Genomic DNA, 143,846 nt, shown 5'->3' with positions numbered 1-143,846 from the left:
TGAAAGGAATAAATTAGCTTTATCATTATAACGGTAGCATTTAATGAAAACTCACAAGTTTATATCTGTACACTTATAAATTGATTTATGTGTATTTTGAGTCGTTTTGAGGTCATTTCTACCGGTAAATTTCAAACATGCCTTCAATTAATTTCTTCTGACAACCCTATTGGAATTAGGTGTAGTTTGAAATATTTTAGAGTTACTTTTCAAAGATCAGCAATCAACCAATCGCGTCCGCGAAGACGTTCATTCTCCGTGATCCATTATCAGCAGAAAAGTACCGCAAACTTAAAGGACCCTAGTCAGCCACGCCTTTGTTTTTGTTTTCATACGAGAATTTCTGTATTATATTTTTCGCGGAGCGTGTCTAAAGGAAAGAGATCAATGCGAAATTGCCAAAGTAATTAAACAGACTTCAATTGCAATAAGAATTCGCTTCGCCATACAGTTTTTATAATTTCGATGGCATCCAAAATGGCGGAGGCTGACTAGGATCCTTTAAAGTGGAAACAAAAACAAGTCGCTAAGCGTAAGCGCGCGATGCGTTGTATATTTATTCCAATGTAATTGATGTGGTGCAAATTATGTCGGGTTTACTGTTCGACACCTAAGTCGACCCACTAGTGAACACCGTTATCATGCCATCGGAAGACACCTTAAAACACAACATGACAACAAAGGACAAAGATCATCTCTTGAATGTTATAAAAAAATAAAGAAGCAACTCCCAAATCGCGATTCGCGCTAAACTTTTTACTTGACACTTTCGTACCTTTAATTAGAATTTCTCAATTTTTTAATCTCTTGTTTTTTACTTTGGAAGTTATACCCATAGGACATACAAATATTTGTTTTTCGTGTCTTTTATATTCGTCTCAACTTTTACTTTTTGACTTGATAAATGGCGTAGAGAAGAACAAAAACCGTCTGCAATTTGCAAGCCATGGTGTCACAATCCTGACCGACCAAAAAAAAACCGTGATAGAAATGCCAAGGAAAACTGATTTTTTTAGTTCACAAATTGATCCTTGTTCGTGAATGAAGACCCAAAATTAAACGCAGTCGGACTCCATACGTCCGAAGTTATTTGTTTAATTAAATACAGCACGCACTGACACTTTGAACGCTAATGAACGTGATCAAACACTTTTAAAATATTCCAATGTGCTCTGTCAACTTTGCATATATTTAATTTCAAAACTGCAACCGTTAACTCTCTACGTGATAATCGGGTCAAAGATGACTTCTAATTCGAAACGTCGAAGTTTTAAAATGTCTCTCATTTTCACTGTCAAGTGCTTTTGCGTCGATAAACTATAACAAAATGTCACTCAAAACCATGATGTATCATTACAGTGGATCTTCGATATAACGATGAGAATTTAGTGGACCGAACGTAAAAACTTCCCCGATATAACGATATCATCAGTACACAGTCGGAATTTAGGCTTATTATGAATTTAATACAATGACAAAACAGTAATCGAGTAATCTCTAACGTTTCTGAGAACAGCTTTATAGGATGATATACGAAAATGAAGCTATATTCTAAGTCTCTTTATCCAGTAAAAAGTAAATGTTAGGTTTACCCCTACATAACGATATTTTCGGTTATTTTACGGCCATATCGTTATATCGGGAATTTCGATAACAATAATTTTACTGCTTCCTTGGCATATCGTTATATCGAAGTTCGACTGTATAAACAATCTATGCAGAGTTATTTCTTACCTCGTCGACGTGACAGGTGCAGGAGACAGAAAATGTACCACCTCACGCTTTTATAACCGGTCACGCCAATTGCCACTGACCAGAAATGCACGCCGTTTCACTTATCTAACTTTTTGGTTCAAATGAATTTTGAACCTAGATACCGCCGGCTCCTCGGTCATTGGCAGGTTGCCGGGACAGACTTTACGAAAATGAAAATGACCATGCTAGAAGTATTGGTGTTCTAGGTTTTATTGACAAGGTTAACTTTTAATTAGAAGTAAAAAATTTCTAAAACGGAAAGGAAAAAAGAAGGCCGAACTCCTTGCCGGGGGGAGGGGGAGCGCTAGCGGGAAGGAGGACTGGGTATAAAATTGGTTCCAGATGCAAGGACGTTTTCCATTTGTTCAGTCGAAAAAAAAAATGGAACGATTTAAAACTGGAACAACATGTTTTCCATCAAGTAGCAAATGCCTTTGGCTGTGAACCAGTGAGCAGGAAACATTGAGTCTGCGTACAATACTGCAACGCGATGGTAGCCAGGACTGAGAAGGCGGCTTTTTGCCTCTGTGTACACTGGCCGGTCTTAGTTGTATGATAGCCATTTAGCAGAACAGTAAAAAGGAAACTGTACGTGCCACAGTTGTAGAGTTACCATTGAGCAGAAAAGTGACTTGGAAACTAAGGGAAAACAAGTTTCTGGACTACGCCTTTCACCAAATTTTCCTCATTGGCCGTCTTTACCTTAAAAGACCTGAACAGAAATATGCTGTCATCGGTATCCCATCATGACGTGCACTTGCGCTTGGCTAAAAGAGTTCTAGAACCAAGGGTTGTGATTTTTATTTATTTTTTAATATTGTTATTGATACAAAGGAAAAAAAGGATAAATAAATAAAATAAAACTTGTAGCATACAAAATACAGAATACCGTAAACTGCCGCTTAGAAGCCCCCCCCCCCCCCGACTATAGGCCCATCTCCCCCCCTCCACCTCCGCCGGAATATAAGTCCCCCTCTGCTGGATGGCAGTAAAGGAAGGAAGGGAGATCTGAAGGAATGTCAGAACTGGAGAGGCCCCATGCTGCTGTCGACGGCCGGAAAAGTACTGAATAGGATAATTCTGGAAAGATTGAAAGTAGAGGTGGACAAACAATTGAGTGAAGAACAGACTGGGTTCAGGAAAGATGGGTCATGCACAGATCAAATTGCCACTCTGAGGATCATCTCGGAGCAGTCTCTAGAGTGGAACTCTCCTGTTTATGCGACCTTTGCAAATTGTGGACTATGAAGAGGCATTCGACAGCGATGATAGGGAAGTTTTGTAGAAGCTGTTACGCCACTATGGCATCCCAGAGAAACACATCACTCTTATACAGAAGACCTATGAGAAGTGCACCTGTAGAGTCATCCACAACGGAGTTCTTTCAGAACTGGTTGAAATGCTCACTGGAGTGCGCCAGGGTTGCTTGCTGTCGCCCTTCTTGTTCCTGCTTGTCGTCGATTGGATAATGCGGAGGACGGCAGAGAAACTTCAGGATGGCATACAGTGGACCCTCACGACCCAGCTAGAAGATCTGCACTTCGCCGACGACATCGCCTTTCTCTCGCAAAACCACAGGAGCATGCAATCCAAGCTAACAAGACAGGCAATCCCAATGCTCATTTTGAGACGTCTTTTCATTATTCGGCTTATAAGTCCTCCTCTGCGAATAAAGGGCCCTCCTTATAATAATGATTGACTGACTGGTGAGAAGAAGTTTACGTTTTCTGCTGATCTTCCCTCATTGGAATAGTTACTCCTCTGTTTGATGACAAAAGGCTGGATCGGAATTACGAGGAGACACCAGCCACCCGAATAACTACCATTTATTTCAACACATGAACACCTATATACTCGCCCAAATGTAGGCCTTGTTTTGCAGTATGACCATCTTCCTCAAGCTTAGAATGGCAAATTTCAGCTGAACTCAGCGAAGTGTAAGCCGAGATCCCGTGCAACTGTGTCAAAAATAGTGCAATGCTTAAACACCTACAATAATGCCAAAATCTACAGCACATCATAGGTTTATTTAGTCTTTCACCTCAAATTCTTTCTGATCATTTTTGCAATAATTTCTATGCCCAACGTTTCTTTTCTTGACACATATAAGAAATGGAACTTGCTATTATCTAAAGAGGCATATCACACAAAGAAAAGAAAGCCAGTCATTTTTTGATTTTACCAGATTTTTCTACAGCCAAAAATTATATTTGTGTCGCAAGAAACCTAAAAATAGAAGTCCATTTTCATTAAAAACTGCTATATTACAGCACTGAAACTGTTAGCCTTCTCTTTTCTGTACACTATTTTTTCGTTTTTTACAACGTTAAAAGCTATACATGGCCAAGCGCCAAAGTTCCCAAACTCAAATTCTGAAGTGCTGTTGGTACCACCGTCCATGAAGATAAAGAAGACACTTGCTGACAGAGCTTTTTCCGCTGCTGCTCCATCTGTTTGGAATAAATTGCCAAGAGAAATAAGACATGAGGACACTTTATACGTTTTAAATCGAAACTGAAGACATTTTTATTTAGGAAAGCGTATGAATAGGATCATTTTTATTATCTATTAATTTTATTTTTTCAGCTTTTTAAATAATCTTTTTTTTAGTCATATGTACATTATTGTAAATAGCTAGTTTTTAAATCACGTATATTCTTAGTATTAATTCATTTTATGGTGTGCGGCGCATTTCTTCATATTTATATGTTAATGGTACCGTGCGTAAAGACCAAAATATAGCGTTCTCTGAAACATCCCGTCTGCTTTTTCATTGATCTGAATATCAGTGACGAAAATCCATTTATTCTGATATTCCTTTTATTTTATTATTTTTTATTTTGAATATCAATCGGACATTTTTAATGGCTACACTAAAATCCGAAAACCTAAACGGCATGATGAAAAATATACTTCGATTTTTAAGTCCTAAACATTGAAATTCAACTTCGTTTCAATTCACCATGCGGAATCGGGAAAGCGACGTGTATTTCGATGCCATTTTTGTAAGCATACAAATGCATTGAGCTGATGTCAATGCATAGCGTAAATTAGGCCTAAGTTAGCATTTTCCCGTCTATTGTCCTAAATAATTCTGTTTTGATGCCGTCGTCATTCATTTCGTTGCTATAATTTCCTGTTTTTCTGTCAGTAACTCATTAGGCACACAATGAAGACTTTGCAGGATTTAGTAATAGCATTCAGACCACAATTCAGTGTCTTCTCGAGAAAAGCCCACTCACAGGAAACTTATGCAGTCTTCATTTAAAACTTCAAAATCGAATGGTAAGTTTTCTTTCCATGTATTTTCGATGTTTCTAGCTAGCACAACTTCAAAAAGATGCCAGGTATTTTTACATGACGAGACGAGGTATTTCGCGTAGAAAAACCGTTGGGAAGGGGTGGGGGAAGATTTCACCTTTCACCAGAAAAAGTTTAACAAAACATTGCAAAACACTGCACTGTGAAACGTCTATTTTGCGTGCAGATATAGTCTTTTTGTCTGTAAGAATTTCAATGGATCTGTTGATTTTGATGTCGCCATTCAGTTCGTTCTTATAATTTCCTGTTTTTCTCTCAGTAATTCATTTAACAAAACATTGCAAAACGCTGCACTGAGAAACGTTAATCTTGACTGCAGATATAGTCCGTTGTCTGTAAGAGATTCTATAGATATGTTGATTTTGATGTCTCCATTCAATTCGTTCTTATAATTTCCTGTTTTCCTCTCAGTAATTCATTAGTCGTACAAGGCAGATTTTGCAGTATTTGTCGTCTCAAGAAAAGCCCACCAACACGAAACTTATGCAGTCTTTATTCAACGCTTCAAAACGGGATGGTAAGTTTTTTGCTATGTATGTCGATGTTTTTATCGCATGCAATTTAAAAAAAATGCCAGGTATTTTCATATAACGGGACTTGGTATCAAGACCCAAAAAAATCCCAAGGGCTTCCAACATAACCCCCAAAAATCCTTAAATCAAAAATTTACCTTTCAAAAATCAACAGCAAAACACGTTTGTTTGTAGTTTATTTGCAGAACTGTGCAGCCAAGGCACTACCACGAATCTTCAGATTATTTTAAATACCCAAACACATCCCTACTTGTACTTGCAAAATTTTCCCACCTAAAAAATCCCGGAATCCAAAATTTCAAACCCAAAAAAATCCTTCGAGCATCCCCATCACTTCAAATCCCGAGTACCATTGCATCGCAATTCGCCAGTTCGTGCGATATCGATCATTTTTCTTAGTGCAAATTTCCCTGAAAACCCCTGAGTTCCTTTGTTGTTTGTATACCTGCTTTCAATGTAAAAATGTCGTTCGCTGTAAATTTCTTTGAATTCTTCCCAAAAAGGCCAATACTTCATTTCCTGATAAACTCGGGCTGGTGTTTTTCCTTTAAGTGTGTTAAAAAAAATCTGACGATACGATATCTCGCGACCGAAGGAGGATACGGTTTTTTTCCACATTACAACCGTTCTTATACACGATCCAAATGCCAAACATCACGAAAGCAAAAAAGTCAATTTAATAAGATAGTAACTACGGTATAAAAAAAATACGAAGTAATAAGTTGACACTGGCTAAAAATATTGTTTTTGGACGTTTCGGCCACTACTGTTGCCTTCTTTAGCAAAATAAAAATGCAAATGTTCAACGGCGTCCTGTTAAAAATCTGTAACGAATGTGTGATAAAAACTAAGGGTGCGTTTCTTTGGGAAAATCCAAAATTGGATCATTGATCTCAGATCACACGGATACTTTGCTTTCAAAGAAACGAAGAATCCGAAAACGGATTTTTTGCCATGACAACCCCGTAAACACATTTCGCACAGAACACAAAATATCAGTACAAAATTTATTTTTCGTCGAATGTATCCAAGCTAAAATAATTTAAGCATACAAAATCTTTTACAAAAACCACACGTCGACTGAGTAGATCTTCTTTAGCGTTAAGCACAATGTGGCGAGAAAGCATCTGAGAGCGAAGAATGAGTTGCGAAATGATCAGTGCAAATTTCACTCGTGACAATTTTAAAAGGATACAAAATGGCACAAAATGGCTGTTCTAGAAAACCTGTATCCTGTTTAAAATGATACTACATACCTATCTGAAGCTACCGTTTCCTTTTATCGTGAAAAATTTTTGTATTTTGATCGAAATAACCGCCTAAAACTTTCCGTATGGCAGTGTTAACAAAGAGCGAACTTGTATTTTCACAGCAAAGACCGCTGGGCCAAGGTACTTTTTCGAATCCTTTCCCAAAAAAACGCACGGATCATGAATCCTAAAAATCCGGATTCAGATATGATCTGATGTATCCACTCGAAGTGTGGATTCTTCAGATCATTGATCCAAGATTAATCCATTTTCGGAAATAGGTAAAGAAACGCAAAATCCGTTTTTGGATCAAGAATCCGGATTTGGATTTTTCCCAAAGAAACGCACCCTTTTAAATTTTATGAACTTTCCGAGTGCAACAAGTAAGTGGCCGAAACGTCCAAAAACAATATTTTTAGCTAGTGTCAACTTATTAATTTGTATTTTTAACATGCCTGGCTACAACCCGAACATTTTTTATATAGTGATACATGTATATTAAGCTCCGATCCATTTTGGTCGATCGCGAAACTTTGAAGTCTGTGTGCTGAAATAATAACAAAACATTGCAGTGACAAACGTTTTTCTTCCATGCAGATATAGTCCTTTTGTCTGTAAGAGATTCTCTGGATCAGTCTGTCTGGATTTGTTGAATTCTGAAGGCTGCTTTATGTCTAAAACGGAAAATCTGCAAGGTATGACGAAATTGAATTTTTGAAATAGCTGTTCCAGAACTTAATGGAAATTAGCTAATTAACAAATAATGCAAATTAGCCGGTATAACGTTTTAAGATGGTGTTTTTTCTTAGCTTTAATACACCAGATGTCGTCTTAAATAAGTTTACGAAAAGAGACTGAAGGTTTTCGTTTTATTGTTTTAAGTGCCTATTGTACATGTCTCGCTAAGTCTAACCTAGTTCCGATTTTCTACGGTCAGGATCAGCAAATGCATATTTATTTCATTACTCAAAGGCATATTTTAGCCGGTAATGTTGAGACAGCTTGTAACTTTGAAGCTGTTTTAAAGTGGAATTCTGAACTATATACCTTTTAAGTAACGAAGTACTGCATAATTGAATCATTGGTCGTTACGTACAGACATTGTTAAAAGTAAGTAGACGTATATTTTGCCTTCCGCATATCAAGTCGAAAAAAAACTTTTTTTAAAACATTTCAATAGTCCGGCGGCTTAGCTTCTGAATTGTGCGGTTTTTGATACAAGCACCAAATTTTTTAGGATTACAAGCCTTCACGTATTAATCAATTCTCGATATAGTGCCAACGCCAATTTCCCATTTTCAGATAGTAATCAGCAATGAAATTTTCAGCCAAGAGGCCCCTCCCCCACGCGTCCAGCTCTCGCGAATCATTCCACGATCACAGCGTTCGCAGTTCGCTAACAGAAGAAATATACGAAAATATATAGGGCTGTAAACAGTCTAAATTAAAGCATTTCATTTTAAATTTTGTAAGTGCGACTTGGTATCACTACCTAACATAATAGTATTTGTCTATAAAACAGGATAAACAAATATTTCACGAAATTTCATTTATTTTAATACATTGTGGTTTCCATGGAAACTGGCGTTTTTCGGGCTTGGCACTATATCTGAAAAAACTTCTGTTGGTGACCACTTTCAGTGTGCCAAATTTCATGCTTGTATCAAAAAGTGCACAATTCGACTAAAATTTCGAGCTTAGCCGCCGGACTACAAATTTATACGAAAGGCGGAATATTTGAAGGCGACTAATACCACCGAAGTTCGCGTAACATTTCAGTTCTTTGTCAAAGGACTTTATCCAGGTTAGATAGTGCAAGTAACTTTTTATCTTTATCATTTTTAGGTGAAAGAGAAACAAAAAAGCTGCCAATCTGTCAGGAGTTTTCAGATGTTCGCTCAATAATTTAACTGGAGGTAAGAAGGGGTTTTAAAGATATTCGTATAGAAAAATATTAATAATGTAAATGAAGCTTTGAGCTAAAATGGCTACTTTCCAGGCGATGGAATTAAACTGAAAATACACGTAAATAAGATTTTCATAAAAAAAATGCTTTACAATATATAACTATTTTTTTTAATTTTCGGAAAATCCTTAATATAAATAGTCGCTAAATCTTGCACAGAAAAAATCACTAAAAGTAGTAGCCGTTAACAATAATAAAATTAACGTAGCTAACAAGAGCTTTCTCTACCCTAGGTTTATGGCCGATATAAACGTTTCCTCTTCTGACGCCGGAATCAGTAATCACACCACTCAGCACCGAGATGGAGATGAGGAAAGCTGTTACATCCCTGGAGTGTCACAAACGTTGCAACGAGATTACTTCTATTACACTAATGTAGTGTTGACACCGGTCAATACGCTGTTAGGTATCTGGATTGTCCTGTCAAACGGGTTAATCTTGATAGCGATTCTAAAGGGCGGAATGCGAATTCGTCCAGGATTTCTGTTGCTGTGTAGTTTGACCTTGACTGATCTTCTGTGGGGAGGGCTGGTGACCCCAGTGTATTTAAAATATAGGGTTCAGGAAATTATCAACAGCCAAGTTTGCGCGTTAAATCGCAGCGAGAGGGATGACCCTGTGATGGTTGCATCCTTTTTCTTGTGTTTGCTCGGCACTGTAGGTAGCCTTGCTGTGATAAGCTTGGATCGTTACTTAGCTGTTGCTAAGGCAATGTGGTATAAGGTCTCTGTAAAACTCTGGCACGCCTGCCTGGAGTGCTTTGGGGTGTGGCTTCTCTCCATTTTTATTATCACAGCCAAGATAACCCGCATTGTACCACAGAATGTAGTAGAGGTGCTAGAGGCCTGTTATGTGATAGCAATCTCCTTTTTCATTGTCATCGTTCAGGGTTTGACGCTTTATGTTTTAAATAAGCATAACAATTCCGTGGCCCAGAATAGCGACCCAGCAGCGGACCCGGGGCAGGGGAACAATCCAGTTCATACAACTGCAGCCATTGAGCGCAAATTAACTGTCACAACAAGTTGGGTTGCGGGGGAACTTGTCCTGGTGTTGATTCCTTGTGCTATAGTTGTAGTTATTTCAAAGACAGCCAATCCAGCCACCTTTATGTTTATGGAACCGTTGTATTTTCCAATCGCCTCGATAATCTCCAGTATAAACCCAGTGTTGTACCACCGTCGAAACCCTCAAATACGACAAAGTGTATCTAAGCTGTTCAAATGTCAATAAACGTGTTCTTTGCTTGTTGTGATCCACCAGCGAGTTTGAGTTTTGTTTTATTGTTTCTTTTACCTTTCCTTTCTCTTCCTGGGGAAGTCCAATCAAAAAGCGAAAAAAGAGGCTCGTGTCGAGTGAATGAAATGCTGTGATTGTACACTGTTACCATAACGCACAGTGGGCGCCGGGTATATTTTTGGGTGGGGTGTGCCGCTGGGACTTTAAAACCCCTACCCTCTACCAGGTCATATTCAGCTGATTTTGCAACCCTCTACTAGACTAGACACCAAAAAACTCCACCCTATTCCAGACTCCCTTTTACCGAATTGTAATGAGGTATTAAAATGACTTGACTTCACTCACTTATCAAACCACAATTAATTTATGCATTAAACGGTAAACGTGGTGACAGAAAGGTCCTTTATACGCATTCAGCACATGTCAATCAGAAACAATTTATTCTCCAATCTCATTCCCAGGGTCTCTCTCTTCCAGGGAACAAGGTTGATTATTTACATGAGAAATTTTTCAAAATGCGACCACTGAAGGGGTTTATTTACTAATTAATCCATAATATTGAAAACCTAAACAAATGCAAAAATTTAAAATAACTGTCAAAGATACATGTCAAAATCGCGAGAATTATTGCTTGGAAATATTCCTGCATACGTCTACACCGAGGTGAGGCAATTTTCACGCTCCTATTTGTCGGCCACGGTAAATCAGTGAATGTACAGTGCAAACACTGCATATGTGTTGTGTTAGTCAAAGCCTTTTTTGTAAAACAAAAAAGTAAAATGGCAGGTGATAGATTTGTTAGTTTCGTTTGTTTTTATTAAAAGTACTGAAAAATATATTTCGTTTTGCATCGATTCTTTTGCAGATTTCGTTTTCGTTTATCACATCGGGCTCGACAAGCGAGAATGCGTGAAGTGGTCACAGATTTTTAAAAATCAGCCAACTTGTCGAATAGAAGTCGCGCGCGTATGGGATCGCCATTCAATATAGCCGTGAGTGGCTAGTCCACCGCGCGTTAACCCGAACTAAGGGGGTAGAACAACAAAAGCGCCATTTACGTAGGCTTACCCAGGCTACATTCAAACGAGATAGCTTGCGAACATGCTCCCAAAGGCAAAGCTCGACTCGCTTCGCTCGCTTATTTCTTTTTTCGTCCTGTCGCAACTTGGGAGCGTGCTCGCAAGTTAAAACCTGAGCCGATTTTCGTCCGGATTTATCGTGGCCGACAAATTGTAGCGTGCTAATTAGTTTGATTCAGAAAATCAGTGGAACAAATCGCATTGGTCATTAATTTTATAAAGTATATTTTGGGGTGTAATATCTTTTTTAACTTTTGTGATAAAAAAGTCGAGGCTGCCGATCTATGATTCTCGCAGCATGTAGACCTGTCTGATGGACATAACTGTTGTAGTTCAATTTTATCCTAAGCTAAAATGACAATTTCCTTTGTTTCCTTTTTTTCTTTGTTTCAAACTCATGTTTTGTGTATGATAATGAATCACAGGAAAATCCAATTTGAACCAAGGATAAAATTGAATTACAACATCTACAAATTCGACCCTATCTTGTTCACAGAAAATTATTTTAGTTTTTACAAGAGCGTTTCCTTACAATAGACGTCAATCTGTTGCACTTTAGACTGAAATCTTTATGTCCAAAATTTCACAAATGTGTAAGTTCGCTTTCAAAATTTCATTGAATTTGTTTCCGTGTTGGCCAAGGATTAACAACTGCACAATCTAAATTTCGGTACAATTAAAATTTACTGATCGATGGTATACTGCTAGCTACATAGATATTACCCAAATAGTTTCCTTTAAATGTTAGAAAACGTCCTAAATATTTTGAACAAATTTTGGTCGTGCATGCGCGCCTTTTTTCTAATGTTAAATTTAGAAATTATTGTTTTACCTTTTTTTTGCCAGAGACTCGTGGGGAATTTCATTTTAAGTTTCTTCTGTTCAGGATTATGTAAAAAGGCCAGATTAAAAGAAAAAGTTACTTTTAGAATATTGCATTATCTTCAAATGCAAACCGTTAAATTTACCGATCGTTGGTATACTCCTAGCTACATGGATATAACCTAAAGTGTTTCCTTCAAATGCATGTTAGGAAACTTTCTAAATATTTTAAACAAATTTCGGTGCATGCGCGCCTTTTTTTCTAATGTTTTTAAATTCAGAAATTAATGTTTTACTAGATCTTCCACTTTCTTTGCAAAAGACTCGCGGGAAATGTTATTTTAAGTTTGTTCTGTTCAGGATTATGTAAAACGGTCAGATGAAAAGACAAAATTACTTTCAGAATATTGCATTATCGTCAAAAACAAACCGTTGAAATGAACATGACACATTTGCTCCACGCCGCCACGAAATTGACAAATCGTTGAAACAAATCAGGTTTTATTTGAGAAATTGAGAAATATTCGTTTAGCTGCAACTGAGCCTTACGCGTGAAGATATCCGGCGAGGACCTCGAGGAGTTCGTTGGTGTGATTGTGGTAGATTGTAAACCGAATCTTAGCTTAGACGGTAAGGTTTAGACATTTCGACTTTTGTCTCTTTCATATTGAAAATGCGTAATTTTCCTGTAATGAGGTATTTAGGGGTGAGCACAGTGGTGTGATTCCACGTTTGTGAACGGTCGATAAATGCTTAGTATTTTTACATTATCCGAACGCCAAACATCACGAAAATGTCAATTTAACACGATACTATGATAAAATAAGATAGTAACTACGGTAAACGATATTAGTTTTATAATTAGTGCCGAAAATATCGCGAGCGCAGCGTAAAATTGGTTTGTCAAGATATTCCGTCTCGTGAGTGGGTTCAAACATCTTTGAAACTTCCTTGGAAGTCTTCGGGAAACTTCCTTTAACATCGGAATAGTTCGAAAATGATAGGAAACGTTCGTATGACCTTCAAAAAACAATTTGTGAATCTTTGCAAATCTCATCTCGGTCTAGAAACTGTTCGGAAAACAAAACGTTGCTAGAACGGAAAAACGTTGCACCTGCCGAGTATTTTTAGGACAGCCCCTCCCCCCTCCCCCTACGTTCCAAAACGCTCCGCCGCCTCTGCCTACTGTGTTTCTGTAACAAAACTTTTTCATCTCTTTTCACAGCGTGAACATGAGGCCGAATTTGACTACAAATGACACGCAGATTGCTTTTCCAGGCCTGGCAATGGAGCAGGCAAAGCGACCGTGTTTTTCCTCAGGAATCTCACAAACTTTCCAGCTTCACTTCTTTTATTACTCCAACTTTTTTCTCGTACCGGTCACCACTTTGTTAGGTCTGTGGTGTTTCCTGTCAAACGGGTTAGTCCTGATTGCCATTCTCAGGGGTGGCCTTCGAATCAGGCCAGGGTTTCTGTTGCTGTGTAGTTTGACTCTGACTGATGTCGTGTGGGGAGGGCTGGTTACCCCCGTGTATGTTAGATTCAGGGTCAAGGAGTTGCTTTCTGGCAAGGCGTGCACCAATCCTGGCGATTTGGATTCGCCTCTTATGGCTACATTTTTCTTTTTATGCTTTTATTCTACGCTGGGTAATCTTGGAGTGATAAGCGTGGATCGCTACTTAGCAGTCGCTAAACCAATGTGGTACAAAACGACCGTCACGATACAGCATGCTATTTTTGCTTGCAGCGGAGTGTGGCTGGCATCAATTTCAATGGTGATTTCATGGCAAGTGGAAGTGTTTCCTCACAAAGCGAGCGAGATCTTTCGAACGTGTTTCGTTATCCTCTTCTCTTGTCTGGTTGTAGGTGTTCAGATATTAACTCTTGTGACCCTTCGTAAGCATAACAATGCAGTCGCACAGGTAATGGAGGAAACCGCTCGGGTAAATCCTGTTACCGCTAATAATGCAATCGAGCGCCAGCTAGCAGCGACAACTCGCCATGTTGTCTGTTTACTGGTTTTGTTGATAATTCCCACGGCGTTTCTGGTGGGTTTATCACAGATTCTAAGGGTGAAAATCTATTCATTTGTAAGGCCCTTATTCTATCCTACCACCACTCTTTGCTCTGGTATAAACCCCGTGTTGTATTACAGAGGAAATGTCCAGATTAAAGATGGAATCACTGAACTTGTCAAATGGCAGTAAATGCGAGATGTCGAGTGATGGCAGTTATCCTTATTTTAGTTCTCGTTCAAGTAGATACTACATGGCAGCTGATCATGACTAAACTTTGTGTCCCTGAGTTACGCTGAAATCGAACCTATTAAAGACTACCTTATTAAAGGAAATTGCTAAAGTCGGGTTAATTTTTGCTAACGTTTTATTTTCGCGCCGTTAACTACGTGACGTGTAGCGTTTACACATGTGTTTACTAATTTCCATTATTTCGGCCCCAATTTCTCAATACAGTCAAGACGTTCTTGTCTCCTAGGAAAGGGCATTATTTCATCAGGGTGGAAGTATTGGTATCACTGAAACTGTGATGAACGCTCGAGGTGGTTAGATTTCTTCTCTAACCCCTAAGTTTAGGATAATTCGCTTAGTGATGAAATAAACTTATCAGTTCCTGTTGTCGTAACAAGCGTTTTCTTTGTATACGTCGTGTTACTTTCCTTCACTTTAAAATTTTACCCTCTCTTTCGCGTTGATTTTCTTGATTTAGTTGGAAAGTAATTTTTCCTTCAAATTCCAGTTAAAGTCGCATTAATTTCAAATGCCTTAACTAACACATACGTTAAAGAGACACTGTCACCAGTTTCACTTCATAAATCAAGAGCCTAAAGACATATGGAAACTAAGAATAGTGATCCAGTTTTGTTAAAAATCACCATGTGAGTGCACTTAAGCGATAAACGAGTGAGTATTTTGTGATGTCTTCAGGTATTGGATCTCAATTTGAAAAAGTCAGGCTGATTTTTTCAAGTTTTGTCCTTTTGGAGTGGAAGAACACCTAAAAATTAACAACAACAATTTACTTTATTATCTCCATGTTGATGTACTAGGTGCATTTCATTACGAGAAGACCTATTGGCCAATAGGCCATTTCCGATATATTAAAATTCTAACTTGGCTCCGAGGTTTGGGGGAATAAAACAAAAGATATCACGTCGAGGTTCAGGAATGAATAAATCATTTCTTTTGTTTTGTTTTACTCCCCTAGCCTCGCAGCCACGTTAGAATATTAATATATCGGAATTGGCCTATTTTAGTACGTTTTGCCGAAAAGCATTAAAATCCCCGTGACAGTGTAATACAAGGAGGCAAGCGTGGCCGAGTGGCTTAGGGCGCTGGTGTTGTAATCCGGAGATCCCCGGTTCAAGACCTGCCCCTGCCACTAGCTGGACTTGTTTCTCGGTTGTCCCGAGTTCAAATCCTCGACCACGCTTTGTATATAGCTGTTGTGGTTCAATTTTATCCTTGGTTCAAATTTTATTTTCCTTTGTTTTTGGGTATGGTAATGTGTGATAATGAGTTAAAAACAAAGGAAAATAAAATTTGAACCAAGGAAAAAATTGAACCACAACATAGCCAACTGGTCTGCCTCCTGCCAGTTGGGATCTTTAACCTTGTTATGTTCATTTATAAATTATTAGTTTCCTCTGTTTCAGTGGCATGCCTGTAAACTAGCTATCTCGTTGAGATGTGAAGCTAAGTGCATGACCACTATAAACATATATATATATATAGTGTCTCTTTAATTTCCTATAATAAGGTAGGATGTTTTTTCAGCTTTCTTTTTGCATACTTTGAAACTTAATTCATAACTGCAAAGTGAGTTTTGAATATTGTAAAATTAATATATAAAATAAACTAAAAGGAGTAATTCATCTTATTAACAAAACATGTCTTCCATATCACTTCATTTATGTATTGTAGTTTCTAACTTTCTTCAAAATATTGGCATACAAAAAAACTCACACGTGCAGCCTCGTATGCATAAAATCTAACAGAACGACGAACAGTATACGAATTAGCAAGAAGACAAAAAGTTACGATTTTATTATAACACACTATTTAAAGTCCTCATTGACTGTGAAGTTGGTTAATGTCAGGTTAAATAATTATTAGGTTGTGTCTTACATGCCTTAAATGATCTAATAAACGCCTCCCCTGAAGTGTAAAGTTTGTACAGTGTATTAGACGCCCCCCTGTAATAAACGCCTCGTATCCTATAGACGCCCCCTCCAAAATTCACCTAGCCTGCGTAGCAGGCGTCTGTGTAGTTTTCAGCGCGCGCGCCTTTCGCGTTTCTCCCATACGCGCGCTACAAAACCTACTCATCTTCATTATTTATTACCGAGCAGGCTAAAATTCACCACAAAAACCAGGAAAATGCTCCATGGAGTAAAATCACGCAATTTATTTATTTTTCTGCTTGACGCAGACATCGAAGAGGCCAAAAACGCCACCATGGGTGACCCAGATGACTAAGAAAAACGTCGATATCCTAGAATTTAGGACTGGAAAGAATCTAGGACTAAATGTCCCCGGAGCCCATCATTTCTCGAGCCAAGGCTCCGCCGGCTAAGAGAACCGAAAAGGGCTGGAACGAGAATGAAACGAGAATGGTGTTACCCTGGAGGGGAAAAGAAGGAAAGAAAAGGAAACGAAACGAAAAGCAAGGCAAGTGAAAGGAAGGAAAAGAAAGAAAATGAAAAGAGAAGGAAAACGGGGGAGAGGAAAGAAAAGAAAAGGAAAAAGAAAGCATGCAGTCGTCGTTTTGTTTTGCCAGAAAGCGTCACAGTCCCAGCAACTGGCTTTGTAGCCAACCTTCGATTTTTGTGGGCGATTGAAACGATCTTTGCCAAGGAAAAAGGACTTAATCCGGCAAGTGTTCTGAAAAATCAACCAAAGGTTCACAAAACCATAAAATTTATTAACACAAGATTAACGACGGCGCTTAGAAGCTTCGGTTTGGAAACCTAGATAAGGTAACACAAGGATTACATCTTTCTTGGGAACCGTGGTAACAGATTCGGAAAGACTGTTCCTATGTTTATTTAAGACATCATCAACGTTGAAGGAAGTTATGCCATTCGGGGTTAAATAGATATGAGGCGTTTATAAGAGAGAGGCGTTTATTTCACTTTTACTCTAAAAACGTCAATAAAACAAATAGGATGCGTAGTTTGCTAGCGGAGTAAGATACAAAAAGAGTTGGTAAGTAGGAAACTAATCTAATCTGCTCTAATGCAAAGCCTAGAAATGCCGTTCATATTTGGATATCGACGTTTTCTTAATCATTTTTTTAGTCGTTTTCTTAGCCTCTTCGATGTCCGCGTCAAGCAAGAAAATAAATAAATTGCGTGATTTTACTCCATGGAGCATTTCCCTGTTTTTTTTTAGGTGATTTTTGGAGGGGGCCTCTTTCGTGTTTCGTACGGGATGGTAAATGGGGAGAGGAACGGGGAGAGGTGTAAAGTAAGCGCGCGGAGCCTGGAGAGAATCGAAACGAAAGCGCGCGGGGTAAGCCCGTCGTCCCCCGCGCTCTCCCTATTTTAATTTTTCGTGTTTTCGCCTTCCTCCCCCCGTGTTTTTCGCCTTCCCCCACTAAAGGAGCCTCTGCGGAGGAGAGAGGGAGGGGCGTTTATAAGATACGGGGCGTTTATTAGAGAGGGGCGTCTAATACAAACTTTACACTTCAGGGGAAGAGTTTATTTGAAAATGTTAGCATTATTCCTTTTAGTTAATTTTATATACTGATTTTACAATATTGTTGTTGATTTTGGGATGAGACAATTTTTCTCAAAGAATTGGTAAAATTTAGAGAAATAAGAAATATTGGAGATTTTATGTGATTTTAAAATTAGAATTTAAAGTTCAAAATTGCCTTGTAGACGGACACCAGACAGTCCCTGACAACCTGGAGTGCTCTTGCGTGGGGGTCAACTGTCTGGTGGTGTTTCAAAAACAATTTTCTTTCTCGTTTCACTCAAATGCACATTTACCCCCGCGTTAAGTAATAAAACTCACTTTGCAGTTCAACCCGGTATAGCGGGGTTTTGTTTGTCTGCAACGCAGGCTTTTTCAGTTATGAATTAAGTTTCAAAGTAAGCAAATGGAAAGCTGAAAAACATCCTATTCTTCAACAGGTTCGAGTTCACTGAGCGGACGCAACGTTGAACAGTCAGCTGTCATGAAGTACCTACTTGAACGAGCACTTAAACAGGGGTAACTGCCATCACTCGACATCTCGCATTCACTGCCATTTCACAAGTTTAGTGATTCCGTCCCTAATCTGGGCATTTCCTCTGTAATACAACACAGGGTTTATACCAGAGCAAAGAGTGGTGGTAGGATAGAATAAGGGCCTTACAAATAAATTGATTTTTGTACCAAGGATCTGCGATAAACCGATTAGAAACGTCAGGGGAATTATCAACAAAACAAGTAAACAGACAACATGGCGAGTAGTCGCTGCTAGCTGGCGCTCAATTGCGTTATTAGCGGTAGCAGGATTTACCCGAGCGCTTTCCTCCATTACCTGTGCGACTGCATTGTTATGCTTACGAAGGGTCACAAGAGTTAATATCTGGACAGCTACAACCAGACAAGAGAAGAGGATTATGAACCACGCTTGAAAGATCTCGAGCGCTTTGGGAGGAGGCACCTTAACATGCCGTAATATCACCATTGAAACTGATGACAGCCACACTCCGCTGCAAGCAAAAATAGCATGCTGCATCTTGACGGTCGTTTTGTACCACATTGGTTTAGCGACTGCTAAGTAGCGATCCACGCTTATCACTCCAAGATTACCCAGCGTAGAAAACAAACATAAAAAGAAAAATGAAGGCATAAGAGACGAGTCCCAATCGCTAGGAATGGTACACGCCTTACCAGAAAGCAACTCCTCGACACTGTGTCTAACATACATGGGCGTCACCAGCCCTCCCAACACGACATCAGTCAGAGTCAAACTACACAGCAACAGAAACCCTGGCCTGATTCGAAGGCCACCCCTGAGAATGGCAATCAGGACTAACCCGTTTGACAGGAAACACCACAGACCTAACAAAGAGGTGACCGGAACGAGAAAAACGCTGGAGTAATAAAAGAATTGAAGCTGGAAAGTTTGTGAGATTCCTGTGAAAAAACACGGTCGCTTCGCTTGCTCCATTTCCAGGTCTTCTAAAGCAATCTGCGTGCCATTTGTAGTCAAGTTCAGCTTCATGTTCACGCTGTGAAAAGAGATGAATAAGTTTTGTTTTACACAAACACAATAGGGCTCAGGCTTAGAATTTGGAGTCTTCTCACTGATTCAATACATTTTCTTTCATGCTTTCTTCTAGTGATAGATTAATACCACATCCCTCCCTGCTACTAGATTGGAATTGTGTTTGGTCATCCCGAATTCAACTTCTCCACTATGTGTAAATAACTAGCTGGTCAGCCTTCTGCCAGTTGGGGCTTCTAACAAGTTCATGTTTGATTTTCATTATTTATTTGTTTATTTTTTTATTTACAGTGTCCTCAATTAGCACAGCAGTGCTAAATAAATCGACGCTTATATAAAGTGATTTATTATTTATTATTTTGTTTATTTATCGACAACATTGAGAGGCTTTGCAAGAATATTCATATTTCATTTTTTTTTTTTGTTGCTATGCTTTTTTTCAGTTTTGGACTTGAGTCACATCAAGATAATCTGTTATCTTCGCTTAGCTCACATCCTTCCTCGGTAGAGAATTAAGTTACGAGACTCGCTTATATCATGTCGCACAGATGAATATAGGCTTTCTGTGCTCCAAGGCTTCTTATGTCTTCTTATTGCGCATCTGAATTCTACACTGGTTCGTTCGTACGTTCATTGGACAACTTTAGCAACTTACCTTTTACATATGTGAGCGCTAACGACAAAGAGGCTTTCCAAAAACGTTTACTTCGCTCCACTGCAAAATTCTTCGGTGATGCGGTCGAGCTTCAATACCTGATGAACATAAAGATTTAGACGATTTGTTTGACGTTTTTTTAAAAACCCATCTTTATATCAATTTTATGGAACATATTACGCTTAAATTTGCGTTGGGTTTTAAAGGAAGTTTCACATCACGGACCCCTCTTACAAGACAAGACCATGCCGCTATCGACCAAAAAGATTTAAATTTTTCAAGGCAGTTTGAACGCGCAAATTATCTATTTTTACCGCATTAAAAATCAATTCAACTTTTTTTCGCATTTTCAATATGAAAAAGACCAAATTCAAAATGTCTAAACCTTACCGGCTAAGCTGAAGTGTAATCACAATGATGAGACGAAATATTGGTTAACAATCTTTCAGAATCACACGAACGGACAGCCTGAGATTCCTCGCAGGATATCTTTATACGTAGGGCTCAGTTGCAGCTAAACGAATATTCTCAATTTCTCAAATAAAATCTGATTAAAGTTTTAGGATTGAAGGATTTGTCAATTTCGTGGCGGCATGGAGCAAATGTGTCATTTTCAACGGTTTGTTTTTGAAGATATCTTAAGGTTACTATTGTTAGCGGCTGCTAATTTTAGCGATTTTAGCGAGTTAGACGAAAATCGTTAAATTAATTATCGCTAAAATTTGTATCGGTCAACTTTAATACTCGTTAAAGATAATTTACACGCTAAGATTTAATGGACTAATATTATGAACGAAAACGCAACCTGCAAGAGTATTGACGCAAACAAATTATACCTCCAAAAGTACTGCAACTGAAAACAAACTTACTAATCTATTTTACCGACCATTTATTCCTCACGTTTTGTTAAAAACGTTTTGCTTATAAAACATTTACTTGCAATGCGTGCGCTAAAAAAAGGCTAATTTACACGCTCCTGTTTGTCGACTACGGTAGATCGGTTAATGTGCAGTGCAAACACTGCATATGTTTTCACAATATCATGTGTTGTGTTAGTCAAAGCCTTTTTTATAAAACGTTTCGAAAACTAAAATGGTGGGTTGCAGATGGCGTTTTTGTTTATCATATGAGGCCCGACACGCGAAAATTAATGAAGTGGTCACAGATTTTTATAGCCTGCGAGCAGGCTCTCTATTCGGGGGCAACGTGAATATTGAACTCTTCGAGCGCCGAAGGCGCGATCTCGTGCACGTTGCCCCCGAATAGAGAGCCTGCTCGCAGGCTAAGATTTTTAAAAATCGGCCGACTTGTCGGATAAGTGTCGCGCGATGCCGGAAGGCGCCTAAGGAGAAGACAGCGCCATTGCTCGTGTACGCGTTAACCCCAACCAACGAGGGATAACGACAAAAGCGCCAGGTACGAAGGCAGACCCAGGTTACATTTAAACGAGCTAGTCTGTGAACAGGTTCCCAAAGGCAACGCTCGGCTCGCTTCGCTCGCTAATTTCTTTCTTTTTTTCGCCCCGATTTATCCTGGCCGACAAATCGTAGCGTGCAAATTAGCCTTATTAACTGAGAAAGAAAATCCGGCGCAGAAACTTCTTACCATACACCGAACAATGGGGTTACGCTTGTGTGGTAATACACACTTGTTTGATTCAGAATTAATGGAACAAATTGCATTGGTCATTAACCTTACCAAGTAAAATTTGGGGCGTAATATTTTTTTTATTATTATTATGATAAAAAAGTCGATTTAAAGACTGCTTATAAAGTAAACCTTTTAGTGATCTTACAAATGTGTATTAAAAAATTTCATTTTATTTTATTTCCGTGTTGGCCAGGAATTAACAACTGCACGATCTAAATTTCGGTACAATTAAAATAGCTATAAAAATTAATAAATTTACTGATCGATGGTACACTTCTAGATACATGGATATAACCCAAAGTGTTTCCTTGAAATATTAGAAAACATCCTAAATATTTTGAACAAATTTTGGTCGTGCATGCGCGCCTTTTTCAATGTTTAATTCAGAAATTCATGTTTTACTAGATCTTCTAATTTCCTAACCAAAGACTCGTGGGGAATTTTATTTAAAGTCTCGTATGTTCAAGATTATGTAAAAAGGCCACATTAAAATCAAAATCAAAATACTACTTTTAGAATATTGCATTGTCTTCAAAAACAATCCGTTAAATTTACCGATCGATGGTATACCTCTAGCTACATGGATATAACCCAAAGAGTTTCCGTGAAATATTAGTAAACTTCCAAAATATTTTGAACAAATTTTGGTCGTGCATGCGCGCCTTTTTAATGTTTAATTCAGAAATTCATGTTTTACCAGATCTTCTACTTTTTTTGCCAAAGACTCGTGGGGAATTTTATTAAAAGTTTCTTCTGTTCAAGATTATGTAAAAAGGCCACATTAAAATCAAAATCAAAATATTACTTTTAGAATATTGCATTGTCTTCAAAAACAAACCGTTAAATTTACCGATCGATGGTATACCCCTAGCTACATGGATATAACCCAAAGAGTTTCCTTGAAATATTAGTAAACTTCCAAAATATTTTGAACAAATTTTGGTCGTGCATGCGCGCCTTTTTAATGTTTAATTCAGAAATTCATGTTTTACCAGATCTTCTACTTTTTTTGCCAAAGACTCGCGGGGAATTTTATTTAAAGTTTCTTCTGTTCAGGATTATGTAAGAAGGCCAGATTAAAAGCAAAAAATTACTTTTAGAATAAACCGTTGAAATGAACATGACACATTTGCTCCATGCCGCCACGAAATTGACAAATCTTTCAATCCTCAAACTTTAATCAGATTTTATTTGAGAAATTGAGAATATTCGTTTAGCTGCAGCTTAGCCCTACGTATAAAGATATCCAGCGAGGACTCCGAGGCTGTTCATTCGTGTGATTAATTGTGAAAGATTGTTAACCGATTTTTCGTCTCATCATTGTGATTACACTTCAGCTTAGCCGGTAAGGTTTAGACATTTTGAATTTAGTCTGTTTCATGTTGAAAATGCGAAAGAAAGTTGAATTGATTTTTGTTGTGGTGCATATAGAATATTTGCGCGTTCAAACTGTCTTGAAAAATTTAAATGACTTAAATCTTTTTGGTCGATAGCGGCATTTTCTTGTCTTGTAAGAATGTCCGTGATGTGAAACTTCTTTCAAAACCCAACGCAAATTTAAGCGTAATATGTCCCATAAAATTGATAGACATAGGTCAAACAAATAGTCTTAATCTTCATGTTCATCAGGTGTTGCAGCTCGACTGCATCACTGAAGAATTTTGCAGTGGAGCGAAGTAAACGTTTTTGGAAACCCTCGTTAGTGCTCACATAACCATTAATCATGTAAAAGGTAAGTTGCCGAAGTTGTCCAAAAACGTAAAAACGAACCAGTGTAGAATTGAGATGCGCAATAAGAAGACCTAAGAAGCCTTGGAGCACAGAAAGCCTATATTCATCTGTGCGACATGATATAAGCGAGTCTCGTAACTTTCTTCTCTGCTGAGGAAGGATGTGAGCTAAGCAGATTATATTGATGCGACTCAAATCCAAAGCAGAAAAGCATAGCAACAAAAATGAAATGTGAAAAAATAAAAAAAATAAATAAACAATGAAAATCAAACATGAACTTGTTAAAAGCCCCAACTGGCAGAAGGCTGACCAGCTAGCTATTTACACAGCGTGGAGGAGTTGAATTCGGGACGGCCAAACTCAGGACACAAATCCAATCTAGTAGCAGGGAGGGACGTGATATTAATCTATCACTAGAAAAAAGCATGAAATGAAATATATGGAATGCATTGATGTGACTCCAAATTCTAAGCCTGAGCCCTAGTGTGTTTGTGTAACAAAACTTTTTCACTCTTTTCACAGCGTGAACATGAAGCTGAACTTGACTACAAATGACACGCAGATTGCTTTCCCAGACCTGGCAACGGAGCAAGCGAAGCGACCGTGTTTTTCCTCTGGAATCTCACATACTCCCCAGCTTCACTTTCTTTATTACTCCAACTTTTTTCTCGTACCGGTCACCACATTGTTAGGTCTGTGGTGTTTCCTGTCAAACGGGTTAGTCCTGATTGCCATTCTCAGGGGTGGCCTTCGAATCAGGCCAGGGTTTCTGTTGCTGTGTAGTTTGACTCTGACTGATGTCGTGTGGGGAGGACTGGTGACGCCCATGTTTGTCAGAAACAGGGTCAATGACTTGCTTTCTGGTAAGGCGTGTACCAATCCTAGCGATTGGAAGTCGTCTTTTATGCCTGTTTTTTTCAATTTATGTTTGTTTTCTACGCTGGGTAATCTTGGAGTGATAAGCGTGGATCGCTACTTAGCAGTCGCTAAACCAATGTGGTACAAAGCGACCGTCACGATGCAGCATGCTATTTTTGCTTGCAGCGGAGTGTGGCTGGCATCCGTTTTAATGGTGATATTACGGAAAATGGAGGTGCTTCCTCCCATAGCGCTCGAGATCTTTCAAACGAGTCTAATCATCCTCTTCTCTTGTCTGGTTGTAGCTGTCCAGATATTAACTCTTGTGACCCTTCGTAAGCATAACAATGCAGTCGCACAGGTAATGGAGGAAAGTGCTCGGGTAAATCCTGCTACCGCTAATAACGCAATTGAGCGCCAGCTAGCAGCGACTACTCGCCATGTTGTCTGTTTACTTGTTTTGTTAATAATTCCCCTGGCGTTTGCAATGGGTTTATCGATGATTCTTGGTGTGAAAATCAGTCTATTTGTAAGGCCCATGTTCTATGTTTTCGCCACTCTTTGCTCTGGTATAAACCCCGTGTTGTATTACAGAGGAAATGCTCAGATTAGGGACGGAATCACTAAACTTGTGAAATGGCAGTGAACGCGAGATGTCGAGTGATGGCAGTTACTCCTGTTTATGGTCGTTCAAGTAGATACTTCATAACAAATGACTGATTTTTGCGTTCCTGAGTTACGCTGAACTCGAACCTTTTTAAGACTGCCTTATTAAAGGAAATTGCTTAAGTCGCGTTAATTTTTGTTAACGTTTTATTTTCGCGCCGTTAATTTCGTGTAGCGTTTACTTATAAATTGGTTGTCATTCATTTCTTTTGTTTGGTTAAGTTTCTGAAAATGCTGATTTGAAAATATATGAAATAAAATACTAAACGAGAAGTTTCAGTGTTTTTGGTTAGACGGCTGCAGATTTGTGACTCATTAAATGTTAAGAGATTTGTATGGGAAAAAAACACCCTGGCCTGCCTAGCCTCGTTTTCATGTTTTTGGTCATATAAATGTCCCTGTAACTTACCATTAGATAAAACTATAGCCTTGAAACTTCATTCATTGATTTACCTTGACTTGAACTTTAAGTTAAAGTGATTTCATTTTTTTACAAATGTTTCTTCTGGGAGCCGAAAATTAACGGCAGCCATATTTGAATTGGGTCTATTGATATAAACTGTGATGAACGCTCGAAGCGGTTATATTTCTTGTGTTAATAACCCTCTACGTTTTGGATTATTAGCTTAGTGTTGAAATAAACTTATCAGTTCCTGTTATCTTAACAAGCTTTTTCGTTGTGTACGTCGCGTTAATTTAATTCACTTTCTATTTTTACCCTCTCTTTCGCGTTGATTTTCTTGATTCAGTTGGAAAGTAATTTTTCCTTCAAATTCCATTTAAGACGCGTTAATTTCAAATGCCTTAACTAACACATACGTTAAAGGGACACTGTCACCAGCTTCACTTCATAACTCAAGAGCCTAACGACATTTATACCATAACCGAGAGAATTCTCGCGCGCTGATTGGTCCAAAGTTATGGTCGATGAGAGTATAGACCATGAAAGTGACGTCAGAGCACGCCACGCACACGCGCGGGCTAGAAATGTGTAAGTTTGGTCTCTATGAATGAAAGCGAATTTCATCTTGTTTTGTTTGAATCAAGGACGCATTTGCTTTTGGAATTCAGGATTGGAATTCTACTCAGGTGAAAAAAAGGAAGGCAAACCAAAGAAAAGGAATCGAAAAGCAAGGAAAGGAAAGGGAAAGGAGTGATGTAAAGAAACGGAGAAACGGAAAAAGAAACGGAAAGGGAAAGAATGAAACAGAAAAGAATAAAAAGGGAAAAAAATAAAATAAATAAAAAATAAAATAAATGGAAGAAAAGAAAAGGATAGGATAGGAAAGAAAAGGGATGGAGAGGCTTCCGGTAACTCATATATGCTGAAAACAATGTTAAGATCACTATATATTTTCAATTAAATTAGTGACACTCAACAATTTTCAGACCATGAAAGTAAAACAAAAAACAAAACAGAGAAGAAAGAACCACATTTCCGCTTATATGAAGTCTTTTTTCCAAAACACTAACTACCCTCTTAAAAGTTAGGCCACAAATGGATTTATTCTTTATTCTTATTTATTTCATTTGCAACTTCATTTAGAACCGTTGATTGAATTAAGATAATTTCTTCGCATACTGCACTTCATTTGTATTCCGAAAATTTTTGGATACTGAATGACATACATTTTCATAATAAAAAACTGGTTTTAATTTTTAGTATCTTGTTAAGTAACATCTGATCATTTATTCATGGCTAAGTGATTTTACAGCAGCCCAAAGATCTTCCACTACCAGATCAATGTCCTCTTTAGAAGTGTGCCGTCCCACACTAAGCCGCAGAGCATTCATTGCAATGTCGTGAGGAACACCAATGGCAGTTAAGATAGGTGAAGGGCGTGAAACGACATCTGAGTGGCATGCAGCTCCTACACTAGCTTGGAACTTTTTAACAGTTGCCAGGATTTTGCGTCCTTCTAATCCTGAGCCAATAAAGGACACATTGCAAGTATTGGGTATTCGGTCACTACTCTCAAATTTCCCATTGAATTGTATTTTGTCTTGAAAGGTCTCCTTCAATTTGAACTCCAGATGGTCCCTCGCCTAAAATGAAAAAGGAAAAATGTAAGATACCGGTATCTCCACTTGTTTAAATCTTTCATCATTAAATTCCACTAAATAAACTACATACACCTGACACATCAGAAAATGTCTTAACCACTGAAATGCATGCAGTCCAATAATAGTCTCTTTCCAGACTAATTCAACAGCAACTAAGGTCCTTTAGGTTAAGTGGATGGCCATGTTTATTGAGCAAAAAATCATAAGGTTTTAAGTTCCTTGTTTTCCTGAAATTCACATCCTTGGTCACACATGCATTTGCAGCTAGGGTTCTTAACATTAATTATCAGCTGCTTATTATTGATAATTGAGTTTCTCTAAATTATGCCAAATTATTTTTAAAAATAAAGGTTATTTCAACCTTTAAAAAAGTTCTCTATTGCCTGGGTCAGAGGTGGGGACTCCCATATGAAAAAGTTGTGGATGCTCACCTAGTGTTTTAAATTAAACACCTACAGAAGGCTAATCTAGGCATGGCACAAGTTTGTTGTATACCAATTTCTTCATGCGCAACCCTAGATAAGAGCATGATGGCTAAAAGAAATTTGTTTGTTTTGCTTATTTTGAACACCACTTTATAAGTGAAAACCAAAATCTGAAATTTACATCCATAAGCAAGATGACAAGCATCATTATCTGTTTAAGTACAGGAGTCCTTCTCCCCCCATTCCAAGACTCTAATGTTACTAACCATTTTCATGTTTTCACTATATTGTTCCAAGTTGTCCACCACTAACTGGGAGGCCTGTCCTAATCCAGCTATCATACCAGTGTTTTCTGTTCCTGGTCTGAAGTTTCTCTCTTGACCTCCTCCAAAAAACATGGGGTGAAGGGGAGTATCTGCTCTTGGATTTCTTACATACAGGGCTCCTGTTATGCAAAATATTCAGTAAAAATACTGTTAAAAGATTATTGAATGAATAGATGTTAAAATATTGTGGACGGGAGAGATCTAGAGGTATACTCTAATGGGGATATACACTCTTATGCCAGTGGAATAGATGGGGTATTTATTTGTCTTATTTGGACAACCCTCCAAGTTTATTTTTTTCCTTAGTGGCCATATGGCCACCGACTGCTCTTGTTTGGTCGCCAGTGAAAAATTTTAGTCGCTAAATTAAGCTCATGCTTTCAATCCTTCTTCTCAATTTTAGTCGCCAGGCTGGCGACTTTGGTTCCAATTTAGTCGCCAGCTCCAAAATTTTAGTCGCCATGGCGACTAAAATGGTCTTAACTTGGAGGGTTGTTGGAAATCCTAATTTTTTTTTTTTTTTTTTAATCTTAATATACAGGTAGGCCAGACGGTCTCATCCGTCTGAGGAGGAGATTTTCTGTAGTATGGCACGACCAGCACCCATTTATACAACTGATGACATTTTAATTAGGTTCTAATTTTTAATCTAAATTAACTTGATGCATAGGTATTTTAATTTTTTTAATTTTCCTTTTTAAATTATATACATACTTTGTTATATATTTTTAAGGTGTTTTACAACCCCCCCTACCCCCTGCATTTTATTTTTTATTTAACGTCTTGCAGTGATGGGAGCATGCCTCCCTTTCCAAGACATCCCAGGATGTAGATGTAGATTTTTCCATAGGTATCCCTCTGTTATCATACCAATTCGGGGTCCATAAAACTTGTGACCAACAACCGTGAGGTAATCCACTCCCAGCTCGTCCACGTCAACCTCGATTTTACCAATAGCTTGTGCTGCATCTGTATGGACAAGAATCCTGGGGAATTTCTGAGATGAGCGACTCTTGTTTAGGCTTCTTATGGCTTTAGCAATGTCTTCAATTGGCTGATTAAAAACCGAAAAACAGATTACAATTGATACATACACCGGAAATCAGATTTCTCGAACCCAGCAGGAAAATGAAAACTGATTTAAGAAAGCGAGGAATTAGAGAAATGTTTTTATACTGGGAGAAGTGAAATGATGTTTGGTTTGAGTTCTCAGGAGGTTCAATAAACTAAAGGGAATTATAAAATTGGAGTTCCATCTGTCCCAGGATCATGTTCCCATTTTGCAGCGTGGAATTTTGCTCTCGGGGCTAAATAATACCATGACATTGTTGGTACACACTGAGGAGCTTTGCTCCAGCAGTATGCCCCCAGGAACAAAACCCTTTCTGTGTATGGGCCCCAATAAGGGGTGGTGAATGGTCCTTCAAAAAATATGTCTCTTAAAATTTTAGCCAAATTTCAGAAGTCTTTTCATCTCCAATTTTTATTTGAGGCCTTCTCGGAGTCTTTATTTCTTTTGCGAGGCTAAAAAGGTCTTGGGCTTGCAGAAAGACATCAGTCTCGTCATCTCACAAAGTCACACATTTACCATTCGACATGCTTCTAATACCCCCGGGGGGGGGGGGGTACTCCCATAAATTTCGGATAGGGGTGTGCCGCCAAGGTTCTTAAACCCTGACCCTATTTAAGGATAAAGAAAGCGAAAATTGATACCCTTTTAAGGCCCAAAACCGAAAAATGACACCCTATTCAAGGGGAGGAGAAGCATTCCATGACGACCCAAATAACGGTTAACCGCGCATGGCAAGACACAAATCTTTATAAAATAGATTTTTTTCTGGATTTTTTTTTAGCTGGGCGTTTATTTTAGCTAATAGAATTTAGGTACCCTATCTAAGGATCACACCGGGAACACATTGCCCCGGGCTAATACCGGTACCTAATAGAGGGTTGGGAAAGGTTATAAAAAAGAGCTTACTGGAGGTGGCTTAAACAAGTGGGGTGGGGTAGGGGGCTTGGGGGAATAGGGGAAAAACCTTCAGTTACCTGAATTACCCCTGTTTCATTGTTGGCCATCATGACGGTGACCAGACATGTACTGGGTCTAACTTCCTGCAATATTGCTTCTGCTGTTACTGCGCCAGAGTCCTGCGAGGCAGCAACAAATGTCACCTCAATCTTGCCTAGCTTTTCAAGGTTTAGGAGTGGAAGCTGAATAGAGTCATGTTCAAGATTTGATGTGATCACATGAGGTTTTAGATCAACATTACAACTTCCTCTTTCCTTGTGAAATTCACCGAAATATTCCAAAGCTGAATGAATGACCATGTTGTTTGCCTCAGTACCACCTGACGTGAAGATGATATCACTGTCCAATGCACCAATCATGTTAGCCACTGAGCTGCGAGCTTGCTTAATCACGTGACTTGCTTTCTTGCCCGCAGTGTAAGAACTACTGGGATTTCCCCAGGCATCGCGCAAAGCATCATGTATTGCTGTCAGTACTGATGGTTCTAGTGGAGTCGTGGCATTGTAGTCTAAATAAATTTTAGACTCATTTTCTTTTTTTTCATCTTCAAACTTTGGATCCATCGATCACAACATCAAAATTTAAATTTCTCAAATAAAGAGCAACGTTTTTAACAGTATCAAAAGTCAAGGTATTAGTCAAACTATGCACTTATTGGTTAGAAAGAAAAGAAATATTCGTCAGATCAATAGAATTTAGAATAAAAAGGTTTAAAGAAGATTAAAAAAAACAAAGAACGAAAAGATAGAAGTATTAGAAGCGAAATATTAGCCTGCCTCGCCCCAGGCTCTCGGACGGTAAGTCAAAGTGGCGAGTCATCGCTCCTCACCCTACCCTACCAAGGAACTTTTAGTCATGATCAGGAAGGAATGGCGGACGATTCATGTCTTGTCGATTTTGAAGAAATTCCTGATACATCGTACGATCCAAGACAAGGTCTTCCATCCCTACCACTAACAGATGACCATATTACGTCCGGTGAAAATTTTTCGTTTCTTCAGGACACCAGAGGGAACTCGTCTGAACAGGAAAGAGCTGTTCCTGATCTCATAATCGCTGTTTTTGTCGTGCAATTCGATACTAGGAGAGGTAAGACTTTTTAAGGTAACATATGATAGTTTTAATGAATCTCTGTTGTACCTAATTCTACATGGTCTTCAGTGGATTCAGTTCACAGTGATTGCAAGGGTCTTTATCTTCAATATGGGCAATTCTTCAGCTGCTTCGGTTATTCCCTTATCTTAATCTAACCTATATATTTTCTCCCTTTTGCTCAAAAGTTCAAACCTCAGATTACTTGGAAAACCCTTTTTTGGCTAAAATAAATTAATCAAACCCTTCTGAAAAGTTCGTGGAATTCTCACACTGATCTGAGTTTCAGACCTGAAACTTTTATACAAATATATGACCTACATGTATGTTAAATAAAGACCTGTTTTATTAAGAGGGCAGTGTTTTATTTGTTGTACACTTAATTAGTCATACAATGCCTTTGTGTGACCAGCCATAAAATTTCCCAGTAAAAGTGAACAACAGCTTCCAGAATAACCTGTCAGTCTACTTTTGGCCAGCTGTCGACAGACAGCCGGCCCACGTAAAACAGCCAACAGTCTGATGACAAATGGTCAATAGTCAGATGACAATCAGCCAACTGTCAGCTGATTGTCAGAATTTGCACCTATGAATGTAAACATGACATTGTTGGCCGACTGTCGGCCAACAGTTGGTAATATGTTGGCGATCTTTCAGTAGCTTGTGGGTTAGCTATTAATAAAATTTATCGTAAAGGAATGCATATTCAAAGTTTTTAGCAACTTGAATCAAAGCAAAATTTTGTTATGAAGGATACTTTTTCTCAGAACTATCTCTGGGTATACTTTGGTTTGTGAAACATCATTTCTCTGCATTTTCTCAACAATGATAGTGTTCAGCAAATAGTCCACCATTTGATTTTTGAGTTAGGTTCCAGCCCCCTGTCTAAGACCCTATTTCATCCAAACAACTTTTTTTTAAGCCAGGACGATCACTTAATGTCATGAGGCGGTTGGCCGAATCTGTACTTCTGTTGTGCTTGATCGACCGATTAATAGAACTGAATGTTGTTGTTGTTTTTTAATTAAAGGAAATGAAATAGAATGGAAGCATCCAAGATCTGTGGATTTGACTGGTGTGGAATTCAAAGCCTTGGCCAGTGGCTCACATACTATCACAAAAGACTTCATGTAAGTTTAAACTGTTCTTTACTCCTTTGTGGTATCTTTAAAATCTATAACGCTTTTGGTTTAGCCCATAAATTTACATTATAACTGTTTGACACTGGGTGGACTAGCATCCCATCCAGGGGGGAGAAGAAATACTCTTACATGTCAGGCGCGTAGGAGGGGGGGTTCGAAGGGTTCGAACGAACCCCCTTTGGAGGTCAATAACGGAGGGCTGAAAACACAAACTGTTGATTTTCAGCTTCTAGCAAATAGTGGGGGAATGGAAAACAAACTTTGCGTGTTGCAGCCTTTAAAAAAAGTATCGGGAAAGTATTAAATTGTTAGGAGAATGGATCCTTGTGACCTAGTATTATATGCAGTCAAAATAATCCCATCGTTGAAAAAATATTTCCTTAACAGGCGTTCGGGATTTGATAAATGGAGTATGAATAGACGAAAGGCGGGGATTACAATTTAGGGGGACCCAGGTGATACGTGTATTTAGTGCATATTGACGCTTTGACGCCGCTTTTAGTACATTGACGGTGGAGCCGGGGGGTGGGGGCTTAACCTTTTACCCTGAGATGCTTTTGCAGCACATGTCAAGATTTTGTAAAACGTTTCATGTACTAAGCCGCTATGTATGTATGAATGTATCAAGTTAACAAAACGCCAGAAATGTTGTTGTTATGACTAAAAAAACCTGTTATTTAACACTACATCGAGTTTGAAATATTGACGTAGACAATGCTGAAAATAGCATTTTCGGGCCTCTAGATTTCAAAATATTCTGGGGGGACATGCCCCCAGATCCCCCCCCCCCAAAGGCTGCCAATACGAACACCCTTCCAAAAACCTCAGCTACGCGCCTGCATGTACCTGCTTCATGCTACTGAAAACGGGATAAGCTCTAGCCTGATAGGCCACTTGGCTTGAATGCAGACTTGACCTAATCTTTTTTACCACTTTTAGATACTTCAAAACCAGAGATGGTCTCTATGGACTAAGTTGTTATGAAAGAATAGCTGTTGATAATGTGGCAGAGAGAGGTGCCAGAATGAAGTCTGTGGGGATTCTTTGTGCAAAGTACACATCTCTGCATGAACACATGTCATTTCTTGAAGAGGAAGTCAGGTAAGGTCACCCTTAAATTATAAATAAATTATTATATTTAGAGAGGAAGCCACAACAGCTCTTGTTGGTTTTCATGTGGGTCCTCCATACAGGTTGAATTGGAATTTGGAAATGTTGGGTTTTTAGGAGGGAGGAAAAGTGGAGAACCCAGAGAATTACCCTTTGAGCGAGGATGAGAACCAACAACAAACTCAACACACATGTGATGCTTACACAACCTGTATTTAGAGTCTGGGTGGCAGGAGAAAATGACAAAAGGCCCTCCAATTAAAGAAAGAGGTCTGTTTATTCTGGCTACAATGGAGGTCAAAAAGACTTGGGACACTTGTGAAAAGGTGCATTGAATAACGAAAGAGATACAGAAAAGGATTAAATTCCTGGAATCTGTAGGCTCCCAAGTCCCAAGTTCCCCTTTCCCAAGCCCCCTCCCCCAAGCAATGTTGACAAACATATATGCTGTGATCTTGATTTGTGGTATGGTCAATTGTCAACATTGCTTGGGGAGAGGGGGAGGGCTAGCAGTCATTTCGCGCGCAATTTTGCCGAATGGCCCAACATTTTTGTCCTGCATTGTAGCTAAGTTTTCAATTTATTTAGGATAAACTTATTTCTTAGATCTGTGTATATGCAGCAATCAGATTGCTTATCAATCTTTTGGTAACATTAATAATAAAATTATTATAATGTGTGGTTCCAGAAAATATCCAGACTCCCCCCACAGAAAGGATTGGAAATTCCGGGGAGGAGGGGCTGGGGGGGGTCACAAAGACCCAAAACTTTAAAGCAATGTATGAAGCTAAATTGGAATTTCCAGAGGGGTGGGGGGGGGGGGTCATAGGTCAAATCCCTTCCATGGGGGGTATGGACATTTTCTGGGACCACACAATTTGTGACACATCTACATGTACATGTAACTGAAACATTTTAAATGTTATTATAAGCACCTGTGTTTATTTCTAGGAGGCAGCTTGAAAACCCTGGACATTATGAGGACCTAGAAAATTATTACCACAGTTATAAAAACTGTGTTCTCAGAAATAATTATATTCCTTCACCAACTGACGAGAAGGCTCCAGGATTGGAGGAGATACCAGTGTTGAAGGTAAATATTACAATATGGACCCATTTGAACGGTAGCCGGTTACATCGCTCCATTGTTTGATCACTCCCAGTCTGATTGCTCCCAGCCGAAGTCAGATGGCTCCCAACCATAGTCAGATTGCTCCATCGAAAAAGTCAGATTGCTTCCAACAAAAGTCAGATCGCTCCATGTTAATAATAGTGTTAAGGTTAACGAATTTCAGTTTAACAGTGTTAAACAGATCGATCAAGATGATGGAGTTCTCAACTTCGCTTGTAACTTTCGATTATAGTGTATACTTACCGGTAACTTAGGTAACTACAGATCGATCAGATAATCGAGTACACATACTGGTCTGTATTGTGTTGTTGCGATGGAGCGATATGACTTTGCTTGGGAGCGATCTGACTTCGGTTGGGAGCGATATGACTGGCAGCGATCTAACCATGGAGGGATGTGAACGCAATTCATTTGAACAGCAGAAAGTATTGCAATTGAGTAACAAAATGATGTTTTGTTCTTGCACTTGACATGCTTCATTTTCACCTATACACATAAAAGCATAGAAAATTGGTATTTGTTTATTTATTTATTTATTTATTTATTTACAATGTATAATTTGTCAACAGATCACACATCCAGCTGGTTGTTTTCCTCAGTTTATCAAGTTCTTTGGAGAACACATCTTTGTTCTTTGGAAATTTGTGCTGTTACAAAAACGAATTTTATTCTTTTCTCCGCCTCCTGTGGGAGTGGCTTGTTATAGAGGTATGGCGATGGAAAATATATCTTTGACTTACTGGTAGTCAAAATAATTTTTGTATAAAATGTAGCAGGCTTCAGCATAATCGTTTCTTGCAAAATCCTTGAACCGCCTGTCAGGGTCTGTCTCTTGATTTTCCTTTGCATTTGGTCACTGTACATATACATTGTAAGCTGTGACTACATAACTTACTGTGAACTACTAACACTGAACACAAACATGAATTCCAAATGTGACACTCGTAACAATATTATAACAAACCTTACACATATGTACAACGACCTTGTAACATTATTTTATATTACAGCCACGCGTTAGCATTCAACTTAAGCAAGTTTTTTCCTTTTGCAGTTTACTGTGCTTGTTTGTTGGCAAGTCATGGAATTCCATTTGGTTTTGAAACTGGTAGCAACCCTTTGTTTTTTACCAATGTTTGTGATTTAAGTGCACTGCAAGAGGAACACAAGTATATTGCATGTAAGTTGTTATCATTTGAAGTCATGCTAGTGTTCAACCTACATTCCTTGATATGGTTCTATCTGGGTCTTCACAAAGTGCGAGGCAACAAGGCATGCAACCCATTCCGGTTAGCCTAAATAGCACTTTGCATGGTTAGCCTAAATGGCACTCTCAGGTTAGCATAAATAGAACTCCAGTTAGCCTACTGTTAGCTTATAGGTAGCTTGCAGGTAGCCTTTTCATTTGGCTGAGTAGGGATTTTTGCCTAGCATGCCTCGCTGCCTTGCCTCGCGTGTCTTGCTCAGCTGCCTCGCACATTTGTAAGACTCACACTATCTCCACACTATCAGCATAGTCATGTATTTCATTACCTAACATTAACAATGTGTCGTTAGAAGCTTTGAGTTTATCACAGTATTGTTACACTAAGTATAGTTGAATCCTGACTTCTCTATCCTCCAAATTGGGGGTAAAAAAATCCAGGTTAAAATAAATTATTTTAACCTGGATTTTTAACCTTAGTAAAGCAAATCAACGAGAAAAAAACTTTGATTAAGGAGAAATTAGGACTCCACTGAATTGTGTTTTGTTACCGTTGCAGCAATCACAGTTTAGTGGTGGTAGACTACACAAATTTTTTGTAAAATCAGTGTAAAAACTTTGCATTACTCTTTAGGTACCACAGAAAAGATATTTGAAAGCAAACTGGAAGTGTATGATGTTTATGTTGATAATCAGAATATCAAATGCAAACAACACTTGAGTTGGATAGCACATTTTAATAATGCTGACAGAGATCGGCTTGAGGACTTGGACACCTTCAGGTGAGAAAGGAACATTAAAATCAATATATAAAAAGCCAGTGCTACACTTCTTCTCTCCATTTGAAATGCAATCTACAGTACTAAGACTGCAAAACAGTCGTTTTTTCAATAAAAGTGTTAGAAAAAGTGCTTATCTAAGGCGCGAAGCACCGAACGTTGAGGCTTCCTGGTCTCACTCACAGTTTTGACATTGGCTCCAGACCTCTCGCTTTCATTCGAAGACCGAGTGTGTTCATAAAAGATACAACTTTTTTGCAGTCTACAATCTACTGAGTTGGGCGTGGTCTTTGCCAGACTCTTCAGTGGTCGTAATTTAGAAACAGGATGTGGAAGAGGACTTTTATTCTAAAGTGGAAATTGCCATTTAAGGCATTTCATTCTCATTGATGGAGTTGGAACGCAGTACTTAGCTTATTGGGACATTGGACTCCATTAGGGCCTTAAGTAAATTGTTGGAAGTTAAACCTGACAAAATGGTGGGGGCGGGGATGGGGAAAACTATTCCATTCCATTTCATTGTTCCATTCTATTCTATTCTCCTAGTTGCTTCAAGCGACAAAAGCCTAGGAAAAGCGTATTTAATTGTTTAGTTATCAGTACTGAGATAAACTTAAAAGTAAATAATGTTGTACATAGTAAGTAAGTCTTCTTATAGTTGAAGAAATTATTTCAGCCAAACTAAGCAAATAGTAGTCTGTAGTGCACACCACTTTAGCGGATTAACACTTGAACATTGAGGATCAAAGTCTGCTGTTTGCATTATTAGCAATGAAACTTTGGCTTTCAGCTAATAATACAAACATTGACTTTGGTTATTCTCACTATTGTGTTCAACCTTGCCAATTTTCCATGCTTATTACTAGTTTAAGAAAGGAAGGCATTGGAGGGATTTCTTAGTAAAAAAAAAAATCCGTTTAGGAAACGGACCAAGTCACTGGAAGATCAGAAATAATTGGCTCCAATTGTCGGAAGAGTATATATATAATATATATAATCCTCTTCGCGCCTAGGAGGCACATTAGGCTGAGACCAGAGATTTCCATTGCTCCCTTTCCATGGCTGCCTTCTCAAGTTCTTTCCACGTCTTCCCTGCTGTTTTCATTTCTGCCTCGATCGTCCTCTTCCAAGTCTCCCGTGGACATCCTTTCTTCCTTCTTCCACTATCCGGTGTCCATCTTAATGCAGTTCGTGTTATGCTATCTCGACCTTTCCTGATAACATGCCCTAGCCACCTCCATCTTTGCTTTATTACCATGGCGATGTCCCGTTGTCCTGTCCTTTGATAGAGTTTCTTGTTTGTGATCTTCTGGGGCCAGTATATCCTGCATATCTTGAAAGAGTGGATCACCTTATTTGACAGATACCTTTCCTAAGAATGTCTGTCTGACCCGGAGGAGGGCGGGTGGTCAAAAAAGTTTTATAAAATACAGAGAGCTGTGATTTTCTCCGTATAACTACACTGTACATTGCCATAATGTCTTATTCCCTTGTATTCTTATTCCTATATTTTATTGCAGTTTTTTTAAACATAACGTTGTAATTTTCTCTGTCATTTCTTAAAGTAAAGGAATATCATTTGAAATAGAACAATTTTCACTTGAGTGTCGAAAGTAATCGGTGTTACTATATGATTACTGATTGGTTTAAAAAAACACGCGCCAATTTCCCAACCAATCGTGACTTGCACACACACACGTTTTCCTTGGCTTCGAACCGACAACTTCCTTTGTAATTGGCCAGAGCTACTACTTTGGTTTTGGTTTTACAACACTTAATCAAAAGTCTCTCTAATACAAATATGATTTTCACTCTTGTATTTTCAAGGAGAGAGCAACTTTACACAGGCGGTGAAGTAACAGATGATGAAAAGATGTACACCAAGTGAGTGCAAGCTAACGAAGAAATGCAATTATGTAATCTTACTTTGGCAGATAAAATGATTCCTTGTAAGCAGAATAACCAAAGGGCACTGGAAATTCTTTAGTTAAGCTTCTCGTTAGTTGACTTACACCTTTCTGAAATATTTTTGTCCAGTCATAAAAATATGCTTTTTCCATATTAGCTCATATTGTCCTCAGCTGTCCTTTAACTATAGAGAAAAATTAAACCTGTACGTCAAATGTTAACGTAGGGCAGAAAGACTAACATGCGAGAAAACCTTTCAGTTTAGTTTGTTGGCGAGCGTAACTTTTTCAGCGTATAATTTATATTGAAACTAAATTGTATTCAAATAGAATTTACGTCAAGATCAAGGAAACAAGTTACAAAAAGATTGGAGATAAAAAGCTATTCAGTGTTCAGCCAATAGCGAAGCGCGCAAGGTCTAAAAATAGAATGCAAATGAATATAACCTCCACGAGGCTCAGAAAAAAACAGCGTGTTCTGAGAGAAATAGAAGGAATCTAGGCGAAGTTTTCGTTTTATGGAAGTGTTTTAAGAACATCGGCTCTTTTAGAGAGTGTTTTAAGAAAATCGTCCGCCATTTCGGTTTGTTTGTCTGAGTCTAGTCTGAGTCGTGACGTCACTCGCACGCTTCGCTATAGGCCGGAGTACCTTTCCCCCCAGTGGTGCGATTTTCACTGCAATTGCTGATACCTTTTTTGTCTGCCTCTTTCGATTTATAGGTTCTTTGTGAATTTAAACAACACACTTTTCCAGATGCTCTTTGAAGTAGCTTCTACTGAAGACAGAATATTAACACCGGAAATGATACGAAGTATAGGACTTGATCCAAAGGGAGATTTGCATTTCCTATCAGACTTGGTGGATCTTTATGGCATTAACGTTCTTATTCCAGAACCGCAATGTTGTCCGTTTTACACTTCTTGAATACAGTCTTTTCCCAGATTTATCACTCCTTTGATAAGTTTGGCAAGAGAATATTAGAGTAGTCACCACCACGCGACGTCAAATTTGGCACTTGGACGAGAACGGATATATTTACTTTAAATGTGCTATAATTGCTCACAGTTTGCTGCATATTTGACAGTATCAAAATAATTTTATATGTATTAATTCAGTATCATTACAAACGTTTTGGAAACAAATGTACTGAACAAAGATGCTAGCTTCAATTTTAGTGGTCAAGCAGGGTGCTCTCCGAGGCTTAGGGGGATAAATCATCGATCTCGATGTGATATCTTTTGTTTTATTTCCCCAAACCTCGGAGCCAATGTAAAAGGAAAATTAAGAATTAAGATTTATTTACTTTTTCACAGAAGAATAACCTTAAAATGCTTCGTATGAATTTAACGTGTTGCAAGCCGCGATTGTCAGAGTTATAATAAGGGCGCGCAGAGCACGGTGGTTTAAGGTCACTGCACTCAAAGTTGACAACGTTGAAAGCGATTGAATTGAAAAAGACTTTGACTAGTGTATAGACTTATTGAAACCGCCAACGAGGGAAAAAGGACATATTTATGATTATGTACAGATAAAGATGCAAATAGATCTTTATAGAGAAGTTAAAATTAAGATAAGAAAGGTTTATATAAGTAATCTTGTCGTAGATAGCTAAAGAAAACTGTAAAGAGTGTCCATACACTGTGAAATTTAAGGTTAAATTTATTTTTGAAATGCTAGATCTGCGCCATATGAGTGAAAGCATTATTGGGGTTCAATACTTTAATAGGAGAAACCGATCCAACACAATACAGAAACTCAATCTAGGCTTCAGCCTTAATCTAATGGATACTGTAAGTTTACACGATAGAGCATCTAGTAAACTGCAACCTTGTACCCATGGCCATTGCCGCTTTCAAGATGGCGGGCAGAATGGAGAAGCCAATCAGAGATCGTGTTAGTTCACCATTAGCCAGGGTCTTCTCCGCCCGCCATCTTGAAAGCGGAGATAGCCCTGGGGATAATGTTGAGGAAACTGTACACTGTAGATTACAGCTAATTTCAGTCCATAGAAGTCAATAGTGGGGTAAGGGGCTGGGGGGAGAGAGAGAGAGGGAAAAGTTCAGAAAAGAAATCAAAGTTCAACTAAGGCTTTTCACGTTTATCGAACAGGGCCGTTAACTGGTTGTTTGTTATGTTTCTTGTAAATAGATGGAAAATGGAAATTAAAAAAGAAAATAATGACGAAGACCGTTGACGGCGTGTGTGGAGAAAATCAGTGGTAAATGACACTTCTAACGTGTTCATTTAACCCCGGGCCGGGAAAGGGAGGGTATAAACAGTAAATACATCAATTAATGCATTATATAAATAAAAAAAAATAGAGAACCAATTGCATGAAAAATAAACCGTAAACCGACAGATGAGGAGAAATTTTTTGCTTTCGAACCGGCAAAATGCTGTATTGGGATTGTCAGCTTTACGAAATAACAGAAGACAAATCACAGTATGCAATATTTTGAACGTCATTTGAATGATATTGATTGGTGTGAGTCACCAGTCTCGTATCTCCTGTGGTTGTTCTTCATTGGGTACCAGCCGGCGAGCCAAAATTAACGGCTCCTGCTTCTTCAGAAATAGCTTGAAAAAGGAACCCCGCAAAATCTGCCAATTTCATGACTTAGTCGGCTTTGTTTCCTTAAGTTGAAGGGCTAAACTAACCAAATAAATTTGGAGGTTTTGCTCGTTAACAAAAGAATTTTCTGAGGATCTAAAGAATCAAAGAAGTTGGACCGTGTTTCCTTTTTCCCGGTGAAAAACCTGTGGCACTTTTAACTAAAAAATAGGAAACGCGCGGGTATTTATTCCCGGTATTTACAAATGTTGTGCTAAAAGGTTTCATGTTGGCCACCCTTAAAACTGAATTTCAGGATTGTCAGTAGTAAAGTTAAAGCGATAATATACTCACTACGAAACTTAATGTTTGCCAAGAAAGTACTTCTATGGATTTAATCTTCAAAACCATAGCTTTTATGGTACAACCAAATCTGTCTCCCGGGCGTTATAATTTAAAGTTACAAGCAAACGAGATAAACTTTGAAGCCTGCATGCTCAGCCTAACAGTATTTCAAAAACCCATATCGCCATCCGTTTCAATCTTCTTCACTTTTGGCCATCCGTTCCTCAGTTTTGTATTTGCTGTGTTATTGAAATGTTTCTTTTATTTTCATATTTCACCGAACAGGCCTATGACTAAATTTGGCTAAAATCTGTGACACAGTTCTTTAAAGCGATCGGAACATGTTACCTTTATATTGTTTTTAGTTCATGTCCTGTTCGCTTCAGGCAATCAAGTCACCAGTAAAACCACCAGAACTCGTTGTTATAGCAACTGTAGCAGATCGGGAAACTATTTCAAAACGTACAGGTTGATGTCATAAACTATTTATACACACTCCAATTGACCAGTGACAAAACCGATCCGCTCGTTTTATTTTTCTACAAGAAAACTTCAGGAAAATTATAGTTGAATCGGATTTAGGCGGTGCTGAGCCGATGGCAGAGCCTTGAGCTTTTCTCCAGAAAAGCGAGTCTCAGTGAGATGGTAGCTTTACACGAAGTAAAGAACTCGATAGATCGACAGATCACTGTGATTATTCATGGCGCTCGTGGCTCCTGTGTTAACTCTTGGACTGTTCGTGGTGGGATTTTCGTTTGGCTCGTGCAGAGTTTGCGACGCTGATAGAAATACGAACGGCTGCAGTACCCCGATGGGAATGAACGCTCCGTTCAAGAGACAGTTTACAATGGCTTGCGATAAACACGACATATGCTATGGATGTGTAAGTATTGTACCACCGTATAGTGTTTCTAGTCGCCCGCGTGGGTGTCGAAGTTCGTTACGGTTTTATCGCGTTGCGTTATAATTAGCGCGAAATACGTTGCGCTCTACTAAATACGCTGTACTGGCGCACTGAAAGGGAGGATTAGCCTTTATTCTCTTTTGCGCACTGTTATTTGTCTTAAATACTAACTTGATGTTTTTACTGTAACTAAAATAATTATTGATTACTGCCACAATAATAATCCTAGATGGACCAACGGAAAATGCGTATCCTCTTTAAAAGTGCGGTTAATATATTTCTAGTCTGGCTCGTTTTATCAGAAGGAGATATTTTTCCTATTCATGTCCATTTGGTATTACTTATCAAGAGATTACACTTTTCTAAAGCCATGTTTCCTGGCTTAAAAACGGGAATTTCAAAACAACTGTCATTCTCTCTGCTACTGAAATTAGAAAAATAAATCAGTCAAATAATCAGCCTGATTTTATTTTAAACTGAGGTATTTGATTTCTTTAATGCCAGTTCAGGACATGTATTTTACTATATGTATATGATTTTCCGATTCGCCTTATGTGAAAGTAATTTTCTTAGCCTATGCTTTTCTTTTTTTAGCACTTCTCCTTTTTAAATACCTCAGTAACAAATCCTTCTTGTTCCTTAGGGTACTCATTACAACTGGACGCGCGAGGATTGCGACAAGTCATTGCTTCGCGACATGCTACGGTCCTGCCATACACATGCGCACAGCAGAAGACGACGTGGCATTATGGATGCGTTGTTGGACATTTGGTATTTTTTTCAAGGACTCACCAAGGAGGAAAGAAGATGCAAAATAGCTGCAGAAGCTTACTACAAGATTGTGCGCACTTTTGGAGGTTCACATTTTGAGACACGAGACCACCTTTACTGCATAAGTACATGTGCGGATGAACACGGCAGCCCGTTTGTAGACCTTTAGCAATTGCAAGTCTTTGTTCCGTTTCGATCCGTTTTACAGTTCACTATGCCATAAGGAAGACCAAACCACAAAAGACTTTTGAGCTGAGGTCATATCTGCCAGCAGAATTTTGTTTGTGCGTTACATAGTGCAGATTTCTGTGTAGCGTTTTCCGCAAGCCTTGGCTCATGTAGCCTTAAGTTTCCAGTTTACTCATTGTTTGGGGGATAAAAACTAAGTGCGGGGTTATTATCACTTTACCACGTGATAAGGTGCGTCAAGATGCTATTCTGCCGAAAAGCAACCAAGAAGTATCATTACGCAGCTCGATAAACCGCTGTATCGGGTAGACTACTGCAGAAAGAGTATTTCTCTTGCAGTTTGCGCAGCTAACTAGCTCATAGTTACAGTCTTACGTTGAGAACTATTAAAGAAAGGCTCAACAATGACAAACTAAACAGTTGTCTCTGCGCTTCGCTTGCAATAACCAACAAAAGTCGGTTAACGCGGTTTCTTAGATACACTTTCAGCCGAACTGTGATTGTCTTATGCTTATGATTAGGTCTACACAAGTGTTAATATGACATGTAAAGATAGAAAACGTTAAACCTTTCCTTACTATGAAATGCTAGCCTTATGCTATTGTTGCGCAAAAACTATTGGATAACATCAGTACAACCCTGTCAAAATTGTCACTGCCTCGCATCTTTAATTTGTGTACTATGTACGTACAATTATGTTAAACCCGAAAGGTAACTGAGTAAAAATATGGTGTTGCGTGATACGACTGATCGGTTATTCAGCTATCACTTTGAATAAGACTCGAACCATATTAGTACCTGGTACTTTCCATCCCTTCCCAAAGTCGATTTCTACTAAGCAGGGTCTCAAAGGGGTTAAGGGCTCCAGGGCTCCGGGCTAAAAAATGCAGGGCTCCAGAGCTCCATGTCATCTGCTTTCGGGCTCCGGGCTCCACTATGCATGCACTAAAAATTATTTTGCAACACAAAATTGAGTCCGCAAATTAAAACGTCCGCAATTCCGACCAGTTTTCATGAGTTTTTTTAAACCCAAGAAGCTGTTCTGCTTGATGCAACCGTCTGTTTATATAAACTAGGGGCAGACAAGGCCTGCCATTGTTGGAGTGTAATTTTAAAACGTGAGCGAACGGCTACATCAATCGCGGAATTCAAGAAGTATCTGACCTTAAATCATGGTTTCCAAAAGGTGGCTACAAGTTTTGGCGTAATGAAATTTAGTACTACGGTCGCAATTCATAGACACACAAAGGGACCACAGTTTCAGAATGGGGGAATCTTCTTGTGTAATACGCAGGACGAATGGCTCATTTACAAACAAACAAAATGCAAGAAACGCAATCTGGGATCGCGAATGATCAAATTTCAAAACGCTGGGCTCTGGGATCCGCAGAAAATTTCTTTGGGTTCCGGGCTCCACAGCCAAAAAAGGATCAGGGCTCCAGTCAGTAAAATGAGCGGGCTCCGGGCTCCAAAGCAGAAATTTCAGGGCTCCAGGGCTCCAGGGACCCCCCCTTTGAGACCCTGACTAAGAGAATAAAACTATTAGCTTATTCTTGCGCCAGCAAGTAAGTAAAGCATTCATTTAATTAACAACTGGAAGCTGAAAAGGTAGCCGAGCTGTCGTGGTTCGAAATTTAGGGGTTAACCCTTCGTTGCAGCGACAAAGGGTTATTGCTCGAAAAAATGGCTTGTCGAATTTTCCCAGCCGCTAACTGTTACTTCCGTGGCCACAGGTTGATAATTTTATAAAAAAAAACTAATTCACTCTCTTTACCGGCTTAAAACTTTATTCGGCTTCCATAACATGAGAAAACTTTCTGTGAAGAATGTGAACTTTTTTGTTGTACAATCATCACTTCTTTCACAAAATTTTTCTGTGCATAGCTTAAACTGGGGAAAAATAAATAGGAAACGAGAACCAATTATATTGCAGAACGAAAACAAGGCATTTCTAATTTCAGTTATTTTAGTGTGTTATTGTAAAGTACAATAGCTCACAATGCACTGAATAACACGAAATTATTCATCAATTGCAATGTCTCATGTCTGCTTAAAGTAGCGCTGCTCCTCAACTGGCTTTAAGTGAGGTTGAATAAATTAAATAAAATGTCTTATGCAGAGGAAAAAAAGGTTATTTTTTGTTTGAAAAACGACGTTTTATGTCTAAGGCGACCACCTGCTTCTATTTACTTAAATAAAGGAACTATTTGATATTTTATTACAACAATTAAATTACACCAGTACACTGTATATACTGTATATATTTTCATTCTGTCATTCATTTGCGGCAAGGACCCTCCACGCGTACTATATGACAATAACTAACACAAAATGGTACGTATTAAATTATTATATTGATATTCCTTCTCTGAAACCACGACAAACGTTTTTCTTCAATATACAACGAGAGGTTAATCTTTTCTCAGGCGATAACTTTTATTTTATAGTTTGAGAAATATTAATTGCGATAACAGACGGGCCCGCATGTCGATTTTAGAGGCTAAAAATTTGTTCAAGAAATTGAACTTCCTTTAAATTTAATTTCTGTTTAAATTTTGATGACTATTAACTGCAGACAGACCCTAATGTCTATTCTAGGACCGACAAAATGTGTCTCATAGACGGAAATTTCTCATATACTGAGTTCTTAGCGATTGCCTTTAATTTGTGTATTTCTGGATGATCTAATTAGTTATTTTATGTTTAAAACGAACTCATATAGGAATTTTTTTTTAAATTAAATATATTTCTTGATGTTACACTGCTAAAACTACCAAAACTGCTGAAGGCTTGTTTGTGGGTGCAAAGACTGAAAAAGGCGTCTAGCCCTTAATAAAATTATCCCAGCAGAATTATTAAAAAAGCAATCGATTTAAGGAGAAATCGCCTCGAGATTGACGTTTATATAAGGAAAATTCGAAATCTTTCGCGTTTATTTTTGTTTCATATCCTTCAGTCAAAATAAAAGTAAGAATCCGTGCGGAAAGAAAGGATGAAAATTTCCTCTTACGATTTGTGTATATGAAGGAAATAAGTAACAATGGAGAAGTAAGGTAATAAATTTGACGAGTGTTTACTTCAATATCAGGTATTGTAATCGTTGAAAACATAAAATTTGCATAAAGAAGAAATAATTTTGGCCATTTTGCTAGGCAATTTCCGGGGTAATTTACGAGTTGTTTGCTCGCCAACGCTCGCGCTCGTTTCCAAAGAAACTGGGTACCAATCGTCCCATACGCCTTTGCGAACCGACAAATCAAAATGGCGGGGGAGAGTTGTTGTCTTGGAGAATGTCAACATGAACTTATAAAACGCGAATAGAGATGAAATGTTTGTAATGTATATTTAAAAATGCCCAGTGAAGAAGATTCTGATAGTGAGGGACAGGCGGGAGCAACATGGGAACACCAGTCGCTAGCACAGGTACAAATTCATCATGATATATACGTATCTCGAAGAAAACACTTTCATAATTTGACGGCTATAATCTCTTAATTGTTGAGATGATTTAAGCCACTTGAACATGTTGAATAAAGTTGTATGGATAAAACGATAACCCCAGTAGGATATACGAACACTTTTAGGTCTGCTTCTGCAATTATGCCCTACATCTCCACAGGCTATAGGAAAATAAAATTTCTAAAAGTTTATTTAATAAAGCTTACATCTGTACATTATAAGCTTAATCAAATTATCTAAAAGTGAGTTTAAGCTACATTCCAAACAAAATACAATGTCTTATTAATTTCATTAAAACCAACATTTTTATTGCTGGTAAGCTCAGTAGCAATTATACAGTGGAATACCATGTCCAAAAATTAATAATTAGCTGCAATGTAAATACTACCGTCAAGCAAGGCTAGCATTGCCCATCTCCCTGTATTCTGCTTTGCAGGAGTTTTTAGCATTGTGTCACGCTTTGCTTCTCACCACTAACACTAATAACAGCTGATAAAAACAGAACTGCATTCTTTCCTTTTGTTTTGACCATGGCAACCTTGACACCTTATAATTACTGTTTGACAAAAATCTGCTAGATACAAATCTTGAACTTGAACGCCTGTTGTACTATAAAGTTTTATTTTGAAATTACAAGGTTTTACTGGTGTATATGGTGTGTTTTATTCAAGAAAATCTTAGTCTTCTGTCAATGTCTGGTGTGTGTTAAATACAAACGATAACATACTGATGTCTGTTTGATTCCATTAAGGTCACAATAAGAAACAAATTATTAACTTCTGATCAGTGTAGTTGGCAAACCATGACTGGTCATGGTTTAATAAGCAACCATTAACGATAAGTGGGGAGAATCTATGGAAACTAATCACCCTGGTCCACCCTGGGCTCGGTTGTTCAAAGGGCGGATAACACTATTCACCAGATAATTGCTATCCAGTGGATAACGTTTATACAAAACATACTTCGCTATCCACCAGATCTTGATTTTTCCGGTGGATAGCGTTATCCACCCTTTGAACAACTGGGCCCCGGTCTTTAACTGTTAATTAAGTATCCCTGGGATTGGTGCAGTAGTGCCCAAAGGTGTTTAAAATGCTTATGGGGCAGGAGAGAAAGGGGGGGGGGGGGTGGGCTGGGATAGGGGAGGCAAAGTGTGGTAAACTGGCGTGGTTCTCCAACATGGGAGGCGCGGTGGCCTAATGGTTAGTGCGCCGGACTCCGGATCGAGCGGTCCGAGTTCGAGCCCCGGCCAGGGTCACTTGTGTTGTGTTCTTGGGCAAGACACTTAACTCTCATAGTGCCTCTCTCCACCCAGGTGTATAAATGGGTACCGGCGACATAATGCTGGGGGGAACCCTGCAATGGACTAGCATCCCAGTCAGGGGGGAGTAGTAATATTCCTAGCCGCTTAATGCTACGGAAACCGGGATAGGCTCCGGCAGTGTGGGCTGCTTGGCTCGTGGCTTCTCCTTTTATGGTTCTCCAACAATTTGCTGATAAAACCTATTTCTACACTTGGGCAGCTACAGGGTCAGGGGGGATTGAAAGTTGCAAGTTGCAACAAGCAAACTGTCAATCAATATTGGAACGTTGCGCCGCAACATTGCAAAGTTCCCATCGAAAGAACATCTGGTTTGACTGAATGTTGCAAATTTCCCATCAAAAGAACATCTGGTCACGGTCACGTGATGCCGCGGTTCTGAACACACGCTTTATCAAGTGCTCCGCAAAATCAGCACTTTATTTCAAAATTAACTAAGGAACTACCAACTTTTTCGACCATTTTATTTGCTGGCTTGTTGCGTTAAAGCATGCCCGACCCAGTGGACCCAAAAACTGAGAAAAACAAGAGCGAGAAGAAAAGGCTCAGAGTGAGCTCAACTGAAGACAACGAAGACAGCGACGCCATTGTTGAACTGACGGTGTCGGAATTTCAACGCATCATCACCAGAGTTACAAAAATTGAGGAGGAGGCGAAACACCGCGAGGCACGTATCGCTCATCTGGAGAAAGAATTAATACTGGCCAAAGAAGAAATTAAGAATATTAAAACCACATCAACAGAGCTTGGAGAGTCTCTCCAATTCACACAGAGGGAACACGAAGAGGTTTTCGAACGCATTAACGAGTGCGAACGCGAACAAGCTGCACACGACAACGACATAATTAAGCAAGAAATCTATAGTCGCAGATGGAATTTGATATTCTACAAAATACCCGAGCGACAGGAGGAAAACTGCAAAGCGTTGGTTAAACAAGTTCTCATTAAAGATCTCAAAATGGATCCGTCAGAAGTACAGTCAGTTATGTTCTGCGGTGTTCACCGTTTAGGAAAACGCAGCAGAGGTCGAACAAGGCCCTTAATTGCCCGCTTCACATGCCGTGCCGACAGAGACAAAGTCTGGAAGCTACGACGAAACCTCAAAAACTCTCATGTAAATCTCGGAGAAGATCTTCCGAAGCGCGTCCAAGATTTGAGAAAAGATGTCCTAGTCCCGGCTATGAAGAGAGCGAGAAGAGATCCAAGAAACAAAGCGCATGTAAACGGGGACAAACTTATTGTCAACGGAAAAGCCTACTTTCATTTCAACATCCCTGCCCGCTGGCTAAACGCCGAACAAGAAGATCAAGACGCGGAACATGACGAAGAATCACCGGATATAAACGCTTCGGCGACAGACTTTACATACGAAACAACGGTCGAGTAAGTACTAACTTTCACGAAGCGAACCTTCGTAACACTTATCTACTTATTTATTTGTTTGGTTCCTATTTAAAAAGTAGACCTTTTTTTCCTGTGCGGAGCACCGCTAGATTTTGTCTATAAAATATTATTCCTTGATGACCAACACGCACACCGATTACCGAATTTGCGTTCAGGCCTTTAGAGCCTATTTTATTTTACTTAAAATTATTTCTCGTGGTAATAGTTGTTTCAATGTTTTTGTTCTTTGGCTTTTTAGTTTTGTTTGTATATCATATACTGCTTCCACCTTATGCAAATTCTACCAGATTCATCAAATACCATCTGAAAATGCTAATTTCTTTCTTACACCTTTGCAAATTTATAACCATTCAACAACTATGACGAATCAACCTACTTTTCCTATCTACAAATCCCCAAGAGGAATGTTGTCAAAGGTACATCATGTTTTCTGGTCTTCAAAAGATGCCATTGTTACTTTTTCTTTGGAATATTCACACTAAACCTGAAATGTCTCTCTCTTAATGTAAGAGGGCTAAATAAATCGATAAAAAGACGCTCCATCTTTAGGTGGCTTCACAAACAAAATAAGGATGTTATCTTTCTTCAGGAAACGTACAGCTCCAACGAAACCGCTAAAATCTGGGAAACAGAATGGGGCGGAAAAGTTCTTTTTAATCACGGAACATATCACAGCAGAGGAGTAATGATCCTATTTAACCCCAAATTAGATTGCCAAATTGACGAGGTAGTCCGAGATAAAAACGGAAGGTTTCTTAGCACAAAGATCACTCTTGATGATTGTCAAATCGTTTTAACCAATGTTTACGCTCCAAACGACACTAACCAACAAGTTCTCTTTTTTAAGGAGATTCAAAAATCTCTCAGCAAGTTCGCGCAAGAGAAATTTATTATTGGTGGTGATTTTAACTGCGCTCTTTCACCAAGTGACAAAGAAGGAGGGAATCCTACTTCAAAAAAACAATCCGTCATTAAAGAAATCGATAATTTATGTCACCTTTACAGTTTGTGTGACATTTGGCGCTCCTTAAATCCGACTGCAAAACAATTTACATGGAGAAACAAGTCTTTTAAGGTCCAGTGTCGCCTAGATTACTTTCTAATATCGAAAGAGCTTAGTAGCACTACAATCAAATGTGATATTTTGTACGCTCCAAATACAGACCATTCTGCGATACAATTACATCTATTAAGCGAAGAGTTGAAACAACAAAAGGGACCTGGCTTTTGGAAATTTAACTCTTCCCTTCTTGAAGATAAGCAATACGTTTCTGACTTGCGCAAAAACTTAACAAACTTCATAGAAAAGTACCGAGACGTTGAAGACTTAGGCCTAAAATGGGATCTTGTCAAAATGGAAATTAGAGGTTTTACTGTCAAATTTTCAAAAATCAAAGCAAGAAGAAGACGAGATGAAGAAGTTTTCCTCCAAAAGAAAATCAACGAATTATTTACAAAAGCCGAAAAGAATAGAAACAACAGGCCAATAATTTGTGAACTTAATTCTACTCGAGCTCGTCTAGAAAAAATAATGGCACTTAAAACTCGCGGCACCATCATCAGGAGTCGCGCAAGATGGCATGAACAAGGAGAACGCAACAACAAATATTTTTTAAACCTTGAAAAAAGAAACCACTCCAGAAAGTTAGTCTCTAAACTGAAGCTACCGAACGATTCTGTCATAACTAACCAGTTTGACATTTTAGAAGAACAAAGTAAATTTTATAAATCGCTATATACCTCGCAACACGCGGAAAATGTTAAGAAACCGGAAGAGGGCGTTTTCTTTAATCCCAGCAACATCTCAGCTTTATCGGACCATGAACAGGCTCTATGTGAAGGTTTGATTACAGAAAATGAGGCTTTCAAAGCACTCAAAGAATTTGCAGCAGCCAAAACTCCGGGTACCGATGGTCTGTCGACTGAATTTTTAAAATTTTTCTGGCCTGAGCTTAAATCTCTAATTGTTGAAAGTTTTAATTATGCTTTTCTTAACGGTTCCTTGTCGATATCCCAACGACGAGGTATAATTTCGCTTATTCCCAAAAAAAATAAAGACAAAACCATCCTTGAGAACCTAAGACCAATATCTCTTTTAAACGTTGATTACAAAATTCTCACTAAAGTTTTGGCTAATCGTTTAGAAAAGGTATTACCTAAAATAATAAATCCCGACCAAACCGGTTATGTGAAAGGGCGATACATTGGAGAAAATATCAGATTGATCCAAGATTTGATGTTCCATTTGGATAAAGAAAATTCGCCTGGCATCGCCGTTTTTGTCGATTTCCGGAAAGCCTTCGACACAATTGAGTGGAACTACCTGGAGAAGGCTCTCACACTCTTTAACTTTGGGCCCGATTTCCTACAATGGTTCAAGACTGTATATTCAAATATTTCTAGCTGTATTCTCAACAATGGTCACGCTTCTCACTTCTTTTCTTTAACTCGTGGAGTGAGACAAGGCTGTCCAATATCAGGCCTTCTTTTTGTTATTGGTCTTGATCTTCTCGCAAGAGCCATCAAAAATCACGATCTTATTAAAGGAATTACAATAAGAAACCATGAAATAAAAACCACCATGTATGCAGATGACACCACAGTCTTTCTTAGCGATACAGAATCTGTTCCCCATTTACTCGAACTGCTAAACCAATTTAAGGTTGTCTCCGGCCTAGAAGTCAATTCCACCAAAACCGAAGCTATGTGGCTCGGCAAATGGAAAAATAGATGTGATACACCTTTCAATTTTAAATGGCCCGTCGACCCGATCTGCGCTTTAGGCGTCTTCTTTTCCTACGACACCACAAAAGCGGATAAGCTTAACTTCGACGAAAAGTTGCGAAGTATGGAAAAAGTTTTGAATATTTGGAAAAATAGGAAACTGACTTTAATTGGCAGAATAAATATCGTTAAAACTCTAGCCTTATCCAAATTAATTTTCAACAGCTCTAACCTCAGTTTACCAAAGGACTTGCCTGACACGATCAACAACATGATTTTTAATTTTATTTGGGAAGGTAAACCTCCCAAAATAAAGAAAACTACAGTCATAGGACAAAAAAACAAAGGCGGCCTAAAAATGATTGACTTTAAGGTAATGGAAACCGCTTTAAAAATCTCATGGATTAACAGGATACACCAAAACTCTTCCTCCTCCTGGAAAATTCTCATTGAACATTTCTTTAGGCAACATGGCGGCCTTTCTTTCCTATTAAACTGCAGATACAATTCAAGGCAACTTGATCTAAACAATGCACCACCCTTTTACCAAGTGATATTAAAGCATTGGCAGGAAAACAAACATATTATCTCAGAAGACAATATTAAACGGCAAAATGAAATTATATGGAATAATAAAAACATCTTAATAAACAAACACATGATCTATTTAAAACAATGGCACCAAAGCGGCATTACCTTTATTAGCGACTTGCTTGATCATGATTTTGGTTTCTTATCGCATACCACATTTCAACAAACTTTTCAGCTGAAAATCCCGTTCACAACTTATTATGGTCTAATAAACGCAATTCCACCAAGCTGGAGATGCGAAATCAAAGCAGCAAAAGACCAATTTGAAAACGAAAATGCGTCGCAAGAATCCCCTTTACGCAATATTATTAACACCCGTTCTGTTTATGCAGCTATTACGGATCATTACTTCCAACCTCCAACTGCTGAACAAAGACTTCTACGGTATGGTTTCTCCCAAGAAAGCCTAAAAAATGTTTACAACTTCCCTTTTGCAATTACGATCGAAACAAAGCTTCAAATCTTTCAATATAAAATCATCCATAATATACTTCCTACCAGGTATTCGCTTTTTCGTATGAATTTATGCGACTCTGAAACTTGTCATTTATGTAAAACGCAGCCGCAAACATTGCCTCATCTACTCTACCGATGTCCAAAAATTTCTAATTTCTGGACTGCATTTCAAAAGTGGTGGTCCGAAAAACAACAAAATACAATTACTCTTTCAGAACGCGATATCCTTTACGGCTGGCATGACAACGCCATACAAACAAAAGATATTTTAAATTACATATCACTTGTAGCTAAGTATTATATCTTTTGTACGACCCAAGACTGCGATGATGTACCTTTTGACGGCTTTCCTCCTTTTCTAAAAAACAGATTGGATACTCTACAACATATTGCAGTTAGAAATAAAACTATTAACAATTTCGAATTAAAGTGGAAAGACTTTATGTAAGCTTATTTCCTTGTTTATTTATTTTATATTTTTTCATTTACTTTATTTTCCTATGTACCTGTACCTTTATTTTCATATGTAAATTGTAACAGTTTATAAACTACGTAACTTAATTGTAACTTACGTCTGCTCTTTTTTTTCTTACACTGTAACATTTGTACAATGTTAAAATGGCAATAAAGATATTAAAAAAAAAAAAAAAAAAAAAAAAAAAAAAAAAAAGAACATCTGGTTTGACTGAATGTTGCAAAGTTCCCATCAAAAGAACATCTGGTTTGACTGAATGTTGCAAAGTTCCCATCAAAAGAACATCTGGTTTGACTGAATGTTTGTCTTCCAACTGCTTTGAATTCATAGGTGAAGATAAAAGTATTAAGAGGACATAAAGATGCTGTAAACAGCTGTTCATTTACCTTTGATGATTCCAAAATCGTCACTGCTTCACATGACAAGACTCTTAGGCTTTGGGTAGGTTCCTTTCTTTTTATTCACATTGGAAGAAGTATACTGTAGAAGCCCATCTTCAAATCCTACCTTGGAACCAATTCATGTGTTTTAAAATCCCTCAACATTATTTAAATTGGAGTTTCTTTTATATAAACGAACCATTAATAATTCACTATACATGAGTACCTTTGTTTAAAAAATGTCTTGTGCTTTTCTATATCAGGATGCCACATCTGGAGCACAAGTCAAGGTGTATAAAGGCCACAATTCCTATGTCACCTGTTGCCACACAGATCCTAACAATGCAAGGTTTGTTACAGGAGAAGTACATTTCTTTGAATACATGGGGTTACTGGTGAAAAAGAAATAATGCTGCTTGTCAATTTGACAGAAATTTCACAATAAATTATTATTTCGTACATTTTTGTGTCCTGCCTTTCTGTGGCTTTCAAGGCTTGTTGTATGTGTCCCACATCAAATTCATTTGTGAGGGAGGAGAGGGAGGGGATAGATAATCAGCAGTGTTGAAGATGGGTTTAGCTCTCTCAATTGCACAGTCTGTAAAGGACCTTACTTTATTCCATCTCAGACTAAACAGTCCATAACTTTTGCAATTTTTATGTTGTTTAGGATTGCATCTGGTGGATGGGATAAAAGGCTTCTTGTCTGGGATATTCAGACAGGCACAATTCTGGTATGACTGCCTATAACCTTGTCAAATTAAAATATTCTGTCATTAATTTCAAGATTAATTTCAGTTGACTTATACAAGAAGTTTGTAATGATTGTCTTACCTTAAGGTTACTTTTGTTAGTGGCTACTAATTATAGCAATTTTAGCGAGTTGGGTCAAAATCGCTAAATTAATTTTGGTACTCGCTAGGTCAAATTTAATATGCATTAAATTGATACCCCCACCCACCAGTGGAATACAAAATTAAATATAGTGGCCCTGTTTGACTATATGAAAACGTCAAAAGGTAGCCCTGGCCAAAATTAAGAAGCGTTGGGAGGGAGCTGGGATCGCTGGCATTGTGGAGAATATGACTGATTTCCCTGACGAAGACCCACTTTCTAACATTTGCAATTCTCTTTGTTCTTTCTGACATGATAATGTTCAATTTAAAGTGACTTTGTTCTATTACTGGACATTTATTTCCATCTTTGCTGTAATTTATATTAAAATTGTTTTTTTTTTAATTTTTGAAAAATCGCTAAATTTAATGGTCGCCAAATCTTGCTCAGAAAAAATCGCTAAAAATTAGTAGTCGCTAAAAATAGTAACCTTGAGGTAACTCTGGACGATCCTGAACCTCAGGTTGATATCAAAGTGAGGATAAATTATTCCAAGTCAGTCCCAATGTTTCACTTCCAAATTTGGGACACTTGGTGGATAAATTATCCTACAGAATTCACTTTTCAACATTTATGTTTCGCAAATCATGCATAGTTTTTGTTTGAACTTGTTTCTTTTTAGACTAAATAATATTTTGCGGTATTGGTAAACTTAAGCCAAGAACATTATTAATTTTATCAAATATTGCAAAATAATATTTGTGCCATACATGATTCTTGAAATAAAATATTTTTTAAACAAAACTGAATTAAAGCTGATGAGGAAATGCCTTATAACAGAAAACTTCACTTTTGTCTTTTCAGTGGGAAGCCATGAATGAGGGAATTGTGACATCATGCCACTTTTCTCATGATGGACGTTACCTTGTCAACAGCAGTGACCTGGATTTTGCTGTCAATGTGTGGGATGTCAGGGAGGGATCTCTTATAAAGAAACTCTTCAGTGAGTGGGCTACATCACATACAAGGGATTTTATAGCTGTCTTTTGAAGCTGTCTTTTCTATTCGGTGGAATGACGGAATGGAACAACGGAATGGCAGAATGGCGGAATATCCTAAAACGCGAAATGATAAAATATCCTAAAACGCGGAATGACTGAATATTCTAAAATGCGGAATTGTGAAACATTAAAAAAAAGAAGCAACAACAGCAACAAAAACAAACAAACAAAAGGAAAATTATAGTTGCTAACTTTCTCAGACGGCGATATTTTTAAGGCTAAGAATGTCGCTAAGAATGATTCAGGTACTTTAACTTGTGGACATTCGTTGCCGTGACAGAAAAGCCAACTTGTTTACAGCGGCTGTTGGCAGTAGAAAACCAGTAAACAGTAAATATACCCTATAAACGAAGGGTTCCTGAATCATTCTTAGTGACATTCTTAAAAATATCGCCGTCTGAGAAAGATAGCAATTATAATTTTCCTTTTGTTTGTTTGTTTTTGTTGCTGTTGTTGCTTCTTTTTTTAATGTTTCACAATTCCGCGTTTTAGAATATTCCGTCATTCCGCATTTTAGGATATTCCGTCATTCCGCGTTTTAGGATATTCCACCATTCCACTGTTCCGTCATTCCACCATTCCACCAAATAGGGTCACCCCTTTTGAAATTTTTATTGATATTCTTTAGAATATACACAAGGTCTATTTTATAGGTCCTTGTAATAACAGGAATATACAATTGGGTTGAAAATTTTGTTCCCTTCACCACAAAACAGATCACAAGAGTACAGTAACATGTTGTCGATTTGCTCCAATGCAAAACCGGATTTGTACAACATCCATGGACAGAACAACAAAGATCACTGACATGTCAACCTTTACAGAGGATTACAATGTCACACTTACTCTAGGGTGAGGCATTAGCATTGTACTCATTAGGCCTCCATAGTTATCAAATTTACATTTAGAGAAATTTAGTATAAATTTGCAGTTAAGTTTTGGTGGCAATTTGGCCAGGCCCAAAACCTGGCTTTTGCTACTTTCATTGTTTATTTTTAGTAATTTTAAGTATATTTTCTTGTTTTTAAAGAATATATAATTTTCACTCTTCATTGTTTAGTGGCAATATGAAAGGTACTTTGACAAGGGAAAGATAAAGCTGTTATGCTAATGTCAGGTCTCTCATCATGCAATAAACCCTATTAAAACATGTATTTTTCTTGTTTTCCTTTAGGGGCCATATAAATGTGATTTCCAGCTGTTGTTTCAGTAAGGATGAACACTTATTGGCCACAGCGTCATGGGATAAAAACATTCAAATATGGGATATTGCCACCGGTGTCTATAGGTAATCAAATGATAGGGGTGGTGAATGGACCTTCCAAAAATGTGTGTCGCGCAAAATTTTAGCCAAATTTCAGGGGTCTCGTTGTCTCGATTTTTTCTTTGACGCCTTCTCGGAGTCTCGATTTCTTTTGCAAGGCTAAAAATGTCTCGGGCTCACAGAAAAGATATCAGTCTCGCCGTCTCGCAAAGTCTCGCATTTACCATTCGACACCCCTAATGATTTTGTTGGTTAAATGGGATCTGCAACAGCCCAGAAACAGAACCAGAGCAGTATGCTTCACTGCTACTGTATATTCGAGAAGTGTTTTTTTTTGTTCTTTACTCTTTTGTTTGTATGGTTTGAGAAGGTGTGAGAAGAGGCAAGGCTTTTGTCTTTTAATAGATAGAACCTGGAGGGGGCTACTCAAAAAAAATTTGTACAGGGAGGTTCCGCCCGGAGGTCTAAGCCCTTACCCTTTTATATATCATTTTGACAGAAAAGGCACCCCTTTCTTATACCTTTTACTGAAAAAAGGTACCCCTTTCATATACCAAAAAGACATGACATATGTCCAAAACAGAAGGTCTTGATGCCATTTTTTATGTAGCGTTTAATTAATATAAATGATACTGCCATAAGGTGCATCTGTTCAAAGTATTTTGATTGAATGCCCTTTTAAATATCTAAATGACAAGTTTTCCTACCCTTTCATATACCTTTACTTGTAAAAGGCCTACCCATTTAATATCTGACGCATCTCAGGCGGAGCCTCCTGGTACAGGCCATGATAGGGAGTCCCCCCCCCCCCCCGCCCCAGAAATAAAACTGCTTATGAAATGTTTCAGGTCATTTGAGCACCCAAAGGGTTTAGGGCTCCAGGCCCAAAATATCTGGGCTTCGGGCCTCTGGATCTCCTAAAAGTAAGGGCTCTGGGCTCTGTGGAAAACATTCTCAGGGCTTCACATTTTGCAGCAAAGGGCTCCAAGTAACAAAAAAAATGGGGCTGCAGGCACCACAGCAAGAATGTAAAGGCTCCTGGGCTTTGACCACCCCTCCCCCCCCTCTGGGACCCTAATACAGACAGCGAGGGACTCTATACGAAATTGTGTTTTCAAGAAGTTTCAGAATTATTGAGAAAAATTGAAAAGAGGGTGAAGTATCAAATACTGTGCAGTAACCTTGTCATTACTTTTTGTTCTAGAAATCATGGACCACTTACCTTTTCCAAAGGACATGAAGGTTCCATTAGTGCTTGCAACTTCAGTGAAGATGGTTAGAACATAATGAAGTTACACAATATAATCCTGCATTTTTATTCATAAAATGATATTGCTTATGTGTAAAAATCACATTTGCATGGTTTAACCTCGCACTTTGCCCAAACAATATACACTGATTAACTGCGCTGCGCAGTTCTTGCTCTGCACGGGGTTTATTATTATTATTTTTCGTTTTGTCGGTGACCTGTACCAAACCTCCACCCTGTCAGGCTCATGTCATGCGATGTTTAGAAGCTACAAATCAGTAACAAATGGAAACATTTTCTTATTTTTTGTCTTTACAAAGAATGTTTAGTGTGAAATATTCGATATTGAAGCGTTTTATTCAAAGGAAATTCTAAATTTCATGCGTCGAAAGAAAAATATATTTCAGCGGGCCAGAATCTGCGAATAAATACCATTACGTTGGTGTAAAAAAATGTGCTGACATGACAAGTTTCACTTTCGATCAGCTAGACCTCGAGTCTAAGCTATTGTCATCTACCTTTCAAATCTTTGCGAATCCATTAATCTTTACTTACAAAATTCAGTGTGAAGTATTTTGAAGCGTTTGAATCGAAGAAAATACTAAAATTTCACGCTTTAAATAGCACATCCTGGAATGTGCTGGCGTTAACAAATTTTTACTTTCACAAGGCACTGATCGGGAAGAATCACGCAATGCTCAGAAAGGTTTAAATCTGCTACAAACTGAAAGTAAAGAAATCCTCTGGTCTAAAATGTTTTTTTTAGCGTTATTTATTTTTGGAGCTGTGTCATCTATAGGATTTCTGAAATCTGATGGAAAACCACTGAGACAAACATGCCCTGACTTGCAAGGGTTACGTCATTGGTAAATTAATTCCCCGGGGAATTCCCATTCAGAAAAACACAGGTCTAGTGTTCTTCTCAAATTTGATTTAATTATTTACTCCAATATTCCATTTTCGGAGCCGGTTATTCAATCTTAAAACGGTTATTCAAGACAATACTGGATGCTGATTTAAAAAATTTTTTTGTTTCACGGATCAGGATCGTGGGAATTAAATTTGGCCACCATTAGCATATAAGAAAAATGTTTAATTTCGGATGGAACTAGTCAACCATGAAATGTCACGCAAGGTGCTTTCTTACCATCTTGTTTGTCAGTCGCAACATTGTTCGAAGCAGGTAAAGGGATAAGGGGGGAGGGGTGCATTTTTTGTTCCCCCCACATGGCTCCCCTAAAGTGCTCACGAGACCAGCGCAGTTGTAAGCTCTAAGAGCTCTTGTTAATCAAAATCAACAGTTAAATGAGGCATTAAGAAGTGAAAAAAGGCCCAAGAATACCGGTATACTTTTCCTGCTTGTTCCGAGCCATTCCTTGATTTAGTGTGTCATTCAGTATTGCTTCGTGCATTTTACTCACCATCAAATAAAATAATAATTATTATTTCACGTGGTAGTGACCGCGTGATTTCAAAGCGAGCTTACTCAAGTAACCCTATCGACTCCAAACAAGCGACATGGAGCAAGTCTATGTAACGGATAACATTTGTATTTCTCTATTTGGTTTATCATAAATTGACAGTCTCCTTCATAATCATAAGTGGTTCTCTCTCTTCCAGGTAGTATGTTAGTATCATCTTCATATGATGAAACTTTAGTCATCTGGGATGTTGAAAACTGCTGTCAGAAGTTTGCTCTTAAGGTATCTTTGCATAGACTAGCTTTTACTCAATTACTATCCTGAAACAGGTAAAATCGTAAAATTTAACAACCTGAAGTAAAACAGTTTTTTCTTTACTTGGTTCTGTTTTTTGATTATCATTCTGTTAAAACCATAGCTTTTTTTTGTCGCAAGGAAAATGGAATGCCATAAAAGTTGTATTAGGCATCCAGGGGGTTTATTTCTTCTCAATACCTTTTGACTGGGGCTGATGTGGGGAGAGAGGGCTTAAATTGTTAACCGCCATCCAATAAGCTCAGTTGATAGAGCACCAGACTGCCGTGAGGAAGGTCTCAGGTTCGACTCCTAGACCGGACAAACACAATTCATACTCAGGGTCTTAAAATAATTGAGGAGAATGTGCTGCCTTTGCAATGACATCTGCAAATGGTTAGATGTTTTAGCTTTCTCGTATAAGGACAATAAACTGTAGGCCCCGTCTCCTGCATCTTCAGTCAGCAGGGGACATTAAAGAACCCACACACTCATTGCAAAGAGTAGGGCATGGAGTTCCCAGTGCTGTGGTCTGGCATCCATAGGTTAGGTGGTGGGACGAGATCATATACATGGACAGATAGCAGCTGCCAAAGGCGACTGATATGCTGATGTCCGGTCTCGTCCTGCAACTCTGATTGTGAAGCGCATTGAGCTTTGTAAATGAGCTATACAAGAACCATTTAAAAACCATTACTATTACCATTATGGCGAGGAGAAGAGGCCAATTTTAAAAAACTGTATCAGCTGGGCCACAAAATACATGTATAGGCCTTTTAAATGTTCATTTTGCTAATAATAATACAGAAATAAAACCATGAGTAAGAACCTAATTTTTACGAGCCTGTTAGTCTAAAATTTGCCAGTAAGACACCCTCTTTATAAGAACCTCTTTAGCCAAAAATTTTATTTTCTAAAATGGATTAAAAATGTTTACTTTTAGCGAAAATTAATAAGAGAAGTCGACATTCGGGATCCTCCTAGGAGACACCTTGGAGCCTTATCACTCTAGTTGCAATGTAAATGGCAATGTTGAAAACCATAAAATATTATTATTGGTTCGATCACAAAATATAAATAAAATGGCATGCAAATTTCCCAGAAGGAAAAGGCTGAATACCACTAAAAACTCTATTAACAACAATGTCAAGTTTTCTTCAGAAAATAAGAACCTGAATGGCTTAAGTTTGTGCTAATTACATGTACCATTAAGAACCTGTTTAGGCTAGCTTGGAAAAAGGCCCTACCATGTACCATTAAGAACCTGTTTAGGCTAGCTTGGAAAAAGGCAGGTTTTTACTCTTGGGTTTTTACTGTGCACCTACACAAAAAGTAACAACAACAAACAAATATGCTCAATGTACAAATTCATTAGTGATTACTGATTACATGTAAATAGCTATCTTCACGTCTTATTAACTGGTTTTTGTTTTTAGGGTCATACAGGCTGGGTAAATGACGCAAAATTTAGTGCTGACCAAAAATGGATAATCTCCTGCTCAAATGTAAGTGCACATTTTAAAGTATAACTACAATACTTTTCTCAAATGCATATTAAACAAGTGCTGTTTAATCCCGTTAACTAAAATTTTCAAGGAGAATGAAAAGGGGTTTCAATAAAATTTAAATGGCTTTGGAATGTGGAATAGGCGGATTTGACTACATAAGAGGCCATAAGGCCCCTTTTCCGCCGAGGGTCCGAGGGCATCAATGTATCCCCCTAGATAATTGAAATCTATGCGATTTCCAGCATTTTGGGCATCAAAAAGAGCGCTGATAGTGATTATATTTACTGTCCACAGAATAGTTTTTTTGAACAAACAATTCATTTTTAAGACACTAATGTTATATTTGAAATCCTGATGGTCGTAAGAGGCAACGGTAGACTGCCAGTAAGTGGCTTTTATTGAAACCCCTGGTTTGGAGCTACTGTATTTAATCAGTGGTAAAGAATTTACCTATGATTTTAAGAAGAGTTTTGGTTTTTGAGTTGATACATATATAGCTCGTTTATAAACCTTATCTAGCCAAAATTGTCTTCGTTTCCACTGAAAGCTCATTCATATTGGTAGGGATATGGAGACTTTCAGTTCGTTTCTCATGGCTTGTTCCATGTTAATGCTCTCCAACAGCTTTAAGTTGTAGGTACAGATCAATATTAAGGGTATAAATAATTTGCTTAAAATTCATTCAATGTTCTTTTAATTCATTTTAGGACAAAACTGTACGGATGTGGAATATAGAGTCAAGTGATGATATACCAGTAGTGTTAGAACACAGGAAAAACATAGGACTCAGAATTGTTCAGGTTTGTTCTAAACAGAGGTTTAGGACTGATTTATTGTATCCATGTTAAATCATAGAGCTTTTATTTTGGTTTTTCAAAAGTACTGTTAAAATCAGTGACGATTAAAGCCCCTTCAAAAGAGGAGGACTTGGCCCAATTTTCCTTGTTGTCCAGCAACTCAAACAAACAAGCAACAGCTGTGCCTCAGTGCATTTCCCTTTAAAAATCCTTAGCTCATGCTCTAATAAGTATGTTGTTTTTAAATGTGTAGAGAACTCTTCAGTACCACTTTAGGTGTAGGTCAGTGGATTTTGGTTGTAAGTGTAAAACTAATAACTAATGGTTTTGATATTTCAGTGTCAAAATTGCAGCAAGCCTTTCTCGATTGCTCAGTTGGATGATGAGATAAACCACAAGTACTGTGTGTTCTGTCGCCTGGAACATCCTTCAGAATTCTCACCCTCACCAATTGACTTTTGATGAATGGTTAACAAACACGAGTGAGAGACATGTGTGCTTGTACCTACATGTCAAACTACCGTACGTGAGACAAACCTTCGTTGGTCACAAGTCGCAAACGTCTCAATTGCAGGCTTTGCAACCGTGGAATGTTTGCTAGAAAGTCCTGAAAGTTCTGGAATGTCTCGTGAATCTTAAATGTTTGTCAGCAGGTCTGAAGAAGACTTAGGAAGTCCTTCAAGGAAAGTGGTTACTTCATTTTTTTTTGCTGGACCTGGTTGTTAAGAACAAGATTGAAGCTAATCCTTGATTTAGAATTCATTTTAGGAATCAAATCAGTTACGATTTCTGTTCGTTTTGAACTTTGTTTTCATTTATTTATTTTGAATTTTCTGCTTCTATCTCTGGGATCTTAATCACAGACTATGTGCCAGAGAAATGCTTTCTTATCCCAACACAAGCCAGCATTTGCTGTAAAAACATTGAACCACAAAACATCTTTTCACATAACGTGCTGATGGACAACGACATTCTCTGGTTACACAGGTATACTCCGCTTACATAACGAGAACTTTAGTCATACTCTGCTTTCGTACAACAACTGATCGTTTTCAGGCTGTTTGAATCAATCACTATTTACACCAACGGTCTGAAGAGGAAGAAAATGTTTAAATTTCCTATTGAACTCCGATAGCAAATCTCAATTTCAAACGACAATCTTTATTGCCGCATCTGTGGACTTGTCAGCAGCACTAAACTCAGCAGAACTCTTGCAAGAGACGAAAAGTGATATGTGAACAAAAAATCTTTCGAGAAACAAAGGAATCATTAGTTTTGCGACTACAGTTACTTTGTGTGTCTACTGAATAAGAACTCTCTGGATAAGTAAATAACCTCTGTGTATGTTACAGTGTTGCAGAATAAAGTAACTAAAGTCTGACTTCGATTCTATATGCTATATTATATTCTATGCTATAGAGTCGAACCTATTTTACACGGACACCTAAGGAAAGGGTGCATGTATGGAGGCGTTGGTTTGTTTAGCGTTTTGAAAATGGTAACAAGGAACTCAAGAAGGGGATCCGCAATAGCGTCATAGCTACATTTCGTTATTATCCTTGCAGAGCGGGTTTTGTAGTTTTTGCACTTTTCACTTAAAGTTTGGCTGAGACTACCGGGTATCCCATACGCTGCTGCAGTATATAAAGTGAGGCTCGATGAAGGCTTGATATTGTACTGCTTATACTATCACGAAAAACTGTCACTTCGTCACTGATATTTATTGGGCTAGTTTCAAAGCTTTGCCCTTCGAAATCTTAACTGTTAATCCTACTCTGAGCCATACTTTTAATAAATACTAGACATAAAAACACTAATCTCTATGCAAATTATGGCATCGATTCACTGTTTCGTTTCTAATTTGTGCTAACCCGAATGAACGCGTTTCTGAACGAGGGAACCTATCCAAACGTGACAATTATTTAATTAAAAGAAATCCAATAGGCTTTAGAGTGAAAAGTACCTTACTATAGGAAATTAACGATACATGTTATTAACGCGAATTGCAGAAATTCGCGTTAATTTTACGTATGTTAACGTTTTTACGATAAGCATTTGACCAGACCTTTTCCTAAATTCGCGTTAATTTTATTACGCGTAAATTCTGTTCGCGTTCTTAAAATGCCTCGTTATATTCCTATAATAAGGTAATTATATTGAAGGTAGAATCTACTTTATTTCTTGTATAATTTTATTGGTCTCACCAACATGACAACTGCATTATACAGATAATCAGATGATGTAATTTTATGAAAAATAATTTCATAATAACTAGGATTAACTGGGTGTTACTAATTTGAGGATCAGCCAGACCGCAGAACCTGCGGAACCCATAATTTTGTGTAAAAAATAAAACTAAAATAAAATCTAAAAAAAAATATCCCTAACATTACACATTACATTAAATTATGGGTTCTGCAGGTTTCGCGGTCTGCTGATCCTCAGTTTAGTAACACCCGGTCAACTTATGAAAAACGCTACAATTCAAATTAAAGTTACAATTTGAACAAAACGTTACTTTTTGCCCGCTTAACAAGATTAGTTAACGTTATGTTGTTCACGTAAACAAACAGATTTAGCTTGTGCAACCTGAAAACCAATCGGAGTAAACATGCTGTTTATTTTGGCGACCAATTAGAGGCAAAACCAATTATGCATGATTGGCTTACGCACGTTTGGCGCTTTAGTTACATTCCGTTTTAGACCACAGCAACAAACTTCTAAAAAACCTCCCTTTTTGACGATTGGGAAACGTTTCAGAGCCCAGAAAGCATTCAATAGCATATTTCTAGACTTCTGGCTGCCTCGGATAGATCATACTGATCAGTCAACGCAGTGTTCACACGATCTTTCTGCAGGTATTCTCACTGTGCGTTTTTGAACAGATCTCCGCTAGTTGCTTGTTTTCCCATTTCAGACCAAGTGATATTCTTAGTTTACAGAATTGTTCAGGTTTTGTCCATCCAAAAATCACTCTTGAAAATGTAAAAAACAAACAAACAAGGCTTCTCGACAATATCATTATAAATGGTCTGAAATGCAGCAACAAACCTCCCAAGCAAAAAAGGTCTATTTCTGAGACGCTAATTCGTATTTAACCAACTGGCCTTTATAGGATTAGTTAAGCAGCTCTGAAGTTACGGCGGCGTCTGAATGCTTTTCTTTTCCTTGGATACTCAAAGCTTTCCTCAAAGATTCCATGGCACCGCTGAAGTCACCCATGGACATCTGCGCTTCACCAAGGCAGTGATAGCTCAGTGCTGTGTCCAAGTGGTCACCAAGAAGTTTTGATCTCAACGCTGACGCCCTCCCAAGGGACCTTACAGCTCTTTTAAAATCACGCATCATAAAACATATGACTCCAAAATTGTGAAGGCTTTCAGCTGTATCCACGTGTTCACCTAATACCTTCGATCTTATGTTCCTAGCTTGACGACAAGCATCAAGAGCTCCCCTGTAGTTCCCTATTTGAAGATACGCTTCACTTAGATTGCGAAACGCAGAGGCAGTTTCTTCATGGTCGCCGAGAAACGTTTTTGCTAAATCGGCAGCGTTCTGAAAATGTTCTCTGGCAGCTTCATACTCGCCCATCCGATAATACCGTGACGCACATCCTGTTTCATTGAAGCTTTGAGATGCGAGGGCGTGATGACCTAGATGTTTCTTTCTAAGCTGCAAGCCCTGTCGATGTGCATTAAGAGCTTCACTCAACTCACCCTGTGTAAGGTGGTTCGCCCCAAGGGCATGGTAAATAGAAGCGGTATCCGCATGATCCTCAATCCCCAACGATTTTCTCAGATTCAAAGCACTTTGGAATGCCTTCCCAGCCTCAGCGTTCCGATTCATTCTGGAATACACAGCTCCTATATTCAGTAGACATGATACTTTGTCTTCGGAATCGCCCACGTACTCTTCCCTTATCTTTAGAGCCTGCTGATATGACTCAAGGGCTCCACTGCTGTCATCCATAAGCCAATAGCAATCACCAAGCTGGTTGTAATTTGTTGCGATTTCAGCGAGGTTCACGCCACAATACTTTTCCATGGCCTTTAGATCGCTTTTAATTTCTTCGCAGATGACTTTGAAATCGTTAGTGTGACCAAAAGTACTGCCATCGAGATTTTCTTGCATTTTCAAACATCGCTCAAGTAAGTCGATAGTCTCTCTGACCACGTTGTTGCCGTGCGTTGTGTCCTTGTTTTCTTGTAAAAGTCGCCTTCTAATGTCCAAAGATTTCTTTAAACAGTAGAAAGCTGCCTCATGGTCTTTCAGTTCCTTCAGAGTTAAGCCGCGAAATAAGAAATTCTGAGCCTTGAATTCGTCAGGCCAGTTTCCTGGTGTCTTTTCAAGTTTGTCAGTTATAATTTGAAAGCCTTCCGCTGCTTCCTTAAAACACCTCAAACTATATAGCACATTGCAACAAGCCTCTAGTATCACAAAATGGAGAATTCCTTTGCCAGATAATGGAAGAAAAACTTTGTACAGTCCAACAAAATAACGGGTCATCAAAGATAGTTCAGTCTTCGCCTGCTTTCCAAACTCCAACTTCCTGTAAAGCGCAGCTAATGTTTTAGCCAAAAATAGAAAAAAGGAAACATCTTGCTCGACAATACTGGCCAAATCTGTCGGTTCATCAGCTGAAGAGCTGTCTCGTAAGAAAACACTGCGAACCACAGGACTCAATGATGTAGAGTTACTCTCATTGCTACACAAAGTTTCAAACTAAGATGCGTTTTCCTTGTCACCTTTCTTTCTGTAACACACTGCAAGTACATGACAGGTAAGTACCTTAAGAAATTTTTCGTCGCAATTAGTACTATTCAGACGATTTACAGAACTTCTGAGAGACGATATGCCGTCGTCCATTTTTTCACATAGCAGCTGGTGAATGCCAAAATAGCATAAACGCTTCGCTGGACATCTATCAGTAGAATCACGAATACCAGCTATTAAGGACTCGTCCCAGCTTTGAGGTTTTACGCTACACCAATCCAAGGAGCCAAACGACTTGGCAGCAAGCAAGTTGCATTCATCGTCGTGACGTTGCCTTTCCTTTGCTTCTTTTACTGCGATGCAGTAAACCGTGTCGAATAACTCTTTTTCATTGGACAGTACAAAATCAAAAAAGGACTCGGCCTTCGACAATACTTCTGCAACTTTGGGGTAGAGGGCGTCGTCATTTGCTCCATTTAGAAGGGACAGCAGGATGCTTTCCCGCTGACCCAAAAAATCTTGAACTGCTCTATCAGAATAACCTGTTAGAAATTTTTCATTAGCCTCACCTAAACTAGTGATCTGATAGTCGTAGAAGCGAAGTTGTGCTGCATGAAACATGGTTTGAATTTTCTGGTTAGCTATTCTTCTTTCGTCAATGAAGGATCGCAAAAGTGAATGAATTGTGAAGGATTCACCATCTTCACTACAATCTATTAAAGATTTTCGTTTCAGTGATCCGATCACTTTCTTGGTCGGTCGGACTGTCTTCAAATCCAAAACAGCCGTAGCCTCCGGCACTCCAAAGCTGCTAGGAAAAACAGCCAGTGACACAAACGCATCTCTCTCCTGGGAATTAAGTCTTTCAAATGATTTGTTGATTATGGTTTTCAGTCGAGCATCATCGGAAAAATGTTCATTGTCCAAAACCTCAACAAGAGGCGAAACCTTCAATTCTTCTATGAGCTCAGTAATTGAAACATTTTCTTCCATCATGATACTACACATCAATCGCATTGCCAAAGGAACTTGTCCACATAACTTTACTATGGAACTGCAGTCATCGTCTGAGACAGCTGGCACTTGGGACTTTACTAAGCTGCCAGACGATACTCCATCCAGTACACCAACTCTTTCTTGATGGATGGAAAGCTTATGGCTGAGATAGTCTAGAGATTCACGAGTTGTGAGAAGAAGCTTGATTTGACTGCATTGGTCAAGAATCTCCTTCGTGAATCCGAGCACGTCTTCTTTCACTTTGGAATCTCCAGATTCCAGTAAGTCGTCAGCATTATCCAAAATTAGGACAAACGGATTCTTCAGTTGTTGTAAACTTTGGATGAGCCAATCAGAGGGTGAAACATAAGACGCCTGTTTAGCGTCTGTAAATATACTTAAAAGCTTTGACACTAGATCGTCTTTACTTTTCATTCCGCGAAGGGATGTAAAGTAGACTGGAATCTTCATCTCTTTCAAGTGATGGGCCACTTTAACAGCCACTGACGTCTTTCCAAATCCCGGTGGACCCCAGACATCAACCAGTCGAGTGTCTCCATTTGTTAAATGATTTAAGACTGCTGCACACTCTTCCTGGCGGCCAACAAAATGCGGTATTTTATCTGGTATGCACGAGACGGGAACTGATGGACCTTAAATAAAAGCAAATAGGTTAAATGATGCCTTATAACCGAGAGCTTTATGACAGTGAATACTTGTCGATCTTACAACTTGGCTGTCACCGAAGCGAAGGGTTGCAAGCTCAGTGCAAGAAATATTACCTTTTGTAACAGGAACAATCACCTCGGAATTAGATTGTCTTCTGACCTAACGATTCTTAAGGTGGCTGATAACGGTTTTAAGCATTTTCTAGTCCTTATACTTTGATAGGTCATTACTACAATTTTTTATTCGTTCCTATTTCACTTACGGTATGAAACAAATGCTCAATCATTGGTCGACAAGCTGTGATCATTTTCTTGACATTATCGGTTGCCATAGAGAAAGTATAACTTGTTTAAAACACCCTTAGTTTTAGCTTTCAGTGCTTATAACTTGAAAATGAGGTCAGTGAACCCACTTTTATTGTTGAATTATGATCAGCATGTCACGATACAACTTTTGGCAAAGTTTAAAGAAATTCTGTCAAAGCGGTTCAAAACCACCTTAAATTTTCAAAATATTAAGGAGGCTCGATGTAGTCTTTTAGCCAAAATACACTACAATGATCAAGTATGACCAAAGTTTAACTTATTACTGGCCACTTAGTCACAAAGGTTACCATAGCAACCATTGACATTTTCTTTTGTTTTCAAACAAGCCTAATTTTCTCTAAATCTAGATTAACTCTTAGTATTAATTTTTGATATGTTCAAGTTTAGTAGATTGACTAACTGTTGACGAAAATTTAGAAAAACCTGTAAGAGCATTTCCAAGTAAATCAAGAATGTAGTTTTCAGAAAAATCCCGTGTTAATGTGAAATAGGCACTTTTAAATTGTTTCGTAGTATTTGAACGCAGTCATTCAAAATAAAATATAAGTATTTACACCATCAAAGACCATTAACTAAAAGCGAGAGAGTTTTTGCTTTGCTTTTTTTAAAATATATCGACTGCCAAATTTAGGAAACTACGAAAAGTTACAAAAAACTTCATTCTTGATTTATTCTAAAACGCTCTTACAGATTTTTCTAAAATTTCGTCAAAAGTTAGTCAATCTACTAAACTTTAACATATCAAAAAATTAATACTAAGAGTCAATCTAGATTTCGAGAAAATCAAGCTTGTTTAAAAACAAAAGAAAACGTCAATCGTTGCTATGGTAACCTTTGTGACTTAATGACCAGCAAAAAATAAAACTTTGGTGATATTTGATCATTATGGTGTATTTTAGCAAAAATCGAACATTGGCTTCCTACATAATTTTTAAGTTCAAAACAACCACCCTAGGCCTCCTTAAGGTGGCTCTGAACCGCTCTGACAGAATTTCTTTAAGGTCGCGGGGGATATATACAGCATGAATAAATTCATGAAGCGAAATTTTGCTTGACCTGCATCTTTTAAAACGCTTATTCCTCGGCTGTTATGAATGCGATTAAGCTCAAATTTTACAGAGACATAAAGAAATGATTAAAAGATTATGTATGTCATCTTTTATTTGGTAGATTGTACCTACGGCGATGTTATAGCCACGATACTGCCAACTTGGGAAGAACATGATTTCGTGGCAGAGTTTGTAGAACGAGTAGGAGACAGCACACTGTGATCTTGTCAAACACCAATCAGTCAATATCTCTAGAGTGTCATAACAGAAGCGGATTTTTTAATTTAAAGTTTTCCAGCAAGTTATGGCGGTTTAAATGCGCAAATTTTAATTGAATGCCTTCTAACTCTTTCTAAAAGCGCTCTTTTAAAATTCCGCCTCTGTTATGACACACTACAGTATTCCTAGTTTACCTCTCTGAAGGGGCAGCTCATGAAGTTCTATATCCGCGCTGTATTCTCTGCCACAAAATTGTCGGAAAAGTCCAACTTTGAGATTTCCGAAGGTGTCCCGATCAAAAAACGGTTTCAAAATGGTAATTATGGTAATTATATTCCACGCTTTTATGATGAGACCAATGCGTTTTCAAAGAGACAAACAATTAGAGACGCAAACAAATCAAATCACGCCCGCGTGCTCATATTTTTTTATGCAAATATCTCGTCGTAAAGTTCTCGATGTCAGTCGTTGAACTTCGTGCATACGCTTTAAATAAATGCATAATGATAAGCCTAAGGTGTCCCCCGCGACCTTAAACCATGCCAAAAGTTATATCATGGCATGCTGATCATAACTCAACAACAAAAAATGGGCTAACGGACCTCATTTTCAAGTATTAGCCATGAAAGCAACATTTTTAAAGAGGCTGTATCTGTAATAGTGGTCTGCCCGATCTGGCTTGTTAAATAGATTTCGCTCTTTTCTAGTGTGTTGCAAGACTTTCATGTACTTATACTAAAAACACAATTCACTTGACCGGATCATTAATTTTTTTCGAGTTTTTAAGGATTTTCAGTTCACCCGAACGAGCACTTGTAACGACCACTGTCAAGGCTTAAATTTACCACAACTTTGAAAATTAATTAAAAAAGAACTAACAACTTCTGTACCAAACAAACACTACAGCCTGTTAAATTATGTCTTTTTAATTTATCACACCAACTTTCACGAACATTGAGCTCGAATCAAGCTAGCAGCAAAACATTAATGACACCCCTATCACACACCTTGATGAAACACTTGAAAACGGCTCAGATTCAAACTTTATTTTTGAAAAAGTGAGGCGGTCTACTTCAATCACACCAACGCAGCCGAAAAGTAGATGTAATAGAAAATGTTCCTATCGAAAAAAACCTTTTGGTATCGTCTTAATGAAATATTTACAGCTGTGTAAACTTGCCCAATTTCGAAGATCTTCATGTTTGCAGCCATTTTGAGGGACTCGTCAGGACGAGGAGTTTCATCAACTGGCCTCGCAGACATACCTAACACCATCAGAAATAAACAAAGATTAGATATAAATGCAGTGCAGTTCAACTGAAAGAGAATAAATCGTGTTTAAAAATGGAAGCTCGACTTACATTTTGACTGTTACGGACGTCTACGGACGTACGGTTGTTACTATTGGAATTATGCTCGATGATTCCACTAGAAATAACAATATTTGACATACAAACTTCGACTTAATGTAACCTATGAATCAGCTAAAGGTAGTAACTTTGTGCTTTTCCTTCCTTACTGGCGTACAGCAAAGATTTTCCATCGCAAAACGTTGAACGTCGAAGAAACAGCTGAATAAACGGCCTGTCGGTCACTACTTCATGTATGAGGCACTATACGGTACACATACGGTACACAACGGTACTCCATACATGAAGTATATAACCGACCAATCGATAAACATGTCAGTTTGGTCTTCTTTACCTGATGCTTGCTGTTTTGTCGTGAAAACAACTTCGCTGTACGCCGGTAAAGAAGGGAAAGCACGAGGTTACTAGCTTTAACTGATTCAAACGCTACATTCAGTCAAAGTCTGCGTGTCAAATATTGTTATTTGTTGTGGAATCATCAAGCGAAATTCGAACAAGAATGACCTTACGCCCTTAGAAATCGTTGAAATGTAAGTCGAGCTTCCATTTTTAAACACGATTTATTCTCTTTTAGCCTGAATTTCAGACATCCCTCCTTGGTCGCCTACTCCCAGAAGAGACGTCTGAACACATTTGGCTCTAATGCCGTCCGGTGACGTCACTACACTTTGGTTTTAATTCATGCGGAAAAGTTTCTGTCGAGGCCATGAAATTGTGAAAGAAAAATCGCTTCAATAAAGGATTACAGGGCAACAAATTGTTTTAATAGTAAACTATTGAAGACTTGCGACAAATGAATGAGGTTTTAATCGACTGCAGGCTATATTCTTTTACGGAACCGATTTAATCTGAACTGATTTGCTTTATCTCAGTTAATTATCTAGCGATCAAAATATAATATGTGACGCAGCGGACAAATACAACACACTCGTGAGTACTTAAATGAATCAATTTAGACGGTTACAGAGGCATCAAGAAACGGAATTCAATACAAAAATATCCTACTTGACCGTGGGAACTGAGTTCAGAAATCACTGGCTCATCGAGGCTGCAGGACATAAGCGTCGAGTGGCTTTGTTGTCAGACAAAACAAGAATACATGTACGTATAAATTTGGCAAAACACTGCATGTCGAAGCGACGAATGCCGCCAGCTTAAAACCTACCGGTTTCCATTACTATTCTTCATCCGTAGATAAACTAATAAAGTAATAAACTCAAGGTAAATGACTAGTAAATTCATTTCTGGGAAGGTGAAATCTTTCGAACTCTTTCCAAACGTTTTAAAATTACTATTCTCGCGCGGTAAAATTCAGTCATAATTTCACATAATTATGCAAATAATTTTTAAATCAACCAATCAAGATCACTACCCGGTTTTCGGGTAGTGACGTCACCGGACGGCATTAGAGCCAAATGTGTTCAGACGTCTCTTCTGGGAGTAGGCGACCAAGGAGGGATGTCTGAAATTCAGGCTAATTCTCTTTCAGTTGAACTGCACTGCATTTATATCTAATCTTTGTTTATTTCTGATGGTGTTAGGTATGTCTGCAAGGCCAGTTGATGAAACTCCTCGTCCTGACGAGTCCCTCAAAATGGCTGCAAACATGAAGATCTTCGAAATTGGGCAAGTTTACACAGCTGTAAATATTTCATTAAGACGATACCAAAAGGTTTTTTTCGATAGGAACATTTTCTATTACATCTACTTTTCGGCTGCGTTGGTTTGATTGAAGTAGACCGCCGCACTTTTTCAAAAATAAAGTTTGAATCTGAGCCGTTTTCAAGTGTTTCATCAAGGTGTGTGATAGGGGTGTCGTTAATGTTTTGCTGCTAGCTTGATTCGAGCTCAATGTTCGTGAAAGTTGGTGTGATAAATTAAAAAGACATAATTTAACAGGCTGTAGTGTTTGTTTGGTACAGAAGTTGTTAGTTCTTTTTTAATTAATTTTCAAAGTTGTGGTAAATTTAAGCCTTGACAGTGGTCGTTACAAGTGCTCGTTCGGGTGAACCGAAAATCCTAAAAAACTCGAAAAAAATTAATGATCCGGTCAAGTGAATTGTGTTTTTAGTATAAGTACATGAAAGTCTTGCAACACACTAGAAAAGAGCGAAATCTATTTAACAAGCCAGATCGGGCAGACCACTATTACAGATACAGCCTCTTAAGGGTGTTCTGAACAGGTTATATTGTTACTATGGTAAACACTTATGTCAAGAAAATGATCACAACTTATCGGCCAATGATTGAGCATTTGTTTCATACCATTTCTGTAAAAGTAGTTGATAAAGTGTTTGAGTACTGACCCATCAAAGTATAAGGTCTGTAAATTTTTGAAAACAGTTATCAGCCCCCGTCTCTTCACTGACAGCATTCTACACTTGACCGCGACGGGGCCCGTTGTTTCTATCTTCACCCGCATCAACTATCAAATTCGATAGAACCCAAGAGCAAGCAGTAATAATTGTTTTAACATAATCCATTGGCTGATTTATTTCACATGGAGCAGACATACACAAGACAACTAAAAATTAGAAGGTAAGGGCAAGGTAAAGTCTGCGTTCGAGCCTAGTGGCCCATTAGGCCAGAGCTTATCCTGGTTTCAGTAACATGAAGTGACTAGGAGTATTTCTACTCTCCTGTGGATGAGATTCTAGTCCTTCCACAGGTGACCAAAGCGCACTATAAGAGTTCATGGATTTAAAATTGAACATATTTAATGAGCGTTTGTATGGATTTAAAAATACATTGAAAATATCTCATCTTCCTTTGGAAAGCTTAAATAAAGCTTGAAACATTACCTGGTCTCCTTATTTCATTTTTCTAGCGCTTTGGGAAGCCATTCGCGCGATTTTTCTTTCACTCAAAATGAGGAGACCAGGTTAAGTCATCACTAATCACTGCAAATTAAAGCTTACCTTCCTCTTGGTTTGCTCTTTTCATGTCTGCCTTTAATTCCTTCAGTACTGACTTCACATCTTTCACGTCAGACACGACATCTTCCACTTTTTTCTTCAAATCTGTTACGTCACTTTTTACATCTTTCACGTCAGACCCGACATCGTCCACTTGTGTCTTCACATCTGCTACATCACTTTTTACATCTTTCACGTCAGACCCGACATCGTCCACTTGTGTCTTCACATCTGTTACGTCACTTTTCACATCTTTTACGTCAGATCCGACATCGTCCACTTGTGTCTTCACAACTGTCACGTCACTTTTTACATCTTTCACGTCAGAGCCGACATCCTCCACTTGTGACTCGATGTTAACAAGATGATCGTCGATCTGTTTAAATTTCACGGCAGCATCTTTTTCCCTCTTCAACTCGTCCTCAACTTGCTGAAGCCTTTCTGTGGGAAAGTCCTCTTCGCCCAGCTTTCCAATGTCATCAATCCTCGTGGTGTCTTGTCCAAGTGCATTAAAGGCATCCTTTGCCAACAATATATTATGATCAAAGGTAGCCTTGTCGATCTTTTGGGTGTTGATTTGGTGGCAAAGCGTATTTCGCAGCAAGCGAAGCTGATCCAACGCCAAGGCAAACGTCTCAGCTGTGTTGCCAGTGAGGCTGATAACCGAGTGGTGAAATCTCCCAGTTGATAAACCACGTGGTCTCACATAGAGCCTGTCCAACGTGCTAAAACCTCCAGTTCCGTCTGGCATAGAAAAGGTTTGAGCAAATAGAGTGGCTTTGAACAAAGCTGTACAGTCCCACTCCTTGAAAGACTTATTCAGAGTTGGTACTTTCTTCACACCACCCTCTTTTCCAAGAAAAAGGTTTAGAACCGTTACAGAGTCGTCCCATTTTGCTACACCAGGTGTAGTAGCGACACGGTTGTCCCACATAGGACAAAGACTTTACGCAGGACGTCTGGGAACTCATCTAGCACGACAGTAGAAAGCTTGAAAAAGTTCAGTTGCTCAGAAGAAAATGTCATTGTCAGGCATTCAAATGTCTGCAAGATCCTTCAATGATATTGGTAGCAGGGTAAAATCCAAGTAGTCCCTTTCTGAAACAGTCTAGTCGGACCAAACGTCAGACCATCTGCAAAGGACACGGTTTTTTTTGGAGATTAAGCACAGTAGCAAACTGCAAAGTAGTATATAAGTATAAGCAGTGTATTGTAAGAAAGTACTTCCTTAGTAAAGTAACATTTGTTTTTGTTTTTTGCGCTATAAAAAAATAAATTGAATGATCGAGAAAATTGTAACCAAATTAGCATAGATTTCTCCAATTTATTCCTCTGCTCTTTAGGTACCGGTCATAAAGTACGGGGAACATTGGCTTTTATATGAAACATTGGCTTACCACTTCAGTCAAAATCTCCAAAAAATCTTCGAGATCGAAAGTTTCAAACATGTTGGTGTCCGAATCCCTGAAATCCTATTTTAGGGCATTCGATTTTTATTAAGAAAAATACATCATATACTCGAAACAGTTTCAGACACCTTGAATTTGGTCAGACCATTCTCGTACCTCGAGTCTTCGTTCCTTGTCTGGTCAAAGGGAACGAAGACCCTGGGTACGAGGGTGTGGTCAGACATACTCTACTGCGCAGTGTGAGACCAACCAGTTTGCAGAAGGGCAAGGGATCGATTCCTGTTTAACGCTTGTGACAACAGAAATTACTTTTCTTTTCGGTGTTTGCAAATGTTGAAAAAACTGAATATCTCTTGTGTTTGATATACCTAATTCCATCGACACTTGAATTTACAATGAGTATGTATTTGTTTGTTAACCGCCCTGTGTGGTTCATGCTCATTCTTGTTCCCATAGCCCTTTCGTTTCTCTTAGCCTGCTTGGCAGGGGAAAACGGAAGGCTCTGGGGACGTGGGTTTTTTGAATTAATTCGATTTTTTTTGATTGGCTGTTTGGAACAAAGAATTCCTAAACGGAAGTTGAAAACGTTACGACTCTCTCATACATTCTCTTGAAACGTCATGGCTGCATACATGAAGACCGGAAGTCCCAGAATCTAGGACTGGAAATTCTGTGTCCCCAGAGCCCTTAGTTTCCTCGTGCCAAGGCACAGCCGGCTAAGAGAAACGAAAGGGCTATGGGGACGAGAATGGAGTCCCCAATGCTCTTCGTTTTCTCGTGCCAACGCTCAGCCGGCTAAGAGAAACAAAAGGGCTATGGGACGAGAATTATTCTAGCCTGCGAGAGCAGACGCATTTCCGGCCGTCGCTTCTCTCCGCCGAAAAATATTTTTCTATTTGTCGGCGGAGAGAAGCGACGGCCGGAAATGCGTCTGCTCTCGCAGGCTAGAATCATTCTTGCTCTGCTCGTAGTTTGGTCGTGTCGGTGAGCAGACTCACTCCACCAACTCTTAGGCTGTGCTTTGAATCACACATATGAATCATTGACCTACTGAAGTTTTTACAAACATTTTACTTTACAGGAGCTGTGCTACTAAATCACTCATTAACTGGTTTCTGCGCTCTATTTAGCAGAAAATGTACATTTTTGTGGCATTCAAGTGTTTGAATCAGCGAGTACAGAATATTCACATTGCAAAACGGTAATTCACCACTTCGGCTTTAGATTTCACGTGTAGTGTCACGCAGTGTCACGTGACTTTTGAGGTAGACAAAGTTCGAAATTTCGGACATCTGCCGCCCGGGTGTTTTTTTTTTTTTTTTTTTTTTTTTGGGGGGGGGGGGGGGAGGGGTACTTGACCTATGTTTTGGTATAGGGGTGCCGCTGGAGGTTTGAAACCCTGACCCTGTTTAGGACAATAAAACCTTAAAATACCTACCCTGTGTAGGACAACACCCCATATTTTAAGACCCTATTTAGGACAAACGACAACATCGATAATCATTTACGTTTGACGTTCGACCAATTGAAATGCGAACACCGATCCCACCAAATAAAATAATGCTTTTCATTGGATCGAAAGCAAAAATATCGTAAATACTCGACTACAGTCTTGCAGCCATACCCTGTCTGGGACAGATTCAGGCCCTGTTTAGGACAAAGGAGCTTGAGATTATATACCCTGTTCAGGGGTGGAGGAGTCAAAAACCATACCCTATCCAGCGGCACGTCTCCATATAGGCCATAAAGGGGATCGGAGTGCGCCCCCGGGATCTGGCGAACATACTTGTATAATGGGTAGTGTACAAGCAGAATGGCCACGACTAAAAGATGTGCTTCTCGTGACTGTAAAAATGACTCCCAATATCCTGAACCCTGGGTAATAAACCTAAACGGCGATTAAGTAAAGTTCTTCCATTGTTTCTGGCGCAACTAGACAGAACGAGAGAAGGTAAAAGTGATACAATGGCATGTCATGGCGATTTGATACTTCTTCGTTAGTACAAAGGATAGTTACCGTATTTATTCGATTAAGCGCCCACCTCAAATAAGCGCCCACTCTGTAGGTAGGAAAAGTTAATAAGCGCCCAGCCTCAAACAAGAGCCCACCCCCACCCCCTAAAATGAGACCACAAGAGGAAATTTGATTATTGTTGTAGTTGAGATTAAATTGACTAAGAGACTATTCCGAAGACCGAGGGTTTTTTAGTGTTTTACTGAAACTTTCAATCAACATTTAATATTCAGCTTTCGTACACCTGCACGTTTTGTTATTACACATTGTTTTCTTAAAAACTAAACGTACTACTAGCTAAAAATGGTGAAAATTTAATAAGCGCCCAGCCTCGAATAAGCGCCCACCCTCAAGGTCCAAAAATTTAATAAGCGCCCAGGGCGCTTAATCGAATAAATACGGTAAATAAATTTGTAGTTTACATTTTGTCGGTGGAAATGGTCCAACAAAGAGTGATTCTGTTCCTTTATCTCTTGTTGCTTGTAAAGAAAGAGTAAGTTCGTCTATTTATGTTTTATGACATTGCGCCATGCCAAGGGTATGCCAAAGTGTCGGGACTCAATCGTAAACGACTGCGCTAGCATAATTTTTGGCATAATTGGAGCAAAAAAGCATAATATTTTAAACGAGCACTTCCACGACATAATTAGCAAATTTAAGCACTTTTTGGAGCATAAATTCATAGAATTTAGTAAATATGGTGTATTTTCTACAAAAATAAATTAAATTTATTTAGTATGTTCTTGCAATCCATGTTTTAGCTACGTTGTAACAGCAGTATTGACAGCTGACGGCCGAGACAAACTGCCATAAAACACAAAACACAAATAAACTTACAACAACAGTATTTTCACTGGGCCTACTAAATTTTCGTTGTCATTAGACGTAAGATAAACCAAAAATATATCTTTTTGCACATTTCCAGATTAAGGTTTTTTAAACAGAGCATTTTGAATATTTGCGTTCTCCGTCGTATGTGACATCAAGCTGAGTGCCGTGACAAAGCTGTTTTGTTTGAAAAAAGGCCTTTCCTTTCCATTTTCAGCAGATTGAACAGTTTAGATATAAAAAGTGGTGTTTATATGAAACTGTACTAGCTCATGAGCCAAAGATTGCCGCTGTTGTAAACAGAATTGAGTTCCAGTTGGTTTCTCTGACATCACGGCGGCCATATTTGTGTCCCTCGGAAGGACACAGTTATGGCATCTCCATACTAAGCTTTATAAATTTGCGTGGAAAGGTTCGGCAAATAACTCGCGAACGGTACACCGCACAGACCTGAAACTTGGAGAAATTGTTTATCTATTTATCGTCTATAATATTTGAAATTCATAGCTTCTGTAGTTGAATGGTTTCGAATTTATTTTTTGATTGCGTGACAGTGAAAACCAGCAATAGACATCTCCAAGCTATTTTTGTAAATACAAACCTTACGTCATTCACGCAACTATCTCTTCGCTCGGACAGACCATGGGTCACGCAATGTTGAAAAGCTATAAATCCCTTACCAATGGAAACTTTACGAACATTTCGGTCTTTGTTTAGCTTATTTAGAGTTAACTATACTTATTTTTATTATATTGAACTGTTGAAAGGACGACAGTCTTTGATTTATCAGAAATCTGAACGGCAACAACGTAAACCTCGGATTATGTGGCAATTGTGACAACTCGCGTGACAATTGAACAATTGTGATGCTAACAAATCGCGTAATGTTTTTGGTGATTTTTAAAATGAGCACAATTACGGTAATTTTTTTGTAAGCGCGTTTAAAACTTCTAAGAAGTTCTTGTTTTATTGCGATTTACTTTGCTCCTCTTGCTTTTCTTGGTTGCATTACGTTCTGGAAACTTCAAGCGTGGGAGGGATTTCCCCGAATGAAAGTGAAAGCGGAAGAGAAACTCGACATGTCGACGGAAGATTGCTGTGAGAAGTCTGTGAGTTTCAGGAACACAAGCCCTGCAAAATAAAGTTGCTTTACCTTCCTTCAGTGTTTCTTTAAAAATCGCAGAATGGGTAATAGTACTACAATTGAGTTTCACACCGAAACATAATTATGTAAACATTTGATATCTGGGAAATATTGAGCAATCGGATGCAAAGCGAAGAACAGGCGATTCGCAAAGATTCCTATAAAGCGCCTCGTTTAAAAAGCCGTTCTGTCTTCATTGTCTTTATTTTCTCATGTTAAATATGAGAACTCTTGTTCATCAAAGAATAAGCGAACAAAATAAACAGAAAAACGAAAATTATTCAGCGAAACCTAAATAGGTACCGGACATAAATTTAGTCTATTTTAACACGTACGTTCTGGCTCATCTAGCGTCTTTAACATAATAATGTTGTATAGATAGATAGATAGATAGATAGATAGATAGATAGATAGATAGATAGATAGATAGATAGATAGATAGATAGATAGATAGATAGATAGATAGATAGATAGATAGATAGATAGATAGATAGATAGATAGATAGATAGATAGATAGATAGATAGATAGATAGATAGATAGATAGATAGATAGATAGATAGATAGATAGATAGATAGATAGATAGATAGATAGATAGATAGATAGATAGATAGATAGATAGATAGATAGATAGATAGATAGATAGATAGATAGATAGATAGATAGATAGATAGATAGATAGATAGATAGATAGATAGATAGATAGATAGATAGATAGATAGATAGATAGATAGATAGATAGATAGATAGATAGATAGATAGATAGATAGATAGATAGATAGATAGATAGATAGATAGATAGATAGATAGATAGATAGATAGATAGATAGATAGATAGATAGATAGATAGATAGATAGATAGATAGATAGATAGATAGATAGATAGATAGATAGATAGATAGATAGATAGATAGATAGATAGATAGATAGATAGATAGATAGATAGATAGATAGATAGATAGATAGATAGATAGATAGATAGATAGATAGATAGATAGATAGATAGATAGATAAAAAAAAATAATAGATAGATAGATAGATAGATACTTTATTAGCGTGAAATAATCTTAGCTTTACGGCTAGTTTACAGTTATTTCACGAAATTAAAAACTAAAATCTAAATTAATTAAAATATATACAATATTAAAATGCTAGCTACTATAGATAATATAATTAACATGATTAAAAATATAAAATGAATAAGCTTTGAATTCGGAAGCAGCATTCCAAAGAAAAAAGACTACAAAATAGACTTATCGTGCTTCACTTACCAATGTATTTTGGAGCTTCCTCCTTCAGCAAATTTTGTTGCTGTATGCCGTGCGTGATCTTGATCATCGCGTGACTAGAATCCTCTGAAGTCCTCCCCAGGCCCCTCACCACCATCGGGGGCGGGCGAAGAAGGAATTTCTGTTCTCTTCTTTATAGGGCCTATTTACATGGAAAGAAGATGATCCTTGCATTAGGATCATCCTTCTTTCATGTTAATTGAAATGATCCTAATTCAAGTAGTGCAAGTTCAAGTAGTTGCAACTTGAACTTGCGTACAAACTTACGTTGGGTGGCCAAACGGGCTCGAAAGTGCCCGCAAGTTGTCAAAAAAGCCATTAAAATGCAACTACACGCGCTGCAATTCAGTATTTGAAGTAATTTAAGCAGCAAAACTTGCGTTGACGCGTTGGGTGGCCAAACTGTAAAAAACTTGCGTGCAAATTTTATCTCGACCTAAGTGAACGCAAGTCAACGCAAGTACACGCAAGTCAAGGCCAAAAGGAGACGCAAGTAAACACCACTTTTTAACTTGCGTCTTCTTGAGTTTCCGTTTGGCCAAGCCTTTAGGGCTAAATGCAACCCTTCACATGTGAACTGAAAGCTGAAAACACATGGCGCTCGGATGATCCTAGCACTGGGATCATTCCATTTGACATGAAAGGAGGATAATCCCAGTGCTAGGATCGTCCTCTTTCCATGTAAATGAGCCCTGGCCACTGACAAAAACTCGCATCGCCAGGTAAATATCCTTATGGCACAAACAGCACATGCAAGAGAAAATGTCCGCGCGAATTTGCTGTAATGGGCGCGCGAGGGAGGAGGAAGGGAGTAGGCGTGATGGGAAAATAGGAGTTTCTGCCAGGAAGGCCTCCTGAGACGTCCCATTTCGTTCTTTGTGGTGGGGAGAGAAAATTCAGAATGGCTGGGGACGCTTCGAGAGAACATATATCTGTCTATCCGAGGGAATAATCTGTCCATCTGGTATTAGACGTCAGAAGTTGTAGGTAAATTACATGGGAATCCTGGCATTTGTTTGGGAGTTATACAATCGAAAGGTAAGCATGCTCCGTTAGCAAACAGACGGTGGCTCTACGATAGCCCTTTTCACGGTAACCTTTTCTAATTTATTTTGCTTTAAAATTCATCGTCGTTGCGAAGCAATTTGAATTGCCCGAAATTGCCTTACATACAAGTTGCGGATCATTTAGTAATTACTACTAATGCAAATGAAGAAAAAATTAACCGTGAAATGGGCTACCGTTTATTTAGTGCCCTTCATTAGCATAGCAATGCTAAACATGGGAATTTCTTTTAATACTGTGATATAATCTAGATCACGTAAAATTATATTTTACTGATTAAGGTTGTCATGGCAATATTGATTTCATTAATAAGCAAGAACGGGTGTACAAATCTTACGTCGATCCGACTAAAGTAAGTCTATTAAAGACCAAATCCGATTGAACCTGTCCCCACCTTAGTGCGGGTTACTATGAACCGCTCTTTCAACAGGTGCACTTGGAAGCATGCTTATTGTGCACCTCAATTACAGTCCCCGACATATCGATGGGTAGCAAGTTTGACTAACACCATTATTAGAAGTTGGTGGGTACAATTATGATAAAACACAGTCGACAAGGTATGTGATATTTCATTTCATAAGGTCTTCTTCAGTAATTTAATTTTGTTTTGAGAGCCTAACTATGCTGGTATGGAGAGTCATCTCAACCCTGATCATATAAGTCCCACACCAAAGAAAATTTGGTAAAATAATCGAGCCGAAAAAATTGCTTATCACATGCCTGCCCGACCCTATGTACGTACGCACTGCAAAGACCTGGGGACGAGTTGCCGGTGATTCGGAGTCTAACACGAGTATTTGCGCCAGGGGGGGGGGGGGGAGCAACTTCCCATACATTCTCTTATATGAAATCTGAGCGATGCTCTCACAACTTGCAAAGCAATCATCGGGGCGGTAGTCAGCGGATGTCTCTAAGGCGCATGAGCAGCTCCTTTCTTTGTGAACTTGCCAAAACAAAAACAACATGGGACCAGTGAGAGAGTTCGATTTTTTTATATAATGTAGTAATAAAAAAGAATTTCTAAGTTTTGTCTTTAAAGCAGCGAAAATTTCTCCGGAAAGGTTCTTGGTGTCAATATGTGGTGTTTGTTATGAAATAAAACCATCACGGGAATGGTAATGAAAACGTGTCGATCGAATATTCCCGCGCTGGTCGGAGCTATTGTTCTTGCTCTATTGTTTGAGGTTGTTTGTTGACTTGGTCTTTCTTTGTTTTCCTTCATTTACAATCCCCATGTGGGCCAGTTGAAAATCGTGGTACAAACATGTCAAACATTTGCATTTCAGCACTGAAAAGTAGCACGGCATCACAAAATTCTGCGTTCTTAAAACTACACGACGATGACGAAATTTTTGGATTTAAACACGCTGCTTTTAGATTTTTAGTTAAGAGAATTGAACCCCTTTATAATAAGTGATTCCACGACAGCAGCTTCCATTTCGCGGGAAAAGATTGCCTGTTGCATCATCGTCCAAAAACCGCTGACTACATCGTGAATTGATCGCTTTGCAAGTTGTGAGAGCATCGCTACTCGGTCCCAGACCTCGTTTCTTCCCTCCCCCCTGATTTGCGCAATTTAGTTTAGTTACTTGTCGTAGCAATTTTTGAGAACACTGAATTCATATTTCTTTTATTGTTAAAAATGATCTGAACATTTCAATTCGCCCTAAACAAAACGATAGTAATGAAAGAAAATAAATATTATATATCGTAAATATTCCTCGCTCTACTAATCTTAAGTTTTCTTCATCATGAAAAGTTATGACAAATTATTTAGACTATCCGAAATAGTTGAAAAGTTGAAAATATTACAGCGAGGGTTCAACCCATAGGATCCTAAGGGGGTTACATTAAAAAAAAAATGTTCCTGCGGCTGACCAAGACCACAACGTTAATTATTTTAAAGTAACAGTGGAGCGAAAGTAACAGTGGAGCGAAGGATAAAAAAAACTGTCAAAAGCTAAACGGATGGAAAAAAAAAGAAATTGATGATCTTTGCGAATAATTCATGTCCGTGGTGTTGGAACAAGTTTATGCAATCGCAAAAAAAACTGCACCTTCGAAATCTAAACTGTTAATCCTACTCTGAGCCAACACGACAACTGCATTAAAGAAGAAGAAAAAATTCTTTATTTAATCAAAACTATAACAAAATTTTCGATCGGTAATTGGTTATCAGCAGCCCGATTTGAGCACTAATAGGACAGTGTACGCGTCGAACGCGTCATGCTTGTAATTGGACAGTGTAATAGGACAGTTTACGCGTCATGCCTGTGTAATTGGACAGTACGCGTCATTTTGCGCGCGCTGTTGTTGTGCATTTCGTGGAGTAGACTGTTATGTTTTTCAATATTTATAAAGGAGTTTAACGATTAACCGAAGATTAGTTTAATTTGTTTCTCAAATTTTGTCATAGTTTTGATTTATTGGTAACTGGACTTCGTGTCGTCCAATTCTGTCTGTAACCATACTCGTGATTAAACAAATCGGACTCCCGTTTCGCGGTCGTCCGATTTTGTTAATCACTCGTATGATTACAGACCGAATTGGACTCCACTCAGTCCTATTACCATTATTAATAAAGACCCAATGCAAATATGGCTGCCGTTTATTCTCGGCTCCTAGAAGAATTATTTGTCAACAAAATTACGTTTCTTTAATTTAAAGATCAAGTCAAAGTAAATCAGTGTATGAAGTTTCAAGGCTATAGTTTTATCTAATGGGAAGTTACAGGGACGATTATACGACCAAAAACATGATAACGAGGCTAGGCAGGCCATGGTGGCTTTTTCCATACAAATCTCTTAAAATTGAACGCGTCACAAATCTGCAGCCTTTTAACTAAAAACACTAAAACTTCTCAGTTTAGCATATTATTCCATATATTTTCAAGTGTCGCCATCAGCATTTTCAGAAACTTGACCAAACAAAAGAAATGAATGACAATCAATTTTGTATAAGGTCAAATAACCAACTGGCTAACTGATATGTGATTTTATCAAAAGTAATTCCATTATAACTAAGTTTAACTTATCAAAAACGCACAATTCAAATTAAAGCTATAATTTAAACAAAACTTTTCTTTTTGCCAGCAAATTTTCTGATGTTGTTTTCATAAACAAGCAGTATTTTTTACCAAGTTCGTGTAACTTGTCAAGCAATCAGAGTAATCATGCTGGTAGTTTGTCGCCCAGTTAGAGGCAAAACCATTCACACTTGACAGGGCTTACGCACGTTTAGCGCTTTAGTTGTATTCAGTTTGAGACATCAGAACCACAGGTTTCCAAGAAACACCCCTTTAAACAGTTTAATATAAAAACGGTTCAAGGCCCAGAAGCACTCAGTAGCATATTTCAGGGTCGTAACCAGATATATGGGATCAGGGATCACAGCCTCGGGATCGGGATCAAGTCATGGTATGTCATGGGATCTAGATCAGCCAATCAGATGGGATCAGAATGGAATCGGGGATCAAATGTTGCCACATTTTGGAGATCAGGAATCAAAATTTAGAGCTAAAATTTGGGATCAGCGATGAAAAAATATACCTGGTTACGACCCTGATATTTCTAGACTCGTGGCTGCCTCGGATTCATCATACTCAAGTAGTCTTCCGAGTAACAGTTGAGAAACAGATAACTGTTAAGTTAAAGCAGTGTTCACGATATTTCTGCAGGTATTCTCTCTGGGCTTTTTTTAACAGACCTCCGTTTAGTTGCTTGTTTTCCCATTTCAGACCAAGTGACATTCTTAGTTTACAGAATTGATCCGGTTTTGTCCATCCAAAAATCACTCTTGAAAATTAAAAAAAAAAACAAGAGTTCTCAACAATATCATTGTAAATGGTCTGAAATGCAGCAACAAACCTCACAAGCAAATGAGGTCTATTGCTGAGACGCTGATTCGTATTTAATCAAGTAGCCTAAATAGGCGCGATCAAGCAGCTCTGAAGTTGCAGCGGCGTCTGAATGCTTTTCTTTTTCTCGGATACTCAAAGCTTTCCTCAAAGATTCCATGGCACCGCTAAAGTCACCCATGGACATCTGCGCTTTACCAAGACAGTGGTAGCTCAGTGCTGTGTTAAGGTGGTCACCAAGAAGTTTTGATCTCATCGCTGACGCCCTCCCAAGGGACCTGACAGCTCTTTTAAAATCACGCATCTTAAAACATATGAATCCAAAACATTGAAGGCTTTCAGCTGTATCCACGTGTTCACCTAATAGCTTCAATCTTATGTTCCTAGCTTCACGACAAGCATCAAGAGCTCCCTTGTAATTCCCCATTTTAAGGTACACTACAGCTAGGCCATAGAACGAAGAGGCGGTTTCTTCATCGTCACTAAGCAATGTGCTTGATAAATCGGCAGCTTTCTGACAATGTTCTCTAGCAGCCTGATACTCGCCCATCCTAAGATACACACATCCTGTTTCAGTAAGGCTTTGAACTGTACGGGGGTGATCACCTAAATGTTTCTTTCTAAGCTGTAAGCTCTGTCGATGTGCATTGAGAGCTTCACTGAACTCACCCAGCTCAAGATGGTTCTTCCCAAGGTTATGGTAAATTGAAGCGGAATCTGCGTGATCCTCAATCCCCAACGATTTCCTCAGATTCAAAGCACTTTGGAATGCCTTCCCAGCCTCACTGTTTCGATTCATTCTGGAATACACAGCTCCTATATTCAGTAGACATGATGCTTTGTCTTTGGAATCGCCCACGTGCTCTTCTATTATCTTTAGAGCCTGCTGATATGACTCAAGGGCTCCAATGTTGTCATCCATAAGCCAATAGCAATTACCAAGCTGGTTGTAATTTGTTGCGATTTCAGCGAGGTTGACGCCACAATTCTTTTCCATGGCCTTTAGAACGCTTTTAATTTCTTCGCAGATGACTTTGAAATCGTTAGTGTGACCAAAAGTACTGCCATCGAGATTTTCTTGCATTTTCAAACATTGCTCAAGTGAGACAATACTCTCTCTGACCACGTTGTTGCCGTGCGTTCCGTCCTTGTTTTCTTGTAAAAGTCGCCTTGTGATGTTTAAAGCTTTCTTTAAACAATAGAAAGCTGCATCATGGTCTTTCAGTCCTTTCAGAGCTAAGCCGCGAAGTAAGTAGGCATAAGCTGTGATTTCGTCAGGCCAGTTTCCTGGTGTCTTTTCAAGTTTGTCTGTTATTATTTGAAGGCCTTCCGCTACTTCCTTAAAACAGCTCAAACTATATAGCACAGCGCAACAAGCCTCTAGTATCGAAACATGGAGCATTCCTTTGCCAAATAATGAAAGAAAAACTTTGTACAGTCCAACAAAATGACGGGTCATAACAGGTAGATCTGTTTTCGCCTGCTTTCCAAACTCCAGCGCAGTGTAAAGCGCAGTTAATATTTTAGCCATAACAAGAAAAAAGACATCATCTTGCTCGACAATACTGGCCAAATCTGTCGGTTCATCAGCTGAAGAGCTGTCTCGTAAGAAAACGTTGCGAACAAATGGACTCAATGATGTAGACTTACACTCGTTGCAACACAAAGTCTCAAACTTAGATGCGTTTTCCTTGTCACGTTTCTTTCTGTAACAGACTGCAAGTGCATGACAGGTAAGTACCTTAAGAACTTTTTCGTCGCAATTAACACCATTCAGACGATCTACAGAAGTTCTAAGAGACGATATCCCGCAATCCAGTTTTCCACACTGCAGCTGGTGGATGCCAAGATAGCATAAACGCTTCGCTGAACAGCTATCAGTAGAATCACGAATACCAGCTATCAAGGACTCGTCCCAGCTTGGACGGTTTACCTCAAACCTTCCGCCCAAGGAGCCAAACGACTTGGCAGCAAGCAAACTGCATTCATCGTCGCGACGCTGCCTTTTCTTTGCTTCTTCTACTGCGGTGCAGTAAAGACTGTCGATTAACTCCTTTTCATCGAAAAGTACAAAATCAAAAAATAACTCGGCCTTCGACAATACTTCTATAACTTTGGGGTAGAGTGCGTCCACCTTTGCTCCATTTACAAGGGACAACAGAATGCTCTCCCGCTGACCAAGGAAAACTTGAAATGCGTCATTAGAATGACCTGTTAGAAATTTTTCATTAGCCTTACCAAAACTAGTGATCTGATAGTCGTAGAAACGAAGTTGTGCTGCATGAAACACAGTTTGAATTGTCTGGTTGGCTATTCTTCTTTCGTCAATGAAGGATCGCAAAAGTGAATGAATTGTGAAGGATTCGACATCTTCACTGCAATCTATTAAAGATTTTCGTTTCAGCGATCCGATCACTTTCTTGGTCGGTCGCACTGTCTTCAAATCCAAAACAGCCGTAGCCTCATCCACTCCAAAGCTGCTAGGAGAAACAGCCAGTGACACAAACGCATCTCTCTCCTGAGAATTAAGTCTTTCAAATGATTTGTTGATTATGGTCTTCAGTCGAGCATCATCGGAAAAATTTTCATTGTCCAAAACCTCAACAAGAGGCGAAACCTTCAATTCTTCTATGAGCTCAGTAATTGAAACATTTTCTTCCATCATGATACTACACATCAATCGCATTGCCAAAGGAACTTGTCCACATAACTTTACTATGGAACTGCAGTCATCGTCTGAGACATCTGGCACTTGGGACTTTACTAAGCTGCCAGAGGATACTCCATCCAGTACACCAACTCTTTCTTGATGGATGGATAGCTTAAGGCTGAGATAGTCTAGAGATTCACGAGTCGTGAGAAGAAGCTTGATTTGACTGCATTGGTCAAGAATCTCCTTTGTGAATCCAAGCACGTCTTCTTTCAGTTTGGAATCTCCAGATTCTAGTAAGTCGTCAGCATTATCCAAAATTAGGACAAACGGATTCTTCAGTTGTTGTAAACTTTGGATGAGCCAATGAGAGGGTGAAACATAAAACGCCTGTTTAGCATCTGTAAATATACTTAAAAGCTTTGACACAAGATCATCTTTACTTTTCATTCCGCGAAGGGATGTAAAGTAGACTGGAATCTTCATCTCTTTCAAGTGATGGGCCACTTTAACAGCCACTGACGTCTTTCCAAATCCCGGTGGACCCCAGACATCAACCAGTCGAGTGTCTCCATTTGTTAAATAATTTAAGACTGCTGCACACTCTTCCTGGCGGCCAACAAAGTGCGGTATTTTCTGTGGTATGCACGAGACGGGAACTGATGGACCTTAAGTAAAAGCAAATAGGTTAAATGATGCCATATGACCGACAGCTCTATGACTCTACTAATCGATCTTACAACTTGCCTGTCACCAAAGCGTTGGGTTGCAAGCTCAGTGCAAGAAATATTACCTATTGTAACAGGAACAATCACCACGGAATTAGATTGTCTTCCGACCTAACGATTCTTTAACAGTTAGCCTTTGAACAGACTCCCGAGTGGGGTAAAAAAAAAATATGCAAGCGAAGCGAGCGGAGCGGAGGCTGTGGGGGAGAACGGGTCGCGGCGAGGCCACGCTCATCTCGCTTCGCTCGGCAATCTCGGAATTATTTCACACCCAGCTCTACTCAGGAGCCTGTTCGCAGGCTATAAACACTTTGATAACAACACAACACAATAACAGCATTCTACGCTTGACTGCGACGCGGCCCGTGGTTTCTAGCTATCTTCACCTCTCACCAACCATCAAATTCGATAGAACCAGAGAGCGAGCAGTGTAATTGTTACAGCATAATCCATTGGCTGATTTATGAGACACGGAGCACACATACACAAGACTACTTTACCCAGACTACAAATTAAAAGGCAAGGACAAGTGAAGTCGATCCCGGTTTAAGCAGCATGAAGTGACTAGGAGTATTTCTACTCTCCTGTGGATGGGATTTTAGTCCATCCACTGATGATCAAAGCGTACTATAAGAGTTTGTATGGATTTAAAATTGAACATACTTAATAAGCGTTTGTATGGATTCGAAAATACATTAAAAATATCTCATCTTTCCTTTTGTCTTTCTAGCGCTTCGGAAAGCCATCCACACTCAAAATAAGGAGACCAGATTAGGTTTCATGCTTTATTGAAGCTTTTCAAAGGAACAAGGAGATAGTTTCAAATTATTTGTTTAAATCCATACAAATGCTCATTACATATAAGAACGCTCAATTTTAAATCCATACAAACTCTTATAGTACGCTCAGTTGGTCACCTGTGGTCCATCACAGGGTTACAATCAGGGCTCAATCCAGAGTCCAGCGCACTAACCGTTAGGCCACTGCGCCTCCCACCCACACTACAAATCTAAGCATACCTTTTAAGTTTTCCTCTTGCATTGCTCTCTTTATGTCTTCCTTTAATTCCTTCACTACTGACCCGACATCTTCCATTTGTGTCTTCACATCTGTTACATCACTTTTCACATCTTTCACGTCAGACCCGACATCTTCCACTTGAGTCTTCACATCTGTTACATCACTTTTCACATCTTTCACGTCAGACCCAACATCTTCCACTTGAGTCTTTACAACTGTCACGTCTCCTTTCACATCTTTCACGGCAGACCCGACATCTTCCACTTGTAACTCGACGTTGATAAGATGATCGTCGATCTGTTTAAATTTTATGGCAGCATCTTTTTCCTTCTTCAACTCGTCCTCCACTTGCTGAAGCCTTGCTGTGGGAAAGTCTTCTTCGCCCAGCTTTCCAATGTCATCAATCCTCGTGGTGGCTTGTCCAAGTGCAGTGAATGCATCTTTTGCCAACAATATATAATGATCAAAGGCAGCCTTGTCAATCTTTTGGGTGCTGCTTTGGTGGCAAAGCGTATTTCGCAGCAAGCGAAGCTGATCCAATGTTAAGGCATACGTCTCAGCTGTGTTGCCAGTGGGGCTGATAACTGAGTGGTGAAATGTCCCAGCTGATACACCACGTGGTCTCACGTACAGCTTGTCCAACGTGTTAACACCTCCAGTCCCGTCTGGCATGGCAAAGGTTTGAGCAAAGAGAGTGGCTTTGAACAAAGCTGTACAGTCCCATTCCTTATAAGATTTATTCAGAGTTGGTACTTTCTTGACACCACCCTCTTTTCCAAGGAACAAGTTTAGAACGGTTACAGAGTCGTCCCATTTTGGGACGCCAGGTGGGGAAGCGACACGGTTGTCCCACATGTAGACAAAGGCTTCACGCATGACGTCTGGGAAATCATCTATAACAACAGTAGAAAACTTGAAAAAGTTCAGTTGTTCAGAAGAAAATGTCATTGTCAGGCATTCAAATGTCTGCAAGATCCTTCAATGATATTAGTAGCACGGTAAAATCCGAGAAGTCCTTTTTGAAACAGTCTAGTTGGACCAAACGTCAGACCATCTGCAAAGGAAACAGTGTTTTTCAAAATTTACTACAGTGGCAAACTACAAGGTGATGCTGAAATAGGGTGACCTTTGCTGAATTTAAGGAGCCTTCATTAATTATTGGGGGGAGGGGCGGCAAATTTGAGGGGAGGGCTAAGATTTGGGCAGGGCCAAATGCTACTTGAATCCACCATCCATCTCCTTCTTGGTAATGCCCTCAACCAGCAAACAGCGCGTGTTTTTATCAAGCTGAATGTTTTATATCTTGAAATTGACTCATTGTGGAGATTTCTGGAGTGAGCCACGCGCTTCAAAATATGACTAGAATGGTTGACTTTCAACACACAGTTTCTGTAATGTGACTCCACAGAACAACTTTTTAACCATTCGATATTCATGCTGCAAGTTCCCTGCGCAGGGGCGTAGCTAGGATTTTTCTAAGGGGGGAGGGGGGGTCACACTCACTATGTTACACCCAGGGTACTTAACAGATTGTCTGTCACGTCGACATCCAGAAGCGACATCTTTTGTATGAGCAGTCAGAGTCAGGGTTTTCAATAACATTTCAAAGAACAGTCCTCACATGTTTAACTGGTGGACAACATGAGTGTTGGAGGCATAAACTTCTAGGGGGGTCCAGGGAGCATGCCCCCCTCGGAAATGTTTTAGATTGGAATCTCAAAAGTGCCATTTTCTGCGCTTCCTGGACCGTAATTGGCTTATACGGCATTAAAAAAATGCTCACAGCAGTTGTCCGGTTTTTAGCATAATAAAGTAGATTCCAAAACAGACTCCAATCGGAAAGAGAGTGCATGGGTTAATCCCAGATATGAAAGATGCTTTTCTTAAGTCCATTCCAAGTGAGGTTTACTCTATCGTTGATCAACAAATGCAAAACACGCCGGGCCAGGAGAGCGCTCGAAGCTGCATCCACGGAATAACTTTTTGCTGTTTTATCCGATAGAGCTCAAACTTTGCACAATGATAGAACTTTTTATTCCAAACAATCGTATGATTTTTGTTTTTTTTAATTTAACGGTTTTTGGCGGGAAAATGACGTCACAGTGCCTAAGCCAAAAATTTTTTTTTCTGTTATGGCACAAAAAGTACATGATTCTGAAAGAACTCATTGTGATAAAGTGAAATGCGAAACAATTATTGAAAAAGCTCAATCCGCCTTGAAGATATAAGGTTTGGAAATTTGAATTTTCCGCCATTTTGTTACTATTTTTAGAACATTTACAAAATTCAGATCTTTATATCTTCAAGACGATTGTTTGGAATAAAAAGTTCTATCATTGTGCAAAGTTTGAGCTCTATCGGATAAAACAGCAAAATGTTATTCCGAGGGTGCAGCTTCGAGCGCTCTCCTGGCCCGGCGTGAAATCGACCAATTTTCACACTTCTGAAAATAACATTTTGTGTATGAACTACCGTCCGTCACATGTCAAACAGCCAGACGGCGGCAAGGGCAAAACGAAACCTCAAAGTAGTGAGAATGGAAAGGTGAAGGGGGACAAGCCTGCAAAATAGTTGCATAAATTAAGTATCTAGAACTGGTAAAGAAAGATTTAATACATTGATGCCATGTTTGATCTTAAGGACACAAACAGGGGGGTCATGGGCACCCCAGGACCCCACCTTTGCTACGACCCTGCTGCGAGGAACATTTCTTTACTTATTTTACTAGCAAGCTAGCTACTGTGGCCATTTTTTTAGTAAGCTAGCAATAGGCAATACAAGCTTAATAATTTCGGGTCTATCCGTTAGAGTAGTGACTTGTTAAATTGTCAAAGAGGCTTTGCCATTTGATCAGGGTTGTTTTTCACTTCTATAAATTGATTTCTTTTAAGCATGTTTGACATTCGTAGATGCTTTTCTAGTCATTTCAGAAGACCTAAAATAAAAATTTTCCCGGGGATTTAGATTAACAGTGGCCTACCCCCCAATTATTTGACAAAATTGTTGCAACCCACCCCATGAGTGGCACTGAAAAACCTAGTGGCCCACCCCCCTCCCCTACCAAAATCAGTAATGTACATAGGTACATAGGGTACATAGGCCTATAGAATTTCGAAATCAAAAGTTTCAAGCATGTCGGTGTTAGAATCCCTGAAATGCTTTTTTAGGGAATTCTGGTAGAATTTTTGTACTGTTTCAGTTGTAGTCTCTACATATTAAAGGGATACTAATAGTTGGCGGTTTTGAGTTGATGTTAGGTGTATAGCACAGTAGGGGGTTCTGGGGAAATGCATATAGCAAAGTAGGGGTTTTGAACCTCAGAAATGCTGATTTAGGCATTCTGAAATAATTTTTGCACTATTATAGATGCCGTTTAATGAACAATTTTACCATGACCCACCCCTACTGTAGTGCATTTTCCCCCTACCCACCCTTTTTGACATGTTAAAAAACAGTGACCCACCCCAAATTATTATAGCCCCCCCCCCACCCTCACCCCACCTGTACTTTATGACCAGTCCCTTAGAAACTCACTACTTTGCAATTTTTTTTCTGTTTAACCTGCTTTGAATAGCTTGAACAGCTAAAAAAGTTAAAACAGGAATCTAAGTAGCTTTTCTGAACGTGCCATCATATTTGCTACTCAGAATATAAAATTGAAATTTTCTTGGGTAGCATGCCCCCAGATCCCTCCTGAGTTAATTATGTTTCAATGCAAAGTCAGAAGCCCATGGCAATGTAGAGGGGTTCCGGAGATGTTCCCCTATCAAAATTTTCCCCCAGGAAAATTTAGATTTTTAGAAACTAAGAAATACTATTTTAGGAAATTTGGAAAAATATTTGTACCATAAGATGTAGTCTCTGCAGTTAAAAGAGATAACAATAGTTGGTGGTTTTTGAGTTTGAATATGTTTGGTACATGGAAGTTAGGGGGTCTGATGGAGTCTTCCCCCGAAAAAATTAAGATTTTTAGCATATCAGAAACAGTGTTTTAGGCATCCTAATAAAATGTTTGCACTTTATATGAGTTGCTGTTTCATCAATATTTACTATAACCCACCCCTGATGCAGTGAATCATTTTTCCTGACCCACCCTTTCTGACATGTTGAAAAATAGTGGCCCCCTCGGCCGGCCCTCCTCCCTCAGGAGCCCATTACCCAGAGCGTGCAACTTTGTGCAACAGCGTTTTCACAAGTCAAGTTATTTTTAGCTAAGCCTTTCCCGCAAAAATCACTGCTTCTGATGAAGTCAGCCTCTACTTTGCAAGAAAATACTGAAATTATCGCTTGAAATGCTGCCAAGACACTCCGAAAAAGTTTCCTCGCATGTATCTACTATGTTATGAGGTACTGTAGTTACGTATCAACAGTCTATTATAAAATCGCTTGTGATTGGCTATCTGAGACCAATTCGCGGGAAAATCTTATCTAAAAATAACTTTACTTGTTAAAATGCGGTTTCACAGACTCAGTATGGAAGTTGCACGCTCCGGGTAATAGGCTCCTGCCCACCTTGAATTTTTCATAGCTATACTCCCAATCCACCAATTCCTAGGCCGTGCTTTGAATCACGCATATGAATCAATGACCTACTAAAGTTTTTACAAACATTTTACTTGCCAGGAGCTGTGCTACCAAATCATTCACTATTTCACATTTCTGAGCTCTATTTTATAGCAGGAAATGTACATTTATGTGGCATTCAAGTGTTTGAATAAGAGCAAGTACAGAATATTCACATTGCAAAACCGTAATTGTTTTGACACCTTCAAGCTATTTTTGTAAATACAAATCTTACGTCATTTACGAAACTATCTCTTCGCTCGGCCAGACCATTGGTCACGCAATCTATAAATCTCTTCCCAATGGAAACTTTACGAACACATTTTGGTCTTTTCTTAGCTTGTTTAGAGTTAACTATACTATTTGTAATAATCTTGAACTGTTGAAAAGACGTCATCTTTGATTTATCAAAAATCTGAACGGCAACAACGTAAGCCTCGGATTATGTGACTCGCGTGACATTTGAACAATATTATTGCGGTGCTTAGAAATCGCGTAACGTTTTTGGTGAATTTTTATATTAGCAAAATTGCGGTAATTTGTTTGGAAGCGCGTTTAAAATACTAAGAAGTTCTTGTTTTATTGCGATTTATTTTGTTCTTCGTGATTGATGGTTCCATTACGTTCTGGAAACTTCGAGCGTGAGAGGGACTTTCCCCGAATGAAGTGAAAGCGGAAGAGAAACTTAAAATGTTGACGAAAGATTACTGTAAGAAATCTGTTCTGTAAGTTTCAGGAACACAAACCCTGCAAAATAAAGTCGCTTTACCTTTCTTCAGTGTTTCTTTAAAAATCGCAGAATGGGTAATAGTACTACAATTGAGTTTCACACTGAAACATAATTATGTAAACATTTGATATCTGGGAAATATTGAGCAGTCGGATGCAATTAAAGCGAAGAACAGGCGATTCGCAAAGATTCCCAAGCGCCTGGTTTAAAAAGCCGTTCTGTCTTCATTTTCTTTATTTTCTTATGTTTAATATGATAACTCTTGTTCATCAAAGAATAAGCGAACAAAATAAACAGAACAACGAAAATTATTCAGCGAAACCTTAATAGGTCCGGACATAAATTTAACCTATTTCAACACGTACGTTCTGGCTCATCTAGAGTCTTTAATAATGTTGTATAATTGTAAATGAATAAGCTTTAATTAGGAAGCAACATTTCAAAGAAAAAAGACTACAAAATAGACTTATCGTGCTTTACTTACCAATGCATTTGGGAGCTTCCTTCTTCAGCACATTTTGTTGCTGTATGCCGTGCGTGATCGTAATCATCGCGTGACTAAAATCCTCTGAAGTCATCCCCAGACCCCTCACCACCATCGGGGGCGGACGAAAAAGGAACTTCTGTTCTCTTCTTTATAGGACTCATTTACATGGAAAGAGGAGGATCCTAGCACTAAAATCATCCTCCTTTCATGTACAATGGAATGATCCTAGCTCTAGGTTCATCCTCTCTCAGGTGAGGAATGATCCTAGCGTTGAGGCTAAATGCAACCCGCCAACCCTTCACATGTAAAGTAAAAACTGAAAACATATGGCGCTCGGATGATCCTAGCACAAGGATCATTCCATTTGACATGAACAGAGAATGACCTTAGTGCTAGCTAGGATCATCCTCTTTCCATGAGCCCTTAAGGCCACTGACAACAACTCGCATCCCCAGGCTAATATCCTTATGACACGAACAGACTCGAACAAGAGTATAAAATGTCCGCGCGAGTTTGCTGCAATGGGCGCGTGAGGGAGGAAGAAAGGAGTAGGGGTGGTGGGAAGATAGGAGTTTCTGCCAGGAAGTTCCCCTTGAGTCGTCCCATTCCGTTGTCTGTGGTGGGAAGAGAAAATTCAGAATGGCTGAGGACACTTCTAGAGAACATTTATCTGTCTTTCCGAGGGAATAATCTGTCCATCTGGTAGTAGACGTTAGAAGTTGTAGATAAATTACATGGGAATCCTGGCATTTGTTTGGGAGTTAGAGAATGCAAAAGTACCGTACTGTATTTTCTCGATCTAACGCCGTGCCCCGACTAAACGTCGGGTCTCCAAGCTGTATTTTAAAATAAACCCCTTAAACATTTATTCATGGTGTGAAATGCTTTGGAAATAATGTCTACATATATGACTATCAAAAATAATGATTGAAAATTATTTGATAGAAACATTGGGCTTGAATAAACTGCTGGAATCAAATAAACACCGGCTTTTTCGGGCCAAGTTTGAAATAAACGCCGGGGGCGTTTAATCGAGAAAATACGGTAAGCATGCTCCGTTAGCAAACAGACGGTGGCTCTACAATAGACCTTTTCACGGTAACCTTTTCTTAATTTCTATTACATTAAAATTAAACGTGGTTGCGAGGCAATTTGAATTGCCTAAAATTGCCTTACATACAAGTTGCGGATCATTTAGTAATAGCCTACTAATAATGCAAATGGAAAAAAAATAATAAACCGTGAAATGGCCTACCGTTTATTTAGTGTCCTTCATTAGCACAGCAATGCTAAACACGGGCATTTCTTTTAATACTGTGATGTAATCTAGATCACTTCAAATTATATTTTACTGATTAAGGTTGTCATGGCAATATTGATTTCATTAATAAGCAAGAACTGGTGTAAATCTTACGTCGATCCCACTAAGGCGAGTCTACTTAAGACCGAATCCGATTGAACCTGTCCCCACCCTAGTGTGGGTTACTATGAACCGGTCTTTTAACAGGTGTACTTGGAAGCATGCTTATTGCACACTCTCAATTAGAGTCCCCGACATATCAATGGTAGCAAGTTCGTCTAATACCATTATTAAAAGTTGGTGGGTACAATTCTGATAAAACACAGTCGACAAGGTCAATGCGATATTTCATTTTATAAGGTCTTCTTCCGTAATTTAATTTTGTTTTGAGAGCCTAACTATGCTGGTATGGAGAGTCATCTCAACCCTCTCCATATTAGCCCCACACCTAAGAAAATATGGTAAAATAATCGAGCCGAAAAATTTGCTTATCGCGTGACTGCCCGACCCTACGTAGGTACGTACTGCAAAGACCTGGGGACAAGTTGCCCGTGATTCGGAGGCTAAAGCCCGGGCCAAACGACGATGAGAGTTGATGAGAGTTGGCTTTCATGAGAGTTTTCCTCAACTCTCATGCGCTCTTTCATCAACTCGTACCAAACGAGAACGAGAGTTCGTCTGACTAACTCTCATAAACTCTCGTGAACATTTGAGCACGTTCAAAGTCGATGAGAGCAAACGAGAGTCGATGGGAGTGCATGAGAGATCCATGCCAAACGAGAGTAGGAGTTTGAACTCTCATCAACTCTCATCCTCGTTGGGCCCGGGCTAAACACGAGTATTTACGCAATTTTGTTAAGTTACTTGTCGTAGAAATTTTTAAGAACACTACATTCATATTTTTTTCATGTTAAAAATGATCTGAACATTTCAATTCGCCCTAAACAAAACGATAGTAATGAAAGAAAATAAATATTATACCTTTATCGTAATATTCCTCGCTGTATCTCATATTAAGTTTTCTTCATCATGAAAAGTTATGAGAAATTATTTAAGCTAACCGGAAGATCCAAAATAATTGCGCTGCTGAACGTAATACATTGTATACAAGTTAAAAAGAGCGAGGGTTTAACCCTTAGGATCCAAAGGGGGTCACTTTTTTAAAAAAAAAAACTGTTCCTGCGGCTGACCAAGACTACAACGTTAATTGAGCTAAAGTGACAGTGTAGCGGAGAATAAAAAAACTGTCAAAAGCTTAACGGATGGAAAGAGAGAGATTGATGATCTTTGCGAATAATTCATGTCGGTGGTGTTGGAACAAGTTTATACAATCGCGAAAAACTGCTCCTTCGAAATCTAAACTGTTAATCTTACTCTGAGCCAACACGACAACTGCATTAAAGAAGAAGAAAAAATTCTTTATTTAAAAAAGGTAACACATAAAAGTGAACATTCACTTAGAAACTTGTGACCCTCACATTTAAAATCTAAAAATACAATACAGTTGAACCCCGGAAACTCGAACTCGAATAACTCGAACAACTCCGCTACCTGGAACTAACTTCTATTTCCCTTGGACCCACTTTTCAGTCATTTTTACTCCTTTAACTCGAACTGTTTTTCGTTTCCCTACAGAGTTCGAGTTACCGGGGTCCAACTGTATTATAATTCGTTAACAAAATCAATTTTAAACCAGAATAAAATTACAATATAAAACTATGCAAATAGCTAAGTTAACCAACTGACTAACTCTTATGTAATTTTATCAAAGTAAATTCCGTAATAACTAAGTTTAACTTATCAAAACGCACAATTCAAATGAAAGCTATAATTGGAACAAAACGTTTCTTTTTGCCAGCAAAGTTTCTGATGTTGTTTTCATAAACAATCAGATTTTTACCAAGTTTGTGTAACTTTTCGACCAATCAGAGTAATCATGCTGGTAGTTTTTCGCCCAATTAGAGGCAAAACCATTCACACTTGACGGGGCTTACGCAAGTTTAGCGCTTTAGTTATATTCAGTTTGTGACATCAGAACCACAGGTTTCAAAGAAACACTCCTTTTAACAGTTTAATATAAAAACGGTTCAGAGCCCAGAAGCACTCAGTAGCATATTTCTAGAATCGTGGCTGCCTCGGATACATCATACCGAATTGAGTACTCTTCCGAGTAACAGTTGAGAAAAAGATTACTGGGATCAGTCAACGCAGTGTTCACACGATCTTTCTGCAGGTATTCTCTCTGTGCATTTTTGAACAGACCTCCGTTAGTTGCTTGTTTTCCCATTTCAGACCAAGTGATGTTCTAAGTTAACAGAATTGTTCCGGTTTTGTCCATCCAAAATCACTCTTGAAAATTTAAAAAAAAACGAGTTCTCAACAATATCATTATAAATGGTCTGAAATGCAGCAACAAACCTCCCAAGCAAATGAGGTCTATTGCTGGGACGCTGATTCGTATTTAATCAACTGGCCTAAATAGGCGCGATCTAGGACCTCTGAAGTTACAGCGGCGTCTGAATGCTTTTCTTTTTCTCGGATACTCAAAGCTTTCCTCAAAGATTCCATGGCACCGCTGAAGTCACCCATAGACATCTGCGCTTCACCAAGGCAGTGGTAGCTCAGTGCTGTGTCTAAGTGGTCACCAAGAAGTTTTGATCTCAACGCTGACGCCCTCCCAAGGGACCTGACAGCTCTTTTAAAATCACGCATCTTAAAACATATGACTCCAAAACAGTGAAGGCTTTCAGCTGTATCCACGTGTTCACCTAATAGCTTCAATCTTATGGTCCTGGCTTCACGACAAGCATCAAGAGCTTCCTTGTAGTTCCCCATTTCAAGGTACACTGTACTTAGGAGTTGGAACGCAGAGGCGGTGTCTTCATGGTCACCGAGAAACGTTTTTGCTAAATCGGCAGCGTTCTGAGAATGTTCTCTCGCAGCTTCATACTCGCCCATCCGATAATACGCATATCCTGTTGAAGTGAGGCTTTCGGATGTGAGGGCGTGATCATCTAAATGTCTTTTTCTAAGCTGTAAGCCCCGTCGATGCGCATTAAGAGCTTCACTCAACTCACCCTGTGCAAGATGGTTCGCCCCAAGTCCGTGGTAAATAACAGCGGTATCCGCGTGATCCTCAATCCCGAACAATTTCCTCAGATTCAAAGCACTTTGGAATGCCTTCGCAGCCTCACTGTTTCGATTCATTCTGAAATACACGTTTCCTATATTCTGTAGACAGTTCGCTTTGTCAACGGAATCGCCCACGTGCTCTTCCCTTATCTTTAGAGCCTGCTGATATGACTCAAGTGCTCCACTGTTGTCACACATCAGCCAATAGCAACAACCAAGATGGTTGTAATTTGTTGCGATTTCAGCGAGGTTCACGCCACAAATCTTTTCCATTGCCTTAAGAGCACTTTTGATTTCTTCGCAGATGACTTTGAAATCGTTTGTGTGTCCAAAAGTACCGCCATCGAGATTTTTGGGCATTTCCAAACAGAGCGCAAGTGAGTCGATAGTCTCTCCGACCATGTTGTTGCCGTACGTTCCGTCCTTGTTTTCTTGTAAAAGTCGTCTTCTGATGTTTAAAGCTTTCTTTAAACAATAGAAAGCTGCATCGTGGTCGTTTAGTCCTTTCAGAGCTAAGCCGCGAACTAAGTAAGCCTGAGCTGTGCGTTTGTCAGGCAAGTTTCCTGGTGTCTTTTCAAGTTTGTCTGTTATTATTTGAAAGCCTTCCGCTGCTTCCTTAAAACAGTTCAAACTATATAGCACCTTGAGACAAGCCTGTAGTATCGAAACATGGAGCATTCCTTTGCCAGATAATGGAAGAAAAACTTTGTACAGTCCAACAAAATGACGGGTCATTAAAGATAGTTCAGTTTTCGCCTGCTTTCCAAACTCCAGCTTCCTGTAAAGCGCAGATAATTTTTTAGCCATAAGTAGAAAAAAGAACAAATCTTGCTCGACAATACTGACCAAATCTGTTGGTTCATCAGCTGAAGAGCTGTCTCGTAAGAAGACATAGCGAACCACAGGGCTCAACGATGTAGACTTACACTCGTTGCTACACAAAGTGTCAAACTTAGATGCGTTTTCCTTGTCACCTTTCTTTCTGTAACAAACTGCAAGTGCATGATAGGTAAGTACCTTAACAACTTTTTCGTCGCTATTACTACCATTCAGACGATCTACAGAAGTTCTTAGAGACGATATGCCGTCGTCAATTTTTCCACATAGCAGCTGGTGGACGCCAAGATAGCATAAATGCTTCGCTAGACAGCTATGACGAATGCTAGCTATCAAGGACTCGTCCCAGCCTTGACGGCTTACGTTTAACCCTTCCAAGAAGCCAAACGACTTGGCAGCAAGCAAGTTGCATTCATCATCGCGACGTTGCCTTTTCTTTGCTTCTTCTACTGCGGTGCAGTAAACCCTGTCGAAAAACTCATGGGACAGTACAAAATAAAAAAATAACTCGGCCTTCGACAATACTTCTACAACTTTGGGATAGATGGCGTCATCCTTTGCTCCATTTAAAAGAGACAGCAGGATGCTCTCCCGCTGACCAAGGAAAACAAGACATGCGTCATTAGAATGACCTGTTAGAAATTTTTCATTAGCCTCACCAAAACTAGTGATCTGATAGTCGTAGAAACGAAGTTGTGCTGCATGAAACGTGGTTTGAATTGTCTGGTTAGCTATTCTTCTTTCGTCAATGAAGGATCGCAAAAGTGAATGAATTGTGAAGGATTCGACATCTTCACTACAATCTATTAAAGATTTTCGTTTCAGCGATCCGATCACTTTCTTAGTTAGTCGGGCTGTCTTCAAATCCAAAACAGCCATGGCCTCCTCTACTCCAAAGCTGTTAGGAAAAACTGCCAGTGACACAAACGCATCTCTCTCGTGGAAAGTAAGTCTTTCAAATGATTTGTTGATTATGGTTTTCAGTCGAGCATCATCGGAAAAATGTTCATTGTCCAAAACCTCAACAAGAGGCGAAATATTTAATTCTTCTAAGAGCTCAGTGATTGAAACATTTTCTTCCATCATGATACTACACATCAGTCGCATTGCCAAAGGAACGTGTCCACATACCTTTATTATGGAACTGCAGTCATCGTCTGAGACATCTGGCAATTGGGACTTTACTAAGCTGACAGAGGATACTCCATCCAGTACACCAACTCTTTCTTGATGGATGGAAATCTTAAGGCTCAGATAGTCTAGAGATTCACGAGTCGTGAGAAGAAGCTTGATTTGACTGCATTGGGCAAGAATCTCCTTCGTAAATCCGAGCACGTCTTCATTCACTTTGGAATCTCCAGATTCCAGTAAGTCGTCAGCATTATCCAAAATTAGGACAAACGGATTCTTCAGTTGTTGTAAACTTTGGATGAGCCAATCAGAGGGTGAAACATAAAACGCCTGTTGAGCGTCTGTAAATATACTTAAAAGCTTTGACACTAGATCGTCTTTACTTTTCATTCCGCGAAGGGATGTAAAGTAGACTGGAATCTTCATCTCTTTCAAGTGATGGGCTACTTTAACAGCCACTGACGTCTTTCCAAATCCCGGTGGACCCCAGACGTCAACCAGTCGAGTGTCCCCATTTGTTAAATGATTTAAGACTGCTAGGCACTCTTCCTGGCGGCCAACAAAGTGTGGTATTTTCTGTGGTAGGCAGGAGACGGGAACTGATGGACCTTAAGTAAAACCAAATGGGTTAAACGATGCCGTATGACCGACAGCTCTATGACAGAATACTTGTCGATCTTACAATTTGCCTGTCACGGAAGCGTTGGGTTGCAAGCTCAGTCCAAGAAATATTACCTATTGTAACAGGAACAATCGCCACGGAATTAGATTGTCTTCCGACCTAACGATTATTAAACACTTAGCTTGGGAACAGACTCCCAAGTGGGGTGAAAAAAAAAACAAATTTACAAAGCGAAGCTTGCCGAGCGGGGCCTATGGGGGAGAACAGGGCGCGGCGAGGCCACGCTCAGCTCGCTTCACTCAGCAATCACACTCTGCAGCTCCACTCAGGAGCCTGTTCGCAGGCTATAAACACTTTGATAACAACACAACACAATGACAGCATTCTACGCTGGACTTCGATGCAGCCCGTGGTTTCTAGCTAACTACATCCCTCAACAAACATCAAATTCAATAGAACCCGAGAGCGAGCAGTGTAATTGTGAAAGCATATTCCATTGGCTTATTTACGAGACATGGAGAACACATACACAAGACTACTTCACCCAGACTACAAATTAAAAGGCAAGTCTGCGTTTGATCCTAGTGGCCCATGATGAGGCCGGAGCTTATCCCTGTTTTAGTAGCATGAAGTGACTGGGAGTATTTCTACTTTCCCATGGATGGGCTTTTGGTCCATCCACAGATGATCAAAGCGTACTTTATGAGTTTGTATGGATTTTAAATTGAACATCTTAATAAGCGTTTGTATGGATTCGAAAATACATAAAAATACCTCATCTTTCCTTTGGAAAGCATCAATAAGGCTTAACCGACTTTTAAACAATTTTAAACAATTTTAAATCCATACAAACTCTTATAGTACGCTCAGTTGGTCACCTGTGGTCCATCACAGGGTTACTCTTGGCATTCAACTCAACACCTGGGTGGAGAGAGGCACTATGAGAGTAAAGTGTCTTGCCCAAGAACACAATACAGAAACCCAGCCAGGGCTTGAACCCAGACTGCTCGATCCAGAGTCCAGCACACTAACCGTTGAGCCACTGGGCCTCCCACCCACACCACAAATTAAAGCTTACCTTTTAAGTTTTCCTCTTGCATTGCTCTCTTTATGTCTTCCTTTAATTCCTTCACTACTGACCCGACATCTTCCACTTGTGTCTTCACATCTTTCACGTCAGACCCGACATCTTCCACTTGTGTCTTCACATCTGTTACGTCACTTTTCACATCTTTCACGTCAGACCCGACATCTTTCACTTGTGTCTTCACATCTGTCACATCACTTTTCACATCTTTCACGTCAGACCCGACATCTTTCACGTCTGACCCGACATCTTCCACTTGAGACTTCACATCTGTCACATCACTTTTCACATCTTTCACGTCAGACCCGACATCTTTCACGTCAGACCCGACATCTTTCACTTGAGACTTCACATCTGTCACATCACTTTTCACATCTTTCACGTCAGACCCAACATCTTCCACTCGTGACTCGATGTTGATAAGATGATCATCGATCTGTTTAAATTTCACGGCAGCATCTTTTTCCCTCTTTAACTCGTCCTCCACTTGTTGAAGCCTTGCTGTGGGAAAGTCTTCTTCGCCCAGCTTTCCGATGTCATCAATCCTCGTGCTGTCTTGTCCTAGTGCAGAAAAGGCATCCTTTGACAACATTATGTTATGATCAAAGGTAGCCTTGTCGATCTTTTGGGTGCTGATTTGATGGCAAAGCGTGTTTCGTAGCAAGCAAAGCTGTTCCAACGCCAAGGCAAACGTCTCAGCTGTGTTGCCAGTGGGGCTGATCACTGAGTGGTGAAATGTCCCAGTTGATAAACCACGTGGTCTCACATACAGTTTGCCTAACGTGCCAAAGGTTTGAGCAAAGAGAGTTGCTTGGAATAAAGCTGTACAGTCCCACTCCTTACGGGATTTGTTAAGATTTGGCACTTTCTTCGCACCACCTTCTTTTCCAAGGAACATGTTTAGAACCGTTACAGAATCGTCCCATTTTGGTACGTGAGGTGGAGAAGCGACCTTTGTGTCCCACATGCAGGCAAAGACTTCACGCAGGGCGACTGGAAACTCATCTATAACAACAGTAGAAAACTTGAAAAAGTTCAGTTGATCAGGAGAAAATGTCATTGTCGGGCATTCAAATGTCTGCAAGATCCTTCAATGATATTGGTAGCACGGTAAAAGTCAAGTAGTCCTTTTTGAAAAAGTCTAGTTAAACCAAACGTCAGACCATCTGCAAAGGAAACAGTGTTTTTCAAAATTTACTTCAGTGGCAAACTACAAAGTGATGCTGGAGTAGGCTGACCTTTGCTATTGGATGTGGCGATGACGTGATTTTGAGTGTAATTTGGAAGGACAAGTATAAGTAGTGTATTGTAAGAAAATATTTTTTAGTAAAGAAACATTTGTTTTTTACGCTAAACGAAGAAAATTGTAACCACGATGAATTTAGGGAGCGGTCGTTAATTATTGGGGAGGGGGGGGGGCGGCGGCAAATTTGAGGGGAGGGCTAAGATATGGGGAGGGCCAAATGTTTTAATGGACCCACGATATGGGGAGGGTCACAAATTTTTGTCACCTGTTTTAACAAATAAACTTTTTAAATATTTTAGGCTACTTCAATTCACCATCCATCTCCTTCTTGGTAATGCCCCTTAACCAGCAAACAGCGCGTGTTTATCAAGCTAAATCTTATATATCTTGAACGTGACTCATTGTGAAGATTTCTGGAGTGAGCCACGCGCTTCACAATATGACTAGAATGGTTGACTCTTTCAACGCACAGTTTCTGCAATGAGAACCACTTTTTAACCATTCATGCTGCAAGTTCCCTGCGAGGAACATTTCTTTACTTATTTTACTAGCAAGTTAGCTGCTTTGACTATTTTACTAGCAAGCTAGCAATAGGCAATAAAAGCTTAATAATTCTGATCTATCCGTTGGCGCTCAATTGGCTTTTAACGTTTGATCACGGTTGTTTTTCATTGGTATTAATTGATTACTTCTTAGCATGTTAGACATCCATAGATGCATTTGTAGTCTTTTCAGAAGACTTTGAATAAAAATTTTCCTCAGGAACCCCTAGCCTTGTTTATGTTAAGGATCAACAGCTGTTTGGTTCAGGCTTCTCAACTAAATCTCGAGCCTCATGCATTGAGCGTGAGACTCGCGCAATCAGTTGCAACCTACATACATAAACTCACACTGTAATGATTATTTCTTGCATGATATTATTTTGATTCAAACAAACTATTTTGATCATATCTATTTATATCATGATACATTATTATTATTATTCGCCTTAAGGCCTGGCTAAACAAGGAAACATTGTTGTGGAAACATTGTTCCTTGTCATGTTTCCTAGGTGGCTTAATTAGCGGGGAGCAAGGAAAATGTTTTGCTGCCCGGGTGGCTAAACTAGGAAACAGTGTTCCGGGAACAAACTGCCATGCATGCGCATGAACTAGTCAACATTGTTTCCTGGGTGGCTAAACTGGGCAACATATCGGGAGCACAATTTGTGTCCGGGAAGCAAAAATGTTTTTGACTTGGAGCAAACATTTTTTGTTTTTGCAACATATGTTTCACGCGTGGCTAAACTAGGAAACATTTGCGACCGCAACAACACTGTTTCCTAGTTTAGCCAGGCCTTTATGGACCGGTCATAAAGTACATGGGGGTGGGCTATGATTTTTTTCTTTTTAAGTACTGATTTTCAGTGGCCCGCCCCCCAATTATTTGACAAAATTGAAGCGGCCCACCCCATGATGAGTGGCACAGAAAGACCTAGTCGCCCCCCTCCCTCAACCAACTACTACTACTACTACTACTACTACTACTAATAATAATAATAATAATAATAATAATAATAATAATAATAATAATAATAATAATAAAAATAATGATAATAATAATAATAACATCTTTTATTAAGACACGATAAATTTAAAAGCATATATGTGGTCGTGTTAATAGTTGGTGGTTTTGAGTCAATAAAGTTTGGTACAAAGCAAAGTAGGGGGGATCTGGGGGATGCCCCCCCCCAGGAAAATTGAGATTTTTAGAAACTTAGAAATACTACTTTAGGCATTCTGGCAGAATATTTGTACCATTGTAGATGAAGCACAGTCACTTTAAAGGGATACTAATAGTTGGTGGTTTTGAGTTAATGATGTTAGGTATATAACAAAGTAGGGGGTTCTGGGGGAATGCTCCCCCAGGAAAATGTATATTTTTGGAACCTCAGAAACGCTGTTTTAGGCATTCTGATAGAATTTTTGCAATATTATAGTTGCTGTTTAATAAACAATTTTACCATGACCCACCCCTACTGCAGTGCATTTTTTTTCCTGACCCACCCGTTTTGACATGTTGAAAAACAGTGACCCACCCTCATTTTTTCTTAGCCCCCCCCCCCCCACCCCACCTGTACTTTATGACCGATCCCTTAGAAACACACTATTTTGCTACTTTTTTTCTCTTTTACCTGCTTCGAATAGCTTGGACAGCTGAAAAAGTTAAAACAGGAATCTAATTAAGAAGCTTTTCTGAAAGGGGCATCATATTGCTACTCAGAATCGTAGAAAAGTGATTTAAGAGGATAAAAAACTGAAAATTTTTGGGGGGAACATACCCCCAGACCCCTCCTGAAAGCAGACAACTTCCCTAAGAACTAGTGAACTACTTTCAATGGTTTTCACCTTACTGTGTTTATTCTTTTATGTGCTCATTCAAAGGACAGAGGTGGGTGGGGGGGGGATTTTTTGGTCTGATTTGGGGTGTGTTGCAATTTCTGGGCTCCAGTTTGGGAGAGGGTCACAATTTTTGAGCCCACTTTTTCAAAAATTTGCCAGCCCTCCCCCCAAGTAATTAATGACTGCTCCCTTAATTAGCATAGATTAATTTATCCAATTTTATTCCTCTGCTCTTTAGGGACCGGTCATAAAGTAAGGGGGGACATTGGCTTACATAGGGAACATTGGCTTACCACTTCAGTCAGAAACTCCAAACAATTTTCGAGATCGAAAGTTTGAGTCAGTGTCCAAATCCCTGAAATGCTCTTTTAAGGCACTCAATTTTGATTATGAAAAATACGTCATACACTCGAAACATTTTCAGACACCTTGAATTTGGTCAGACCATTCTCGTACCTCGAGTCTTCATTCCTTCTCTGGTCAAAGGGAACAAAGACCCTGGGTAGGAGGATGTGGTCAGACATACTCCACTGCACATTGTAAGACCATGGAGATGGAGGGTTCGATTTCTGTCGGGGTCTCTGCTACTTTCTCTTTAGGGACTGGTCATCATAAAGTACACTGGGGGTGGGCTATGAATTTTTTTGTTTTAAGTACTGATTTTCAGTGGCCCACCCCCAAATTATTTGACAAACTTGGGGCAGCCCACCCCTGGAGTGGCACAGAAAAACCTACTGCTCCCCCCTCCCCCGAGATCAAAAGTTTGAATCACATCAGTGTTAGAATCCTGAAGTGCTATTTTTAGAAATTCTGGTAGAATTTTTGTACTGTTGTAGATGTACATAGTCTCTGCAGTTTAAAGGGATGTACTAATAGTTGGTGGTTTTGAGTTAATTATGTTTGTACAAAGCAAAGTCAGGAGCCCCCCTTGCATCAGGAGCACGGTCAAAAGCCCGGTAAGCCTGGCAAAGCCCGGCCTGGCCGGGCTTTCCGGCCTTTATGCCACGCTTGCCAGGAAAAAATTTAAAGTTAGATTTTTTGAAACTCAGAATACTATTTTTGGCATTTTGTTAGAATATTTGTACCACTGAAGATGTAGTCTCTGCAGTTTAAAGAGATAACAATAGTTGGTGTTTTTTTTGAGTTTATGATGTTTGATACATGGAAAGTAGGGGGTCTGGGGGAATGTTCCCCGGGAAAATTAAGATTTTTAGCACCTCAGAAATGCTGTTTTAGGCATCCTCATTAAATGTTTGCATTTTATAGTTGCAGTTTCATGAATATTTTACTATGACCCACCCCTTATGCAGTGCATTATTTCTCCTGAGCCACCCTATTTGACATGTTGAAAAATAGTGGCCCACCTCCAATTTTTCATAGCCCACCCTCTCCCCCCCCTTGTACTTTTATGACCGGTCCCCTAACACTTGTGACAACAGAAATTATGTTTTTTCTCAGTGTTTGCAAATGTTGAAAATCTGAATATCTCTTGTGTTTGATATACCTCATTCCATCAATACTTGAATTTACAATGAGTTGTATGTATTTGTTAATTAACCGCAATGCGCGGTTCTTGCTCTACTCGTGGTTTCGTCGTGTTGGTATCCAGACCCACTCGGCCAACTCTAAGGCCATGCTTGGAATCACGCATATGAATCATTGACCTACTAAAGTTTTTACAAACATTTTACTTGACAGGAGCTGTGCTACTAAATCATTCATTAACATTTCTGCGCTCTATTTAGCGGGAAATGTACATTTTTGTGGCATTCAAGTGTTTGAATCAGAGCAAGTACAGAATATTCACATTTGATTCTTACATGCTAATGAGAATCGTTTTAACGATTCTCATAAAGATTCTCATAAAGTATATTGTTTTAACGATTCTCATTAAATTAGCATTTAAAGTGCTACTGTGATGAAATTCGTATCTTTCCTTTTGTGGCCGTTTTAACATATTAACAAGTACTCTTTATAAGAAGAAAAATGCTTTTTATTTTTTTCAAATATCTCTTTTCTTTCCAGAGATATTCAAGGTTTTAGAATATGCAAATTAGCAAAATGATGACGTCATAGACTCAACCAAATTTTCATCCAATATGAAGAAAGTGATATCTCAGCCAATTTTTATCACAAGTCTCTGATTTTTTGCAGTAGCCTTCTGGTAGTTGTGTTTCACAATTTGAAATTAACAGTTTGGTTACCATGGTGACATACTAGGTTCCAGATCCCCTGGATGCTAAAAGCTTTTCTGGCAGATTCTAGCATTCCTTTTTGATATTTGCCAATGATGCTTTACATGGGTGATTTGGCAAGCATATGAATGAATTTGGTAGTCGTCTTGGCTGGGTTACATTTTTTGGAACTAAAAAAAATAAAATATTAAAAATAAATCGCAGGGGACTGGAAAAGAGTGGGTTGCCATGGTAACGTAATTTTATGCCAACTAAAAGTGTGTTCTCTGTAGAACTATTAGACTGCCAAGTTTCATTGGTCTCTGCAAAAAAATGACTGAGATAATTCAATTTTTGTACTTAACATAAAATTGGGTTGAGAAGATGACGTCATCGGTCCTCTAATTTGCATATTTTGCGACTTTTTTAAGCTTGAATATCTCTGGAACTAAAATAGATATTTGAAAACGGAAAACGCCATTTTGAATCTTTCGTTAAAAACTCCATAAAACGACTAAAATATCAAGAGGTGAAAATTTGATCACAGTAGCACTTTAAAAATGCTAATTTAACGATTAAATTAAATGTTAATGAGGATGAACAAAAAAGAGAATGCACGGGTGGCTTGCTGATCAACTAATAATTTTCTGGTATTGTTGTACTATCTATTGCATTTTAATATTGAAAACAAGTTTAAACCGCTAGGTATATAGATTGGGCTGTCAAAGGATCAGATTGCACCCTCACCCTGTTCAGTAAAAAAAGTTGTTGAATGGTACATTCGCAACTTTGCAAGATGGCAAAACTGATATCTTTTCTGCCAGCCCGAGACATTTTTAGCCTTGTAAAAAGAGATGAAGACTTTGAGAAAGCGTCCCAGAAATATTTGAGACAATGGGACGGATGAAATATGGCTTGAAAATTATGCGAAACATGGTTTTTGAGGGACTGTTCACCACCACTTAAAAATAAATCAACAAAGTTCAAGTTCTGTTTGCTGTCGGCATGTGAGACATAGGTAGTATGAATTGAGGTTTGTGAAATCGCTCTATTGTAAAACTGTAATTGCTTTGACATCTTCAAGCCATTTTTGTAAGTACACTCGGCTTACGTCATTCACAAAACTATCTCTTCGCTTGGCCAGACCATGTGTCAGGCAATGTTGAAAATCTATAAATCTCTTACCAATGAAAACTTTATGAACATACTTTGGTCTTTATTTAGCTTGTTTAGAGTTAACTATACTATTTCTAATAATCTTAACTGCTGAAATGACGCCAGTCTTTGATTTAGCAGAAATCTGAACGGCAACAACGTAAGCTTCGGATTATGAGACTATATCGCGTGACAATTGAACAATTGCGATGCTAACAATTGAACAAATCGCGTGACGTTTTTAGTGAATTTTTATATGGGCACAATTGCGGTAATTTGTTTGAAAGCGCGTTTAAAACGTTCAGGAAGTTCTTGTTTTATTGCCATTTAATTTGCTCTTCGTGATTGATGGTTCCTTTACGTTCTGGAAACTTCGAGCGTGAAAGGGATTTCCCCGAATGAAAGTGAAAGCGGAAGAGAAACTCGACATGTTGACGGGAGATTAGGGCCATTCCAAAAAAATTCACACCCCCCCGTTAACGAATTTTTCTTAAGAGGTCTAAAATTTGTCGGCACTTTTGATTCTTTCTGAGGGGGTAAGTAAAAAATGAGCAAAAAGTGGTCTTTTTTCTGATGGGGTTAAGAAAAAATCGGGTGTTTCTGAGGGGGGCATCATGTCGGCACTTTGATCTTTTTTTCTTAGGGGGTAAATGTTGACTTACCTCGTCAACAGGGGGGTGTGGATATAAAATGGAATGGCCCTTACTGTGAGAAATCTGTGAGTTTCAGGAACACAAGCCCTGCAAAATAAAGTTGCTTTAACTTCCTTTAGTGTTTCTTTCAAAATCGCAGAATGGGTTATGGTACTACAATTGAATTTCACACTGAAACTTATGTAAGAATTTGATATTTAGGAAATATTGAGCAATCGGATGCAAAGCGAAGAACAGGCGATTCGTAAAGATTCCGAAGCGCCTGGTTTAAAAAGCCGTCCTGTTTTCATTGTCTTTATTTTCTTATGTTCAATATATTAGAACTTTTGTTCATCAAAGAATAAGCGAACAAAATAAACAGAACAACGGAAATTATTCAGCGACACCTAAATAGGTACCGGACATAAATTTAGTCTATTTCAACACGTACGTTTTGGCTCATCCAGCGTCTTTAATAACGTTGTTTAATTGTAAATAAATAAGCTTTAATTAGGAAGCAGCATTCCAAAGAAAAACAGGAAAAAAGGCTACGAAATAGAATTATCGTGCTTTACTTACCAATTCATTTTGTAGCTTCCTCCTTCAGCAAATTTTGTTGCTGCATGCCGTGCGTGATCGTGATCATCGCGTGACTAGAATCCTCTGAAGTCATCCCCAGACCCCTCACCACCATCGGGGCGAAGAAGGTAGGCCTTGGCGGATTGTGCATGATTTTTGGCATAATTGGAGCAAAAACGCATAATTTGTTAACCAAGCAATACCACGGCATAATTAGCAAATTTATGCACTATTTGGAGCAAAGATTCGTAAAATTTAGTAAATATCGTGTATTTTATACAGAAAAAAAAATTAGGTACTGTAGTATGTTCTTGCAATGCGTGTTTTAGCTACGCTAAAAGTAGTACTGACAGCTGACGGCCGAGACAAACTGCCATAAACACACAAATAAATTAACCACAACAGTATATTTGAAAAGCATCATAATTTTTTGTTTAAGTACAGGAAATCGTATGAACGCGAGTGCATTACGTGATCTATGGGCACGAGTGATGTTTTAAAAGTTCTCAAAATTGCCCGAGCCGTAGGCGAGTGCAATTTGAGAACTTTTAAAACATCATGAGTGACCATAAATCACGTAATGCACGAGCAAGTTCATACGATTTTTTATTTATTATGTACTCAAAATTACTGCGTCGCGCTATTTGCACGCCATGCGTACCACATGAAACGCTTCAATGGTTTCCCAAATGCTCACATGTTTTATTTGAACCAATCAAAAAATATCATGTTGTGACAAGGCAAATCAAGCGTGAAGTTTTGAAAAGTTTCTGAGAAAATATACGCTTACAAGCTGAACTCAAAAAGCTAAATTTCAGTTGTTAAAAGCGACAAGAATACTGGTTCACTTATCTCTTTTCAAATGTTCCTGAATGTTTTTAATCTCAATCGGACTCACTAAATAGCATTCGGATTCACAGACTTAGGTGAAGTGCACTGTCCTTGAATCACATTAAATGTGACTTGGCAGTTGTGAAAATTGTTCACGGTGTAAGCATGGCTGCTTGTGTTCACCTGTTCACCTCTTGAAGTTGTAGCGGGAAAAGACGGCATTGCGGGTACACCTGCGAAACTGCTCGAAGCTGCTGACTGTGGAGGCATGCTGATAATGTTGGAGAGTTGTTGCTGTTCCTTCTCGCTACCTTCATCGTAGTCGTTAAGAGATTTCTCGCTTACGTGTCCAGTCACCTGGATTATCGACTGCCTCTCGACGCTTGCTGCCCTCAGTTTCTTTACAACCGTCTTCCTTGCGCTGTGGTTAGTCAATCTCTTCTTGCTTTTCTCTAGAGGTGTATTCTTTACAACGCTCTTCATCATGTTGTCGATACTGTTTACGCCGAGGCGCTGCTTTTTGTACCAAACATTTGTTTTGGGGTTTTCAATTATGGCAAGGTAAAAAGGACCTTTTTCTCGCAGCTCTTGAGGACGTCTACTGAGGTATTGCTTCAGCAACTCAACGGGACATCTCTGACCGCCAGTAGCGAACATTTTTGGCAGAACACTACGATGTTTTGTGTTAAGTCCTCCCTGCCTCGTTTTTGTAGGATTCTCTTTAAATGTGACGTACTCTGTGCCGCTGTCGTCCACACAAAAACTAAAGTCCTCGACTTCCATTGAGTGGTGTTCCTGTCTTCCCCTCAGGCCAAAATGTTGAGTCAAGAGCCACCACATCGTCTGGGAAAGAACTCTTGGGCTGCAGTCACCGAGACTTTGTTCACTCCATAGCATTTCTTCTTCCTCGGTTGTCAGTGCGTTCGCGGCGTTGGGTCTTTTGCCTTTTCCTTGCTGTCGGAGACACTTCACTTTTCCTTCAAGTACCAATTTGGACTGATGGAACTCTCGGTCTCTAATTATCGAGTACTTGTAGCTGTGTTCTTTTAAATAGCGGTCAAGGGCTGCCAGCATGGATTTTAAACTCTCAGGTTCGTATTCAAACCCGTCTGTTGTGCGTATTTCTGTGTAGAAGGTTTGCAACATCTCATCGAGTTGTTCGTGCTCGTATTCTTCCATTTTTGGGTTTACTTTTCTCTCTGTTGTCCATGTTTGCCAAACATTCAACCAGGTCTGTGTAGCTTTCAACGTGTTTTTGTTTCTCGCATTTTCCTTAAGTTGCTCGACGATATTTTGGTTTGACAAAGCAAACCGGCTGTCCGCCATTTTTTAATTTGGTTTTCAAATTTGGCGCTTCCCCGGTGTTTCCATAGCAACTTCTGTATTGCACTCTATAACCCCAATTTGCACTCTATAACCTATTTATGCATTCGTCATTGACCAATCAAAAACGCGGTATTTTGTTGAGTATATAATACTTATCATATGACCCGTACGGACCCGCGCGCAATTTCCTTGGAAAACCATATGAAAAAAAAGTCCAAGTTCCAACTCTCTCCGAAAACGAAGAAAAAAAGTCAAAACTTCTCACCAATGAAGAAGTTCACAATTTTATTAGAGGCCAACAACAAGCAAGCACTGTCAAAAAAACGAGCTATGACATGAACGTTTTTCAAAGATTTATCAGTGAATGTGGCGAGAGACGGAAGGTCTTCGAAATTCCGCCGGATGAGCTGGACAGCCTCCTATGCAATTTCTATATCAACGCAAAGAAAAAAGACAACACAGAGTACGAACCTGACACGATGTCCTCCTTCTCGCGAAGTATCCAGCGATACTTGGATGACAACAACGCAAAGATAAACATCCTGAAGGACCGGTCGGTATAGAACGCAGACCATGCAGACTGCAGACCGTGCAGACGGTGCAGACGGTGCAGACCGTGCAGACTGAGTAATTTTTTTTTCTTCCTTTTTTTACATTGTGTTTCACAAAACTTTTCACGAACGGTTTCCGAAGTTCGTTTGAAATTCGCGAAGTTCGCTACGAACTTTAGGGGGAATTTCATTATGTAGTTGTCAATCAAATTACGAACTTCGCAACGAAATTGTGAATTTCACGTGCAGCGAAGTTGAAAGGTTGAGGAGTTCGCAAGTTGAGAAGAAGTTCGTCCAGTTTGTTTAATTTGGTGAAATGAATCCGTTCACGGTACAAGGAAAGGCAATTTCAAGTCCAGGAAGGCAGGACATCAACGGACTAAAAAGCAAGGCTGCCCTGAAAATGGTTTGTGAATGTTACAACTGAGTTTTCCCAATGTCACCCGACACCCGACTAAAAATAGATTACAAGTTCTGCCGTGTGCAGTTTCGAAGGAAAAAATTTCAACAGATGAACCGGTTTACATATAAAAAAAACTGTTTGTGTGTGCCGTAAAAATCTTCTAAAGAGAAAAAAACGTTTTCCTTCTTGAATAAACATCAGTTTGGAAAATCTGCGGAAAACCAGAACTTTTCAATTCCGTGTTGTTATACTTCTGTGTTTACACAACACGCAAGTCACGCCATCTGTCTGTTCGTGATAAACTCTGTTCCTCTGAAATAATTTATACAGTCGAAGCTCTCATAAGCGGACACCCTCGGGACGCGAAAAAAGTGTCCGCAACTGGAGCTGGCCGCTTACGAGAATGGTTCTTGTAAGCGGCCACTAGAGGTGTAGGGGATAGATGGCCGCTTACGGGAGCTTGCCCAGCTAACATAATGGTAATATGCATGTTGGTGGTGTTTCGAAATGTAACCGGACGTGGATGACGACAAAACAAACACTGAAATATGGTACTGTAATTACAGTAAAATCATTGTGACGAACGGCGATGTGAAGTTGATTGATTAATATAAGATACAGAGGTTTTTTATATGATTTTTTTTGCGGTGTCCGCTTACGGGAGCTTAAAAACAAAGAAAAAGTCTAAGTCGTAATCTCGGAAAGTGTCCGCGGCCGCTTACGGGAATGTCCGCTTACGAGAATGTAAAAATACAGAGTTTGTATGGGAGTAAAAACGGGGTTTCTAACAGGGTGGCCGTAAGTAGAGCTGTCCGCTTACGAGAGTGTCCGTTAAGAGAGCTTCGACTGTATTTGCAAAAAAAAATAAGCTTTGGTTAAATTTTTTTTACTAATAAACAACACTTGCTTTGGAACAATTGAAATGTGTATTTATTTACGAATTACTTATATTTTATTATTAAGGACTTTTTAAAAAATTTTGGGGGATTTCTCAAGAAAACCCTGTATTCCCAAAGCATAACTACCAACCGAAGCATTTGTTTACGTTATGAAATTGAACTAGAAACCTGACTTAACAAATAAACTGCTATATCCGACCAGTTCGTTTTACCTATAACTTAAAATGTTCCAATGTTTACAGTGTAACGCGCTCTCTGACAGTAGAAGAAAACTCAACAAGCTGGAAGCTAAATAAAATAATCCTTGACCTTGAAGCCAACTTTAGATGATTTCCTGCCTTCCTGGACTTGAAATTGCCTTTCCTTGTACTGTGAACGGATTCATTTCACCAAATTAAACAAACTGGACGAACTTCTTCTCAACTTGCGAACTCCTCAACCTTTCAACTTCGCTGCACGTGAAATTCACAATTTCGTTGCGAAGTTCGTAATTTGATTGACAACTACATAGTGAAATTCCCCCTAAAGTTCGTAGCGAACTTCGCGAATTTCAAACGAACTTCGGAAACCGTTCGTGAAAAGTTTTGTGAAACACAATGTAAAAAAAGGAAGAAAAAAAAATTACTCAGTCTGCACGGTCTGCACCGTCTGCACGGTCTGCAGTCTGCAGTCTGCATGGTCTGCGTTTTATACCGACCGTTGAAGGACGAAGATTTCAAGGTCTCAAGAGAAGTCCTAAAATCGAAGCGTCGTGAACTCAGGAAGCAGGGAAAAGGGAACAAGCCAAACGCCACAGTTGCCCTGACAAACGATGATGTTGAGCGGATCTTTGACGAAAATCAGTTTGGCATCCACGATCCAGAAGTACGTTCACGAACGATGTGGTTTTTGCTGACGCTCCACTTCGGGCACCGGGCGAGACACGAAGCAAGACAGATGAAATTTGGCGACATCGCTTTGAAAAAAGATGAAGCTAGTGGTGAAGAATACCTGGAGTGGACAACGGAGAGAGAAAGCAAGACCCGCCACGGCGACGAAAACGAACACCAAAGATCTTTCCGCCCGAAGGCATACGAAACAGGCGACAGAAAATGTCCAGTGTCTTGCTTCAAAGAGTTTGTTTACCGGAGACCAGAGGAAGCCAAATCACCAGAGAGCCCATTATTCCTAGCTGTTCGTCACCGACGAAAACCAGAAGATCAAATTTGGTTTATTAACAGCCCCATGGGAAAGAACAGGATTGGAAAGTTCCTCACCAGCGCTACGAAAAATTTACCGATGTCGACGAGCGGTGAATTTACCAACCATTCGGTACGCAAAACATGCATCAAGACCCTTCTGGATTCTGGTGTAAGTCACAACAATGTGGCCCAACTGAGTGGCCACAAGAGCCTGAAGAGTTTGGATAGCTATGCCGTGGCATCGAGAGAGCAGCAACGCCAGATGTCCAAAATACTCAGTGGCAAGGAAAACAACAACGCCAAGCCGAAACCGAACCCAAACACACCGAAGGAAAATCATGAAGCTCAGCCAAGTTGCAGCAACGTCCAAGGTTCCATGCCAGCAAGCAGCTTATTTTCGGGAGCAAGCATTGGCGTCCTGAACATACAAAATCTTGTGCTTCCCGAAGCCTCCAGCCATCAAGCTCTCAGCAATTCAGCTTCGAAGAAACGTCGCCGCCACGTTATCCAGTCGTCAGACGAAGAAGATTAGCAAAGTCCTGCGCAAAATTTCTTTAAAATGGCTCTTTGTACATTTCAAACATTTCTTTCGATGAACAGTTAAGAATTTCGATTTAAAATTCCTATGTATTGAGCGAAAAACAGAGCTTTTGATTGTAAAATTTTTATGAATCTTTGTACTTTGCAGTTGTGAACTTGTTCAAATACACTTCACTGGCTTTCCAAACTAATGGCGTGAAATCATTGGCTCCTGGAAAATGCGCGCGAAACGAGGCAAATGCTGTCATGGACACGTTTTTGCTCCGTCGGAAAAATAATAAAAAAAAGGTCATATGATAAAATGCTTATTGACTGAGTAAGGTCGGGCCGGACGGGAAAATATTTGGCTCTCGGTCAGGACGCACGGACCTCGCTGCGCTCGGTCCGTACGTCCTGACCTCGAGCCAAATATTTTCCCGTCCGGCCCTCCCACTCAGTCAATAAGTACATAAAATGAACAACATCTCTAGGTTTTGACGCCCCGGGCGTTTAGAAATTGTAATTTCTTTTAAAAAAAGGGCCACAGGTTTCTCAGAATTTCTGTTACGTGCTACCCTGTTTAAATAAAGTTGTCTATCTATTTATATTGTCTGTCTATCTTTGCATTAGCGCAGATTACGCCTCTCTTTAATAAACGCCTCATATCTATTTAACGCCTCCCCTAGGACCTCAAAAGTTTAATAGACGCCCCGGGCGTTTATTAGATCATTTACGGTAAATGAGCCCTGGCCACTGACAGCAACTCGCATCCCCAGGTAAATATCCTTATGGCACGAACAGCACGTGCAAGAGTAAATTTCCGCGCGAGTTTTCTGTAATGGGCGCGCGAGGGAGGAGAAAAGGAGTAGGGGTGGTTGGAAGATAGGAGTTTCTGCCATGAAGCACCCCCGCCCCCGAGTCGTCCCATTTTGTTCTCTGTGGTGGGAAGAGAAAATTCAGAATGGCTGGGGACTCTTCTCGAGAACATTTATCTGTCTATCCGAGGGAATAATCTGTCCATCTGGTATTAAACTTCAGAAGTTGTAGGTAATTAATAAATTACATGGGAATCCTGGCATTTGTTTGGGAGTTATACAATGCAAAGGTAAGCATGCTCCGTTAGCAAGCAGACGGTGGCTCTACAATAGCCCTTTTCACGGTAACCTTTTCTGATTTCTCTTACAATAAAACTCAACGTGGTTGCGAGGCAATTAAAGTTGCCTAAAATTGCCTTACATGCAAGTTGCGGATCATTTAGTACTTACTACTAATGCAAATGGAAAAAAAAAAATAATAAACCGTGAAATGGCCTACCGTTTATTTAGTGTCCTTCATTAGCACAGCATTGCTAAACACGGGCATTTCTTTTAATACTGTGATTTAATCTAGATCACGTCAAATTATATTTTACTGATTAACCCTATTCAGACCTATGTAACTTCCAGAATATTTAAGCAATCACCATGAAACTTATAGGATGTATTGTACGTCCGAAACTCTTTCTTTTGGGATACGTCACGTGGGATGGTGATGTCACATCACGTGACAATTACATCATGATGTCAAAACAGCCGCCATCTTGGATTTCAAAATTTTTCCAAAATGCCAGAAAACCACCCAAAATCATTGCAAAGTACTCAATATCAACAACAACAACAAGCTTTATTTGCATGACTGTAAATTTGTTACAATATTGCAAAAGCGTAAACTTATTTAGTAATAATAATAATAAAAATAATAAAATAATAATATATAGTAAAAAACAAAAATGATTCATATAAAATTAATTACATTGATAGTATTTTGTTACGTAAATCAAAACAAGATGATATAAATTTAATCAATTGCATGGTCACAAAACGATCGGGAGAATTCATTAATTCTAAAATCAAGTCAGGCACTGGTAGTTGGCTGACATTTAAGATGATAGGCTGTATTGTCTTGTAAAAGTTATCTCTTATTGTTGCATATTTGGAACAATAAAAGAGAAAATGAATTTCATCTTCGGTTTTATTACAATCACAGACCGGGCAGAGCCTATTATGTCTGGGCGTATTGTTATATCTGCCTAGTTCGATCATTAACTTATGATTGCTAATTCGTAATTTAGCTAATGTTCTCCTACCAGAAACTCTCCTAGTTAACTCTAGATAATTGGAGGTAGCATATTCGTTCTTAAAAGATCTATAAAATTCTAGTTTTTGAGAATGCTGTAGAGTATGCTGCCAATACGAAATATATTTCTGTTTCATTAACTGCAGAAACATTGTCACTTTTGCGGTGTCTACTAAATCAGGATTAAAATTACCAAAATTAAAATATTCGGATATCTTCATAAGATTAGAGTAAAAACTATTTTTACCAGCGGTGTGAAGTTCTAATGAAATTAAAAAAGACTGTCTAACAAAAGAATCCGGTTGCTTTTCTTGGAGATATATCAAATAGTTGAGGATTCTTTGATTAATGGTGATAAGGAGAGGAAATCGACCAAGCTCAGCTCTACATGCAACATTAGAAGCCTTATTACTGACTTCAAGATAGCGTTTACAAAACTGTAGATGTGTTCTTTCAATTTGTGAACCATCCCAGGCCTTAAAATCAGATTTTACATAACCACCCCAAATTTGAATAAAAATGTGCTTCAAACCCGTAAAAATGTAAAAATAATGCTATTTAAGTTGATTTTTATTAAGAGAAACACGCAAAATTACAAATTTGAAAATTCCGTTGCCATGGTGATGTCAAGTTCCTGACACATCATCCAACCCTACCAATTTGTTGCCAGATAAATTTTGGGAAAAATCAGAAAGTTTGGCAGCGTTTGGTTAAATCTTAGAAAAGTTATAAAAGTTCAAAGTCGGCGCGGGCCTCAAAACCCCCACCCCCCCCCCCCCCTCCCGGTCTGAATAGGGTTAAGGTTGTCATGGCAATATTGATTTCATTAATAAGCAAGAACTGGTGTAAATCTTACGTCGATCCGACTAAGGTGAGTCTACTTAAGACCGAATCCGTTTGAACCTGTCCCCACCTTAGTGGGGCTTACTAGGAGCTAGCCGTTTTAAAGGTGCACTTGGAAGCATGCTTATTGCGCACTCTCAATTAGAGTCCCTGACATACCGATGGTAGCAAGTTTGACTAACACCATTATTAGAAGTTGGTGGGTACAATTATAATAAAACACAGTCGACAAGGTATACCATATTTCATTTCAGAAGGTCTTCTTCCGTAATTTAATTTTGTTTTGAGTGCCTAACTATGCTGGTATGGAGAGTCTTCTCAACCCTCTCCATATTAGTCCCACACCAAAGAAAATTTGGTAAAATAATCGAGCCGAAAAAATTGCTTATCACATGACTGCCCGACCCTATGTACGTACGCACTGCAAAGACCTGGGGACGAGTTGCCGGTGATTCGGAGTCTAACACGAGTATTTGCGCAATTTTGTTTAGTTACTTGTCGCAGCAATTTTTAAGAACACTGAATTCATATTTCTTTTATTGTTAAAAATGATCTGAATATTTCAATTCGCCCTTAACAAAGCGATAGTAAAAAAAGAAAATAAATATTACATATCGTAAATATTCCTCGCTCTATCTCATCTTAAGTTTTCTTCATCATGAAAAGTTATGACAAATTATTTTGACTAACCGTATGATCCGAAATAGTTGAGAAGTTGAATATATTACAGCGAGTGTTCAACCCATAGGATCCTAAGGGGATTACATTTTTTTTAAATGTTCCTGCGGCTAACCAAGACTACAACGTTAATTATTTTAAAGTAACAGTGGAGCGAAGGATAAAAAACTGTCAAAAGCTAAACGGATGGAAAAAAAAAAGAAATTGATGATCTTTGCGAATAATTTATGTCGGTGGTATTGAAACAAGTTTATACAATCGCGAAAAACTGATGCTTCGAAATCTAAACTGTTAATCCTACTCTGAGCCAACACGACAACTGCATTAAAGAAGAAGAAAAAATTCTTTATTTAAAAAGGGTAGCACATAAAAGTGACATTCACTTATAAACTTGATACAATACAGTAGAACCCCGGTAACACGAACTCGGATAACTCGAACAACCCCGCTAACTTGAACTAACTTCTATTTCAATTGGACCCAATTTTCAATCATTTTTACTCGGTTAAATCAAAAACCCCGTTAACTCCAGCTGTTTTTTGTTTCCCTTCAGAGTTCGAGTTACCAGGGTTCAACTGTATTATAATACGTTAACTAAATCAATTTTTAAACCAAAAAAAAGACCCAATGCAAATATGGCTGCCGTTAATTCTCGGCTCCTAGAAGGATTATTTGTCAACAAATTTAAATTTCTTTAACTTAAAGATCAATTCAAAGTAAATCAGTGTATGAAGTTTCGAGGCTATAGTTTTATCTAATGGGAAGTAATGGGAAGTTACAGGGACGATTATACGGCCAAAAACATGAAAACGAGGCTAGGCAGGCCATGGTGGCTTTTTCCATACAAATCTCTTAAAATTGAACGCGTCACAAATCTGCAGCCTTTTAACTAAAAACACTGAAACTTCTCAGTTTAGCATATTATTCCATATATTTTCAAGTGTCGCCATCAGCATTTTCAGAAACTTGACCAAACAAAAGAAATGAATGACAACCAATTTTGCATAAGGTCTAATAACCAACTCACTAACTGATATGTAATTTTATCAAAAGTAATTCCGTTATAACTAACTTTAACTTATCAAAAACGCACAATTCAAGTTAAAGCTATAATTTGAACAAAACGTTTCTTTTTGCCAGCAAATTTTCTGATTTTGTTTTCATAAACAATCAGTTTTTTTAACCAAGTTTGTTTAACTTGTCAACCAATCAGAGTTATCATGCTGGTAGTTTGTCGCCCAATTAGAGGCAAAACCATTCACACTTGACAGGGCTTACGCACGTTTAGCGCTTTAGTTGTATTCAGTTTGTGACATCAGAACCAGAGGTTTCCAAGAAACACCCCTTTTAACAGTTTAATATAAAAGCGGTTTAAGGCCCAGAAGCACTCAGTAGCATATTTCAGGGTCGTAACCAGATATATGGGATCAGGGATCACAGCCTCGGGATCGGGATTAAGTCATAGTATGTCATGGGATCTAGATCAGCCAATCAGATGGGATCAGAATGGAATCGGGGATCAAATGTTGCCACATTTTGGAGATCAGGAATCAAAATTTAGAGCTAAAATTTGGGATCAGCGATGAAAAAATATACCTGGTTACGACCCTGATATTTTTAGACTCGTGGCTGCCTCGGATACATCATACTAACTTAAGTAGTCTTCCGAGTAACAGTTGAGAAACAGATAACTGTTAAGTTAAAGCAGTGTTCACACGATCTTTCTGCAGGTATTCTCTCTGTGCGTTTTTGAACAGACCTCCGTTTGGTTGCTTGTTTTCCCATTTCAGACCAAGTGACATTCTTAGTTTACAGAATTGATCCGGTTTTGTCCATCCAAAATCACTCTTGAAAATTAAAAAAAAAACAAGAGTTCTCAACAATATCATTGTAAATGGTCTGAAATGCAGCAAAAAACCTCACAAGCAAATGAGGTCTATTGCTGAGACGACGCTGATTCGTATTTAATCAAGTAGCCTAAATAGGCGCGATCTAGCAGCTCTGAAGTTTCGGCGGCGTCTGAATGCTTTTCTTTTTCTCGGATACTCAAAGCTTTCCTCAAAGATTCCATGGCACCACTGAAGTCACCCATAGACATCTGCGCTTTACCAAGGCAGTGGTAGCTCATTGCTGTGTCCAGGTGGTCACCAAGAAGTTTTGATCTCATCGCTGACGCTCTCCCAAGGGACCTAACAGCTCTTTTAAAATCACGCATCTTAAAACATATGTTTCCAAAATTGTGAAGGCTTTTAGCTGTATCCACGTGTTCGACTAATACCTTCAATCTTATGTTCCTAGCTTCTTGACAAGCATCAAGAGCTTCCTTGTAGTTCCCCATTTTAAAGTTCACTCCACTTAGGAGTTGGAACGTAGAGGCGGTATCTTTATGGTCACCAAGAAATGTTTTAAATATATCGGCAGCGTTCTGAACATGTTCTCTTCCAGCCTGATACTCGCCCATCATAAGATACGCACATCCTGTTTGAGTGAAGCTTTCGGCTGTAAGGGTGTGATGACCTAAATGTTTCTTTCTAAGCTGTAAGCCCTGGAGATGTGCGTTAAGAGCTTCGCTCAACTCACCCTGCGCAAAATGGTTTAACCCAAGTCCTTCGTAAACAACAGCAGTGTCAGCGTGATCCTCAATCCCCAACAATTTCCTCAGCTTCAACGCACGTTGGAATGCCTTCTCAGACTCATTGTTCCGGTTCAATTTCAAATTCACAACTCCTAAATCAGATAGACATGATGCTTTGTCAACGGAATCGCCCACGTGCTCCTCTCTTAACTTTAGGGCCTGCTGACATAATTCCGCAATATCGGCTCGAGCTCCCATATCGCTATCAATATACCAATAGCAACAACCAAGTTGGCTGTAATTTGCTGCGATTTCGGCGAGGTCGACACCACAAATCCTTTCCATCGACTTAAGAGTAATTTTAATTTCTTCACAGATGACTCTGAAATCGTTAGTTTGACCAAAAGTACCGCCATTGAGATTTTCTTGAATTTCCAAACAGTGCTTAACGGAGTCGATAGTCTCTCTGATCATCTTGTTGTCGTGTGTTGCGTCCTTGTTTTCCTGTAAAAGTCGCCTTCTGATGTCTAAAGCTTTCTTTAAACAATAGAAAGCTGCCTCGTGATCGTTTAGTCCTTTCAGAGCTAAGCCGCGAAATAAGAAATTCTGAGCCTTGAATTCGTCAGTCCAGTTTCCTGGTGTCTTTTCAAATTTGTCAGTTATTATTTGATAGCCTTCCGCTGCTTCCTTGAAACAGCTCAAACCATATAGCACATAGCAACAAGCCTCTAGTATCAAAACATGGAGCATTCCTTTGCCAGATAATGGAAGAAAAACTTTGTACAGTCCAACAAAATGACGGGTCGTTAAAGATAGTTCAGTTTTCGCCTGCTTTCCAAACTGCAGCTCCCTGTAAAGCAAATAATATTTTAGCCATAACTACAAAAAAGGGAACATCTTTCTCGACAATACGGACTAAATCTGTCGGTTCATCAGCTAAAGAGCTGTCTTGTAAGAAGACATAGCGAACCACAGGACTCAACGATGTAGACTTACTCTCGTTGCAACACAAAGTGTCAAACTTAGATGCGTTTTCCTTGTCACGTTTATTTCTGTAACAGACTGCAAGTGCATGACAGGTAAGTACCTTAAGAACTTTTTCGTCGCAATTACTACCATTCAGACGATCTGCAGAAGTTCTAAGAGACGATATGCCGCCGTCCAGTTTTCCACATTGCAGCTGGTGGATGCCAAGATAGCATAAACGCTTCGCTGAAAAGTTATCAGTAGAATCACGAATACCAGCTATCAAGGACTCGTCCCAGCTTTGACGGTTTTCCTCAAACCATCCCAAGAAGCCAAACGACTTGGCGGCAAGCAAATTACATTCATCGTCGTGACGTTGCCTTTTCTTTGCTTCTTCTACTGCGGTGCAGTAAACCCTGTCGAATAACTCCTTTTCATCGGACAGTACAAAATCAAAAAATAACTCGGCCTTTGACAATACTTCTACAACTTTGGGGTAAAGTGCGTCCACCTTTGCTCCATTTAAAAGGGACAACAGAATGCTCTCCCGCTGACCATAAAAATCTTGAACTGCTCTATCAGAATAACCTGTTAGAAATTTTTCATTAGCCTCACCAAAACTAGTGATCTGATAGTCGTAGAAACGAAGTTGTGCTGCATGAAACATGGCTTGAATTGTCTGGTTAGCTATTCTTCTTTCGTCAATGAAGGATCGCAAAAGTGAATGAATTGTGAAGGATTCAACGTCTTCACTACAATCTATTAAAGATTTTCGTTTCAGCGATCTGATAACTTTCTTGGTCGGTCGAACTGTCTTCAAATCCAAAACAGCCGTAGCCTCCTCCACTCCAAAGCTGCTAGGAAAAACAGCCAGTGACACAAACGCATCTCTCTCCTGGGAAGTAAGTCTTTCAAATGATTTGTTGATTATGGTCTTCAGTCGAGCATCATCGGAAAAATGTTCATTGTCCAAAACTTCAACAAGAGGTGAAACCTCTAGTTCTTCAAAGAGCTCAGTAAGTGAAACATTTTCTTCCATCATGAAGCTACACATCAATCGCATTGCTAAAGGAACTTGTCCACATAACTTTACTATGGAACTGCAGTCATCGTCTGAGACATCTGGCAATTGGGACTTTACTAAGCTGCCAGAGGATACTCCATCCAGTACACCAACTCTTTCTTGATGGATGGAAAGCTTATGGCTCAGATAGTCTAGAGATTCACGAGTTGTGAGAAGAAGCTTGATTTGACTGCATTGGTCAAGAATCTCCTTCGTGAATCCGAGCACGTCTTCTTTTAGTTTGGAATCTCCAGATTCCAGTAAGTCGTCAGCATTATCCAAAATGAGGACAAACGGATTCTTCAGTTGTTGTAAACTTTGGATGAGCCAATCAGAGGGTGAAACATAAAACGCCTGTTTAGCGTCTGTAAATATACTTAAAAGCTTTGACACTAGATCGTCTTTACTTTTCATTCCGCGAAGGGAGGTAAAGTAGACTGGAATCTTCATCTCTTTCAAGTGATGGGCTACTTTAACAGCCACTGACGTCTTTCCAAATCCCGGTGGACCCCAGACATCAACCAGTCGAGTGTCTCCATTTGTTAAATGATTAAAGACTGCTAGGCACTCTTCCTGGCGGCCAACAAAGTGCGGTATTTTCTGTGGTATGCACGAGACGGGAACTGATGGACCTTAAGTAAAAGCAAATAGGTTAAATGATGCCGTATGACCGACAGCTCTATGACAGAATACTTGTCGATCTTGCAACTTGCCTGTCACGGAAGCGTTGGGTTCCAAGCTCTGTTCAAGAAATATTACCTATTGTAATCACCACGGAATTAGATTGTCTTCCGACCTAACGATTCTTAAACACTTAGCTTGGGAACAGACTCCCAAGTGGGGTGAAAAAAACAAAAACAAATATGCAAGTGAAGCTTGCCGAGCGGGAGCTATGGGGGAGAACAGGGCGTGGCGAGGCCACGCTCAGCTCGCTTCGCTCAGCAATCACACCCTGCAGCTCCAATCAGGAGCCTGTTCGCAGGCTATAAACACTTTGATAACAACACAACACAATGACAGCATTCTACGCTGGACTGCGATGCGGCCCGTGGTTTCTAGCTAACTTCACCCCTCAACAAACATCAAATTCTATAGAACCCGAGAGCGAGCAGTGTAATTGTGAAAGCATATTCCATTGGCTTATTTATGAGACATGGAGCACACATACACAAGACTACTTCACCCAGACTACAAATTAAAAGGTAAGGGCAAGGTAAAGTCTGCGTTTGAGCCTAGTGGCCCATGATCAGGCCGGAGCTTATCCTGGTTTCAATAGCATGAAGTGACTAGGAGTATTTCTACTCTCCTGTGGATGGGATTTTAGTCCATCCACAGATGATCAAAGCATACTATAAGAGTTTGTATGGATTTTAAATTGAACATCTTAATAAGCGTTTGTATGGATTCGAAAATACATTAAAAATATCTCATCTTTCCTTTGGAAAGCATCAATAAGGCTTAAAACTTTTAAACAATTTTAAACAATTTTAAATCCATACAAACTCTTATAGTACGCTCAGTTGGTCACCTGTGGTCCATCACAGGGTTACTCTTGGGATTCAACTCAACACCTGGGTGGAGAGAGGCACTATGAGAGTAAAGTGTCTTGCCCAAGAACACAACACAGAAACCCAGCCAGGGCTTGAACCCAGACTGCCCGATCCGGAGTCCAGCACACTAACCGTTAGGCCACTGCGCCTCCCACCCACACCACAAATTTAAGCTTACCTTTTAAGTTTTCCTCTTGTATTGCTCTCTTTATGTCTTCCTTTAATTCCTGCACTACTGACCCGACATCTTCCACTTGTTTCTTTACATCTGTTACGTCACTTTTCACATCTTTCACGTCAGACCCGACATCTTTCACTTGTGTCTTCACATCTGTTACATCACTTTTCACATCTTTCACGCCAGCCCCGACATCTTCCACTTGTGTCTTCACAACTGTCACGTCACTTTTCACATCTTTCACGTCAGACCCGATATCTTCCACTTGAGTCTTCACAACTGTAACGTCACTTTTCACATCTTTCACGTCAGACCCGACATCTTCCACTTGTGTCTTCACAACTGTCACGTCACTTTTTACATCTTTCACGTCAGACCCAACATCTTCCACTCGTGACTCGATATTAATAAGATGATCATCGATCTGTTTAAATTTCACGGCAGCATCTTTTTCCCTCTTTAACTCGTCCTCCACTTGTTGAAGCCTTGCTGTGGGAAAGTCTTCTTCGCCCAGCTTTCCAATGTCATCAATCCTTGTGGTGTCTTGTCCAAGTGCAATGAAGGCATCCTTTGCCAACAATATATAACGATCAAAGGTAGCCTTGTCGATCTTTTGGGTGCTGATTTGGTGGCAAAGCGTATTTCGCAGCAAGCGAAGCTGATCAAACGCTAAGGCAAACGTCTCAGCTGTGTTGCCAGTGGGGCTGACAACAGTGGGGTGAAATGTCCCAGTTGATAAACCATGTGGTCTCACATAGAGCCTGTCCAACGTGCTAAAACCTCCAGTCCCATCTGGCATGGCAAAAGTTTGAGCAAAGAGAGTGGCTTTGAACAAAGCTGTACAGTCCCACTCCTTATAAGATTTGTTCAGAGTTGGTACTTTCTTGACACCACCTTCTTTTGCAAGGAACATGTTTAGAACTGTTTCAGAGTTGTCCCATTTTGGGACGCCAGGTGGGGTAGCGACACGGGTGTCCCACATGAAGACAAAGGCTTCACGCAAGACGTCTGGGAACTCATCTATAACAACAGTAGAAAACTTGAAAAAGTTCAGTTGTTCAGGAGAAAATGTCATTGTCGGGCATTCAAATGTCTGCAAGATCCTTCAATAACATTGGTAGCACGGTAAAATCCGAGTAGTCCTTTTTGAAAAAGTCTAGCTGGACCAAACGTCAGACCATCTGCAAAGAAAATAGTGTTTTTCAAAATTTACTACAGCGGCAAACTACAAAGTGATGCTCGAATAGGGTGACCCTTGCTATTGGATGTGGTGATCACGTGATTTTGAGTGTAATTTGGGAGGATTGTTGTTGTAAGTAGTATATAAGTATAAGTCGTGTATTGTAAGAAAGCGTTTCTTTAGTAAAGTAACATTTGTTTTTGTGCGCTATAAAATAAAATTATTTTTAAATGATTAAGGAAAACGATTAAACAAAGAAAATTGTAACCACGATGAATTTAGGGAGCAGTCATTAATTATTTGGGGGAGGGGCGGCAAATTTGAGGGGAGGGCTAAGAATTTTTGTGCTCCACTTTGGGGAGGGCCAAATGTTTTTGGACCCACGATAATATTTTAGGCTACTTCAATCCACCATCCATCTCCTTCTTGGTAATGCCCTTAACCAGCAAACAGCGCGTGTATTTATCAAGCTGAATCTTTTCTATCTTGAAATTGACTCATTGTGGAAATTTCTGGAGTGAGCCATGCGCTTCAAAATATGACTAGAATGGTTGACTTTCAACGTACAGTTTTTGTAATCAGACTCCACAGAACAACTTTTTAACCATTCATGCTGCAAGTTCCCTGCGCAGGGGCGTAGCTAGGATGTTTCAAAGGGGGGGGGGGGTTCACATTCACTATGTTACACCCAGGGTACTTAACAGATTGTCTGTCACATCGACATCCAGAAGCGACATCTTTTGTATGAGCAGTCAGAGTCAGGGTTTTCGATAACATTTTAAAGAACAGTCCTCACATGTTTAACTGGTGGACAACATGAGTGCTGGAGGCACAAACTTCTAGGGGGGGGCATGCTCCTCCGGAAATTTTTTTGGTTGGAATCTCAAATATGAAAGATGCGTTTCTTAAGTCCAGTCCAAGTGGGATTAACTCCATCTTTGATCAACAAATGCGAAATCGGGCAATTTTTACGCTTCCGAAAATAATTATTTTGTGTATGAACTACCGGACGTTACATGTCAAACAGCCAGACGGCGGCATGGGCAAAACGAAACCTGGAAGTAGTGAAAATGGGAAGGGGGGGGGGCAAGCCTGCAAAATAGCTGCATAAATTAAGTATCTAGAACTGGTAAAGAAAGATTTAATACATTGATGCCATGTCTGATCTTAAGATTCGCGCGTTTTTGGCCAACGTTTGTATATATTTCCAAAATAAATATTCCACAAAGGGGGGGGGAAGGGTTCACGGGCACCCCAGGACCCCCCTTGGCTACCCCCCCCCCCCGAGGAACATTTCTTAACCTTGCTGCTTTGACTATTTTACCAGCAAGCTATCAATAGGCAATACAATACAATACCATACAATACAATACAATGTTTAATGTGGTCATTACACTTATAAGCTATGGTTTCGATGCATCCTGCAGATATGGTTAGCAAAATCTGCGGGAACACACCAGCCAGTTTACAGGTAAGCCACAATGAAAATAAAACAGAAATAAAATAAAATAAAATTCTTCAAAGCTTTAAATATATGCGACGCATTTCTTGATTAAAAATTTCTAGATTAAAAATTTGTTTAAAAAAGAGTGAGCGAAAAGTTAAAGGCAATAAAAGCTTAATAATTTCTAGCTATCCGTTGGTGCTCAATTGGCTTATAGAGTAGTGACTTGTTAAATGGTCAAAGAGGCTTTACACGTTTCATCACGGTTCTTTTTCATTGGTATAAATTGATTAATGAAAAAAAATGTTTAACATTCGTAGATGCATTTCTAGTCATTTCAGAAGACTTAAAATAAAAATTTTCCTTGGGACCCCCTAGCCTTGTTTGTGTTAAGCATCAACAGCTGTTTGGTTCAGGCTTCTCAAGCCTCGTGCATTGAGCATGAGACTCGCGCAATCAGTTGCAAACTCACACTGAAACGATTATTTATTGTATGATATTATTTTGATTCAAACACCCATTTTGAGCATATCTATTTATTTCATGGCAAGTTATCAATAATCGCCTTAATAGAGCCGGTCATAAAGTACACGGGGTGGGCTATGATTTTTTTCTTTTCAAGTACTGATTATCAGTGGCCCACCCCCCAATTATTTGACAAAATTGTGGCGCAGAAAAACCTAGTGGCCCATCCCCACCCCCCCAACCAAAATCAGTAATGTAGATAGGAACATAGGGAAAAAAAATTAAATTTTTCGAGATCAAAAGTTTGAAACATTTCGGTGTTACAATCCCAAATAGCCAATCCCAATCCCAAATAGCTCGATCGGACAGCTGAAAAAGTTAAATCAAAGGCTCTATGAGCAAAGTCGTGAATGTGGCATATTATAAACTGATAGCCCAGAATTAGCCAAAATAAATTTTAAATGTCTGCTGACAAACGACAATTTTTGTAATTGTCTATGAAATCTGTTAAACGTACGTCATAGTTGAGTCATGTTTAAAATTCTAGCTGGTAAGTGATAAATAACCCCTGAGAGAGACACGTATAGTGGTAACAAGATATGAGGTACCTTAAGATGCTGCGAAGCTGGTAATGGAAAGAAGCTAGGGAATTTTTTTTTCACCAAGCTGTTTCACATTTGCTAAAGGGTTCTTTAATTAATAACCAGGTAACTCAGCCATTTTATACAGGACAGTGGTATTATTCGACACACATTAAAGAATGGCAGACATTAAAGAATGGCAGACACTGTGACAGAAGGCAAATAATTAAAAGAAACTAACAGATGCCTCATACATGTGACTTCTAATAATTGAAATTGGCAGGAAACAGTAAAGTCAACATAATTTATTATCAATTTAGAGGCCTGATACATGTAACAAATGAAAACTGCTGCTTATTTCCTTTTCTGGTATCTTTACTTGCAACCAAAAAGTCTTTACCCCTTTACATTCCACAAAAATCATCAATGCATTTTAATCAGCCTTATTAATTCGTTTTTAAATAATCTCTATACATTGCCAGCCATCCTGCATAGATTTGGTTGCCATGTTGGATTAAAGGATCTGAACCTTAAAGCTTGTTTATCTTTTACTCTTTGTTTTTCAGCAGTCAATAACAATAACTTCCAAATATTTTATTTTTCAAGCTGTACAACTGGTCTGCTAAAAGTCAATTTATAGAGAGCAATATTCACTGTTTGTGAAATGAGAGTAAATTTGAAATAAAATTCTTTTTCTGATCATGTGTTTCATACAAGTTACTGCAGGATGTTCATTCCAGCCCACACCTCTTGACAGCCTAGCCTCATGCAGAGTTCAGTGATGTGCTGTATTGCAGGATATTGTTTTGGCGAATCTGTAAATTAATTCAAAATTCTATGTGCCTTGTTAAAATAAATCTGTAGCACAACACATACAGAAATCGACCTTAAGGTTACTATTGTTATATTAGTGGCTATTACATTTTAGCGATTTTAGTGAGTTGGGCGAAAATCGCTAAATTTAGTACTTGCTAAAACTTGTCTTGGTCAAATTTCAAGTACCTCCCCGGTACCCACTTCCTACCCTAATGGAACACAAAAATGGATACTGGTAACTTTGTTCTTTTAGGCAATGCAATTTATGTTCATTCAATGTCAAGATACGGTAGTTTTTTTCTTTTACTGAACATCTATTTTCATCTTAGCCATATGTTCATCACCGGCCAGTAAAAGCTGGTTTACACGATATAACTATTTTTTGAATTTTTTGGAAAATCCCTATATTAAATAGTCGCTAAATCTTGCTCAGAAAAAATCGCTAAAATTAATAGCCGCTAACAATAGTACTCTCACCCTTTGAATTAAATTTCTTTGAATGTCTACCCCATAGCACTCAGTGGATGTTGACAAAGCAAAAAATTACCTGAGTGCAATGATACACCCCTGGAGAACTACAATTACCACAGTTGAACTAATATGTCCCTTTTTTGACAGACCATGTGTATGAAGAAAAAATAATTGTAAGGGACTGATGCATAATACTGTGTTTACAAATGTAGTTTTGCCTTTCAAAAACAGAGCAAATTTATCATTCACATAAGGCTTGCTACCTAAATTATGAGCTACGAATGCCAGAGGAAATTTTGATTTAAGTTTAAGTCACGAGATAGATGTACTTGGGAACTTCGTTAAGGAAAGTGTGACAACGAATAGAAAATATTACTAGATACAAAAACTTGACGAACGTGCAAATGAATGATCGACCGAAAGACAAAGCAAGCCAACTATAGATGTCTCTAATTGTTTCGAAACGCATCAGTTTAATCTTGCTGAGTGAGACTAATTTGTAGCGGAAAATACAGCCTTATTTAGGGTGATTTATTACTTACCAACTATTTGATTGCATTTCAATGAAAGATAATTTCATATCCGCGGACTTTCAAAATAAGCTACTGATCGGCGTGCAAGTTTCTTGCTTCCTTGGCCATCCTTTCCGTTGCATTGTGTGTAAATGTGGATTCGAACACTGGCCTCGCTAGAAAAATTCCTTCCAGAAAGGAAAAAAATATTCGTATTCTCCTGATGTACATCCACAAGTTCGCTTTACAACTCGGGAAACCAGCCCTTGTGCACGTTCATCCGCCATTTTGAACTTAATTTAAACTTAATATAAAGTTGCCAGGTTACCAAGGGAGTTTACACAAATTTAATTGAATTTCTCCAGCAGACCGCAATAAGTCGTTCTTTGCATTCACGACTTAAAAAGGAATATAAATAGCTTTTCTGAAAGCGCCATCATATTGCTACTCAGAATCGCAGAAAAGTGATCAAAGTGCATTTTTTTCCTTACCCACCCTTTTTGACATGTTGAAAAACAGTGACCCACACCCAATTATTCATAGCCCCCCCCCCCACCCAACCTGTACTTTATGACCAGTCCCTTAGCAACACACTATTTTGCAATTTTTTTTCTATTTTACCTGCTTCGAATAGCTCGGACAGCTGAAAAAGTTAAAACAGGAATGCAAGTAGCTTTTCTGAATGTGCCATCATATTGCTACTCAGAATGGCAGCAAAGTGATCTAAGAGGATAAAAAATTGAAAATTTTCTGGGGGAGAATGCCCCCAGACCCCTCCTGAGGGCACACAACTTCCCTAAGAACAAGTGAACTACTTTCAATGGTTTTCACCTTACTGTGTTTATTATTTTATGTGCTCATTCAAAGGACAGAGGTTTGGGGGGGGGAGGGGGGATTTTTTGGTCTGATTTGGGGTGGGTTGTAAATTTCTGGGCACCAATTTGGGAGAGGGTTGCAATTTTTGAGACCACTTTTTCAACAACTTAACAGCCCTCCCCCCTCCCCCCAAGTAATTAATGAGCACTCCCTTAATTAACATAGATTTCTCCAATTTTATTCCTCTGCTTTTTATGGACCAATCATAAAGTACAGGGGAACATTGGCTTACATAGGGAACATTGGCTTACCACTTCAGTCAGAATCTCCAAAAAATCTTCGAGATCGAAAGTTTGAAACATGTCGGTGTCCGAATCCCTGAAATGCTATTTTAGGGCATTCGATTTTGATTAAAAAAAATACATCATACACTCGAAACATTTTCAGACAGCTTGAATTTGGTCAGACCATTCTCGTACCTTGAGTCTTCGTTCCTTCTCTGGTCAAAGGGAACGAAGACCCCAGGTACAAAGATGTGGTCACTCCACTGCGTAGTGTAAGACCATGGAGATGAATGGTTCGATTCCTGTCGGGGACTCTGATATTCTCTTTTTGGGGACTGATATCATCATAAAGTACAAGGGGGTGGGCTATGATTTTTTTCATTTTAAATACTGATTTTCAGTGGCTCACCCCCGAATTATTTGACAAAATTGGGGCAGCCCACCTCTGGAGTGGCACAGAAAAACCTATTGCTTCCCCCTCCCCCGAGATCAAAAGTTTGAATCACGTCAGTGTTAGAATCCTGAAGTGCTATTTTAGAAATTCTGGTAGAATTTTTGTACTTTTTTAGATGTACATAGTCTCTGCAGTTTAAAGGGATTTACTAATAGTTGGTGGTTTTGAGTTAATTATGTTTGTACAAGGCAAAGTCAGGAGCCCATAACAACGTAGAGGGGTCCGGGGGATGTTCCCCCAGGAAAATTTAGATTTTTAGAAACCCAAAAATACTATTTTAGGCATTTTGGTAGAATATTTGTACCATTGAAGATGTAGTCTCTGCAGCTAAGAGAGATAACAATAGTTGGTGGTTTTTGAGTTTATGATGTTTGGAACATGGAAATTAGGGGGTCTGGAGGAATGTTCCCCCGGGAAAATTAATATTTTTAGCACATCCGAAACGCTGTTTAAGGCATCCTTATAAAATGTTTGCACTTTATTGTTGCTGTTTCATGAATATTTTACAATGACCCACCCCTTATGCAGTGCATTATTTTTCCTGACCCACCCTTTTTGACATGTTGAAAAATAGTGGTCCACCTCTTATTATTCATAGACCCATACTCCCACTCGGCCAACTCTTAGGCCATGCTTTGAATCACACATATGATTCTACTAAAGCTTTTACAAAAATTTTACTTTCCAGGTCGCCCACTACCTCTTGGAAGGAGTTAATTCATTGGTTCTTAAAACAATAGATAACAGGTAACAACAATGCCCCTAGCCCTGAATAACAATAGAGGTAGTGTTTACAGCGGGTGAATGAAAATAGATGTTCCAGAGAGGTAGTGTCTTACTGTACTTTCCACGAGCTGTGCTACTTAATCATTCACCTATTTAACATTTCTGCGCTCTATTTTATAGCAGGAAATGTACATTTTTGTGGCATTCAAGTGTTTGAATTAGAGCGTCTGTACAGAATATTCACATTGTAAAACCGTAATTGTTTTGACATCTTCAAGCTATTTTTGTTAATACAAAGCTTACGTCATTCACACAACTATCTCTTCGCTGGGCCGGCCAGACCATGGGTCACGCAATGTTCATAATCTATAAATCTCTTACCAATAGAAACTTTACGAACATTTTGATCTTTACTTAGCTTGATTAGAGTTAGCTATACTATTTTTAATAATCTTGAACTGTTGAAACGACGTCAGTCTTTGATTTATCAGAAATCTAAACGGCAACAACGTAAGCTGCGGATTATGTGACTCGCGTGACAATTGAACAATTGCGGTGCTAACAAATCGCGTGACGTTTTTGGTGAATTTTTATATGAGCACAATTGCGGTAATTTGTTTGGAAGCGCGTTTAAAACTTCTAAGAAGTTCTTGTTTTATTGCGATTTACTTTGCTCTTCGTGATTGATGGTTCCATTACGTTCTGGAAACTTCGAGCTTGAGAGGGATTTCCCCGAATGAAAGCGAAAGCGGAAGAGAAACTTAACATTTTGACGTGAAATTGCTGAGAAATCTGTGAGTTTTAGGAACACAAGCCCTGCAAAATAAAGTTGCTTTACCTTCCTTCAGTATTTCTTTAAAAATCGCAGAATGGGTAATAGTACTACAATTGAGTTTCACACTGAAACATAATTATGTAAACATTTGATATCTGGGAAATATTGAGCAATCGGATGCAAAGCGAAGAACAGGCGATTCGCAAAGATTCCGGAGCGCCTGGTTTAAAAAGCCGTTCTGTCTTCATTGTCTGCATTTTCTTATGTTTAATAATTATGATAACTCTTGTTCATCAAAGAATAAGCGAACAAAATAAACAGAACGAAGAAAATTATTCAGCGAAACCTAAACCTGCTCAACAGGTACCGGACATTAGTCTATTTCAACACGTACGTTCTGGCTCATCTAGCGTCTTTTATAATGTTGTATAATTGTAAATGAATAAGCTTTAATTCGGAAGCAGCATTCCAAAGAAGAGAGACTACAAAATAGACTAATCGTGCTTTACTTACCAATGTATTTTGTAGCTTCCTCCTTCAGTTAATTTTGTCGCTGCTGCCTCGTCCCCAGGCGCCGATTGGCCGGACGTTGAGGCGGTAAGGCGGGAAGACAGGGAGCGCGGGGGTTGGTGGTTAGGGAGCGAGCCGCGGAGCGCCTGGCAGATCTTGCATTCAATATGGCGGACCAAAATATCATCAACCCTTAAAAGTGTATTCAAAACAGCGAAAGAGCCGTCTATTTAGCATTTTTACAGCACAGAGTGCCTTGGGCACATTTTTCCTGAAAAATATTATTTTATTAAGAAGACGGACCTGACCACCATTTTCGCACGCTACATCACGTCCCAGCTCAGCTTGAGAAGAGCCAGGAAGAGCATAGGAGGCAGTCTGTGAAGTTAAAAAAGCTTTAAATCCTTTACGGCAAAAAGACGTTGAAATGTCTAATGACATTTTCCGATCTCCAAGACAGACAGGTACTCAATTCCGTTTATCGAAGTTGTCTTGTAAATCCGAGTGTAAATGACAAGAAAATCAGTTATCCTTTCCATGCATTATTGTTTCGTGTAGAATTTTTTTCGTAGAACCTGAGAGTTAGTTACCTTTTATTTATTAAATGTACGCACATTTAAAAACTCCTCAGCCATAGGCGACAAAGACAGTGCAACAACAGTATGAATACATCAATACAATTCATCTGTCTAAAATGTAAATTATCTGCTTATCAGTAATCAAGCACAACCTTTGATAGTTGTTTTTTTTTTAATTGAAAATAAAAATTACATTAAAAATGTTTGATATATATAACTGTATTTTTTCAATGCATTTTTTTTTTGATTGCCATTAGGTGACTTTTTTCCCATTAAACCACAATTTATTAAGGATAAATACACATTTTTTTTTTTGTCAAGCACTGTGGCAGTGAGTCTTATTTAGGGGCAGGTGCAGAGAGCATTTCTGTTGACTGTGACACTTTTCATGGAGTTTTGAGAATGGTTCATGTGCAGTATATGATTTAAGATCATCTTGAAATCTTGCTTTGTAAAAATGGGAAGATAATTTACATATATACATATGTCCAAGGCCCACCATCATTCTATTATAACCCCTCTGAATTATTTATCACTCTCCTATACTTCTTTAAAAATTTAAAATAGTACATGAATTTGTAAAATTCTTAATTTTTTCAGCCACTGAAAAAAATGTTCACTTTGTGCTTGCAAATTTGGTGTCTAAAGGCCTTTGTTATGCTCCCACTGACTTAATACTAATTACTGTGATTGATATGGTGAATAATTTTATTATTATTTATCAACAAATGTTTCAAAAGGAGCTGAGGTGAACTGTACACCGAGAGTTGGAGAAGGAAGAGGGCTAGTAAATCACTTTCGAAATTCAATCAAGCTAATTTTCAGGAGAAGGTTCACTATTATGTCTAGATCATAATCAGATGAATGGCACCACCAAGAAATTGTCGTACAAACAGTAATCCTCAGATTATCCCATGCACAACTTATTTGAATTCATGTTCTGTTAAGGCCATGCAGGTAAAACCCTCCTGGCTAGGGAACTTTTGCAAGTTGAAGGGAAATGTCTGAATGGTTTTGCAAAATCAGTACTACTAGAATCGATACTAGAAATATTTTTAAAAACAATTTATTAAAGACATTTGACAATCAAATGTATCTTAAATGTAAAAAGTAATTCTTCTCTCTTTAGACAGCTGTTGTCATGGGTATAAAGCAGCACGGTAGGCAAAGTATACAACATTTAAAATGCTTTAATTGTATTTCAAGACTGCTAGAGGCAGTGGGCTTTTAGCAAACTGGGGAAAAATTGGCAACTCCAGGTTTGTAGAGGTGTGGTGATTGCTTCTTCAAATACAAATGTTGCACATTATTTTATAATTAATCAAATTGAATATGGTTAGCCAGGAGTTGCCATGTTCACATGAAATGCATTAAAGAGTCAGTAACAAATCCTTTGATGTGAAATTGCATGCCATCTCAATTTATTTTCCTACACTGTCTCACCCATAAACTCTTGGGCTCACAAAAATGACTTAAGTTTTGCTGTCTGTCATACCAGTGTTTTGTTACCCTTAGGAATAAAGATTTGCCACACATTCTCTAAAAACACCTACTGAAAAACACTCCCTATAACACTACAACTAGAAAAAATTATTTTGTTATTTTTGTTACTTAGCTGCACAAGTTTGTCAAAGTCTTATCCTGCTTAAATCCTCTACAAGAGTGACCAAAACCTTGTTTCTCCTTACAGTATCAATGCATTATCAAGCAGTTCAGTGATGAGAAACACACAAATTAATCAGCGGGGAGTAATTTCGATACACAGTAGGATCTGCCTCCTCTGGTCATTAACACATTAAGTGCTGAAATTAACAGAACTACACAAAGTTGAAAGTTCAAGAATTGTACTTTATGTCGAGAAAGGTAAATTATGAGGTTAACCTAGCTAAAATAAAATATTAGCACACATTATAATTGTTTACGTGCCATGTTCTCATAAGATCTCCTTAGTTGGACAGCATTAATTTGATAAAACACTTGTGAGCACTTGAACGGTTCTCTCTGGAGTGCTGCTTATAGACTTTATAGTTAAAGTTTAACGGCCAAGAGGTACAAATAAAAGTATTCCGAAATGTAAGGAAGCTAAGCACTACTCAGAAACGAAACAAACCTCTGGCATCGATTGAAGCGAAACTTACCGTCAGTTCGAAGCTTAAGAAATTTAATTTTTTTAACGACGGCAGAGGTTCTTTACCCTCCGCCATTGCACGATCTTTTCGCAATCAAAGTGGGATTTTCTCTGTTCAATCTTCTGCTCAGATTTCATGCCATTTCTCCGGATAAATCGCTGATTTTGAGCTAGATTTCCCGCCAACATTAGATTAAAGCGAGGGGACCCCCGCTTCGCTAAAACCAGCCTCAGTGAACGCTGAAAAGAATCGGCTCGATAGAGCAACTAAAACGATCCGAAAGGCCGCCAAAATCCACATGTTGACAGCACTAACTTCCACGTAGCTTCCAGTGTCGATTTCTTGACCTTTAAACTTCACAAAAACGCTAAAATGCCTTTTGACGAGAAACCGAACAGTTTTGCCAAGAAACTGAACAGGATCTGCCAGGCGTCCGCTTTCCCGTCCGCATCAGGCCCAGAACGCCAAGCGAACCGTGCACGTCAGTCCCACAACGCCAAGCGAACCGTGCACGACCAAGGACGAGGACGCCTGGGGACGAGGCAGTTGTCGCTGCATGCCGTGCGTGATCGGGATCGTCGCGTGACTACTGACTAGAATCCTCTGCGGGTCCTCTGCGGTCATCCCCAGACCCCTCACCACCATCGGGGCTAAGAAGGAATTTCTGTTCTCATTTTTATAGGGCCTATTTATATGGAAAGAGGATGATCCTTGCACTAGGATCATCCTCCTTTCATGTAAAATGGAATGATCCTAGTGCTAGTATAAGCCTTTCTGATATGATTGATGATTCTAGCGTTGGGGCTAATAAATTCTTCACATGTAAACTGAAAGCTGAAAACATATGGCGCTCGGATGATCCTAGCAAAAGGATCATTCCATTTGACATGAAAGGAGAATGATCTTAGTGCAAGGATCATCCTCTTTCCATATAAATGAGCCCTGGCCACTGACAAATACTCGCATCCCCAGGTAAATATCTTTATGGCACAAACAGCACGTGCAAGAGTAAATTTCCGCGCGAGTTTGCTGTAATGGGCGCGCGAGGGAGGAGGAAAGGAGTAGGGGTGGTGGGAAAATAGGAGTTTCTGCCAGGAAGCCTCCCCCCCCCCCCTGAGTCTTTCTATTTTGTTCTCTTTGGTGGGAAGAGAAAATTCAGAATGGCTGAGGAAGCTTCTGGAGAACATTTCTCTGTCCCTCCAAGGCAATAATCTGTCCATCTGGTAGTAGACATCAGAAGTTGTAGGTAATCACATGGGAATCCTGGCATTTGTTTGGGAATTTATTATAAATGTGAAAGTAAGCATGCTCCGTTAGCAAACAGACGGTGGCTCTACGATAGCCCTTTTCACGGTAACCTTTTTCTAATTTCTATTACATTAAAATTCAACGTGGTTGCCAGGCAATTTAAATTGCCCAAAATTGCCTTACATACAAGTTGCGGATCATTTAGTAATCACCACTAATCCCGGGGGGGGTACTCCCTATAATGGCCTATACGGGGAGGCTCCGCCCGAAAGGGGTACCTTTTTCAGGCTTCAGGTATATAAAAGGGTAGCCTGAATTTCAGACATCCCTCTGTGCTCGCCTGCTTGCCAGAAGGAACGTCTGAACACATTTGGGCCTAATGCCGTCCGGTGACGTCACTACACTTTGGTGTTAATTCATGCGGAAAAGTTTCTGTCGAGGCCATGAAATTGTGAAAGAAAAATCGCTTCAATAAAGGATTACAGGGTATAAAATTGTTTTAATAGTAAACTATTGAAAACTTGAGACAAATGAATGATATTTTAATCGACTGCAGGCTATATTCTTTTACGGAACCGATTTAATCTGAACTGATTTGCTTTATCTAGCGATCAAAATATAATATGTAACGCAACGGACAAATACAACACACTCGTGAGTATTTAAATGAATCAATTTAGACGGTTACCGAGGCATCAAGAAACGGAATTCAATACAAAAATATCCTACTTAACCATGGGCACTGACTTCAGAAATCACTGGCTCATCGAGGCTGCAGGACATAAGCGTCGAGCGGCTTTGTTGACAAAACAAGATGACATATAAATTTGGCAAAACACTGCATGTCGAAGCGACGAATGCCGCCAACTTAAAACCTACCGATTGCCATTACTATTCTTCATCCGTAGGTAGAACTAATAAAGTAATAAACTCAAGGTAAATGACTAATAAATTCATTTCTGGGAAGGTGAACTCCTTCGAACTCTTTCCAAACGTTTTCAAATTACAATCCTCGCGCGGTAAAATTTAGTCATAATTTCACATAATTATGCAAATAATTTTCAAATCAACCAATCAAAATCACTACCCGGTTTTCGGGTAGTGACGTCACCGGACGGCATTAGGCTCAAATGTGTTCAGACGTCCTTTCTGGCAAGCAGGCGAGCACAGAGGGATGTCTGAAATTCAGGCTAATAAAAGGGTAGGGATTTCACGAGTTTAAGTATATGAAAGGGTATGGAAATCTGTCATTTGGCTATTTAAAAGGGCCTTTTATTAAAATATTTCGAACAGACGCAATTTATGGCTGTATTATTTTAATTTATTAAGCGCTACATAAAAATGACAAGAAAACGTCATATTTTAAGTACACGCCATCTCTCTTAGGTATATGAAAGGGGTACCTTTTTCAGTTAAAGGTATACGAAAGGGGTACAATTTCTGTCAAAAATGGTATATAAAAGGGAAAGGGGTTAGAACTTGGGGCGGAGCCTCCCCGTATAAAACTTTTTAGAGTACCCCCCCCGGGCCACTAATGCAAATGGATAAAAAAATAAACCGTGAAATGGGCTACCGTTTATTTAGTGTCCTTTATTAGCACAACAATGCTTAACACGGGAATTTCTTTTAATACTGTGATGCAATCTGGATCGCGTAAAAATTATATTTTACTGATTTCGGTTGTCATGGCAATATTGATTTCATTAATAAGCAAGAACTGGTGTAAATCTTACGTCGATCCGACTAAAGTAAGTCTATTAAAGACCAAATCCGATTGAACCTGTCCCCGCCTTAGTGTGGGTTACTATGAACCGCCCTTTTTACAGGTGCACTTGGAAGCATGCTTATTGCACACTCTCAATTAAAGTCCCCGACATATTAATGGGTAGCTAGTTTGACTAACACCATTATTAAAAGTTGGTGGGTACAATTCTGATAAAACACAGTCGACAAGGTATGCCATATTTCATTTTATAAGGTTTTCTTCCGTAATTTAATTTTGTTTTGAGTGCCTAACTATGCTGGTATGGAAAGTCATCTCAACCCTCTCCATATTAATCCCACACCAAAGAGATTCTGGGAAAATAATCGAGCCGAAAAAAATTGCTTATCACATGACTGCCCGACCCTACATACGTACGCATTGCAAAGACCTGGGGACGAGTTGCCGGTGATTCGGAGTCTAACACGAGTATTTGCGCAATTTAGTTTATTTACTTGTCGTAGCAATTTTTAAGAACACTGAATTCATATTTCTTTTATTGTTAAAAATGATCTGAACAATTCAATTCGCCCTAAACAAAACGATAGTAAAAAAAGAAAATAAATATTACATATCGTAAATATTCCTCGCTCTATCTCATCTTAAGTTTTCTTCATCATGAAAAGTTATGACAAATTATTTTGACTAACCGTATGATCCGAAATAGTTGAGAAGTTGAATATATTACAGCGAGGGTTCAACCCATAGGATCCTAAGGGGATTACATTTTTTTTTTTAATGTTCCTGCGGCTGACCAAGACTACAACGTTAATTATTTTAAAGTAACAGGGGAGCGAAGGATAAAAAAACTGTCAAAGCGAAACGGATGGAAAAAAAGAAATTGATGATTTTTGCGAATAATTCATGTCCGTGGTGATTGGAACAAGTTTATACAATCGCAAAAAACTGCTCCTTCAAAATTTAAACTGTTAATTCTACTCTGAGCCAACACGACAACTGCACTAAAGAAGAAGAAGAAAATTCTTTATTTAAAGAGGGTAGCACATAAAAGTGAAAATTCACTTATAAACTTGATACAATACAGTAGAACCCTGGAAACTTGAACTCGGATAACTCGAACAACCCCGCTAACTCGAACTAACTTCTATTTCAATTGGACCCACTTTT

General features: G+C 39.0%; 10 protein-coding genes, 1 long non-coding RNA gene and 2 pseudogenes across 13 annotated transcripts; 6 read left to right on the top strand and 7 right to left on the bottom strand.

Moving 5' to 3' along the window:
* Positions 1–9,062: 9,062 nt before the first annotated feature.
* On the top strand, positions 9,063–10,058 carry LOC144640663 (adrenocorticotropic hormone receptor-like). The gene has a single exon (XM_078499756.1). It carries the CDS (start codon positions 9,063–9,065, stop codon positions 10,056–10,058), a length of 996 nt encoding a protein of 331 aa, XP_078355882.1.
* Positions 10,059–13,197: 3,139 nt separating this feature from the next.
* Positions 13,198–14,172, top strand: LOC144640660 (cannabinoid receptor 2-like). Its single transcript, XM_078499752.1, has one exon. It carries the CDS (start codon positions 13,198–13,200, stop codon positions 14,170–14,172), a length of 975 nt encoding a protein of 324 aa, XP_078355878.1.
* A 4,054-nt stretch (positions 14,173–18,226) lies between these two features.
* Positions 18,227–19,201, bottom strand: LOC144640662 (cannabinoid receptor 2-like). The gene has a single exon (XM_078499754.1). The coding sequence runs from the start codon at positions 19,199–19,201 to the stop codon at positions 18,227–18,229; it is 975 nt and encodes a 324-aa protein (XP_078355880.1).
* A 4,568-nt stretch (positions 19,202–23,769) lies between these two features.
* Positions 23,770–24,744, top strand: LOC144640661 (cannabinoid receptor 2-like). Its single transcript, XM_078499753.1, has one exon. The coding sequence runs from the start codon at positions 23,770–23,772 to the stop codon at positions 24,742–24,744; it is 975 nt and encodes a 324-aa protein (XP_078355879.1).
* A 1,381-nt stretch (positions 24,745–26,125) lies between these two features.
* LOC144640656 (selenocysteine lyase-like) lies at positions 26,126–30,207 on the bottom strand. The gene is made up of 4 exons (XM_078499749.1): positions 29,626–30,207; positions 28,450–28,633; positions 27,520–27,698; positions 26,126–26,810 (listed from the first exon to the last, which is right to left on the bottom strand). Exons 1-4 carry the CDS (start codon positions 30,169–30,171, stop codon positions 26,454–26,456), a joined length of 1,266 nt encoding a protein of 421 aa, XP_078355875.1. The 5' UTR covers positions 30,172–30,207; the 3' UTR covers positions 26,126–26,453.
* A 258-nt stretch (positions 30,208–30,465) lies between these two features.
* LOC144640642 (DENN domain-containing protein 11-like) lies at positions 30,466–39,061 on the top strand. The gene is made up of 9 exons (XM_078499734.1): positions 30,466–30,697; positions 31,731–31,830; positions 32,782–32,943; positions 33,904–34,045; positions 34,654–34,792; positions 35,139–35,264; positions 35,923–36,070; positions 37,895–37,951; positions 38,695–39,061. The coding sequence occupies exons 1-9, from the start codon at positions 30,478–30,480 to the stop codon at positions 38,897–38,899; spliced, it is 1,299 nt and encodes a 432-aa protein (XP_078355860.1). The 5' UTR covers positions 30,466–30,477; the 3' UTR covers positions 38,900–39,061.
* A 2,325-nt stretch (positions 39,062–41,386) lies between these two features.
* On the top strand, positions 41,387–43,562 carry LOC144640654 (uncharacterized). The gene is made up of 2 exons (XM_078499745.1): positions 41,387–41,754; positions 42,419–43,562. The coding sequence occupies exons 1-2, from the start codon at positions 41,572–41,574 to the stop codon at positions 42,713–42,715; spliced, it is 480 nt and encodes a 159-aa protein (XP_078355871.1). The 5' UTR covers positions 41,387–41,571; the 3' UTR covers positions 42,716–43,562.
* Positions 43,563–45,973: 2,411 nt separating this feature from the next.
* LOC144640650 (uncharacterized) lies at positions 45,974–63,354 on the top strand. The gene is made up of 12 exons (XM_078499742.1): positions 45,974–46,158; positions 53,496–53,606; positions 53,809–53,894; positions 54,216–54,279; positions 55,244–55,382; positions 56,157–56,292; positions 56,615–56,728; positions 57,909–57,979; positions 59,574–59,656; positions 61,105–61,173; positions 61,884–61,976; positions 62,313–63,354. Exons 1-12 carry the CDS (start codon positions 46,087–46,089, stop codon positions 62,433–62,435), a joined length of 1,161 nt encoding a protein of 386 aa, XP_078355868.1. The 5' UTR covers positions 45,974–46,086; the 3' UTR covers positions 62,436–63,354.
* A 618-nt stretch (positions 63,355–63,972) lies between these two features.
* On the bottom strand, positions 63,973–107,528 carry LOC144640647 (uncharacterized; annotated as a pseudogene).
* Positions 70,735–71,479, bottom strand: LOC144640652 (uncharacterized). The gene is made up of 2 exons (XR_013568422.1): positions 71,307–71,479; positions 70,735–71,210 (listed from the first exon to the last, which is right to left on the bottom strand). It is a non-coding gene; the product is annotated as an uncharacterized LOC144640652 (long non-coding RNA).
* Positions 84,651–112,349, bottom strand: LOC144640646 (uncharacterized). Of its 2 annotated transcripts, XR_013568420.1 has the most exons (4): positions 112,290–112,349; positions 104,114–105,288; positions 99,457–103,021; positions 84,651–85,548 (listed from the first exon to the last, which is right to left on the bottom strand). XR_013568420.1 is itself a non-coding variant. In XM_078499739.1 (3 exons), the coding sequence occupies exons 2-3, from the start codon at positions 105,180–105,182 to the stop codon at positions 99,750–99,752; spliced, it is 4,341 nt and encodes a 1,446-aa protein (XP_078355865.1). In that variant the 5' UTR covers positions 105,183–105,288; positions 112,290–112,349; the 3' UTR covers positions 98,518–99,749. The 2 variants fall into 2 exon arrangements, 1 of the variants encoding a protein (XP_078355865.1); XM_078499739.1 differs by lacking the exon at positions 84,651–85,548 and having other exon boundaries at positions 98,518–103,021.
* LOC144640648 (uncharacterized) lies at positions 84,947–96,056 on the bottom strand. Of its 2 annotated transcripts, none has more exons than XM_078499741.1 (3): positions 96,011–96,056; positions 90,233–91,287; positions 84,947–89,144 (listed from the first exon to the last, which is right to left on the bottom strand). In XM_078499741.1, exons 2-3 carry the CDS (start codon positions 91,179–91,181, stop codon positions 85,864–85,866), a joined length of 4,230 nt encoding a protein of 1,409 aa, XP_078355867.1. In that variant the 5' UTR covers positions 91,182–91,287; positions 96,011–96,056; the 3' UTR covers positions 84,947–85,863. The 2 variants fall into 2 exon arrangements, with proteins under 2 accessions (XP_078355867.1, XP_078355866.1); XM_078499740.1 differs by having other exon boundaries at positions 84,947–89,153; positions 96,011–96,054.
* Positions 112,350–121,959: 9,610 nt separating the features above from the next.
* Positions 121,960–137,030, bottom strand: LOC144640645 (uncharacterized; annotated as a pseudogene).
* Positions 137,031–143,846: the final 6,816 nt, after the last annotated feature.

The sequence above is a fragment of the Oculina patagonica genome, unplaced genomic scaffold, assembly GCF_052425735.1.
Source record: "Oculina patagonica isolate OP01 unplaced genomic scaffold, crgOcupat unplaced4, whole genome shotgun sequence".
Taxonomy (NCBI): domain Eukaryota; kingdom Metazoa; phylum Cnidaria; class Anthozoa; order Scleractinia; family Oculinidae; genus Oculina; species Oculina patagonica.
Note: the sequence above shows the minus strand (reverse complement) of the source record. Positions and strands in the feature narration are given on the sequence as shown.

Excerpts from the sequence above, each read along its gene's own strand:
- LOC144640663 (XM_078499756.1), top strand. The coding sequence starts at position 9,063 with ATGGCCGATATAAACGTTTCCTCTTCTGACGCCGGAATCAGTAATCAC.
- LOC144640660 (XM_078499752.1), top strand. The coding sequence starts at position 13,198 with ATGAGGCCGAATTTGACTACAAATGACACGCAGATTGCTTTTCCAGGC.
- LOC144640662 (XM_078499754.1), bottom strand. The coding sequence starts at position 19,201 with ATGAAGCTGAACTTGACTACAAATGGCACGCAGATTGCTTTAGAAGAC.
- LOC144640661 (XM_078499753.1), top strand. The coding sequence starts at position 23,770 with ATGAAGCTGAACTTGACTACAAATGACACGCAGATTGCTTTCCCAGAC.
- LOC144640656 (XM_078499749.1), bottom strand. The coding sequence starts at position 30,171 with ATGGATCCAAAGTTTGAAGATGAAAAAAAAGAAAATGAGTCTAAAATT. Across the intron at positions 27,699-28,449 it reads GTTTTATGGACCCCGAATTG|GAGCCCTGTATGTAAGAAAT; the intron begins GTATGATAACAG and ends TTTGCATAACAG. Across the intron at positions 26,811-27,519 it reads ATAGTGAAAACATGAAAATG|GCGAGGGACCATCTGGAGTT; the intron begins GTTAGTAACATT and ends TTTTCATTTTAG.
- LOC144640642 (XM_078499734.1), top strand. The coding sequence starts at position 30,478 with ATGGCGGACGATTCATGTCTTGTCGATTTTGAAGAAATTCCTGATACA. Across the intron at positions 32,944-33,903 it reads TTTCTTGAAGAGGAAGTCAG|GAGGCAGCTTGAAAACCCTG; the intron begins GTAAGGTCACCC and ends GTTTATTTCTAG. Across the intron at positions 34,793-35,138 it reads GGGAGTGGCTTGTTATAGAG|TTTACTGTGCTTGTTTGTTG; the intron begins GTATGGCGATGG and ends TTCCTTTTGCAG.
- LOC144640654 (XM_078499745.1), top strand. The coding sequence starts at position 41,572 with ATGGCGCTCGTGGCTCCTGTGTTAACTCTTGGACTGTTCGTGGTGGGA. Across the intron at positions 41,755-42,418 it reads ACGACATATGCTATGGATGT|GGTACTCATTACAACTGGAC; the intron begins GTAAGTATTGTA and ends CTTGTTCCTTAG.
- LOC144640650 (XM_078499742.1), top strand. The coding sequence starts at position 46,087 with ATGCCCAGTGAAGAAGATTCTGATAGTGAGGGACAGGCGGGAGCAACA. Across the intron at positions 56,729-57,908 it reads ATTGCCACCGGTGTCTATAG|AAATCATGGACCACTTACCT; the intron begins GTAATCAAATGA and ends TTTTTGTTCTAG. Across the intron at positions 57,980-59,573 it reads TTGCAACTTCAGTGAAGATG|GTAGTATGTTAGTATCATCT; the intron begins GTTAGAACATAA and ends TCTCTCTTCCAG.
- LOC144640648 (XM_078499740.1), bottom strand. The coding sequence starts at position 91,181 with ATGACATTTTCTTCTGAACAACTGAACTTTTTCAAGTTTTCTACTGTT. Across the intron at positions 89,154-90,232 it reads GCAAGAGGAAAACTTAAAAG|GTCCATCAGTTCCCGTCTCG; the intron begins GTATGCTTAGAT and ends CTTTTACTTAAG.
- LOC144640646 (XM_078499739.1), bottom strand. The coding sequence starts at position 105,182 with ATGACATTTTCTCCTGATCAACTGAACTTTTTCAAGTTTTCTACTGTT. Across the intron at positions 103,022-104,113 it reads GCAAGAGGAAAACTTAAAAG|GTCCATCAGTTCCCGTCTCC; the intron begins GTAAGCTTTAAT and ends GTTTTACTTAAG.